Raw genomic sequence first — 144,179 nt, 5'->3', positions numbered from 1 at the left:
CCAAGGGAGTGGAAAGGGTGTGTCTTTGGCTAGGAGGGAGAGAAGGGGTTTGACGATGAGGTTGAAGTTTGGTAACCATTGTCGACAGAATGAAGTGAGGCCTATCAGTGAGTGGACTTGTTTCTGGTTTTTGGGGACAGGAGTGTCTAGAATGGTCTGGATCCTGTCTGGTGTGAGCGTTCTCCCTTCCTTTGACAAAAGGTGTCCTAAATACGTCACTTGTGGTTGGCAGAATTGCAGTTTCCTGCGGGAGACCTTGTGACCATTTTCGGCAAGGAAATGTAGTAACTGAATGGTGGCAGCGACTGCTATTGGAGTGGTGTCTGCTGCTAGCAAAATGCTGTCTACGTATTGTATCAGTGCTACTCCGCCTGGCAATTGTATGGCATCCAGCTGTCGTTTGAGTGCCTGACTATAGATGCTCGGACTTTCTGTGTACCCCTGTGGTGCTCTACAAAATCTAAATGAGCAGGATCTTAGTGTAAATCGAAAAAGATAGCGGCTGTCCTCATGATTGGGTATAGAAAAGAATGCATTTTTGAGATTGATAACAGTGAAAACGGTGGCAGTGGATGGGATGAGGGTCAGGATGGTGGTAATGTCGGAAACAACTGGATATTGGATCTTGTTTACCTCTCTTAGGTCAATGATAAAGCGGTAGGCTTTTCCATCTCCCTCTCCCTGTTTCTTTATGATCGGCAGAATAGGACTGTTACAAATGTTACTCACCACTTCTTCTACCACCCCTGCTTCTACAAGTGAGAGAATGATGTCTGTGAGTGCTCTCTCTCCCTCTGGTGAGATTTTGTACTGCGGTATCTTTGGCAGAGTCAAGTCTTGTCGTATTGTTACATGCACGTGGTCAATCATCATTTGTCCTACGTCTGAGTCAGCCCTAGCCAACAAGTGCGATGGTAAAGTGTCCCGTAGGGATGTGTCTGCTTTGGAAACGGGATACATGCATTGGAGTGGACTATCTCTCTGGTGTTGGTGATTGTCATATAAGATGACTCGCACTCCGTTCGGGGAACATCGAATAGTTGCACGGAAGTGCTTCAGTAAGTCGAGACCCATAATGGCGGCTGGGGTGTTGGAAGAGAGAAGGAATGTTGTGTCGATGATGTTATTTTCTAGATTAAAAGGGAGGGGTCTGGACAAAGGGTTAGTGGAGGGCGTACCATCAATCAAATCCTATTGAGGTCACATGTGAGCCAGACAAGGGTGCCCTTGGAATCAGTCGTTTGGATAGTGCACTACGTGTTGCTCCTGTGTCTACCAAAAATGGCGACTCTGTGCCCAGAACCTTTGCGGTAACATAAGGGCCTTGCTGATCAACATAGAGCTCGACTGGATCCCTCCCTTACCATTGGCTGTCCTATGCAAAGTCGTACGTGTTGTCGTAGTCTGATTGCTTATACTGGTTCTGTCGGGGCTGTCAAAAGCATTTGTCCTACCTGGCCTCTCATCACTAATGTCGTTAGTGTACCCTCTTCCTCGTCCTCTACCTCTTGGCCCATTTACTAATTCTCTCGTTCCCTTTTCTTCATTTATTTCTGCCAGGATCGGGCATTGGGATTTCCAGTGTCCATACCCTTTACAAAATGCACACTGATCTTCCCCTAAGTCTCTGCGTCCGTTGTATGGGGCAGGCACGTTATTTCTAGGTGGTGATGGCGCTCTAGGGGTATTTTGCTGATATCCTCCCTTGTCCTGTTCCCTTCCTAAATTTACACCCTGTAGCTGCGCTATCATGACTCTTTCTTTCAAATCTTTCTTTTTCTTTTCATTGGCTCTTTCGTTATCGTTTTTCTGGTGTTCATAGTATTGGGCCATCTGGAGGATGGCCGCTGGTTTAGAGGCCGCCCAACTGCTCTCACTGGTCTGTAGTTTCTGTGAGACTTCTGGCAACAGTCCCTTAACATAGTTATGTACGAACAAGTGGTGTCCGGTCGCAGTGGACATGTCTTGTCCACTATAATCGGAGAACACTGTCTCGAACCGGGAGAAGAATTCCGAAACATCTTCTTGAGGTTTCCGGCGGCAAGCTGTTAAGATAGACCAATCTATCTTTTTCTCGGGAATTAGGGTCTTTACCTTCTGCATTATTTTGTCAGGGAGGTCTAGTATGGCTTTCAAGGGTTTCTGACCAGGGTTTCGCTGTTTATCCAGCCCATTGAGTTGTCCCCAGGTATGACCGAATAGGTCTGCGTGGTCTACTTTCCTGATCTGTTTCCATACATCGGCTGGCAGACATAGCCCAAAGAACAAATCGATGTCAGCTACCGTCATAATTGTCGACCCTAGGGCTGTACCTAACTCCATGTAAAATGCGGTAGGATTCTTTCGTAAGTCCGGCAGGGATTTTCGGAACGTCAGAATGTCCTGTCTATCCCAGGGCTGTTATAGATCACCCTTCCCTTAGCGTCTTGGTGATTTATGTCATCGTGAGTTCCTTGTCCTCTAGGGGGGACCCAATAGGGGGCAGCTTCCTTAATGGGCATCATGTTATCTATAATCGTTTTTCACACTGTTATTTGAATTTTAAAAGCGTCATTGTCCCCAAGTAGATTACTTACTTGGTAGGACTTTTAGTCACTGTCAGCATTTCTTGCCTGGAAATTGCTTTGTCGATCCCTGTGCAGCCGAGTAGGAGCTGGCGCAGTGAAAATAAAGGTAGGACTTAACGTCACTGACAGCCGCCATATTGAGTGAGGTCAGGGACCTACACTCTAGCTGCAGGACGCCTCCCACTCCCCCACAGTATTTAAACTCTGACAGGTGCAACAGCGCGTATTTGCTATCGCGCTGCTTTAACATCAATTTCTACTCTCCCCTGAGGCGGAAGCCGGGGGCTCTCTCAGCGATCTTGCTGCTTTTATTTTAATCGTTTTTCACACTGTTATTTGAATTTTAAAAGCGTCATTGTCCCCAAGTAGATTACTTACTTGATAGGACTTTTAGTCACTGTCAGCATTTCTTGCCTGGAAATTGCCTTGTCGATCCCTGTGCAGCCGAGTAGGAGCTGGTGCAGTGAAAATAAAGGTAGGACTTAACGTCACTGACAGCCGCCATATTGAGTGAGGTCAGGGACCTACACTCTAGCTGCAGGACGCCCCCCACTCCCCCAAACGGTCCATAAATTGATGATGATATCTCGTCCGCGCAGCGGGCGCGCCGGCGAAGCGCCGAAGGCGCGCCAAAGACAAGCCCGTCTGCGCCCGTCCTCGACTGGACGGGACCAGGGGCCACGACCCCTGTTCATTTACCTGGTCATCACATAAGATATAATTCTAACGACCTGCTTGCCTTGAGACCCTCGGTAAAAAAGGGATGTGACCATGTACATCACCCTTTAAATCTTCCTTTCCAGTGCCGACACTGCAATCTTTTCCCAAGAGGTATTATGACAACTGAGCATCAGAAACTTTTTAAAATGTTTCTTTTAAATTGCAGATCGCTGCCTAAGCATCAAACTGAAATCTCCTTACTGCTCGAAGAGCTCAATCCGGATGTAGTCTTTTTTACGGAGACGTGGTTAACTGCATCGTCTGTACCTGACCTTGTTCAAGCTCTACCACAGGGATATCAGATAGCCAGAACAGATCGTACGTCAGGAAAGGGAGGAGGATTAGCCATAGTGTTTAAAGACAGTTACACCTGCCGATGTAATTCCACTTCCTTATTGGATTGTGAAAGTATGTCGTTTAGTTTGGAACTATCACCTAACATCAATTTTGCTGGTGTTTTAGCCTACCGCCCTCCTGGCTCGGTCAGACAGTTTCTAGATTCGGCGCCCTCAACAATTGCAGATTTGGCCATTACATCGGCTAATTTCACGCTGCTGGGCGATTTGAACATGCATTTCGAAGATACTGCTGACCATGCTGCCCAAGAATTAATTGCCGGCCTATCTGCACTACAGCTGACTCAACTTGTCTCCTATCCCACACATATGAAAGGACATCTACTGGACCCGGTATTTAGTAATTGCCCAGGTCTAGTGATAGTGCCCTCTATTACCCTCCCATGGACAGATCACCAACTTATCCCGCTAATATGGTGTATCCCTAAACTGCCTGCTCTCTTAACAGGATCACGGGAAGCTCGAGACTGGCCTAAATTATCAACTGATGAGTGGGTTCGTGAACTTCAAGCCACAATCCCTCTGATCAATACATATCCCACAGTAGCTAATGATATTTTCAACAGTTGGATAACGCAGTCACTTGACACTATTCTCCCAGCAAAAAAATCGCGGACTAAAAGATCCAGAACATCAGCCCCCTGGTACACTATGGAGCTTAGGGAGATTAAACGCAAGTGCAAGAGGCTGGAGAGAGAATGGCGTTTGGGCTACGCAGATCTTGACAAAGCCACTTATAAGAAATTCATTAGGGATTATAAACTAGCAATTAAGAAAGCTCAATCCCAGCACTATACACAACAGATTAAGGACGCTAGGTCCAATTCGAAGGAAATATATAGGATAATAAAAAGTCTCACTGTCCTTCCCCAGCCTCCCGTAAACAGAGACGACTTACAAGTCCGCTGTAATGAGATGGCAGATTATTTCTTTAATAAAATAGACTGTATTTACTCTTCCTTTCCAGCCACTCAATCAAAGAATTTAATAGCCGTTCCTAGCTACCCCAAATATGATGTGATAGATAATACATCACCAGTGCTGGAGAACTTTCCTTTGCTACAGTCGGACCTATTGTCCACTCTTATGACCCAGGTAAAATCGGGCTCCCCGGTGATCCGGCCCCACCTCGCTTCTTAAGAACTGTTAGTGAGACCATCCTTCCGCTTATGCTGAAGGTACTCAATGCCTCAATTTCCACCAATATAGTTCCCTTTAAGTGGAAAGAAGCTAGGGTGAAAGCACTTGTTAAGAAGCCTAATATGAGCACCAACAACTTCAGTAACTACCGTCCAATCTCTCTGCTTCCCTGGGCCAGTAAGTTACTGGAAAAATATATCAACAGCCTTCTGACCACTTTCTTGGAGGATAACAATCTCCTTGATCCCTCGCAGACTGGCTTTCGCCCCAAGCATGGGACGGAGTCGGCTCTGTTGGCGGTCTTGGAGGAAACAAGGGGCATCTTGGATCGGGGAGGATCGGTGGCAGTCATCCTCCTCGATCTAAGTGCCGCCTTTGATACTGTAAATCATACAATCTTGTTGCAGCGCCTCCTGGAGATTGGGATACAAGGAGGAGCGCTGGAGTGGATACGTTCTTTTCTATCCAGCAGAAAATTCCAGGTCTTTGAGGGAGCAACTATTTCTACAAGTAGACCCTTGGACTGTGGAGTCCCACAGGGATCTTCATTAAGCCCGACGTTATTTAACGTATACATGAGACCGCTGGCTGGGGTCGTCCGTCCGTATGGCATTAAGATCGTGACCTACGCGGACGACACCCAGCTGGTGGTTTCTCTTACGCGGGCCGGAGACCCTGTGGGCACAGCAGATCTGATGGGATGCCTGAGCGAGGTTAGTAGGTGGATGACCCTGTCTTGTCTCAAACTTAATGGGGACAAGACAGAGGTCATGATGTTGGGACATCTAGCTCCACCTACAATTGACCAGATCTGGCCAGCCTGCCTAGGCACCCCCCCTGTCCCCAGGGATGCCATCAAGAGCCTGGGTGTCTGGCTGGACAAATCTCTGACATTCGACCACCAGGATGTCGTGCTATCTGCCACATGTTTTGGCCTCATTAGAACGTTGAATAAGATCCTTCCGTTGTTACCTTTTGAGGCAAGACAAATTGTGGTCCTAGGACTAATCCTCTCGAGGTTGGACTTTGGAAATGCGCTCTATCTTGGAGCTCCAGATTCTACATTAAAAAAGCTACAAGTAATTCAAAAGTGTGCGGCTCGGACATTGCTTCAAATCCCTCGGAGGACCTCTGTAAAAACTGGACTGACAAGACTACACTGGCTTCCGGTGAAGGACAGGATCAGTTTCAAATCTCTCTGTCTTGCCCACCAATCTTTCTGGGAAACCGGCCTATTAATCAGACGCCCTTTAATTACTCCCTACTTACCCAGTAGACAGATAAGGTCCACTAACGCTCTACTTGCCGCTGTGCCAAAGATCAAACGGTCCAGATCAGGTGGTCGGTCCTTTTCTCTAAATGCAGCCAAGTTGTGGAACAGTTTGCCTTTTTACCTAAGGTCCAATTCTGACCTTACCTCTTTCAGGAAGCAACTGAAAACTTTTTTGTTCAATAAATAGTGTGTTCTTTTTCTTTCTGAACTTAAGTCCCACTGAGATCACTCGTTAGCAATTAGCGCTAGGACGCCCCCGGGCAATTATCTGCGCTTTAGAAAACCCATTTTCATTTCATTTCATATTCTCTCTATCGGGGGTTCCGCCATTGCAGATGTTGTATTTTTGTCTACCTGCCCTTGCTCCATGAGGTGGCGGAAGACTTCTAATGCATAGGAAAAAAGTTCCGCTACATCGCATTCACTCTCGTCTCCTGTATCTACCTTTCTGTACAGAGTCACGAGTCAGTCGGGCTCTTTATTCCTATACTTTTCCTCATACGCTGTGAGTGTGTAATAACAAAAGCGCACGACAAAGTGTCGTTTGCGGTTGTCGGCGTAGGAGTTACATATATCTGTTATGTATTCTTCTGTTTCTTTCCTGTCTACTAGGGTTTTAACTATCCTATCGATGCCTGCTCGCTCATTTTTACTTAATCGTGGGATTCTCACCAGCCCTTTCACTTCGATTCTTTCTGATGTGTCCTTTAGCCCGGCATTAGGCGTGAGAGGCTCGGTTGGCGCAGAGGCCGTGGATACCGAGGCCCTGTCGCTACCTTCAGTTGTATTCTGATATCCTTTTTGTTGCACTAGAGGATGGGTAGGGGCATATGGAGGTGGCATGTAGATAATCGGTGGGCCTAGGAGTAGATTGTCGTCTACCCTTTGTTTCGATGGGAGCTCAGGGTAAAGAGTTGAGAATAAGCGGTCCGTGCTGAACCAATTACCAGTCAGTGGGGAGAAGATAGGCATGACGTATAATCGGACAAATAAAGATCTCAAACAATTGTGGTCAAAGGTCCGCACTACCTATCCTTCGCTGCCTGCAAAGAGAGAGACTATTTCTATTCTTCGTTGTTTGCAAACAGGGAATATCTCAAAAAGAGCCAACGTACCAAAATAGCCAACGAGCTAACAAACCAATAAAGTGCAATACTAGTATTCAATCCAAACAATTCCAATACAATCAATCATTCGACAGCAGTCTTTTTCACGACCTTACCCGGACCGCATGGACAGTTCTTTGTCTTCCACTTCCAGCGCCCGATCGTCCTCTTTCCTCCGTATTAGCCGCGGCACTCCTGAGGAATCCCAGTCAGGACCGTAGGTCACTCAAGAGAGGTCCGTTCGGAACCGGTGAAGTTCGGATGATTGGCTGCCAGACGAGGGTCTCTTTCAGGGAGGTGCACTTTCCAGATCGTTGCAGTCGTTCACTCCGTCGTTAGGACCTCTCCACCGGACCCCGTGTCGCTGATGGGCCCTGCGTTGGGACGCCAATTTGTGGAAAAAACAGCCAATCTCTTACGAATACCCAGGCTGCTTGGCGCAAGACACCTCTAATTCCCAATATCGATAGTTACCAACATAAAGAGGCAGTCGCTGGTAACTGGAAAGCATGAACAAGTTTATTGCACTAGAGGAGAACACGTCAGGTCTGACACAAGGGATGTCTTCAGGAGGTGTTCTAACAACTTCTCCACTGTTCTCCTTTGTATACAATTTACAGTAACTTTATTGGTGGTCAAACATCCTAGGGATTCCCGCCCCCAGCAGGTTCTCACAGAGTCCCAACAATTTGTCGTCCCCCCACCCGGGTCCTAATTAGTAATTGATATCTCGCAGCTGGACATTCCGACAGGATCTGTAAATGTGTGTGATCAGTCACAACTAAGGGTTATGTAAGTGATAAGATCAAGCATTTCTGTTCGTGCAACAAGTCCTGCCTTGTGGGGGCAATAAACTACGTCCGCAGGGCTTGGTTTACAGCCTGGGACTGGATCGAGTGGCCAGGTGCAGTTGGGAGTTATCAGAAGGGCCTGCAAGAGTGTGGAGGATGAAAGGACAAACATGTTTAGGGCGGGAAGGGGCTCCAGGGTCTTGTCACGAGGACAATGTTTTATGACCTTAGTGCATTAGGTCATGCTGAATCAGGGCACTGGGGATGGTTGCGAGGTCAGGGTGAATCGTGGGTGACTTACAAAGTGCGAGATGGCCGCGGCACCTAAAATGGATGTCGTTTACTTGCGGACAATGGCTCTTGTTAGGCAAGATGGCGCCGGTGATGTTCATGTTTGTAAACTGCGATTTAACACACCCTTTCCCCTGCCTGGAACTTACACTCGAACACTACACTTCACGACTCCCCCGACACTACCCTGAACCCTAAAACACTACCCTACACTACACAAATGCCACACCACAACTCTAAACCCTAAAACACTACCGCCCTGCACGACCCTCACCCTTCTCCCAGTTCCCTCCCTACACTGCAACACTACCCTGCATGACACCCCAACACTACCCTGAACCCTAAAACACTACCCTACACTACACAAACACCACACCACTACTCTAAACCCTAAAACACTACTGCCCTGCACGACCCTCACCCTTCCCCCTGTTCACTCCCTACACTGCAACACTACCCTGCACGACACCCCAACACTACCCTGAACCCTAAGACACTACCCTACACTACACAAACACCACACCACTACCCTAATCCCTAATACACTACCCCCTTCACGACCTTCACCCTTCCTGGACCTTACACTCGAACACTACACTTCACGACCCCCCACACCACTACCCTAAACCCTAAAACAATACTCCTTGCATGACCCTTACCTTTACCCCAGTCTGCTCCCTACACTACACTACCCTGCACGACACCCCAACACTATCCTAATCCCTAAAACACTACCCTACACAAACACCACATCACTATTCCCCAACACAACACTTCACGACCCCCAACACTACCCTAAACTCAAATACACTACTCTATACTACTCAAACACAACCCAATAACCTAAAAAAACACCCCTGCATGACCCAAAAACACTACACTTACCTCTCTCTCTCCTCCGTAGTTCCTCTCTTCTCCGGCTTCCAGCGACGTCAGATCTGCACTTCGTTGTTTGCAAACAGAAGCGCCTTCCAAACAACGATGTGGATAGCGCATACCATGACAACGCATGCATTGTAACAACGCTTGCAATGTAACAACTTGCGTACTTATGGTACGTGTTGTAACATCGCAAGTGTAGTAAAGTTTGCGAAGTAATGATATGCGCACTAGGAGCTGCGTACAAAGGGCCAGATGTAGATAGGCAAATACCGGTCGGTAACGGACGAAATTAGGTAATTCGGTAAAATGAGATGTAGGGCCACCTAAAATACAGATTCGGTAATTTTACAGATTCTGTAAAATTACCGATTCTGTAAAATTACTGAATCTGTAACATGAGATGTAGGTAGCACTGTAATCAGTGCTACAGGGCTTTAAGAATTTGTTATTTACCACCAACTAGAAGTTGGTGGTAAATAATGAAAAGCCTTGAAAAAGCATTTTTTTTGCTTTTCAAACGCTGCCATGTTGCAGACATACATGCCCTTAGGCATGTATGTCTGCAACATGTGCACCCATAAACGATTGAGGGGTGTAACAGGGTGTCAAAGTGACACCCTGCCACCCTTCAATGTTTCCCCCAATTACCGAATCGGTATTTACCGATTCGGTAATTGTCATTCATTCCTATGGGCCTCCAGGTCCATAGGAATGAAGGGCAATTACCGAATCGGTAAATACCGATTCGGTAATTACCGAATCTTACCGATTCGGTAATTTAAAAAGAGAAATTACCTTTATCCCATTTACCTACTCTTAAATACCGAATCGGTATGATTCGGTATTTAGGAGTAGGTAAATCGAGATTACCTACATCTGGCCCTAAATGTTGTTTACCAGACAGACTACTCCATTTTATTTAATGGAGCGCTGAACATTCCAATGTTTAATCATAGCCTTATTGCTCTACTCCGCCCATTAAAGGCCCACTCCAGTGTTAAAGGCCCAAGCCGAAGGTAAGGGCCTTTAAAAAGGGAGCAGGTCTTTAATGGCTGGTATAGCCCTGCTACAGCAGGTTGTAAGGCTATGTTGGACTTGGCCCTCTTGGCAGGGTCATCCCTGAACTTTTTGCCTTCTCCAATATTCTCTCAGACCTGTTTTTTTTGGTTTAATGACTCTGGGCACTTTACCACTGCCGACCAGTGCTAAAGTGCATATGCTCTCCCTACTGTAAATTGCTACATGTGATTGGTTTCCATGATTGACTTATTCGGTTAACTGTCAGTCCCCAGTAAAGTGCACCAGGAGTGCCAGGGCTTGTAAATACAAATGCTGCTGGTGGGCTTTCAGCACTGGTTGTGCCACCCACAGAAGTGGCCTGGTAAAATGTGCCTAAGGTCTGCCATTGCAACACCTGCGTGCAGTCTGGTACTGTCATGCTAACTGCGCAAGTACACCTACTTGCCAGTCCCTAAACCTTCCCTTAACTTCATATTAGTCACCCCTATGGTAGGCCCTAGGGCAGAGTGCATTGCAAGCATAAGGTAGGACATGCCCTGATGTGTGTGGCATGTCCTAATAGTGAATTACAGCCAATTTCGTTTTTCAGTATTGTAAGGCTACCTGTTCTCCTAGGCCAGAATGGGCTGCTGGAATTATTACACTCTATAATCCCAGCAGGCTCAGGGAACATGGTAGAAGGTCAAGTTTAGTATGCCTGAACTCAGAATAATAAAATACTTCTTTTAGTAAAGTTTATTTTAATATCCTGTGTTTGCAAATGCTACTTTTAGAAAGTTAGCATTTGCTTGCCTAACCATTTCAGCCCGCCTCTGCTCTTATGTATATCTGCTGTCTGGGTTCTGTGAGTGACTGGGCTAGGGATGACAGGTGGAGAATAGAGGGATTACACCAGGATGGGTGGGGGGAGTGCCCCTTGACTCTGAATAGGGCTGTGCTCTGCCACCACAATGCTGGCTCCGCCCCCTGGGGAGCGACTGATGACTCTGCCCTGCACCTGGCCCAGGAAGAGGGAAGATTGTCAACAGAGTGCTCCTGGTTGTACTTGTCATCACAATGCTGGCTCCACCTCCTGCGGAGCATCTGCTGTCCCTGCTCCTCACACTGAAAGGAGAAACCAGAGCCTGCAAAACCAAGTGCTCAGAGATTGACTGGATTAGGCAAAGGCCCCCCTGGCCTGCAAGAACAAAAGAAATGTCCTATTAAAAAGTAGGAGCCCTGCTCCTAAGAAATCAGATCCTGTTTGCGCTAAGAAGAAACTCTGCCTGAAGAGAAGGACCTGGGAAAGCTGCATGGAGGGCTACTGTCTCTAATCCTGAGAGACTGGCCTGTGGTGGGTGCCTTGCTGCAAGGAGAGGAGACAAAGACTGAGAAAGACTTTATTTTATTCAACTGGTGCATTCTTCTACAAAGATCTCCAAGGGCTTGCTTGTGAACTTGCCCCCTGAACTGCGCCCCAGGAACATTGGGCGATACCCCCCTGAAGAAGGAACTGCTGTGTGTGCTCCTTGTCCCTGCAGTGCTGATCGAGGAGACTGAGAGCGTTGTGCACCTTCGCCGCGCTCTCCGTGATTCAGTGTACCCGTGTCCCCCGAGCACCGTGACTTTGGCCTGAGCGTGCTGCAAAAACAAAGTAGAGACCAGCCCGCCACTGGCCCGAGCACCGTGACTGCACCCGCACCGAGCCCTAGCTCGCAAAGTGAAGGAGGACCCGTCCAGTCCAAGCATCGAGATCTACTGAGCCCCGTGCCGTAGATCACAAAGCAAAGACGGACCTCCGCCCTGCATCACCTCCCGCTGATCAACGTCCTGCCTGTGAAGGGCACAGCTGCGACCCACACTGCGGCTAGGTACGTCCCGCACTTGGGGACCGTACTCCCGCTTCTTGTCCCACACTCTGAGAGCCTGTGCCCCCACCTGGTCCAAGCAACGTGAACCCGTGGCCCCCGAGCTGCAGGAAGGCACAGTAAAGAGGCCCCCGGACTCGTCCCTCTGAGGAAGAGGCCCTGTTCACAGCGTATCGCCGCTCGGATGTATCTCCAGCCACTGCCCCCTCTTCAGGTCGCGGACTCTGCTTATGAGCCTGTGTCCCCCCGAGCACCGCCAACCAAAGGAAAAGTGATCCCTTGGCCCCCGTGCCGCAACACTCTTCTGGACGGCACCGCAACGTGGGATGTCAGCCTAGCATCGTCCGCATCGCACCCGCACATCAAGGAAAATGTATTGTGCGCTTCGTGTCCAAGATCGACTGTGCGCGGCGTGCGGCTGCATTGCTAAGGCCTGTACGCCTCTCCTTTGGCATTGAGACTGTGCACCTCGCATTTGACACCAGCCCGATACGCAGCTCACCCTTGCTTTGAAGAGGGCCGTACTCAGTACGCTCGGTACCGCGAGATGCGTGAGCATCGGTAGGGCCTTTCAACTCGCATAGAATGAAGCGCACAGAAGCGCTAGTAAGCACCGTACCTTACAGGAACTTGCCTAAAAGAACTGAATTTTGCCTATAAAGAACTGTGGCCTATTTTAAACGGTACTGAGACACATCCTAATGCCTAATGACTGTATTTTTTAAGCCTGCTTGAAAGTTATATATAAAGGATATATATATTTTTACAAACCTACAGTCTTGTGTCCCTGTGTAATGGGTTGATGGTCATTGTGGGGGATGCCTCAAATGCTTAACCGTATGTACTCCAGAGATCAGCCTTGACTGCTTGCGCCACACTACCTAGAGGGTGATCAGGGGTTATTTCTTGAGAGTAATCCTTCGCCCTGAGTTAGAGGAGAGGGTCCCTGCTTGTCGCAAGTGCATACCTGCGCCAACCAGAGACCCCCAATTCTAACAGGCTATTAGGAATCCCCTCGGGCTCCATGAGGCCTTGGTTCAGAGCTGTTGCTGTGAAAGACAAACCCTGTCATGTGGGAGCTCCGGGCTTCTAACAGCCATTAGAAGCCCCGCGCCTCTCATGGCCTTCAATGGAGGGCTCAACATTCCAATGTTTTATTATAGCCTTATTGCTCTACTCCGCCCATTAAAGGCCCACTCCAGTGTTAAAGGCCCAAGCCGAAGGTAAGGGCCTTTAAAAAGGGAGCAGGTCTTTAATGGCTGGTATAGCCCTGCTACAGCAGGTTGTAAGGCTATTAGGAATCCCCTCGGGCTCCGTGAGGCCTTGGTTCAGAGCTGTTGCTATGAAAGACAAATCCTGTCATGTGTGAGCTCCGGGCTTCTAACAGCCATTAGAAGCCCAGCGCCTCTCATGGGCTTCAATGGAGGGCTCAACATTCCAATGTCTAATTAGCAATAAACAGCCCCCCCTTCCAGAGTGTGTTCTTGATTTCAGACAGGCGTGTCCTATCACTGATCTTTCTTCAGGGTTCGTAGAAACATTTCAAACAGAAAAGCAGACCGTGAAATCTTAGGGCAGCAAGCATGTACATACATGTGTGCAGGCGCGGTGCGTCCATAGGGGCGTGGGGGCGTAGCTCCCTCGCCCGCAGCCGCCCGCAGGAGACGCCGAGGGAGAACTGACAATGCATGCCAGTCAGCATAATGTCGGACCACCCACCCCCTTCAGAGACTGAAGGGGGTGGGCGGTCTGGCGTCATGTTGATTGACATGATTGTCACCAGACACCAGGGCAAAAGGGAGGCAGCAACACAAGTGCGCATGAGTGGGGACGGAGGGTGAATTTTTTACCCGTGCCCACGCATGCGCACTTGTGTTTCCGCTTTTTTGCGCATGCCCATTAGGAGCCCTTCGGTCTCCTAATGAGCGTGCTGCGGGCGCAGAGGACCTGTGCCCCTGCAGTGCCAGGACTGGCTGCAAGGGGCTGCCAGTGGCATTCGAGGACGTGAAGGCGCCAAGGGGTTGAGGAGCAGAGGAGGTGCGGACCCGGACCAGCGGTGATGTAAGTTTTATTATATATTTAATCCCCCCCCCCGCGCGACATCAAACCCCCCCACCCGCGACTGATGTACAGGGCTTTTATACATCATGGGTTTTCAACTCCAAATGACTGCCGCAAGCATGTTTGTTCACAGAGCGCTACATGCTGCTATGTGTTGTTATGTGACCTTCAGCTAAGTATTTTTACATAATGCCAGGTAACTGGTGATCATGTAAAGCGCTTCAATGCTTTCTTCGGGCCGAATTAGCGCTATATAAAACTGTAAAAAAAAATAGCATGATTTCATTTAGTGTTACGAAATGTTTTTGATTTACTTCCACATTATTTTAATAAGCACCTGTATGTCAATGCAGTGACTTCGAGTCTCCGAACAGTGTAATGGGAAAAACCTTTCCACGTGCTCGCCATAGGAACTCAAACTTTTACGCCCACCACTTTCAAATGTCACCAGCCGCCCCTGCATGTGTGCATGTGTCAGTCTGATTCCAGGTGCCACAATTGAACTCCGTATACTAACACTAAGTGAACACAAAGCCCTCAAGGCGCTGTAACCCTACAGTCTGCACGGACCGGCATGCACTGCTCGACTTCCAATCCCGGCTCCCCCTTGAGCACCGTGTGATCCTCCGCACATCGGAGGCCTTCAGGCATCTTTTTCCTTAAACAAGCAGTTTGAGAGCGCCTCGAAGTCCTTCGGAACAACATGCTGATGTATAAAGTAACATGGATTCACATTCCATCCTAATCTCGGCTCTTAAAGGAGGAACATGACGCTTCAGGTGCCTCGAGGCAGCACCGCCAGGGATTGGTGGATGTTTCATGGTTTAACCTCTGACCTTCGAGAAATGTCGCTCCATTCGGAGGTAGAATCGTTGACTTCATTTAGACACTAACACGTGAAGGTGTTTATTCTTAAAGTCTTTGTTTTCCTGGCAGTTGTTGCCCGAGTTACATCTTCTGATCCCCCCCAGGGGAAGGGTTTATGACGTGCACTGCCCCCCCTGGGGCAGTGTCTATGACGTATGACGGGCAGTGTCTATGACGTGCACTGACCCGCGCAGGATCACACGCCGCGTCCGTGGCACCGGGCACAGCGCCCAGAGAGCCTGAGAGGAGCTCAGGGCGCAGCCGTGGACACGGAGGGCAGAAAGAACAGGCAGCGCCAGGGCGAGGACGGGCGGTGCCCTCTGTTCCTGGAAACAGCTCTCGGAGAAAGCAGAGAACCAGCTGTGCCACAGGGTACATGGGGAATGGGCGCCCAGAGGCGAGGCCTGGCTGGCAGAGCGCCCAGAGGCGAGGCCAGGAACAGGGGAGGAGGGTACATCACACAGCGCACAGAGGCGAGGCCTGGCACAGGGGAGGAGGGTACATCACACAGCGCCCAAAGGCGAGGCCTGGCACAGGGGAGGAGGGTACATCACACAGCGCCCAGAGGCGAGGCCTGGCACAGGGGAGGGGGGGTACATCACACAGCGCCCAGAGGCGAGGCCAGGAACAGGGGAGGAGGGGGTACATCACACAGCGCCCAGAGGCGAGGCCTGGCACAGGGGAGGAGGAGGTTAGATCACACAGCGCCCAGAGGCGAGGCCTGGCACAGGGGAGGAGGAGGTTAGATCACACAGCACCCAGAGCCGAGGCCTGGCATAGGGGAGGAGGGGGGTACATCACAGCGCACCCAGAGCTGAGGCCTGGCACAGGGGAGGAGTAGGGTACATCACACAGCGCCCAGAGGCGAGGCCTGGCACAGGGGAGGGGGTATATCACACAGCGCCCAGAGGTGAGGCCTGGCACAGGGGAGGAGTAGGGTCCATCACACAGCGCCCAGAGGCGAGGCCTGTCACAGGTGAGGGGGTACATCACACAGCGCCCAGAGGCGAGGCCTGGCATAGGGGAGGAGGGGGGTACATCACACAGCGCCCAGAGGCGAGGCCTGGCCTAGGGGAGGGGGGGGATACATCACACAGCGCCCAGAGGTGAGGCCTGGCACAGGGGGGGAGGGGGGTACATCAAACAGCGCCCAGAGGTGAGGCCTGGCACAGGGGAGGGGGGGGTTCATCACACAGCGCCCAGAGCCGAGGCCTGGCACAGGAGAGGAGGAGGATACATCACACAGGACCCAGAGGCAGGGCCTGGTACAGGAGAGGAGGAGGGTACATCACACAGCGCCCAGAGGCGAGTCCTGGCACATGAGATGGGGGGTACATCACACAGCGCCCAGAGGCGAGGCCTGGCACAGGGGAGGAGGGTACATCACACAGCGCCCAGAGGCGAGGCCTGGCACAGGGGAGGAGGAGGTTAGATCACACAGCGCCCAGAGGCGAGGCCTGGCACAGGGGAGGAGTAGGGTACATCACACAGCGCCCAGAGGCGAGGCCTGGAACAGGAGAGGAGGAGGGTACATCACACAGGGCCCAGAGGCGAGGCCTGGCACAGGGGAGGGGGTACATCACACAGCGCCCAGAGGCGGGGCCTGTCACAGGGGAGGGGGTACATCACACAGCGCCCAGAGGCGGGGCCTGGCATAGGGGAGGAGGGGGGTACATCACACAGCGCCCAGAGGCGAGGCCTGGCACAGGGGAGGAGGAGGTTAGATCACACAGCACCCAGAGGCGAGGCCTGGCACAGGGGAGGAGTAGGGTACATCACACAGCGCCCAGAGGCGAGGCCTGGAACAGGAGAGGAGGAGGGTACATCACACAGCGCCCAGAGGCGAGGCCTGGCACAGGGGAGGGGGTACATCACACAGCGCCCAGAGGCGGGGCCTGTCACAGGGGAGGGGGTACATCACACAGCGCCCAGAGGCGGGGCCTGGCATAGGGGAGGAGGGGGGTACATCACACAGCGCCCAGAGGTGAGGCCTGGCATAGGGGAGGGGGGGGTACATCGCACATGCCCAGAGCCGAGGCCTGGCACAGGAGAGGAGGAGGGTACATCACACAGCACCCAGAGGCAGGGCCTGGCACAGGAGAGGAGGAGGGTACATCACACTGCACCCAGAGGCGAGTCCTGGCACATGAGAGGGGGGTATATCACACAGCGCACAGAGACGAGGCCTGGCACAGAGGAGGGGGTACATCACACAGCGCCCAGAGGCGAGGCCTGGCACAGGGGAGGAGGGTACATCACACAGCGCCCAAAGGCGAGGCCTGGCACAGGGGAGGAGGGTACATCACACAGCGCCCAGAGGCAGGGCCTGGCACATGGGGAGGAGGAGGGTACATCATACAGCGCCCAGAGGCGAGGCCTGGCACAGGGCAGGAGGAGGTTAGATCACACAGCGCCCAGAGGCGAGGCCTGGCACAGGGGAGGAGGGGGTTCATCACACAGCGCCCAGAGGCGAGGCCTGGCACAGGGGAGGAGGGTACATCACACAGCGCCCAGAGGCGAGGCCTGGCACAGGGGAGGGGGTACATCCCACAGCGCCCAGAGGCGGGGCCTGGAATAGGGGAGAAGGGTACACCACACAGCTCCCAAAGGCGAGGCCTGGCACAAGGGGGCAGGAGGGTACATCACACTGCACCCAGAGGCGAGTCCTGGCACATGAGAGGGGGGTATATCACACAGCGCACAGAGACGAGGCCTGGCACAGAGGAGGGGGTACATCACACAGCGCCCAGAGGCGAGGCCTGGCACAGGGGAGGAGGGTACATCACACAGCGCCCAAAGGCGAGGCCTGGCACAGGGGAGGAGGGTACATCACACAGCGCCCAGAGGCAGGGCCTGGCACATGGGGAGGAGGAGGGTACATCACACAGCGCCCAGAGGCGAGGCCTGGCACAGGGCAGGAGGAGGTTAGATCACACAGCGCCCAGAGGCGAGGCCTGGCACAGGGGAGGAGGGGGTTCATCACACAGCGCCCAGAGGCGAGGCCTGGCACAGGGGAGGAGGGTACATTACACAGCGCCCAGAGCTGAGGCCTGGCACAGGAGAGGAGGAGGGTACATCACACAGTGCCCAGAGGTGAGGCCTGGCACAGGGGAGGAGGGTACATCACACAGCGCCCAGAGGCGGGGCCTGTCACAGGGGAGGGGGTACATCACACAGCGCCCAGAGCCGAGGCCTGGCATAGGGGAGGAGGGGGGTACATCACAGCGCACCCAGAGCTGAGGCCTGGCACAGGGGAGGAGTAGGGTACATTACACAGCGCCCAGAGGCAAGGCCTGGCACAGGGGAGGGGGTATATCACACAGCGCCCAGAGGTGAGGCCTGGCACAGGGGAAGAGTAGGGTACATCACACAGCGCCCAGAGGCGAGGCCTGGCACAGGAGAGGAGGAGGGTACATCACACAGCGCCCAGAGGCGGGGCCTGTCACAGGGGAGGGGGTACATCACACAGCGCCCAGAGGCGAGGCCTGGCATAGTGGAGGAGGGGGGTACATCACACAGCGCCCAGAGGCGAGGCCTGGCACAGGGGAGGGGGGGGATACATCACACAGCGCCCAGAGGTGAGGCCTGGCACAGGGGGGGAAGGGGGTACATCACACAGCGCCCAGAGCCGAGGCCTGGCACAGGAGAGGAGGAGGATACATCACACAGGACCCAGAGGCAGGGCCTGGCACAGGAGAGGAGGAGGGTACATCACACAGCGCCCAGAGGCGAGTCCTGGCACATGAGATGGGGGGTATATCACACAGCGCACAGAGGCGAGGCCTGGCACAGAGGAGGGGGTACATCACACAGCGCCCAGAGGCGAGGCCTGGCACAGGGGAGGAGGGTACATCACACAGCGCCCAGAGGCGAGGCCTGGCACAGGGGAGGAGGGTACATCACACAGCGCCCAGAGGCAGGGCCTGGCACACGGGGAAGAAGGAGGCTACATCCCACAGCGCCCAGAGGCGAGGCCTGGCACAGGGGAGGAGGAGGTTAGATCACACAGCGCCCAGAGGCGAGGCCTGGCACAGGGGAGGAGTAGGGTACATCACACAGCGCCCAGAGGCGAGGCCTGGAACAGGAGAGGAGGAGGGTACATCACACAGCGCCCAGAGGCGAGGCCTGGCACAGGGGAGGGGGTACATCACACAGCGCCCAGGGGCGGGGCCTGTCACAGGGGAGGGGGTACATCACACAGCGCCCAGGGGCGGGGCCTGTCACAGGGGGGGAGGGTACATCACACAGCGCCCAGAGGTGAGGCCTGGCACAGGGGAGGGGGGGGTACATCACACAGCGCCCAGAGCCGAGGCCTGGCACAGGAGAGGAGGAGGGTACATCACACAGCACCCAGAGGCAGGGCCTGGCACAGGAGAGGAGGAGGGTACATCACACTGCACCCAGAGGCGAGTCCTGGCACATGAGAGGGGGGTATATCACACAGCGCACAGAGGCGAGGCCTGGCACAGAGGAGGGGGTACATCACACAGCACCCAGAGGCGAGGCCTGGCACAGGGGAGGAGGGTACATCACACAGCGCCCAAAGGCGAGGCCTGGCACAGGGGAGGAGGGTACATCACACTGCGCCCAGAGGCAGGGCCTGGCACATGGGGAGGAGGAGGGTACATAACACAGCGCCCAGAGGCGAGGCCTGCCACAGGGCAGGAGGAGGTTAGATCACACAGCGCCCAGAGGCGAGGCCTGGCACAGGGGAGGAGGGGGTTCATCACACAGCGCCCAGAGGCGAGGCCTGGCACAGGGGAGGAGGGTACATCACACAGCGCCCAGAGGCGAGGCCTGGCACAGGGGAGGGGGTACATCACACAGCGCCCAGAGGCGAGGCCTGGAATAGGGGAGAAGGGTACACCACACAGTGCCCAGAGGCGACGCCTGGCACAAGGGGGCAGGAGGGTACATCACACAGCGCACTGAGGCGAGGCCTGGCACAGGGGAGGGGGGGTACATCACACAGCGCCCAGAGCCGAGGCCTGGGTCAGGGGAGGAGGGGGGTACATCACACAGTGCCCAGAGGCGAGGCCTGGCACAGGGGAGGAGGGGGGTACATCACACAGCGCCCAGAGGCGAGGCCTGGCACAGGGGAGGAGGGTACATCACACAGCGCCCAGAGGCGAGGCCTGGCACAGCGCCCAGAGGCGAGGCCTGGCACAGGGGAGGAGGGGGGTACATCACACAGCGCCCAGAGGCGAGGCCTGGCACAGGGGAGGAGGGTACATCACACAGCGCCCAGAGGCGAGGCCTGGCACAGCGCCCAGAGGCGAGGCCTGGTACAGGGGAGGAGGGTACATCACACAGCGCCCAGAGGCAAGGCCTGGCACAGCGCCCAGAGGCGAGGCCTGGCACAGCACCCAGAGGCGAGGCCAGGAACAGGGGAGGAGGGTACATCACACAGCGCCCAGAGGCGAGGCCTGGCAGAGGGGAGGGAGGTACATCACACAGCGCCCAGAGGCGAGGCCTGGCTCAGGGGAGGAGGAGGGTACATCACACAGCGCCCAGAGGCGAGGCCTGGCACAGGGGGGGGGGCGGTATATCACACAGCGCCCAGAGGTGAGGACTGGCACAGGGGAGGGGGGTACATCACACAGCGCCCAGAGGCGAGGCCAGGCACAGGGGGGTACATCACACAGCGCCCAGAGGTGAGGCCTGGCACAGGGGAGGGGGTACATCACACAGCGCCCAGAGGCGAGGCCTGGCACAGGGGAGGAGGGTACACCACACAGCGCCCAGAGGCGAGGCCTGGCACAGGGGAGGGGGTACATCACACAGCACCCAGAGGCGAGGCCTGGCATAGAGGAGGAGGGTACACCACACAGCGCCCAGAGGCGAGGCCTGGCACAGGGGGGCAGGGAGTACATCACACAGCGCCCAGATGCGAGGCCTGGCACAGGGGAGGGGGTACATCACACAGCACCCAGAGGCGAGGCCTGGCGTAGGGTAGGAGGGTATACCACACAGCGCCCAGAGGCGAGGCCTGGCACAGGGGGGCAGGGGGATACATCACACAGCGCCCAGAGCCGAGGCCTGGCTCAGGGGAGGGGGGTACATCACACAGCGCCCATAGGCGAGGCCAGGAACAGGGGGGTACATCACACAGTGCCCAGAGGCGAGGCCTGGCACAGGGGAGGAGGGTACACCACACAGCGCCCAGAGGCGAGGCCTGGCACACGGGAGGAGGGGGGGTACATCACACAGCGCCCAGAGGCGGTGCCTGGCACAGGGGAGGAAGGTACATCACACAGTGCTCAGAGGCGAGGCCTGGCACAGCGCCCAGAGGTTAGGCCTGGCACAGGGGAGGAGGGTACATCACACACCGCCCAGAGGCGAGGCCGGGCAGAGGGGAGGGGGGTACATCACACAGCGCCCAGAGGCAAGGCCTGGCTCAGGGTAGAGGGGGGGCGGTATATCACACAGCGCCCAGAGGCGAGGCCTGGCACAGGGGAGGGGGGGTACATCACACAGCGCCCAGAGGCGAGGCCTGGCACAGGGGGGTACATCACACAGCGCCCAGAGGTGAGGCCTGGCACAGGGGACGGGGGTACATCACACAGCGCTCAGAGGCGAGGCCTGGCACAGGGGAGGAGGGTACACCACACAGCGCCCAGAGGCGAGGCCTGGCACGGGGGAGGGGGTACATCACACAGCGCCCAGAGGCAAGGCCTGGCACAGAGGAGGGGAGTACACCACACAGCGCCCAGAGGCGAGGCCTGGGACAGGGGAGGAGGAGAGTACATCACACAGCACCCAGAGGCGAGGCCTGGCACAGGGGAGGAGGGTACATCACACAGCGCCCAGAGGCGAGGCCTGGCACAGTGGAGGAGGAGGGTACATCACACAGCGCCCAGAGGCAAGGCCTGGCACAGGGGAGGGGGGTACACCACACAGCGCCCAGAGGCGAGGCCTGGGACAGGGGAGGAGGAGGGTACATCACACAGCACCCAGAGGCAAGGCCTGGCACAGGGTAGGAGGGTACATCACACAGCGCCCAGAGGCGAGGCCTGGCACAGTGGAGGAGGAGGGTACATCACACAGCGCCCCGAGGCGAGGCCAGGCACAGGGGAGGGGGGTGCATCACACAGCACCCAGAGGCGAGGCCTAGCAGAGGGGAGGGGGGTACATCACACAGTGCCCAGAGGCGAGGCCTGGCTCAGGGGAGGAGGAGGGTACATCACACAGCGCCCAGAGGCAAGGCCTGGCACAGGGGGGGTACATCACACAGCACCCAGAGGCGAGGCCTGGCACAGGAGAGGGGGGGGCGGTATATCACACAGCGCCCAGAGCCGAGGCCTGGCACAGGGGAGGGGGTTACATCACACAGCGCCCAGAGGCGAGGCCTGGCACAGGGGATGGGGGTACATCACACAGCACCCAGAGGCAAGGCCTGGCACAGGGGGGGAGGGTACATCACACAGCGCCCAGAGGCGAGGCCTGGCACAGGGGAGGAGGAGGGTACATCACACATCGCCCAGAGGCGAGGCCTGGCACAGGGGAGGAGGGTACATCACACAGCTCCCAGAGGCGAGGCCTGGCACAGGGGAGGGGGGTACATCATACAGCGCCCAGAGGCAAGGCCTGGCACAGGGAAGGGGGTACATCACACAGCGCCCAGAGGTGAGGCCTGGCACTGCGGAGGAGTAGGGAACATCACACAGCACCCAGAGGTGAGGCCTGGCACAGGGGAGGGGGGTACATCATACAGTGCCCAGAGGCAAGGACTGGCACAGGGGAGGAGGGTACATCACACAGCGCCCAGAGGCAAGGCCTGGCACAGGGGAGGGGGGTACATCACACAGCGCCCAGATGCGAGGCCTGACACAGAAGAAGAGGAGGGTACATCACACAGCGCCCAGAGGCGAGGCATGGAACCGAAGAGGGGGGTACATCACACAGCGCCTAGAGGCGAGGCACAGGGTAGGGGGTACATCACACAACGCCTAGAGGCGAGGCCTGGCACAGGGGAGGAGGTACATCACACAGTGCACAGAGGCGAGGCCGGGCACAGGGGAGGGGGTACATCACACAGCGCCGAAAGGCAAGGCCTGGCACAGGGGACAGCCCACAGACTGTAGAGTGGGGGACTCAAGACACAGCGCCTAGTGGCAAAGCCTGGCACGGGACACCTTCCGGGACTTACAGGTGGAGGTATACATGACAGAGCCCTCAGACTTGCATGTGCGGGACGGGTCACAGACAGCGCTCAGACTGGTTACATGAATGACCGAGCCCTCAGACTTGCGTGTGCGGCAAGGGTCACAGACAGCGCTCAGACTGGTTACATGAATGACCGAGCCCTCAGACTTGCGTGTGCGGCAAGGGTCACAGCGTTCCGACTGGTAACATGACCGAGCCCTCAGACTTGCATCCGCCCCAGAGGCAGTGCAGCCAGTGTGGGCACATGACTTGACTGAATCGTCACTTCAGTGTTGGGTTTGAACTGCAGACATACAGAAATCAGCGCAGGTAGGGTCTTTTATTTCCCAAACAATACATTGATTTTACTTTTGAATCGTGTGTGACATGTTTATTCTCCTTTTTTTCCATTCCTCTCCTTTGCCCCATTCTCCAAATACTCCCACCTTTATTCCCATTTCCGTTACTATTATGGGTCAGTCCACTGCTCCATGTGTGCTGCAACTGCCTGTTTCCCAATTGTTTCCACCTTCCAGCTACGTAAATAAAATGAAAACCATAGAGCCTTTTTCTGTGAATGGGCTGTAACAATCAACTTTGCAAAGTTTTTCCGACTGACCTGCTGACTTCATATGCCAGTAGCCCTGCGCCACGGTTCTTTCAGAAGCAAAAACAACAGTTGATGGACAGAATGCAGAACAATGTCATACATTCACCCCAGTACAGAGATCTAGGCCTAAATCCATCCTTTTTTTGCACTCCACACCACCCCAGTTCAGACATGGCCATATGTAAATCAGCCTTGACCCTGTGCCTCATGGGAACAGTCCAGCCCGAACTGCCAAGGCATGTCTTTCCTGGACCGGAATCAAGCATCCTACGAAGGGTTTCTGGCTATCAGCCGTCTTCAGCCAGGATAGTTTGACTCCATTGGTGTGGAGAGCATGGGACTCACGTCTGAGCAGACCCATCTGTGAGAAGTTGGCCTGGTATATGATGATCACTATTCTAGTGAACACCTTGCACCAGTCCAAACAACCCTTATGGTGATGGTTGTAAGTCAACCTTATAGACCACCTATCCGCGTGGTAGCGTGGACAGAACAGTCTTAGGCTAAAAGACTGTTGAGGGCGCCTAAAGCCAGCTGTTTTACCATATGTAACCCCTTGAATACCAAATGAAAGGACACCACACAGGATATATATAAAGTATATATGTATTTATTCACTAACACACTCCTCTGAACTCTTCATGAGGTCAGAGGCAAAAGCACATAACAAGTTACTCTTAGAAATACTTTAAATAGCACAATTTACAGTTAGGCCCTAGGGGCGCGTAAAACCATATACTAAGCAAGTGGTATAAGAACCACGACTTTGTGAAAGGAGAAGGCCTACGGCCTAGGGAATCGCTGGGGCTACACTATCTGACCCTTAGGTTAGGAGTAGGAGGCCACAGGCGGCGCTGCAGTGTCAGTATACTCACGCGAGAGTCAATAGAAAGTCCATAGGAACTTAAAAGGTAAGTAAATGGAGTTTTAGGACACTTCCGGTCTAACTAGGAAGATACAACTAACAAAACCAGACACTAGGATAGTCAATCCCTACAGGAGCACCGAAGTACTCGCGTTACCTCACCCACGGGCTGCTGGTGCATAGGTGTCAAAGTGTGTCGGGTTTTCTTGTTGATTCCTATGGAGCCTTGGAAGAAGATGCAGCAGGCGACCAGGAGGAAGATGTCCGGGTGGATCCAAGGGTGGATCCAAGGGTGGATCGGAGTTGAAGAAGACCTGAAAGTAGAGAGGACAGAGTCTAGGTCACTAGCCAGTGACCGGGTGTAACCAGGAAGGAACCAGACGTCGCCGAGGAGCAATCAGGTGCTGTCGTGAAGCTTGTCTTTGCAGCCACGCGGACCAGGAGGCATAGAGGATGACCAGGTGCTGAAGAGGAGCTGTCCCACGAAGGTTCTCGCAGATGGAGGGGTCGACTTCAAGATCGGAGCCAACAAGCCTAAGCAAAGGCAGCCCACGCAGGATACACAAGGAGCTTCTGGTGCAGACCAGGAGGGTCCGAGGTACTTCACCTTTTCAGGGAAGCAAGTGCCAGTCTGGAGCAACCAGACCAGCGATGGATTTTCAAAAGGATGGTCGTCACAGGGCTACTAGCCAACTGGCCAGCAACCAGGACAACACGTCGAGCAGAACACAAGCAGAAGGGCCCCACGCAGATCTCGCGGACCGTGGAGGGCTGGTCTTCGGTGCAGGTGGAGCTCGGTGTCGGGGTGTCTCAGTCCCCAGGGGCACAGCTTCGAGGATGCCTCAGGAGCTGCGCTGTTAGCAAGTTGAAGACTTTCCAAGTTGCCTGGTTCCACGGGTTACGATGCCTTCCACGGGGCTCAGCTGTGCTGGAGTCGTGCAGTGGGGTCAGAGAGGTCTGGGAGTCGAGGTCATGTCAGGCTCTGTGCTCGGGTTCCGGCGGAACGGGGACAAAGCAAGCCGTCGAGTTGCTGAATGGTGCCTGGTTGCCCAGGGTGGTCACTTCTTGGCCACAAGGGAGATTCTTCAGTCTTCAGCTCAGGTGAATGTCGAAGGGTCCAGAGTTTCATTTCAAGTCGATTCCAGGATTAATCTAAAGTCCTGGGGGTCAGCTCCTACCTTTATACAACTAAAGGGGGTTGGATTACTGTCTAGGTCCCTCCTACGGGTGGGACCAGGAAGGGGGGTGGTTACACCCTCTTTCCTTTGTCCAGTTTCGTGCCAGAGCTGGGGCTGGAGTGCCCCAGCACCGGTTTGAACTGGACTATGCATGGAGCACCTAGTGTACCCCAGGCAGTGTCTCATTCTATTCAGCCCTCCCTGTTCCAATACACAAAGTCCTGTCTGGGGTGGTGCTCGCACCTCTCCAGGCAGGAAACCTATTGTCCAAACCTCCGTGACTGGAAGGACTCCCAGCAGCAGGAGGTCAAACTTGTGTCTGTGGCAGCAGTGTCCATTTTGTGACGCTGGGGCTCTGGTTAACTTTAACCGGGATAGTCAGCACTAAAATGCCTTCTCCCTCTAGAAGGGTGGAATGCTACCCCTGTTGCCAGAATTGGCGAGGGGGTAGTATTCGAAAGCTTATGACACCTTACACGACATGTTTAGATAAAGCCAAACCAAAGTTAGCATTCAACCTCGAGGATTGTAATGCACTTAAGAGTATATGGTATGGCGATATCATAGAACAGCTATAAGGACTTGGTTCCGCAAGCTGCAGACAGGCTCAGCTCATGCTAGAGCACCATCTCACACATAACCAAGCACTCTGCCTCCAGGATTGTTAAGGCCTGCCATAGGAGTGACTTATAGGTTACTGTGTGTCTATATATAAGGGTAGATATAGGAATACTATACCTAAGCAAGGGGTGATTACACCACCTTGCCCCAGCTGTCTCACAGCCAGTTGTGTCAGTTTGAGTGGCCAGCCAGGGGTGGCATAATACATGCTGCAGCCCCTGGTACACCTTGGATGCAACTATGCCCTGGGAACCTATATTACACTGTACAGGGGCTCATAAGGTGACCCATTTCCCAATTGGAGATGTACCTAAGGTACATGGAGTCCATTTTAGTATTAAATCTTTTTATTGCAGGAGTAAAGGCTCTTACATTAAGCAGAAAAATATCACGGATGGAGTCCATTTTACAGAGAGAGCAGATAGCCTGGGGTCCTGATTAGCAGGATCCCAGGCCAACCAAGTCGAAAACCAGCTAAAACACAAGGCAAAAAATCTGGGGTAACCATAGTCAGGTATCCACCTTCCTACACCATCCCACTCGGGGTGACAAATGCAAAAACACTAGTTGATGGACAGAATGCAGAACAATGTCATACATTCACCCCAGTACAGAGATCTGGGCCTAAATCCATTGATTTTTGTACACCACACCACCCCAGTTCAGACATGTCCATATGCAAATCAGCCTTGACCCTGTGCCTCATGGGAACAGTCCAAGCCATGTCTTTCCTGGACCGGAATCAAGCATCCTAGGACCGGTTTCTGGCTATCAGCCGTCTTCAGCCAGGATAGCTTGACTCCAGTGGTGTGGAGAGCATGGGACTCACGTCTGAGCATACCCATCCCACTCGGGGTGACAAATGCAAAAACAACAGTTGGCTTGGTGAGCAAAATAACGATGGATTAAACCCAGATCTGTGACTGGGGGTGGATGGTTTGCCATTGTGCAACATTCCGTCCATCTTGTGTGTTTTACGGTTCTTTCAGAAGGCACAGGCCGGCTGACGAAGCTTGCAGTCAGTTTCAGCATGACTGCCTCCGTCACCCTGCTGAATTGAGTCTAACCTCCCATACACAGAAAAAGGCTCTATGGTTTCCATTTGAATTATGAGTGTTATCTTATGAGAACACGCAGCACTGAAAGCTGCTGCTCGATGTTTGAAACAATTGGGAAACAGGCACCTGCAGAGATGGAGCAGTGGACTGAACCCATGTTAGTGACTCTGTGCCGGCCACCATTGCAAGAGACGGCTGCAGAGTAAGTACAGGCAGCAAGACTCGAGCACAGGTGACAGCTGAGGTCAGTGTTTTTCATGTTAGGGCCTCACAGCCTTTGACTGGACTGAATGCTGGCGGCAAGCAGGATCCACGGGGCAGTGTGGGTGAAGCCTGGCTACCACTGCTCTAAATATATTACATGAATGCTTCAATTATTCTGAGCTGCCTATAGCTCTAAGAACTGTGCAGTCAAGCATTTAAATATGTAAAACATGTGTGAGTACTGTGAGAAGTTGGCCTGATAGGTGATGTTTCCAATTCTGGAACCACCGGTTATCAGACCAAACAATCCCTTATGGTGTCTGGTTGTAAGTCAACCTTGTTAGACAAGCTATCCTAGGGGTAGCATGGACTAAGCAGCCTAAAGGCTTAACTTAAGAGGTCGTGTTAAGCGAGCTGTTTTACCACATACAATCCTGTAATATCAAATGAAAGGACACCACACAAGTATATATTATAAAAATATATGTATTTATTACTAAAAACAATCCCCAGTATTCTTTATGAATAAAGGGGCACAAGCGTTAAATCAAAAGCACAGTTTAAACATACAAAGTTGCACAAATATGGATGAGGGCGGGGGGCCACTCAAATCATATACTAAACAAGTGGTATAAGGGATACCAATCGAACAGTGGTTAGGCCTAGGGCCTAGGGAATCGCTGGGAGCAGTCGGGACAAGCAATGCTGAAGTCGGGAGACGCCCACGGGATTCGGGTGCAGTGCGGAAAGCGCACGCATGCACCAATGTTAACCAATGGTGCGTAAAAGTTGTAAAGTTAAAGTTTAAGGACACTTCCGCTGAACCTAGAGGAACAAAACTTAAGACACAGACCCTAGAGATGTGTACCAGTGTGGGAACACCGGCGGAGCAAAGTTACCTCACCCACAGGAAGCGGGTGCACAGGGTCGAAGTTGAGTCGGGTTTCGTCACGCAGGCTCTTGGTGCTTGAAGCTGAAAGGGCTGCAGGCGGGGTGAAAGAGGAGTGTCCGGTGGAGTCCAAGGGTGGACTCGAGTCGAAAAGTACCTGAAAGCAGAGGGGACAGAGTCTGGGTCACTCAGCAGTGACCAGGGTGGAACCAGGACGGAACCAGGCAATGTCGGGCGCAATCAGGTGGTCGTCGAGGAGCTTCTCTCCGCTGTCACGTGGGCTCTGGGGCATCTACGACTTCCAGGAGCAGGTCACGATCTGTCCCACACAGGCTCTCACCGTCGGCGATGTCGGCTTCAAGATTGGAGCAAACAACACTTGGCAAAAGCAATCCACGCGGAACCGGGAGATTGCTTCTCACTCAAACCAGGAGGGTCAGAGTGGGGGCTCCTTTTCAGGGGAGCTGGTGCAGATCTGGAGCAACCAGATTCGCAGGTCGAATTTCAAGTTTCGTCGGCACAGGGGCCACTAGCCGGCTGGCAAGTGACCGGGCCAACGCGTTGAGCCAAAAGAAGCAGAAGGGCCCCACGCAGCACTCGTCGAGTGTGGAGGGCTGAACTTCGGGGCAAGTGTGGCTCAGGGTTGGGGCTTCTCAAACCCCGGTGTACAGCTTCGAGGGTCACTCGTGAGCTGCACGGTCAGCGTCTCGTGGTCTTTCCAAGATGGCATGCCCCACGCTTCCGGTCGCCTCCACGGGTCTCAGCTCTGCAGGGACTGTGGATCGGGCTGTAGGAAGGCAGGCAAGCTTGATCTCGTTGATCTCTGTCGCTCGAGTTCCGGCGGGAACTGCAACAAAGCAGACGTCGAAGGCTGGATGGTGCCTGTTTGCACAGGGTGGTCACTCCTTGACCACAAGGGAGATTCTTCAGTCTTCTACGTTGAGTAGGATGTCGAAGGGTCCAGAGTTTCGTTTCTTATGTTTCATCAGGATAATCTGAAGTGCATTGGCACTGCTCCCAGTCTTATACTAATTTTGGGGGCTGGATTACCTGCTAGGTCCCCTCCTATGGGTGGGACCCAGGAAGTGGGTGGATACACCCCCTTCCTTTGATCCAGGCCGCCCTGGCACGAGGGCTGGAGTGCCCCAGAACCGGTTTGGCCGGATTATGCAAGGGGCAGCCTTGTGCGCCCCAAGCAGTGTCTGGTTTCTTTCAAACCTCCCTGCTACAATCCACTATCTCCTGTCTGGAGGGTGGTAACACCTCCCTGCGACAGGAAACCCTTTGTCCAAGCCCCATTTGGCTGAGTTTCGGTCAGCTTCAGGGGGTCAGACTCTTGTCTGTGGCAGAGGCATCCATTTTGTGGATCTGAGGTCCTCTTAGAAATTAACCGCATTTAAGTAAAGTAACATGTCTTACCCCTCTAGAGGGGTGGAATGCTATCCCCGTCACCAGAACAGGCGAGGGGATAGTATTCCAAATCGTATGACACCTTACACGACATGTTTTGATAAAGCCAAACCAGAGTTGCTATATAACCGCGAGGATTATAAGGCACTTAAGAGTATATGGTATGGCATTATCCTGAAACAGCTTAGGGAGTTGTTCCCGACAGCTGCAGACAGGCTCAGCTCATGCTAGAGCTCCATCTCACATGAAACCACGCACTCTGCCTCCAGGATTGATGAGGCCTTCCATAGGAGTGGCTCACAGGTTAATATGTGTCCAGATATAGGTTTAGATATAGGTATACCATATCTAAGTAAGGGGTGATTACACCACCTTACCCCAGCTGAGTGATCAGCCAGTTGTGTCAATTTAAGAACCAGCCAGGGGTGGCAAAATATATGCTGCAGCCCCTGGTAGGCCTTGGTGGCCCCTATGCCCTGGGCACCTATAGTGCATTATACAGGGGCTGACAAGGAGTCCTTTTCCAATTGTGGTATGTGCCTATAGCACATGTATCATTAATTTAGTGAGAGAACAGCAGGCTGGGGGTCTGATCAGCAGGCCCACAGCCTCAGTAGTTGAAAACCAGTGAAGCAAAAAGCAAAGATTTGGGGTGACCATAGGATAGCAGACCCTACTCTCCTACACAACCCCCCCCCCCAAACGCAGGGACATTAAACTAACCTTGACCAGATAAGTCTTCATGTTCTAAGTGGAAATACCTGGAGAGACCATCTGCATTACCATGGTCAGTCCCTGGGCGGTGCTCCACTGTAAAGTCCATCCCCTGTAGGGAAATGGACCACCTGAGCAGTTTGGGATTTTCACCCTTCATCTGATTGAGCCACAAGAGGGGCTTATGGTCTGTCTGAACTAGGAAGTGAGTTCCAAACAAGTAGGACCCCAACTTCTTCAGGGCCCAAACCACAGCAAAGGCCTCCCTCTCAATGGCTGACCAACGTTTCTCTCTGGGGGTCAGCCTTCTGCTAATAAAAGCAATGGGCTGGTCTTGACCATCTTGATTAAGTTGTGAGAGCACAGCTCCCACCCCCAACTCAGAAGCATCTGTCTGTACAATGAACTGTTTGGAGTAGTCAGGACTCTTCAGGATAGGTGCAGAGCACATGGCCTTCTTCAGGTCATCAAATGCCTTTTGACAGCTAACTGTCCACTGAACCTTTTTTGGCATCTTCTTGGATGTCAAGTCATTTAATGGTGTCACTATAGACCCATAGTTTTTCACAAACTTTCTGTAATACCCAGTCAGGCCCAAGAAGGCTCTGACTTGTGTCTGGGTAAGTGGAGGAGCCCAGTCCTGTATGGTCTGGATTTTGCTCTCCAGTGGTTGAACCTGACCCCCACCTACTAGGTGGCCCAGGTACACAACCTTACTCTGCCCTATCTGGCACTTAGTAGCCTTGATAGTTAGGCCTGCCTTTTGCAGAGCCTCCAAAACCTTCTTCAGGTGGATCAGGTGATCCTCCCAGGTGGAGCTAAAGACAGCAATATCATCTAGATATGCTGCACAAAAGTCATCCAACCCAGCAAGGACTTGGTTCACCAACCTTTGGAAAGTGGCAGGTGCATTCGTCAAACCAAAGGGCATTACCACAAACTGATAATGTCCACTAGGGGTAGAGAATGCTGTTTTGGCTTTTGACTCCTCAGCTAGTCTGATTTGCCAGTAGCCAGCTGTCAGATCAAATGTGCTCAGAAACTTGGCAGAAGCCAATCTGTCAATGAGCTCATCTGCTCTTGGAATGGGGTGAGCATCTGTCCTAGTGACAGCATTGAGACCCCTGTACTCCACGCAAAATCTAATTTCTCTCTTTCCATCTTGGGTATGAGGTTTTGGCACAAGGACTACTGGGCTGGCCCATGGGCTCTCTGATGGCTCAATCACTCCAAGCTCCAACATCTTTTGCACCTCAGCCTTGATGCAATCCCTGACATGGTCAGGTTGCCTGTAGATCTTATTCTTCACAGGCAGACTGTCACCAGTGTCCACCACATGGGTGCACCAGTCAGTCTGGCTGGGTGTGAGTGAAAACAAATGCCTGTGGGCCTGCAAAACTTGTCTGCAGTCCATCTGTTGCTGGTCAGTGAGGCTGCCTGCCAAGGCTACTCCATCAACTGAACCATCATCAGGGTTCTGAGAAAGCAGGTCTGGGAGAGGGTCACTCTCTTCCTCCTGATCCCCATCTGTGGCCATGAGCAAGCTCATGTCCTCCCTGTCCACAAATGCTTTCAAACGATTCACATGGATTACCCTGTGAGGGCTCCTAGGGGTTCCCAAGTCAACCAGATAGGTGACTTCTCCCTTTTTCTCAATGATAGGATAGGGTCCACTCCATTTGTCCTGGAGTGCTGCTGGGGCCACTGGCTCCAGTACCCACACCTTCTGTCCTGGTTGGAACTCTACCAGTACAGCCTTTTGGTCATGCCAAGCTTTTTGTAATTCTTGGCTGGCCTCCAGGTTTTTGGATGCTCTCTCCATGTACTCAGCCATCCTGGAGCGGAGACCAAGTACATAGTCCACAATGTCTAGTTTGGGCTTTTTGAGAGGTAACTCCCATCCTTCCTTCACCAAACACAATGGACCCCTCACAGGGTGGCCAAACAAAAGTTCAAAAGGGCTGTAGCCAACCCCCTTCTGTGGGACCTCTCTGTAAGCAAAGAGCAAGCAGGGTAAAAGAATGTCCCATTTCCGCCTAAGCTTCTCTGGTAATCCTTTTATCATTCCCTTCAGGGTCTTGTTGAATCTCTCCACAAGCCCATTGCACTGTGGGTGATAGGGTGTGGTAAACTTGTAGTTTACTCCACACTCCTTCCACATTGCCTTCAGATAGCTAGACATAAAGTTTGTGCCTCTATCTGATAGTACCTCCTTTGGAAAGCCCACTCTTGAGAAAACTGCAATGAGGGCTTTTGCCACCACAGGTGCTGTGGTGGTCTTCAGGGGAATAGCCTCTGGATACCTGGTGGCATGATCCACTACCACCAGTATAAATCTGTTTCCAGATGCTGTTTGAGGATCCATGGGACCCACAATATCTATTCCAACTCTTTCAAAGGGTACCCCCACCACAGGTAGTGGTATGAGGGGGGCCTTTGTTGTGCTACCTGACTTACCACTGGCTTGGCAAGTGACACAGGAGCGACAAAACTCCTTGACATTTTCTGACATATGAGGCCAGTGAAAGTGTGAAACAAGCCTGTCCCACGTCTTGTTCTGGCCTAAGTGTCCTGCAAGGGGAATATCATGGGCCAAGGTAAGGAGGAAGCCCCTAAACTGCAGAGGTATAACCAACCTCCTGGTCGTGCCAGGCTTAGGGTCTCTAGCCTCTGAGTAAAGGAGTCCATCTTCCCAATACACAGTATGGGTACCTTGGGCATCCCCAGCAGCCTCAGCAGCAGCCTGCTGTCTGAGGGGTTCAAGGGAAGGGCAATCTAATTGAGCCTGCCTCAGGTCTGCCCTTGAGGGTCCCCCTGTCCCCAGAAACTCAACCTGGTCAGGTTCAAGTTCCTCAGAGACAGTCTCCTCTTGGACTGCAGAATCAGTTTCCTCTGAAACTTGATCCTCAACCTGGGGCAAGGTGGAAGGCTCAGCCTTTCATCTCTTGCTCCTTCTCTTGGGTTGTGGTTGGTCTATTGTTCCAAGATCCACCACTGGTTCAGGAAGGCACTTCTTAGCCTGAGACCTTGTCACTGCAAGGACATGAGCTGAAATCCCTAGCATTTCTGCATGAGTCCTGTACTCCACTTCTGACCAAACTGAGCTTTCAAGATCATTGCCTAACAGACAGTCTACTGGGAGGTCTGCACTCACAACAACTTTCTTTAGGCCATCTACCCCTCCCCAGGAGAAGTTCACAACTGCCACACTATGGGAAGTAGTGGAGTTGCTTGCATTGGTCACTAGGTAACTTTCACCTAGTACAATCTGTCCAGGGTCCACAAAGTCAGGTGTCACCATTGTGACACTGGCACATGTGTCCCTGTAGGCCTGAGCCAGTTTCTCATTAATTAAAGGCGTCTGCCTATATTTGCCCAGGTTACTGGGACTCACTGTAGTGGACAAAGCTAGGTCCACATCATATAGGAGAACTGCCTGAGTAGGGATTCTGACTAGGCCAGATCCTACTTCAGTACCCAGGGTCAACCCTACTACACCCTTTGGCTGTGTTCCACCACTGCTGACTGTACTAGGGGGTGCAGTTGCTTTAGGAGCTGCAGTGGTGGGGACTGGATTTGTCTTGGTGCATTCACTGCCCCAGTGTGAAACTGATTTGCAGTTATTACACCAAGGTTTCTTTGGGCCATTATTCTTCTTCTTTTTGTTTCCATTTTGGGAACCACCCTCCTTACTATTAGTTTGGGGGCCTGAAGACTTCTGGTCTTTTTCTTTATCTTTCTGATTTCCACCCTTCTGGTCTGTTTTCTTCTGGTCACCACCTTGGTTCTGGGGTTTCTGCTTAATCCTTGTTCTGACCCATTTGTCTGCCTTCTTTCCCAATTCTTGGGGAGAGGTCAGATCAGAGTCAATAAGGTATTGATGCAACAGCTGGTTTGTACAGTTATTAAGGATCTGTTCTCTCATGATAAGATTGTACAATCCTGTATAGTCTGAAACTTTACTTCCCTGCAACCAACCCTCCAGAGCCTTAGTGGCACAATCTACGAAATCAGTCCAGTCTTGAGTCTGTGCTTTTTGGGTGTCTCTGAACAACAACCTGTATTGCTCAGTGGTTAGGCCAAACCCTTCAATAAGAGCACTCTTCAAGACAGAGTAGTTTTTGGCATCCTCAGGTCTAACTGTGAGGAGCCTGTCCCTCCCTTTCTCAGAAAAGGAGTACCATAAAATTGCAGCCCACTGATCCTGAGGAACCTGCTGTACCATGCAGGCTCTCTCAAGAGCAGTCATCCATTTGTGGATGTCATCCCCTTCCTTGTAGGGGGCCACAATTTTTGTCAGGTTTCTATTATCATAGCTCCTGTCTTTTTCTCTAGGAATATTGCTGCCACCAGTGGCATCTAAGCCACACAATTTCTGCTCTCTTGCCAAGGCAAGCCTAGCTTGAGCCAAGGCTACCTCCTCCCTCTCTATTTGGAGTTTGACAGCCCTCATTCTGGCCCTATGCTCTATCTTCTGAGAGGCAGTCATACCTCTCTGAGATTCTCTTGAGGCACTAGAAATATGAGAGTCCCCTGAGGGAGATCTTACTCTTCTGTTGCCTGGGAGAATGATATGGTGGGATCTGGGGAGGTGCTGGCCCTCTCCGTTTCCCAGTAGGTCTAAGTTGGCCTGGTTAAGCCTGGCAACTAGGACCTGGCTACCCCTCTGATCCTGATTCTCTGGGTCCTCTACATCTGAGACCTCCTCCTCCTCCTCTTCCTCCTCTTCTTCTTCTTCCTCTGGAGGGGTATCAGTTACAGGGGGGTTCACTCCTTCTCCTGACTTTAAGGGAACTGCATTCGCCTTCTCTAAGTCATCCTGTTCTAGAATGGCTATCAGGATAGGACTGGTGGGACTTCTGCCCCTTTTTAACCCTCTTGAGATGCACAAGGCAATCAAGTCCTTTCGGGTTAATTTGTCATAGCTGGAAGTTGCCTCTGTAAGGTCAACTGTCACAGGAGCAGACCCTGAGGCTTTTCCTGTGTCAGACATGACTCTAGTGTGGTGTAAGTGATGCACCTACCTACACTAAGTGTTTCCCTACTGTACCTTGCTAGTGAGTTGTAGTCAGGGTGTGCTAATCCCTTTAATCTACAACTACTAAGTTCAGTAGAACTTAAGTATGCTAAGCTTTTGATTTTATATGTACCTCGAGGTACTTGATGTGATCTTTCAATTTGATAAAAGATTGCAATGGTAAAACAACAGCAAGCTCAAATCCGCACCGCTGCTCACCAATGTGAGAAGTTGGCCTGATAGGTGATGTTTCCAATTCTGGAACCACCGGTTATCAGACCAAACAATCCCTTATGGTGTCTGGTTGTAAGTCAACCTTGTTAGACAAGCTATCCTAGGGGTAGCATGGACTAAGCAGCCTAAAGGCTTAACTTAAGAGGTCGTGTTAAGCGAGCTGTTTTACCACATACAATCCTGTAATATCAAATGAAAGGACACCACACAAGTATATATTATAAAAATATATGTATTTATTACTAAAAACAATCCCCAGTATTCTTTATGAATAAAGGGGCACAAGCGTTAAATCAAAAGCACAGTTTAAACATACAAAGTTGCACAATTATGGATGAGGGCGGGGGGCCACTCAAACCATATACTAAACAAGTGGTATAAGAGATACCAATCGAACAGTGGTTAGGCCTAGGGCCTAGGGAATCGCTGGGAGCAGTCGGGACAAGCAATGCTGAAGTCGGGAGAGTCCCACGGGATTCGGGTGCAGTGCGGAAAGCGCACGAATGCACCAATGTTAACCAATGGTGCGTAAAAGTTGTAAAGTTAAAGTCTAAGGACACTTCCGCTGAACCTAGAGGAACAAAACTTAAGACACAGACCCTAGAGATGTGTACCAGTGTGGGAACACCGGCGGAGCAAAGTTACCTCACCCACAGGAAGCGGGTGCACAGGGTCGAAGTTGAGTCGGGTTTCGTCACGCAGGCTCTTGGTGCTTGAAGCTGAAAGGGCTGCAGGCGGGGTGAAAGAGGAGTGTCCGGTGGAGTCCAAGGGTGGACTCGAGTCGAAAAGTACCTGAAAGCAGAGGGGACAGAGTCTGGGTCACTCAGCAGTGACCAGGGTGGAACCAGGACGGAACCAGGCAATGTCGGGCGCAATCAGGTGGTCGTCGAGGAGCTTCTCTCCGCTGTCACGTGGGCTCTGGGGCATCTACGACTTCCAGGAGCAGGTCACGATCTGTCCCACGCAGGCTCTCACCGTTGGTGCTGTCGGCTTCAAGATTGGAGCAAACAACACTTGGCAAAAGCAATCCACGCGGAACCGGGAGATTGCTTCTCACTCAAACCAGGAGGGTCAGAGTGGGGGCTCCTTTTCAGGGGAGCTGGTGCAGATCTGGAGCAACCAGATTCGCAGGTCGAATTTCAAGTTTCGTCGGCACAGGGGCCACTAGCCGGCTGGCAAGTGACCGGGCCAACGCGTTGAGCCAAAAGAAGCAGAAGGGCCCCACGCAGCACTCGTCGAGTGTGGAGGGCTGAACTTCGGGGCAAGTGTGGCTCAGGGTTGGGGCTTCTCAAACCCCGGTGTACAGCTTCGAGGGTCACTCGTGAGCTGCACGGTCAGCGTCTCGTGGTCTTTCCAAGATGGCATGCCCCACGCTTCCGGTCGCCTCCACGGGTCTCAGCTCTGCAGGGACTGTGGATCGGGCTGTAGGAAGGCAGGCAAGCTTGATCTCGTCAATCTCTGTCGCTCGAGTTCCGGCGGGAACTGCAACAAAGCAGACGTCGAAGGCTGGATGGTGCCTGTTTGCACAGGGTGGTCACTCCTTGACCACAAGGGAGATTCTTCAGTCTTCTACGTTGAGTAGGATGTCGAAGGGTCCAGAGTTCCGTTTCTTATGTTTCATCAGGATAATCTGAAGTGCATTGGCACTGCTCCCAGTCTTATACTAATTTTGGGGGCTGGATTACCTGCTAGGTCCCCTCCTATGGGTGGGACCCAGGAAGTGGGTGGATACACCCCCTTCCTTTGATCCAGGCCGCCCTGGCACGAGGGCTGGAGTGCCCCAGAACCGGTTTGGCCGGATTATGCACGGGGCAGCCTTGTGCGCCCCAAGCAGTGTCTGGTTTCTTTCAAACCTCCCTGCTACAATCCACTATCTCCTGTCTGGAGGGTGGTAACACCCCCCTGCGACAGGAAACCCTTTGTCCAAGCCCCATTTGGCTGAGTTTCGGTCAGCTTCAGGGGGTCAGACTCTTGTCTGTGGCAGAGGCATCCATTTTGTGGATCTGAGGTCCTTTTAGAAATTAACCGCATTCAAATAAAGTAACATGTCTTACCCCTCTAGAGGGGTGGAATGCTATCCCCGTCGCCAGAACTGGCGAGGGGATAGTATTCCAAATCGTATGACACCTTACACGACATGTTTTGATAAAGCCAAACCAGAGTTGCTATATAACCGCGAGGATTATAAGGCACTTAAGAGTATATGGTATGGCATTATCCTGAAACAGCTTAGGGAGTTGTTCCCGACAGCTGCAGACAGGCTCAGCTCATGCTAGAGCTCCATCTCACATGAAACCACGCACTCTGCCTCCAGGATTGATGAGGCCTTCCATAGGAGTGGCTCACAGGTTAATATGTGTCCAGATATAGGTTTAGATATAGGTATACCATATCTAAGTAAGGGGTGATTACACCACCTTACCCCAGCTGAGTGATCAGCCAGTTGTGTCAATTTAAGAACCAGCCAGGGGTGGCAAAAGATATGCTGCAGCCCCTGGTAGGCCTTGGTGGCCCCTATGCCCTGGGCACCTATAGTGCATTATACAGGGGCTGACAAGGAGTCCATTTCCAATTGTGATATGTGCCTATAGCACATGTATCATTAATTTAGTGAGAGAACAGCAGGCTGGGGGTCTGATCAGCAGGCCCACAGCCTCAGTAGTCGAAAACCAGTGAAGCAAAAAGCAAAAATTTGGGGTGACCATAGGATAGCAGACCCTACTCTCCTACAAGTACTCATGTAAACTATGCATTAATGTCTATCTACCTACTTGTCGGGCGCTGCCATGAGCGTCCATTTACAGATGTCACTTCATCCTCATTGAAAAGTTGGCACGCACATTTATAAACGTTCGATAATGCCTGCTGTGAAAAAACACACACACTTTGGAATGCGACTATGAAGACATGCAGGCTGACTCTGCTCAGCTCAATTTTTAGCTGCCTGTCGTAGGCCCACTTTATTTCTGTGACATCTTAGCTTCTCAATGCTCAAATGGATGTACTTTTTGATATTTATATGTTTACCTCGTCTAAATGGCTTCATGTTCTGGTGTGAAAGAGTCACTCATAGCATTACATTCTCTCGTCTCCCAGCAGTGGTAGCAGGCCTTGTAAGCATGGCCCCAATGAAAATAGCATGAGCTGCTAAGTGCCAGAGTTGTATTGAAGTGTAATAAATTTGCAGCAGGGGTGGAGGTAGCAATGTGCTCATGGGGCATCACAAAATAGAGTAATCAGGTGTTGCAACATGAATGGAGCAGAGCACATCATACTTTCCTTACTTTGAATCATGCAGGCCGGTATTTAAAAAATATTTGTGATAAAATTCGAGCATCAACGTGTGCAGTGAATATATTATAAAATATGAAGGGATGAAGTAATAGCAGCGAAAAAGATGACGCTACGAATGCATGTGACACAAGTAATTTTTAATTTCACTAGAACGTGCTTTTGCAGTCTGACCTCTTCAAACTGAAGATATACTTGGCTATGATTTAATTTTAGTGGTTGTGCAATTATGTGAGTAAAGATCTCTCTCATGAAATGAAAATACAATGTGCTGCTTCCTCACGGATATTTCCTATCAAGCAGCTTTACAAACTAAAGGCTCTGGGTTGAAAGCTGCGATTTCACACTTTTCCAAGTTGGGCCATGTATATGTTTTTACAACCTTCAACTGTATGCAACTTGAACACATGCGGAGGCAACTAGTTTACTTATTTTATGTAGGATGGATAGGAGGATGAATGCAGGTGTTTTCAATTCTGTGGCCATGTTTGTTGATAGGATTCAGACTACTTTTGTAGGAAAGGCCTGCACTTTTTTGGTAAATTCAGGTGGTATGTAAGGAGCAGGCACAGTGACAAGATGGACATGGTTTGGGTGAGGGAGGTGGGCTGAGTAATTACCAGGAGCAATGAAATATGCCCCAGACTGTCAGAGTCTTGTACCCAGTCATACCAGTTGAGGGACGAAAAAGGCACAGAATGCTCAGCCAGTTTTTGATATAGCACCTGATGTCACAAGCTGTTATCAATTAACAGCTCCAAGGAATCTGCTCGTACAAAACATAACCAGAGACCAGTGTGGCTACAGACACCTGGCTCCTATTACCTACTACCTATCAAATGAATATGGTCATAGGTGTGTGTGTGTTTTGTTTTTAATGTGTTTGATGTTATGGTTTGATATCACAATCATACAACTTATTTTTTTGCTGACTAGACACCTAATGCATTCAAAGACACACCAGTATTTACAAACCAAGGCACAACTGCACACCACGAAAGCAACCGGCCTCTGTTTACTCTTGAGAAGCTTGGTTTCCTACCCATCTTCAAAAATAGATGCATGCAACATTTTAATGCACTTTGCTTAATCTATATTCCTGCTTCTTTTCTGTTTCCTGCACTCTCCTGTGCTCTGCTCGTCTTCTCTTTTTCAACTTTCTCCCACTCTCCTCCTTTCTTGCCCGTTTTCCCCACTTCTGCTACCCCTGCGATCCCTCCCCCCAGCACGACCAGCGCGACCAATCCCCTACTTTATGGCAGCCGCTGCTGGGACAGGCGAGCAAGATCACTGACTCTTGTCAAGGAAATTGCTCTCCCACCCTCGCAGCTCCACCATTGAGTGAGGCCTCCCCCAGCCCCTGCAGTCTACAGTGTCAGTGTTCGAGGCCCTCCTCCACCTGCAGGTTCACCTGCGCTTCATCCCTGGTAGTCCAGTGGACCCCTGTCTCCCACTTTCCGCTCCGTTTTACACTCTTTTTACTCGTTGGTCACTAGTTTTTCATCATCTTTGCCAAATCTATATTCCTGCTTCCTTTCTGTTTTCTGCACTTTCCTGTGCTTTGCCGGTCTTCTCTTTTTCACCTTTCTCCCTCTTTCCGCTCCATTTTTCCACTTGTTTTACTCTTTGTTTCACTTGCTGTTCACCATCTTTGCCTAATCTATATTCCTGCTTCGTTTCTGTTTTCTGCACTCTCCTGTGCTCTGCTGGTCTTCTCTTTTTCACCTTTCTCCCACTCTCCTCCTTTCTCGTCTGTTTTCCCCTGCTGCTGCTGCCACCGTGGACCCTCCCCCCAGCACGACCAGTGCGACCAATCCCCCTCCCCATTTCCATCTCCCAGCTGTCCAGCCCTCCCCGAACCCCTACTTAATTGTGGCCGCTATGCGGCCGCGCCAAAGGCAAGCCCGTCTGCACTCGTCCGCGACCCGACAGTGCCAGGGACCCTGGACCTCCGCCCGCCAATGATACGACCCAGCAGCACTCCACAAACTCAACCCATGCCGCAACAACAACTGCAAGCAAGCTTCACCATTCAACACCCATGGACCCTTCAGCTGTCACCTCTGCCGACAAACCTACAGCACCACCAGGAACATGAACCCAGCACAACCCGACCGTAAGAACACACCCAAACCGAAGACCATGCAATGCATCCTCCTCAATGTCCGATTCCTCCACAAACATGCCACTGAAATCTGAGACCTCCTCAACAGCACCACCCCGGACATAGCGTTCTTCACCGAAACCTGGACCAACACCACCTCGGAACTGGATATCAACATCGCCATTCCCCAAGGATACAAGATCTCCAGAAAGGACCGCCCCGCCTGCCCGGGAGGAGGAATCGTTATCATCCACAAATCCACCCTCTGCCTGAGCATACTCCCCGACGAGCCCACAGACTTGATGGAACATCTACAATTCAAAATACAGACCAGCCCTACCACCACCAACCAAGGAACCCTCATCTACTGACTTCCCAGACCCCGTGGACCGTTCACCAACTCCATCACGGACATCATGTCATCGCATCCACCAACTACACCCTGCTGGGAGACCTCAACTTCCACAACGACAACCAACTGGAACCCAACACCACGTCCCTCCTGGACAACCTCCACAACATTGGACTCCGCCAAATCTTGACCAAACCCATGCACTCAGCAGGACATACCCTCGACCCCTCCTCACAACAGAAAATTCCATCACCTTCAGCCACACCACCGAACTCACATGGGCTGACCACCTATGCGTCCACTTCACCTTCAGAACACCCACCATCCACAGACATCAGCACAGGCGACCAGCTCACCACCTCACTCAGCAACTCCACTCCAACCATCGCAGAAAACAACGACCCCAACACAGCAGCCCGAACCCTATACAGTTGGATCTCCTACAGCGCCAACACCGTAGCCCTCCTCAAGAAAAACAACAACACCCATGCCAAAAAAGCCAGATGGTTCACCACCGAACTTCGAGAGTCCAGGTGCACCTGCTGCCGCCTCGAAAAGTCCTGGAGGAACACCAAATCCACAGATTCTCACAACAACTTCAGATCCACTAACAACGCCCACCACTACCTCATCAGAAAAACGAGGAAAAAGGCGATTAAAGACAAAATCTCCACACACGCACACAACAGCAAAGAACTCAACATCATCAAGGAGTTCGCCTAACCTACCAGCAAGTCGACTGACATCCCTCCATCACAAGGCCTCTGCGACAAACTCAGCACCTTCTTTCACCACAAAGTCAAGAACATCTACAACAACGTCAACAATGACAAACATCACACGCAACCCCCACCAACCACCCCGACACCCTGAAGCCAACGATTGACAGCCCTCACCACTGAAGACACACTTAAGACGATGAACGCAATCCACTCCGGGGCACCCACAGACTCCTGCCCTCACCACATCTTCAACAGAGTCGCTGACACCATCGCACCCATGCTCCGCCACACCATCAACTGCTCCCTGGCAACCGCCACGTTCCCCGACATCTGGAAACACGCTGAAGTAAACCCCCTCTTGAAGAAACCCTCGGCAGACATCACCGACCTCTAAAACTACAGACCCATCTCCCTGCTCCCATTCCCTGTGAAAGTTATTGGGAAAGCCATCAACTGCCAACTCGCCACATTTATCGATGAGCACAACATCCTCAACTCCTCCAAATCTGGCTTCAGGAAAAACCACAGCACAGAAACTGCCATCCTTGCCACAACAGATTAAATCAGCATCCTACTGGACAAAGGATAAACAGTAGCCCTCATCTTCCTCAACCTCTCAGCGGCATTGGTCACGGTCTCCCACCGCACCCTAATACGCAGACTTCACGGCGCAGGGATCCAGAACAAGGTCCTCAACTGGGTCAGCTCCTTCCTTTCCGATAGAACGCAGCAGGTCAGACTCCCCCCTTTCCTCTCGAACCCTACACCAACCACCTGCGGAGTCCCTCAGTAGTCCTCCCTCAGCCCTATACTCTTCAACGTCTACATGGCCCCGCCCGCCCCCATCGTCAGAACCTACGGACTCAACATAGTGTCATATGCAGACGATACCCAACTCATCCTCTCCCTATTCAACAAACCCAACACTGCCAGACGGATGTATGATGTTACAACTCAGGCTATTACAACGCCTGCCTTTACAACGCGGTTTTTACATCGCAGTCCATTACAACGCATAGAGCTTTGGGGTGCTGGATAGTGAATAGTTTAATTTACTATTCCAACTCCAGTCCCCGTGGACACTAGGGAAGGTTATTGGATAGTAAATTAACCTATTCCCTATCCTAGAGCGCCCCCCAGAGCAATGCGTTGTAATAGTTTGCATTGTAATGACCGCGTTGTAATGGTAGAGCGTTGTAAAAGTTTCGTTGTAAAGGTTGTTCACCCTGCCAGACACCACTTTCGAGAAGGCATGGAAGCCGTCTCAAAATGGATGAAACACAGTTGCCTACAACTAAACACCGACAACACAGAAGTACTCATCCTGGGCCCAAACCCCAAATGCTTGGAATGACACCTGGTTGCCCCCCACCCTCGGAAACCGGTCCACCCCCACGAACCACGCACGCAACCTGGGAATCATCCTGGATTCCGAGCTCAAAATGGACCGCCAGATCAACTCTGTCTCATCTTCCTGCTTCCATACCCTCCACCTCCTACATAAGACCTTCAAATGGATACCCTTCGAACACAGAAAGACCCTCACTCATGTCCTGATCACCTTCAGACTCGACTACGGCAACGCACTCAACGCTGGAACAAACAAAAACCTCACTCGCAAGTTACAGAACATCCAGAACGCAGACGCAGGCTGGTCCTCAACCTGCCAAGACACTGCCACATCGCCCGGCACCTGCGCACACTCCACTGTCTCCCCCATCGAGGCAAGAGTCACCTTCAAGATGCTCATGCACACAAGGCCGTCCACGACACTGGACCAGCATACCTAAACAGCCGACTCAAATTCCACGCACCCCAAAGGACCCCAGATCAGCCCAGCTCTCCTACACCGTGGTCCCACGCACCAGAAAAAACAGAACAGAAGGCAGCTCCCTCTCCTTCCGCGCGGCCAGAGCCTGGAATGCCCTTCCGCTCCACCTCAGACAGACAACATCACTCCCCATCTTCATAAGAAACCTCAAACTTGGCTCTTCGACGGTCCCCCTCCTTGTTGGCCTGGAACCTGCTCCCTCCCACCCCCAGCGCCTTGAGACCCTTGCGGGTGAGTAGTTGCGCTTTAACAAACCCCTGATTGATTGATTGATTGAATTCATATTTAAAATTTGCATGAAGCAAATGGGCAGCCGGATTCTTGTGCTGCATATTTTCAAGGTACACTTTGCAGTATTATGTTTTTATTTAAGGAAAAATGTCAGACTGGAGCTGCACTTTCCCCAGGTTTCGAACATGTATTATTGTGGGAGTCCAGCCTTTTTTCAAAAATGAAACATGCTCACCGACTAAAAGTTGCAGACCTTGTTGGTTTGGAAGGAGCTATGTATTCACAAGGCTGTGTTGTGTGAGGAGAGTCTGGTGAAAAGGTAGGTGGTTTTATCACTCAGGTGAGTTTTTGTGATCTTGTGCCTCGCCCCATCAACCTCTTCCTACCCTTATGTTGAAGGTGATTTCCATTACAAATAGCACGGTATATAAATTGTGAGAGTATTTGAATATTCATAAGTGTTGCTTCATATGTACTGGTTTGTGACATGTTAGACTGGGTGTTGCTCTCTGTGGATATGCATGTGGACGTATATGATGTTGGTAATGTCTGAGATCTTGGTCTTTGTTCCCTTGGGTGTATACAGGTGTCTCTGGGTGTATCATAGTGTCTTCAGAGCCATTGGGGTGCTATTTAGCTGTTTAGGGTGTGCGGTGTAAATGTTTTTACCTAGCTGGTGGGGGTGATTGTAGGTGTTTGTGGGGATTTGTAATGGTATCTTGAATGTTGTGAGCTGGCGCAGATTGAATGTTTGGCAATGTTTTGTCGACGTTTGGTTGTGTTGGGTAAGTTTTCAGAGAGGTAAGCGCATTGACAAAGTGCAAGAAATGAAATCTACATAGTCTTTTTTTGGCATACCAGCCACAGACCATAACAAGGCCGTGGTTTTCTTTCAACATATGGTTTTCACTTGCCCTTGTATGACTGGATGCTAGTCCGCCCTGTTTTACGTCTGGAGGTCCTAGGTTTTCTTTGGCGGATAACTGCAATTGTAAAACGTTTTGTTTGAAGAGTTTGTTGGTCATGTTTTCTTCTTGGGTATCGGACACTTTTCCTTTTCTTTTAATCACATTAGTGAGGTTCCAGAAAACAATTTGGAAACATATGAGAATGTTTCTGTGTTTGTGCTTTATTTTTTGAGTGATGCTTTGGAAGTAGTCTGATTTTTTGTGACTGTTCTGTTTGCAGTGTTTGTAGTCCTAAAACATTGTGCATTAGTATTCAGCACTAAAACATTTTGCATTAATATTCGTCTGCTGGTTGGTTTTAAAATGTATACAAGAAAGTGTGACTGTGCACACCGGGTTAGTCCAATTCTGTTCCTCATGAAGTTTTATTCTTTCTTTAAACATTTAGCGTGCAGCCCGGCTCCGTGGTCCACCCAATTTCCACATGTATAGGAATGCAAAACGTGTTTGGAGCAAAGTGTCTCTCTCCAAAAGTCGAACGCACAGTTCAGTCCTTCAGAAATCAACCACAATTTATTCCATTTAAGCCAATTTTATTCCAACTTATTCCATATAATTTAAACAGTTCTTTTTCATCTTCTCACATGAGAGGCACTTCTGTACTTCAAAGTTTCTGATGCAGCAGATATGCCTATCCGGGCCTTTTTCTGTTGCATGAGACGTACATTCATAATCTTCAGTAATTAGTCTTTTACACCCAATGCATTTTGGGCTTTTTTAAGCCCTTCGTCAGGGGTTTCACTACAAATTTAAAATCATCAATGTTAGACTTTATCTTCACACCTCCGTACATAGATACTATCAATTATTGCTTTAAACAGTGCGTGCGATATTCTTAAAAACACCTTTTAGTCGTTTTCTCTCTAAACTGCACTGATGTTTACATATGCATTTCAAAACAGTTGCCCGAATAAGCTTTCACTAAGTAGCACAACCCGCCTTTGTTCTGCCTCTTCACTTATTATTTAAAAAAGGCATGATGACTGTTACCCATCAGTTAATTCTCCACGCTGTTGACAGTTAATAGTAACCATTAAGCAGAACCCCATCGATTTATTCCATACCTTAATTATCCGATTGTGCAAGCACCTTCTTAACTTCGTCCCCCATTCCGCAAAGCAAAGCCTCACTTCTAACTGACTTCCCGCTTATCAGTTCGTGTGGCGTAGCCATGCCTCACCTGATGAATCAATTATGTGAACCTCCACTCCCTCGTTCCAACGAATTCCATAACACACCGCTTTTGCTGCCTCGGAAGCTCCGGTTGCATTTAGCGCCTATGTTTTACAATGACACTGACTTGCATAATATTACAAAAACCTATTCAAACAACTCATGTAAGTACCCCGCCCACCCGCAGATGTCTATGCACATTGTTTAAGGAATATATCATTATATGGAATAAGGTGGAATAAAATTGGCTTAAATAGAATAAATTGTGGTTGATTTCTGAAGGACTGAGCTGTGCGTTCAACTTTTGGTGAGAGACACTTTGCTCCAAACCCGTTTTGGTTTTAAGATGTACCATCTTGTAACCCCTGGTTTGTTTCATGCCGGTTAATATTTTTGCTTTCAGAAAAATGATTAGTGAGTGGGTCAGATTTCAGCATAAATTCAATTTATTTATTTATTTATTTATGTGATTTGTTGAGCGCGAACAATTGCCCAAGGGCGTCTCGGCGCTGTGAATGAGGGCAGAATGAAAGGGAATATAAGTTACTGGTTAAAAAGCCATGTTTTTATTTTTTTCCTGAAAACAGTCAGAGTGGGAGCAGACCTAATCTCTGGATCAAGGGAGTTCCAGAGTTTTGCTGTCGAAAAGCTGCGATCACCCCAGGCCACTGTTCTGGTGCGGGGAACCGTCATGGTGAGATTGTTCATTGATCGGAGGGATCGATTAGGAGCATGGAATTTGAAATGGTCGATGAGAAAATGTGGGCCTAGTTTGTGAGTGGCTTTGTAAGCGATACAGAGCGCCTTAAACTTTATCCTATTTTTTGACTGAGAGCCAATGGTATTTTTTTATGGTGTCAGCAATAGGTTTGAATTTAGGGGTGTTCGAAAGCAGTCTGGCCGCGGCGTTCTGTATATACTGCAGTTTTTTTATGACCTTTTCTTGGGCATTGACCAAGAGTCCGTTACAGTAGTCCACTGAGGACATGATGAATGAGGTGACCAGTGTTTTCTATGGATACTGTCCGTGCACTGCGTTGGTTTTTTGATGATTTTTAAGGCGTATACCGTGCTCATGAGGAATACTCCCCGCTCGGGAGTATATGACAATAACTCTAGACCGCACTGACACAAACTGTGTCAGTGTCTCCTATGGCACTGGTGGGTAATTGCTGGAAACACCAGCTGATTCTTGTAGAATAAAGTTTTCAAACAAAGGTTGTCAATACGCTTCTCGATTTTGCAAGTATTTTATTCATACTTAAGGCATCAGTTCAATGCAATTACTCAATTGTATTTTATAGTTATCCATCGAGTATCAAAACTATTCGACTGATTGAATTTTCATATATCCAACACAATTATGTCTTCCAATGCATTTCGGCCGACTGGCCTTCATCGGGGAAGTCTGTGAAACAAATGATGTAACCATCACTATTTTGTGCAACATTAAATGATTAACGTGTTACAATTGTCAACTCTATGCGGTATAACATCGGTGCGTTAAATGAACATCAACAAGTTAAACAAAAAAAAAGACAAAAGGACCAAGGGCAGCAGACCAGGTCAAGCACTACGGATCATTTAGTTCTTGAATCAGGGTGGTGCAATCTCTTCCAACATCCGCTGCCATGGGATGTAGAAATTATTGAAATACAAAAAACAGAATGGAAGGTGCACTCGAATGAAGTCAGTAGCAGTAGTTATTTTGAAATAAATTCTTCTTTATTCAGAAAAGTATTGGTGAAGCATAGGCACAGCCAACGCGTTTCGTTCCTCTTTTTGCCTCTTTTAGGAACTTCATCAGGGCTGTAAAGATTACAAACATATATATACATAAATATACATTCAACATAGCACATCAAGACATAGGTGTTAACAAAAAAAACTAGGAGTGAATAACCCAACAGACAACAACTAACACTAGACAAAATCTAAGATCAAACAGTAAAAGAGTGTAGTGACACATCCTGGAATACAACAATTACCGTACAGTACACTCAACAATTAAAAAGACTATCATGATACATACTGATATACATATTATTTACAAAAACGTTTGACCTAAGAGGACTAATCTCCATATTTACATATACCACATGAAGTATGATATGCAGCGAGAAGGAAGGGGTGACTGTAGGAGAGATTTTGTTACTCTAAGGAAGCCTTTAACAGATATTTTGCAATTCTCGAATGGGTTTCCCAAAGAAAAAGGGATATTTAGATAAATACTGCAATCCCGATGGGTACAGAATTTTTTACAAATATAAAAACCATGCACAAATAGGAGTTAAAGAATAATTATGAAGAAAATTGGACAGAAAGAACAGTGAAACTGAATATGCTTACCGAGTACTTATAGCGTTAAGGAGCTGGACTCGATAATCAAATAAGATAACGTCCGGAGAGGTGGTCTGTTCAATAAATCAGAAGTAATATCCTGAGGTAAGACGAAAAAGTTATAAAAGTAAGGTGAGATGAAATAAAATGAAAAAAAAGGGGTGGGGGGGAAGAAACACACCGCACAATAGATCCAACATCAGGATCACAACCGATAAGGAAAAATTAAGTATGAAAAATTAATAATAGTGATCTAGAATAAAAGAAATACCCATCTATGGTGGGATTGTGGGAATTGGAATAAGGGAGTCATCATTGAGTAGTCCAAGGCAGATAATTGGGTTCGGGAATTGAAGTATTGTATTAACAGGAGACCGAAAGGGGGTTTGTTTAGTGGTTAGATCGGGTATTGTTGCAAAGAACGGGGAAAGAGAGAACTGCAACACCTATAGCATTCCACTGAGGTATAAATTGGATACCAATTATATAGATATACCTTAATATTAGGATGAAGTACGCCTTACTGGGCGTCGTCTCGAATAGTTCTTTGTTGGTGTAATACAATCCAAAACCAGAAGCTGTAATGGGATTAAGACCGAGTGGTCAGGGAGGAGAAACATAGAAAAAAGTGGTCTGAAAAGAATTAATCATTGGCGCAGACACCGTAACTCCCGGATGGAATATGCATGGTGTGTGGTAACCCCTGGCACATTACACTACCAAGCAGCGATGTTAAAATACCACCTTATGTTATGTATCCATACAATAGAATTAATTTTAGTCCTCTTTAAATACACTTGAGCAATTGGATATAACTAATCCCCAATCAATGCATTGAGCAATGAGATTCAGCTCCATTCGCATTAGTATTTTCCTACAATTAGTAAGGAATGATCTATGAGTCACATCCTTACCTAATAAAAGCCCCAGAGCCGGATTGACATTGAGTTTATCCAGGTCGTGTTAAGTTTATCCGGTTCATAAAATCTTCAAAAACGGTTCTATAAAGTAAATTGAAATAGATTAAGGGCCAAGCCGAGGTCACAAGGAAAAGGCCACTTGAGACCTGAGCATAGATTTTTTAAAATTTAAGTACAAAAAGAGCACAAATCACGTTCATGAAAAATTCCCGAAAAACATATATCAAGGGTCATACGTATGATACAGATGCATATATGCGTATATGGAATATCTTAACTAACGGATTCTTTTTCAAAATAACATACGACAAAGAAATAGTTACATCATGAAATATTAAATCAATGGGTAATACCAAGCGTAGGTCCAGAGACACCTATATTGTTGCTCCCACATTCAGGACCTCAAAGGTAACGAAATCGGTAGTATCATCCGACCGCCACTGGTCCAGTAATAACCCGAGTTTAAAGCCACATACGCGGGAAACCGCACCTGAGGTGTAAAGAGAAACCCGATTCAAACTCCGGGATTTGCAAGCCGAAAGAAGGCCATTTACGTGCACATAGCCCCCCATCCCCATGTCCGCCAGTCATACCTGTGATAGGGTAGCGGATCCTGAAACCTCGGCATACGCGGCGTCTCGCAAACGAACCGCGGGCGCCATGCTGTTTTTATTCCAAAGTAAGAATTGTGTACACCTGTTAGCACCGAGTAAGCCCCGCCCATTAGACACCCGTCATGTGATGAGTCCGAGCATGGCTTCGAATTCTAGTTGGGCGCCATCTTGTAGTGTGGTTTTAAAGAAAAAGGCGAGATATTGCAAGCCGGATTCAAAAAGGTGTAAGGAGATTGAAAATAAAATCGAGATGGAGCATTGATAACCCACGATTACGTTCATAAGAAATATTACCCCGTCCGGCAGAAAATTATTGTTAAATTTCGCCCCAAAACGAAAAACTGAGAAAAAGTAAATATGATCACATAAATCATAATAAACAAATGCTAGAACATGACAATAAAGTACCGTGCGTCATGAAGATATGTATAAAAAGCTTATTTCGATATAATTATTTATAAGGGAGATGGTAACCCTAGAATAACCAGTCACAGAGTCAAATAAGCACAATGCAAAACCCCTTCATATTTGATTGAATGATTGTACCATATCTGAATCCCACCTTAAACGAACTGACAAATTAGAATCACATGTATGAACAGGAGAAAACATTTTTGATACCACAAAAAGGGGAGTAAACATATATACACAAGTATTAAAAGCTAAGTGAAAATCAAATACATCTATCTTGGCCTACTGAAAAAACATCATTATAAAGGCATAGTTCAGGTATTGATTATCATAATAGGACCACATCCGGGCACATCTCAGGGATTAGTTGTTGGAAAGTCCGGGCACATCTCAGGGATTAGTTGTTGGAAAGTCAAGTTGTCAGTTTAAGAAGTAATGAAGTTCCCTATCAGTGTTATGCCCCATTTGGGTGGCCTTCAAACGGCAAATCCATTTTGCTTCCCTTTGTCGGAGTGCCAGTTCTCGGTCTCCCCCCCGACTATCCTGCGGAATATGATCAATTCCGTAGAACCAAAAGGTTAGATCATTGGGATGATTGTCGTTGTAGTGTATACTAACTGGATACCGAATATCCTTGTTAATCATCGCCCTACGATGTTCTTTATTTCTGGACTTTAATGGGCGGACAGTGCTACCAACATATATGATATTGCAATCGCAGCCCAATATATATACCACATATGGCATGTTGCAATTGATTAATTCATTTTATATTTTAGAGGAGTTATAAGCAAATTCATAAGTCTTGTTGCGACCAAAAGGGCATACATTGCATGTTGCACAATTGAAAAAACCACTAGGTTTTGGTGGGAACCATATCTTCCTAACATTAGTCACATAACTCTTACACAGAGTCTCTCGCAGCGATCTTCCTCTGCGGTAAGTTATTTGTGGTCGGTCAGTAATTACATTTGATAATCCAGCAATACCTTTAAGAGTGGCCCAATTCTTTTTGAGGATGTTGTACACCTTATTACTGTTAGTATTGTACTGGGTTACAGATCTCACCCCACAGTCCTTTTTCCGAGATAATTTGGAATTTTTTTTGTTTTGTACACAGGGCTTCATCCCTATTTAGTTTGGTTGCCCTTTCAACTGCTGTGTGTACAATATTCTTTTTGTATCCCCTCTTCAGAAATCTGTTATTTGCTTCCTGGATGTTATTGGAAAAGGTATCCTCCTGGCTACAATTTCTCCGTATCCGTACCATCTCCCCATAGGGGATATTTTGATCACAGACTGTGGATGAGCACTCTCGGCACGTAGTACTGCATTGCAGGCTGTTTCCTTCCTAAAGAGTGTACTTTGGACAACATTGTCCTTGATGTAAAATTGGATGTCCAAAAAATCAATGCTCTCTCTTCCCTGTTTCATAGTCAATTTGACATTACAGTTGTTGTCATTGAGATAGGAATGGTAGGACTCTAATTGCTCCGTCGTTCCAGACCATAGGACTATGATGTCATCAATGTAACTCCCCAGAACACAATGTGTTCTGTCCAGGGGGAGGCACGATTGCACCATGCATGTTCCCGCTCATACCAGCCCATGAAGAGGCAGGCATACGAAGGCGCAAATTTCGAACCCATGGCGGTCCCACAGATTTGATGGTACCAAGTGCCATCATGTAGGAAATAGTTGTTGTCAAGAATGATATTAATCATTTCCAAGAGCATTTCGTTGAAATCATGCAATTCGGCTCTCTCTTTGTCTAGGAAGGATCGCACAGCAGTTATACCAAAATTACTCTGAATACATGTGTATACACTCTCCACATCGAAAGTTACAAAGGAGAGTTCTTCAGACCATTGTAAACCATTGAATTTGACTAGAATGTCTTTGCTGTCACGAAGGTAAGACGGAAGGTTGGTAACATATTTCTGTAACTTAAGGTCAACAAATTCCGAAATTTTCTCCGTCATTGAATCAATTCCAGAAATTATGGGGCGTCCAGGTGGTAGAGTGTATATACACGGGTATCTTGGTTTATCAACCCTCAAGTATCTGAATTCATCCTCACTTATGAGGCAGATCTCTCGCCACTCAGTGAGTTTTGCTGTTATCATACTGTTAATTTTGTTTACAGGGTTGGCAGGGATACATTGGTAGCAATTGATATTGTTCAGTTGTCTTTGAATTTCAGACATGTAGTCATGATGATTCATCACGACCACGTTTCCGCCCTTATCGGCTTCCTGGATGACAATGGTGTTATCTGTTCTCAAATTCTCCAGGGCAAGTCTCTCCCTAGCAGTGATATTATGTATAGTAGAGGTGTTGCGTCTCTCAAGTGTTTCTAATTTGTATAGGTCATTGCTTACTTGGTCATAGAAAGTATCAATACTGGGATGGTAGTTATAAGAGGGAATAAACTTAGATCTTGCTTTAAGGTTGCTATCAGTCCCAAGATCTTGTTGGATCCCCAATTCATCCAATATGGATGCCATATCGTATGTGTCTTCGTCATCGAGATTGAGTAGCAACTGTATATTTCTGACATCAGATACCGTGTGTGACCCCACTACCTCCCCTTTGGTGATATCATTTGCCTTAGGTGTCTGGCGAGAGAAAAAATCCCTCAGTTTTAAATTTCTTACGAATTTGTACAGATCTACATGTACATCAACAAGGTCCCCACCCTGGGTGGGACAGAAATTTAAGCCTTTACTTAAAACAGAGATTTCATCATTGTTCAAGACTTTATTTGATAAGTTGATAATCTTCAGGTCAAAATTACAATCGGTATCGCAAGTGTTAATGTCAGAACAAATAACATTCATTGTTTCGGTCTTGTCCCAGTATTGGGTTTGCTTGTAGGGTTGTTCACCTGGTTCTTTCCTGTACCTGCCCTTAGCCCTCCTGCCACCCCTCCTTGTTTTGTTTGATCTCCCTGGGGGTGTGTTAGTTCCCTTTTTTGTTGTAGCCTGTTGCTGATACGTAACTTGGCCAACTCCTTTTGAAAAGGAGTGGCCCCTTCGGCTAAAGGGATCTCTCGTATTGTGTTAGAGGCTGTACTGCATGAGGATGCAGAAGTTATGCTACTCCCTGATCTCGCATCATCATTGTCATCCCTTTCTTCTCGTTGTCTCTTTTTATCCTCACTACCCTGGATGTTATCAAATTTCTTGGCGAATGTATATATTCGGCCATCCTGATAGTCTCTATCGTCCCTTCTTATTTTTCTCAGCTTCTTCTCCTTAAGATAGACCCGATGTTCATTGATTACCTTTTTGAGAATTTCAAAATTCTTATCAATTAGATCCTTCTGCTCCATCCCATTGATTTCTAATATGAGGGCCTCAATTTCCTCGCATAGCTTATCTCCTTTCTCTCGTGCGTGTTTAATCAATATTTGCATCATAATTTTAGATGCATGTTCAAGATTCCCCTCCCATTCAGTGAGCAGAGTATCACTTAGATCTTCGAATGTTGGAAAAATCAAGATTCTTAGTCCTCTCGGTACCTTCTTATTGTTTAGATACTGTTCTAGGGTGACCCCGTCCCACCATCGGGACAGCTCTAATTTCTTTAAACGTTCTAATTTCGAAAAAAGTGTTTTTAAGCTTGGTTTACTAGGATTCCCTTGCGGCGTTATGTCTTTGGTTTTGTTAGTGCCAAATAGGTTGAGGGCTAACTCCTCCCTCCCATCATCAAATCTAGCCATATTCCTGGTATAAGTTCAAGTAAAAGAAAGAACCGGTGCGAGACAGTCAAATTTGAACAAAAAGACAAAAGGACCAAGGGCAGCAGACCAGGTCAAGCACTACGGATCATTTAGTTCTTGAATTAGGGTGGTGCAATCTCTTCCAACATCCACTGCCATGGGATGTAGAAATTATTGAAATACAAAAAACAGAATGGAAGGTGCACTCGAATGAAGTCAGTAGCAGTAGTTATTTTTAAATAAATTCTTCTTTATTCAGAAAAGTATTGGTGAAGCATAGGCACAGCCAACGCGTTTCGTTCCTCTTTTTGCCTCTTTTAGGAACTTCGTCTGGGCTGTAAAGATTACAAACATATATATACATAAATATACATTCAACATAGCACATCAAGAAATAGGTGTTAACAAAAAAAACTAGGAGTGAATAACCCAACAGACAACAACTAACACTAGACAAAATCTAAGATCAAACAGTAAAAGAGTGTAGTGACACATCCTGGAATATGCTCAATGCATTGATTGGGGATTAGTTATATCCAATTGCTCAAGTGTATTTAATGAGGACTAAAATTAATTCTATTGTATGGATACATAACATAAGGTGGTATTTTAACATCGCTGCTTGGTAGTGTAATGTGCCAGGGGTTACCACACACCATGCATATTCCATCCGGGAGTTACGGTGTCTGCGCCAATGATTAATTCTTTTCAGGCCACTTTTTTCTATTTTTCTCCTCACTGACCACTCGGTCTTAATGCCATTACAGCTTCTGGTTTTGGATTGTATTACACCAACAAAGAACTATTCGCCCAGTAAGGCGTACTTCATCCTAATATTAAGGTATATCTATATAATTGGTATCCAATTTATACCTCAGTGGAATGCTATAGGTGTTGCAGTTCTCTCTTTCCCCGTTCTTTGCAACAATACCCAATCTAACCACTAAACAAACCCCCTTTCGGTCTCCTGTTAATACAATACTTCAATTCCCGAACCCAATTATCTGCCTTGGACTACTCAATGTTCACTCCCTTATTCCAATTTCCACAATCCCAGCATAGATGGGCATTTCTTTTATTCTAGATCACTATTATTAATTTTTCATACTTAATTTTTCCTTATCGGTTGTGATCCTGATGTTGGATCTATTGTGCGGCGTGTTTCTTTCCCCCCCCCGCTTTTTTCACTTTATTTCATCTCACCTTTTATTTATAACTTTTTCGTCTTACCTCAGGATATTACTTCTGATTTATTGAACAGACCACCTCTCCGGACGTTATCTTATTTGATTATCGAGTCCAGCTCCTTAATGCTATAAGTACTCGGTAAGCATATTCAGTTTCACTGTTCTTTCTGTCCAATTTTCTTTGTAATTATTCTTTAACTCCTTTTTGTGCATGGTTTTTATATTTGTAAAAAATTCTGTACCCATTGGGATTGCAGCATTTATCTAAATATCCCTTTTGCTTTGGGAAACCCATTCGAGAATTGCAAAATATCTGTTAAAGGCTTCCTTAGAATAACAAAATCTCACCTACAGTCACCCCTTCCTTCTCGCTGCAGATCATACTTCATGTGGTATATGTAAATATGGAGATTAGTCCTCTTAGGGCAAAAGTTTTTGTAAATAATATGTATATCAGTATGTATCATGATAGTCTTTTTAATTGTTGAGTGTACTGTACGGTAATTGTTGTATTCCAGGATGTGTCACTACACTCTTTTACTGTTTGATCTTATATTTTGTCTAGTGTTAGTTGTTGTCTGTTGGGTTATTCACTCCGAGTTTTTTTTGTTAACACCTATGTCTTGATGTGCTATGTTGAATGTATATTTATGTATATATATGTTTGTAATCTTTACAGCCCTGACGAAGTTCCTAAAAGAGGCAAAAAGAGGAACGAAACGCGTTGGCTGTGCCTATGCTTCACCAATACTTTTCTGAATAAAGAAGAATTTATTTAAAAATAACTACTGCTACTGACTTCATTCGAGTGCACCTTCCATTCTGTTTTTTGTATTTCAAGTTAAATAAAAACAAGTTAAATAAAAAATCACTTGTGCAATCACCAACATTGTTTTTCCAACTCCTAATACTATCCTTCACTTTGTATGCCATAATGTGTCATATGTCCAACCTTATCTGGTATCTATAGCTATGGTATTAAAGATACAAGAATTATCTAAACCATACGAAAAGTTACGCGCTGGTTTCAAAAGGTTGCTGCGCTCCGCTTTGGCTGCTTACCGAATATTATTTTCGTAACGTCTTATGGCGCTGAGGTGTGTTTCTCCTTCGGTTCGAAAGAAGTTCGCGTCTGACGTATGGGGGTGTGTGTTTTAAAACGTTAGCTACGCGCGTGATCTCTTAAAGGAGCCGGATGCTCAGAATGTGAATATTCACAATCGAGTTGTGAATAAAGCTTTATAAACATACGAGTGTGAACAACAATGAGTATACGGTGAATGATGGCAAGCAAAATACATGTCAATTGCAAAAACAACCTAATTAATAATGGATAAATCATAACTGAATACAGATACATTTAAAATGGTGCATATACAATGGTCTCACAGCACAATATCAGGTATTATATATGATGTAAAGTAGCATGTGGTCATAAGTAGCAGCTGAATTCTGTCCGTTCATTAATCCCATTAGGACTTAATGTTTGTAAATAATATATCCAGTGGTTCTCACGTTTCAGGAGAGTTTTTTTATTGTCTCTTTCTTCACTTCTTTCCACAACTTCTAGGATGCATGCCTTGATTTGATTGATTTGATGATTTTGTTCAATAAAATGGGTTGCTACTGCTGATTTCAAAACTTTCATTCTAATGTTACTTTTATGCTCTGTGAGCCTTATCTTGAATTTCCATTCTGTCTGTCCGATGTATGCTTTCCCGCAAGGGCACTTCATCATATATATAATGTTTTTGGTGTCACAGGTTGCAGTAACGTGTAATTTGATTTTGTTTCCTCTCATCGGATGCGTTATGGTATTGCCTTCCATTATATTATGGCAGTTGCTGCACTTTTTACATGGAATAGTGCCTTTGTATTTGACATTCGGTTTGTACACTGTGGTATGTTTGATAATTTCTCCTAGATTTTTTGCTCTAGTGTATGCAAATAGTGGTTCATCAGCAAAAATGTTATTGAAGTCTGGTTCTGTCTGTAATATTCGCCAATGTTTTTTGATAGTTTTTTTTAATATTTGACTCGCTGTCGAGAATTTGCTGACACATGTTATTTTGGTTTCTTTTTTAGTTGTGGATGTTGAAAGTAAAGTCTCTCTGTCTTTCAGTTGAGCTCTCTCCAGGGCTGAGTTTAACACCGTATCTGGATATCCTCTTTTTAAAAATTTTTGTAGCATGATTTGTGATTGCGTCAATGCTTCCTCTGGGTCTGAGACGATTCGCTTTACACGCAAGAGTTGTGAGTATGGCAAGTGTTGTTTAAGTGGAGATGGATGGAAGCTCTGGTATGTTAACAAATTGTTCCGATCTGTTGATTTTGTATAGAGTGTAGTCTCTATTTTGTTAACTGTTCTTTTGATGACTGTTACATCCACATAGTTAATTCTGCTGTCATGAGTCTCATAGGTGAATTGTATTCGTTGGTCTACTTCATTTAGTTGTTGAATGTTAAAGATTAAGTTTTCCTTTGTACCGCCCCATAGTATAAAAATGTTGTTGATAAATCTCAGGTATAAGCGTAGATTTTGTTTCCATTGGTCTTTCTGTAGAATGTGGGTGTTTTCATATTTATGCATGAAAATATTTGCATATGAAGGCGCTGCTGGATTCCCCATCGATGTACCTGATTTTTAGAGATACCATTGATTTTCCCATCTGAAATAACTGTGCATCAGTGTAAAGTTTAGTAGCTCCAATAAAAACACTTTCATGGGTTCTTCATAATCCATGTGAAGCAATGCTTCTTCTGTAGCTTCTATTCCCATGTTATGCGGTATTGAAGTATAGAGTGCTTGGACATCTATAGTGCACATGATAATTTCTTCATCTGTGTCAAGGTTTGCTTTATTCAATTTAGTCAAGAAATCTGTGGTATCTTTAACAAAGGAATCCATTGTGACAACATAAGGTTGAAGATATTTATCGATGAGTTTTCCCACCGGTTCGTGAATACTCCCACAAGTGGAAACGATCGGACGGCATGGAGGTTTGATTGGGTCTTTGTGAATTTTTGGGGTAAGGTAAAACACTGGTACGTTAGGATGGTCTGATGTTAGATATTTCTTTATTTTGTCATCTATGCATCCTCTTGACATAGCATCTTGTATGATGGTTTGGAGTGTCATTTGAATTTCTTTAGTGGGAATTAGAATTTAGGTCCATGTAGGTATTTTCATCCTCGAGGTGCAATAAGGTTTGTGAGTTGTAGTAATCTTTGTTCATAACAACAAGAGCTCCACCTTTATCCGCTTTTTGACAAATGATGCTTTGGTTATTAGCTATAGCTTGAAGAATGGCATATTCTTATTGTGTGAGATTTTTGATTTTTGTTCTTCTCCGGTTGTTGATTTTGTTTAAATCCTGTTTTACCATTTGTTCGAATAGATCTAATGTTTTATGGCTGATGGGAGCAATGTATGTGCTAGTAGTAGTGAGACCTTTGAGAGAATCTTCTTTTCGATCTTGGTGTTCCGCTACAACATTAGTGAAAAAATGGCGTAGTCTCAATTTCCCCATGAGTTTGAAAAGGCTAATGTTTAATTCCAAATTGTTAGTGTGTGCTGTGGGCACAAACTATGTCCCTTTTTGAAGGATTTTGGTTTGTAGTTTGGTGAGTTTGATGTTAGAGATATTGATGACCAAATTATCTAACAATTATTCTTTCTGTCCTTCCTCGTGGCTGCATTCCGAGTTTGTGGGGGGTCCTTCTCCTTCTCTTGTGCGTGGCTTCCTTCTTGACCTCCTGGGTCGTCCCCTGCATTTGGGCCTACCTCTAAAAAAGGTTGAGGTGCTTTATCTGAACTTGTGGACGGTTTTTGTGCCATAGGTGTCCTCCTAGATGTTTCTAATGTGGCATCTGTATCCGAGGATGATGTGTCCGTTTGTTGTGTGTATTGGCGATTTTGTTTTCTTCTCGCGTATACTTCTGCCCAATTATAAACTTCGCCAAGTTTATAATCGATGGTGTCTCAACGGTATTTGCGGACCAGTGTTTTACCAGAATTGGGAGGGAGGAAAGGAAGGATCTTTTTAATTGCTTTCAGTTTAAAAAATGATGAGGAAGCAATGGAATTAACGTGGGATGAAAAAGCGAGTTTGTTGTCTAAGAGAACTCCTAGATTTTTAACCTTGGTAGATGGGGGGGGGGCCTAGGTTCGTGGGCCACCATGTATCAGACCAAGTGGGAGTGAGCTTGCCAAAGGTCATGACCTCAGTTTTTTTGGAGTTTAATTTGAGGCAGTTTTCCAACATCCAATTACTGATGGCCATCATACCTTGCTGAAAGTTGGCTGCTATTTTCTCTCCGTTCTCCTTGATGGTAAGAACTAACTGGGTGTCATCAGCATAAGATGTTAGGGTCATCCCCCAATCTTTAATTACCCTTGCCAAATCAGTGACACAGATATTAAATAGGGTTGGACTGAGGGATGAGCCTTGAGGGACACCACAGGGTAGGGCCAGTTGTTCTGATAGGAAAGTGTCTAGCTGGACTGTCTGGACAATCAGATTTGGGTTCCCTTTGCCCTCTAGATTGTTATTACCTCTTGTTTCCCAGTGCTTTGTTTTGTCATTTGACCATTTGGCATTTGTTCATTGGAACGGTGCTGTCCCCTGGTTTGTCTGTTAGCCATTTATAAACTGCAGGTATGATTTACAGTTTCATGGATAGGGTGCTCTGTCACAAACATGTATGTTCCTGCCCATCTCAGCCTTTTCAAACTGTGGGCAGCTTACATTCATAGGCAGCAGCACAGTGCCTGTGCACTGGTTGGGGATGGGGAAGTATAGGCTCTTTAGCTTTACACAGCTATTGGTTGCTGAAGTCCTCCTTACAGTGGTGTAAGCCCCAGAGACAGTGCTTCATGTGACCTCGGCAAATCATGGATTTTGCTCGGGTCACACGCACACCCTGCCTCCTGTACTACAAGGCAAATATTGTACTGTTCTTCCTTGCTACTTGAGTGAAAGTGTATAGCCTTTGCATGCACCAACTAGTTACCGGTTCCATAGCATTAGACATTCAATGGAGGGCCGTTACGTCTGGCGCAGTGCCAGGCATCATTACCAAGGAACGCCCCACCCCACATCTTTTGATTCCTCCACACACTATCTTTTGATAGTGTCCCAAAGTAATGCACCATATGTCTTCTTTTATTTCAGTTAGTTCTTACAATCGAAGGTGCCTAATAAAGGTACAGCCCCACATACCTCAACAACCACATAAACTCCCACACACTTATCAGAAAGTTCCACCGAGCCACACTCCTACTCGCACACACACCTGCATATACATAAGCAGATCTGGCAGTCATGCCTTCTAACTCCCTTCTAAAGCCTGGAATGATCTGGCGCTGCACATCACAGCCGCCTCTTCAGTTCTTGAATTCCATAAGAAACTGAAAACCTGACTCTTCACCGAGCCCCTACTCTGGCCAAAACATTTCCTGCTTCAGCACCGGGATACCTTCCGGAATAACATCACATAACATGGATTTCTGATATCCTGCATAGGCATCTGACTTTGTGCCTCTTGCTACATGACTTGTTTAGTGAACCTGACGCAAGCATTGGTCTCTTGGTATCTTGCTGTAAGGGAGATTGTCAGAGGGGTGTTAGTCCAGCAGGAAGGGTCCTGTTTTGTGACTATCTTTTGATCTCAGCTTGGATAAACAACGAGCTTAGCCTTGCATGACTTTGCGGACAGTGCAGAGTAAATGGAACTGCTCTACTCTGCTTAATAAATAGCAGTCTAACTTATCAGAAAAGGATACGGAGAAGCATACTGTGTTGACTGACAAGTGGGTGGATATTAACCAGTGGAAAGTCAGTCACGTTTGATGTGGGGGTGAGAGATGGTGACCAATGTCTTTTTGGAAGTGATTTTATTGCCCTTGGTTTAGCACTACATGGTTTCACTAACACCAACTGTGTTTTGCATGAGAGTTTCTGGAGGGATGCTCTGCCTCTGAAAATGCTACTTACAATCCATCTCTGCACAGTAAGGGGGCGAGTATCAAATAAATGGATGGGTGCGATTTGGGGATGTGTGACTAGTAGTATTTAATCATTAAAATATGTTTTTTGTACACAAGGTGTAAACCGTACTCATGAGAACACTTTTATGGTGTCTGTGATGAAGGTGAAAAAGATTAACAATCACGTCATGTTGGAAAGACTGTTGGCTGTTCCCTAAGAAACATCATGCAGGTAAGTCGGTGACTAGAAGGTATACCAAATCTGTGGACCTCCTGGGAAGCATCTTGGTATACGCTCTAGGAATCCGGATCTAGTTTTTACTCTTTCAACAAGAGGAGCATAGGGTCAGGTTATAGACATACTCTTTTTTCCCTCCAAGGTGGACCTGGAACTTCAACAATAGTCAACTACACATTTAGCTTAGGGACAGCTTGTAGGTTTATGGCAGCTTGCCTTGAACTAATGCCCTCACTGAGGAGTTTTTGCTGCTGGCAGAGCCACAGCACCACTTTGTACAGTTGGTTCAAGGCAACCTGCCTCTCGTTTTGTGTGTCTCTTGGCTCTGCCAAGTATGTTTAGAACAGGGACAGGTTGTAGGCACACTCTCTTTTTCCCCTTCTAGGTGGACCAGGCACTTCTACAACCATCAACAACATATCATTAGACTAGGGAAAAGTTGTAGGTACATGCTTTGCAGCTTACCTTGAGCTAATGCCCTCACTGAGGTGTGTTTGCTGCCGGCAGAGCCACAGCACCACTTTGTACAGTTGGTTCAAGGAAACCTGCCTCTCGTTTTGTATCTCCTTACTCTGCCATGAATGTACAGTTCAGGGACAGGTGGTAGGCACACACTCTCTCTTTTTCCCCTTCTAGGTAGACCAGCACTTCGACAACAATCAACAACACATGTTTAGACGAGGGACAGCTTGTAGGTACATGCTTTTCAGCTTACCTTGAGCTAATGCCCTCACTGATGTGTTTTTGCTGCCGGCAGAGCCAAAGCACCACTTTGTACAGTTGGTTCAAGGTAACCTGTCTCTCGTTTTGTATCTCCTCGCTCTGCCATGAATGTACAGTACAGGGACAGGTGGTAGGCACACTCCCTTTTTCCCCTTCTAGGTGGACCAGAACTTCAAATACTGTCAACTACACAGGTTACGCCTAGGGACAGCTTGTAGGTACATACTTCGCAGCTTGCCTTGAGCTAATGCCCTCACTGAGGTGCGTTTGCAGACAGCAGAGCCACAGAACCACGTTGTACAGTTGGTTCAAGGAAACCTCGCTATTGTCTTGTGTCTCCTGGCTCTGCCAAGAATTTTTTTTTAACATTTATTTATTGCCATTTTACATAGGGTGCCATTTTAGATATGGTGTCTAAGGCAGCTGACAAATCGAGCAGGATTAGGATGGCGGACTTCCTGGCATCCAGAGAGAGCCTGATGTTGTCGGCAATCTCGACCAGAGCCGTTTCCGAGCTGTGATGGGATCGGAAGCCTGACTGTGACAGGTCAAGGATTTTATTGTTTTCTAGATGATTTGATAATTGCTTATTGATCATTGACTCCATTACTTTCCAAAAAAGGGGGGGCAGTGAGATAGGCCTGTAGTTCGATAGTTGTTTGAGGTCGGCAGATGTTTTTTTCATGATTGGCCTCACCACGGCTTCCTTCAATTGAGAAGGAACTGTTGACTGTGCTAGTGATAAGTTGAGGATTTTGGTTAATTTGGGGATGAGAATTTGTTCAATTTTAGCTAACATTTGTGGGGATGCTGGATCCGCAAGCGAACCGGATTGCATCTTCCTAAGTGTTACAGAGGTGCTTTCCTCTGTTATTGCATTGACATTTTTCAGGTAGTTGACAGGGCTGGGGAGGGTTACTGCGGATTTTTGCTGTGGTGGAGTATTGTTTGTTAGAGGGAATGCTTTATGGATATAATTTATTTTGGTAATTAAAAAATCTGAGAGGGAGTCAACCCATTCCTGGAAGGCGGTCGGTTTGAGATAGTAGGCTGGAAGGCGGGGTTGGTGAATTCCTTCACAACCTTATATAAAATCCTTATGAGCGTTTGCAGCTTGGTTCATTCAATTGCCTAGATATGCTCTTTTGATTATCGCAATGCTTTCCATGTAATGGTGGTGTAAAGTTTTATAGTGCTGCCTATCCATGATGTTTTTCGTATGTCTCCATTTGCATTCTGCCTTCCTTACGATAAGTTTTTCACTTTTTAGATCAGGGGGAACCATGGGGATAGTTTCTTCGGACATTTAGTTATTTTCTTGGGGGCAATAATGTCCAGTGATTGCTGAGTCAAAGCTTTTTGCAGCCTGGTTGACATTCGCTGTTTCGGAGAGAGCAGGCAGAAACTAACAATTCGCCAGCTGGAACGTATCTGGAGACACGATTACTCTGACCCAGCCAAACAATCCTACCTGACCGCCCGCAAAGAATTTAAAACAGCTATCCGTTCAGCAAAAATGGAGCACTTCGCCAACAGGATCTCTCTGGCACCCAACAAATCTAAGGAGGTGTTCAGAGTATTGAACGAGCTAACCACAGACGACAGGACCCTCCCAGCCCAGACCCCCACTCAGGAGGCCTGTGACACCTTGAACTCTTTTTTCTTAGAAAAAGTTTCCATTATCAAAAAATCCATTCCCCCACTTCCCCCACTGTCACTACCGGATAATTTCTTTAACAACCCCTTGTCTCTCACTTCCTTTCCTATCCTAGATTCCTCCTCTTTGGCGGAACTAGCTACTCGGGTGAAATCAGGTTCCCCGAACGATCGCTGCCCACCGTCTGTCTTGCGGAGCATATGTCTTAATCTACCTGACAGGATTTTACATCTACTTAATAGCTCCCTCAGCAGCGGCACCTGCCCCTCTTCCTTTAAGGAAGCCATCCTGGTACCCCTCCTAAAGAAACCTGGGGCCGACATGGCGGAGCCATCGAATTACCGCCCCATCTCCCTCCTCCCTTATTTTTCTAAACTCTTGGAGGCTCACGTCACTCGCTGCCTGTCCAGTTTTATAGAATCTTCCGGCTATCTCGTACCAACCCAGGCCGGCTTCAGACCCGCCCATTCCACAGAAGCCGTCATTCTGGCAGTCCTCGACACACTCAGAAGTAACGCGGACGCAGGAAACCCCCAAGCCCTCGTCTTACTGGATTTGTCGGCCGCGTTCGACACGGTGGATCATAACATCCTTCTCCACCGTGTCGAGCAGGCGGGCATCCAGGGCGTCGCTCTGGAGTGGGTCAGGTCCTTCCTAACGGGGAGAACACAGGCGGTTCGCCTCGGCCCCTACACTGCCCAAAAAACCCTCACATCCTGTGGTGTCCCTCAAGGTTCTTCCCTCTCCCCGCTCCTCTTCAATCTTTACCTCCGGCCACTCAACCAGTCACTCCTGAAATGGGACATCGTCACTTATAACTACGCTGACGATCTCCAAATCATCTTCTCCCTCAATTCACCACATGCTGTTAAAACCTTTCACGGAGCCATGACCCATATCCAACTCTAGATGAACCAGAACCAACTGAAGTTGAACCCCGGTAAAACAGAGCTCCTACTTCCTGGACTCAGTTCCACCCACTGGGGTCCACAGTTCTGGCCTCCAGAGTTTGGCTCCCCCCCGTCTCAGCAAAAACAGTAAAAAGTCTGGGCGTCATTATAGACACCGAGCTCTCCCTCAGGGCTCAAGTTGGAGCGGTGGTTTCCTCCTGTATGTACCAACTACGGAGGATCCATAAAATCCGCCACTTTCTCCCCCCAGCGGCACTCACCCAAACTGTCATCTCGTTGGTACTTTCCCGTCTGGATTTTTCCAACGCCATCTACCACGGCTTGCCACAATACCTGACTCAACGCCTTCAAATCGTCCAGAACCAGGCTGCCCGTCTGATTCACGGAACACCTAGATGGCAATCAGCCAAACCTCTGCTTAAAAACTTGCACTGGCTCCCGGTCGATCGAAGGGCTGCCTTCAAGGTAGCTTGCCTCACCTTTAAGGCACTCCATTGCCCTTCCCCTGTTTTCCTAAAATCTCTCATCCGTCCTCACTGTCCCACACGCAATCTTCGATCCGCTCACCGCAACTTGCTGATAACCCCCAAGAACAAAACCAAGAGGTTCGGCGGACGCCGGTTCTCTCACTTAGCCCCTGTGCTCTGGAACCTCCTCCCTCTTCCGATCAAATCCTGCTCCTCCCTTCTGAATTTCAGAAAAACACTAAAAACTCACCTCTTCCCTACCCTCATTTAGATTTTGCCATCTATGCCCATCCCTCACTCTGTTCTGTCCATCAGCGCCAGGAAGCTTCGGTGTCAGTGCGCTTTACAAGCTACATTTAACATAACATAACATGTGATTGGCAGCGAAGGAATCTAGGCTTATTTTATTCCAGGATCTGCTTAGTTTATATTCTTTCGTAGGATGAGGTTGTGTTAATAACCCATTCAAATGGAACTTTATTACATGGGGGTCGGACCATAGGATGGAGGTAGGTTGATCTATATTTACATTCAGGGAGTTGGTAAATAATAAGTCTAGGGTGTGGCCTGCGACGTGTGTGGGGGCGGTCATCATCTGTTTTAGACCTATGGTTTCAAGACTGTTGATAAGGTCTTGGGTATGGGGGTCAGTATTAAGCTCAGCATGAAAACTGAAATCGCCTAGTAGCAGGAAGTTATCGGCAGCTAGAACATGTGGTGCTATCGTCTCGGTAAGGTTACTGGGGAAATGGATTTTATTTTCGGGTGACCTATAGAAAAGGGCACCTTTCCAGGTTCCACTTTTTGCATTCTCCATTGAGAAAATGCAGATTTCATCCCAAGTGGCCTGCACGGCCTCTACCATATGAATTTTGGTATTAGTTCTGAAGGCAATAGCTATGCCACCACCTTTCTTGTTTTTTCTGTCCAGTCTAATTATTTGGTAGTCATGTGGGAGAGCCACTGAGAGGTCGGGTTGCGAGAGTTCGTGGAGCCATGTCTCGGTAATAAAGAGGAGGTCAGGTTTTTCTGTGTCTAGAAGAGACCAGATCTCAAGTGCGTGTTCAGCCAGAGAGCGTGCGTTACAGTATAGACCAATTAGTTGTTTATGTTCTGGTTGTTCTGGACTGAGTACCGGAGGTTTAGTTTTGTTTTTTATTTGTTTGGCTTGTCCTTTGGTAGGAGGATGTTTTTGAGTAGATGGTGCCCTGGTGATATAAGAGGGAAAGGAACCCGCTACCAAAGGGTAGGCTTTGTTAAGTGAGAGAAGCTCCTTGCTGGTATATTGAATCTGAGTCATTGCTAATGGTACGTGGGGATTAGGAGGGAGTTGTGGATGAAAAAGGGCAGGGTGTCTGGAGTTTGGCGTTGTCTGGGGCAGACAGGTGCAGATGGGCTTGCCTTTGGCGCGCTGCTGCGCGCGTCCGCTCGGCACACCTCCTTTCAGCTAGAGGAAGTGGGCGGGACTACACCAGCGCATGGATGGCTGACCTAGCTTCCGGGGAGGCAAGGGAGCAAAGATGGTCATGTTGATCCCCTCTGCACAAACGGCACAAGCCGCATCGGACCAGGGGGAGCACGTACAAGGCAGGTAAGCAACGCAAGATACAATTTTTTAAAGTGAGGTTAAAAAGCGCTATTGCGTTGCAGACGATCGCTCTGTCTGACCTGGTGGATTTTTTAAAATGTTCAGCTGTGTGTCCCGTCGCCGCACCTCCTTTTAGCTAGAGGAAGTGGGCGGGACTACCCAGCAAAAGGCAAAAAAGCACACTAAGGGAGCTACTGCACAGACTGATACTGAACCTGATGGCAAAACAGGGGCTCCTAATGGCATGGAGACACTGCTAAGAGCCATTCAACAGAGCTTGCAGGATATCAAAGGAAAATTAGACACTATTACTCAAAGAGTCGACAACATGGTGGCGAAATTAGATAAGCATGGTGAAAGACTCATTGAAGCAGAAACCCGGATATCTACGGTGGAAGAGGAGTCCCATACTACCACTAAGAAGTGCGCGGAAATGGAAAAACTCTTGGATGTGATTAAAAACAAAGCGGAGGATTTTGAGGCGAGGTCACGCCGGAATAACATCAGGATCGTGGGTGTTCCAGAATCAACAAACACGGGGAAGATGGAAACCTACGAGGAGGAACTAATCCGCAACACCTTTGGTACAGAGCATCTTTCCTCAGTGTTGCTGGTGGAGCGCGCCCACAAATCCCTGGCCCGAGACCAAAACCAGGTGCACCTCCGCGACCGATCTTCGCCCGCCTTCTTAATTATAGAGACCGCGATGTGATCTTGACGATGGCCCGCGAGAAGCAGCAAATACGATATCAGGGTAACGCACTGGCGTTTTACCCGGACTTCACTATGTCAGTTCAACTAGCGTGTAAGGAGTTCAATCCGGCTAAAAGAAACTGCGAGAGCTGGGTGTGGAGTACGCTATGCTCTACCCAGCTCGGCTGAAGGTGACTCATGATGGCCACTCCACGATCCTTCTTATCCCGAAAGCCGCACAATACTTTCTAAAGAAATTGCAGCAAGAGACCAGAAACGTGCTGAGCAGAACCAATCTGACTGACAACTGCTCGTGAGGGTAAGACATTGTCTCCTTGTCGTCATGAACTGGTAAGCCACTAGGCACTTTTGGCATAGTGCTTCTAGAGGAAACATTACAGACATGATCTCCCCAACACCAATTAAACCAATGAAAACGCAAGTATTTATCAAGACAATTACAATAATGCAACACTAGTAACAAATGATCCAAGGGACGTGCAATAACGACCTTGAGATACCTAAACAAGTATAATTAGAGGTCAAAGATCAAAAAGCATAACCTCCTTCAACACAGTAACTAAGGAGGATGTAGGTACTCATAATTACAATTACAATAAGGCCTCACTTGTAACAAATGATCTAACAGTAATGGATTAATGACCATGAAACACTTAGAAAAGTGTAAATAGAGGTCAAAGGTCAACCCACATGACCCCTCCCACCAATTTAATGAACAAAAATGTAAGTACAATTCAAACACTGCAACACTTGTAAACAATGGTCTCACTATAATGGAATAAACACCTTATTTTTTTTATTTTTTTTTAAACCTTTATTTGGTCAGCCATATCATATGCTTGTTACAAATACATAAGGGAAGGAAAAATTACACATAAAAGCAGAACCAGAAAATATGTACCCATTTTCGGTATTTTTGTCCAACCCCCCCCCCCCCAACCCCCCTCCCTTTTCCCAGGACCATGGGTGGCTAAACTTGGAACATATTACAAAACAGAAAAGCACAGCAAAAAAAAGGCAAGCAGATATTTGCAGGGAAGTCTGCCCTTCAACTGCAGCTACATTCCCCGATTAACACATCTAAGTCTTTTGTCAGACCACTAATTAATCTGTACCCCCCCGGATTTCCGCCAGATCCGTATTGTTTCAGGCACATATGGTCATACTCTTTAATTGAGGTTTAAAATATAGGTTTGTTAATCCAAATACTGATTGGAGACCAAATATCCCTCCCTCTTTTCCTTGCTCTCAAGCCTCTACATTTTTATATCTCTTTCTCCCAACGATATGTAGCTAATAGTTTCTCCAGCCAACAGTGCACTGAGGGAGGATCTTTGTCTAACCATCCAGTTGCTATGGAAAGCCTAAATATAGCCATCATAATAAATAAATAATAAAGAGTAAAGTCTTCCTGGGCGCCGCCAGAGCCTGGTTACTCACCCCTAATAATATAACTTGTGGAGACAGCATTATATCATGGTCCAGAATTTGTTTGACGTAGAACGCCATTTTGCCAATCAGTTCAGTAAGACGAGGGCACGTGGCAAACAAGTGGACACTATCGGCGGCAAGCTCTCCGCATCGTTGGCAGTAAATACCTGTAGAGCCTCCCCACTTAAAAATCCGAGAAGGAGTAATATATAAGTTTAGCCATGTTTTGAAGCATTGAACTTGTATATTGGCGGAAATGGCTGCTGTTGAACTTAGTAGCAGGGAGTCCTCACACACCCCTGTTTCCGCCTGAACTTTTTCCTGCCATCGGTCCATATGTTTAGCGAGGTCATCCTCCATGGTATCACAGAGCAGTGTATAGTACTAAGAGATGGATATCCCTTGGGTCCCCAAAGCCGCCTCCATAAGGGGGGTGTTAAAGCCTTGAATCTTCTTTTTTTTTTAAATCCCTAATTTGTAAAAATTTAAAGAAGTGATTGTTTCCCACTCCAAATTTCCCCTTTATGACATCAAATGATAGAACTGTGTTATCCCGTATTAAGTCCCCAATATATCTAATTCCTTTCTCCCTCCCGAGTTCCATATAGCCATCGTTAAAAATTTCCTGTAAAAGTGGATTGTTTGACAAGGGTGTATATCTATGAATCCTATTCAGCTTGAGTTTTTTCCTAATCGCGGTCCAGATTTTGAAAGCGCCCAGTAAGACCTTGAATTTTACTCTTTTAAAATAGGCACAAAAAAAAGGAATAAACACTTTAAAACACCTACAATGAGGGCAAATAGAGGTCAAAGGTCAAATATTATGATCTCTACAATAATTTGAATAAGGAAAAAAATAGTACTTTGCATGTCGAGTCCAATAATGTCACACTTGTTGAAATTGATCCACGGGTAACAGAATAAACAGAAAAAAGGTTAAAAAAATTTGTATTTAGGGGTCAAAGGTCACATTTTTTTCACCTCTTATAAAATTTGACTAGTTGACCTGTGAGATCACATAATGACCTTTCCAAAGATACCTCACTTTGCAAAAACAATTTCACTGTTACAAAGACATATCCTTTGCACACTTCCAGGAGCTATCATTAATTAATTGTGGGTTTCTAATTAATTGTGGGTTTCTAACGCGCTAGAATCGACTCCCAAAGGAGTATCTCTGCGCTATAGACCGCTGGGGAACCAGTGAGCCACACCACTCCATTTAGGGTCAAAGGTCAAGGACTGTGACCTTCAGGGTTTATACGCATGAAATCATATGGCAACTATTAACAAAATATGCATCACTACTGTGCATAAAAGTCAGAAAATAAATTTTGAGGTGTTGAACATATGTAAATGTGGGATACTTGTAAAGCGCACTGTTACTCTACCCGAGTGTCCTGGTGCTGTAGACCGCTGGGGAACCCGTCCTGGTTTTCCCTGTGAGATGGTCCCTTGCTGGGTATCTCCAGGGTGAAACCAGGCATCCCGGCGTCTGTGGGGGGCCGTTGTAGAGATGAGGCAAGCTTAATGCCCAGAGTTACCGAGTGTGTTCCCTGGTTAGAGTAGGCGCTGAGGCGAGAATTATCGAGTCCGTTGACCCTGGTCCAAGACCCTGCCGCGTCGGGAATTGAACCCTGGTCCGGGGCCGTTCTCTGCTTACAGGTCTGCAGTCTCTAACCAGTGAGCCACACCTCTCCACTAATATGTCCAAAAATAAGACTGAGATCATTATATGACAAACATTAACAGACGAAACTACATGTCGGCGATTTTATAGCATGTAAAGTGCTTTCAAAAGCAGGAATAATGTGTATTTTCATATATTTACTAACAGTAGTCTCTGAAACATCCATGAATGACCCAAGCCCTCAGACTTGCGTGCGCGGCAAGGGTCACAGCGCCTCAGACTGGATAATACATGAATGACCCAAGCCCTCAGACTTGCGTGCGCGGCAAGGGTCACAGCGCCTCAGACTGGATAATACATGAATGACCCAAGCCCTCAGACTTGCATGTGCGGCAAGGGTCCCAGCGCCTCAGACTGGAGAATACATGAATTACCCAAGCCCTCAGACTTGCATGTGCGGCAAGGGTCCCAGCGCCTCAGACTGGAGAATACATGAATGACCCAGCCCTCAGACTTGCGTGTGCGGCAAGGGTCACAGTGCCTCAGACTTTAGAATACATGAATGACCCAAGCCCTCAGACTTGCGTGTGCGGCAAGGGTCACAGCGCCTCAGACTGGAGAATACATGAATGACCCAAGCCCTCAGACTTGCGTGTGCGGCAAGGGTCACAGCGCCTCAGACTGGACAATGCATGAATGACCCAGCCCTCAGACTTGTGTGTGTGGCAAGGGTCACAGCGCCTCCGACTGGAGAATGCATGAATGACCCAGCCCTCAGACTTGCGTGTGCGGCAAGGCTCACAGCGCCTCAGACTGGAGAATACATGAATGACCCAGCCCTCAGACTTGCGTGTGCGGCAAGGGTCACAGCGCCTCAGACTGGAGAATACATGAATGACCCAGCCCTCAGACTTGCGTGTGCGGCAAGGGTCACAGCGCCTCAGACTGGAGAATACATGACTGACCCAAGCCCTCAGACTTGCGTGTGCGGCAAGGGTCACAGCGCCTCAGAATGGAGAACACATGAATGACCCAAGCCCTCAGACCTGCGTGTGTGGCAAGGGTCACAGCGCCTCAGACTGGAAAACACATGAATGACCCAAGCCCTCAGACTTGCGTGTGCGGCAAGGGCCCCAGTGCCTCAGACTGGAGAAGAGATGAATGACCCAGCCCTCAGACTTGCGTGTGTGGCAAGGGTCCCAGCGCCTCAGACTGGAGAATCCATGAATGACCCAGCCCTCAGACTTGCGTTTGCGGCAAGGGTCCAGCGCCTCTGACTGGAGAATACATGAATGACCCAGCCCTCAGACTTGCGTGTGCAGCAAGGGTTCCAGCGCCTCAGACTGGAGAATACATGAATGACCCAGCCCTCAGACTTGCGTGTGCGGCAAGGGTCACAGCGCCTCAGACGGGAGAATACATGAATGACCCAGCCCTCAGAGTTGCGTTTGCGGCAAGGGTCACAGCGTCTCAGACTGGAGAATACATGAATGACCCAGCCCTCAGACTTGCGTGTGCGGCAAGGGTCACAGCGCCTCAGACTGGAGAATACATGAATGACCCAGCCCTCAGACTTGCATGTGCGGCAAGGGTCACAGCCCCTCAGACTGGAGAATACATGAATGACCCAAGCCCTCAGACTTGCGTGTGCGGCAAGGGTCACAGCGCCTCAGACTGGAGAATACGTGAATGACCCAAGCCCTCAGACTTGCGTGTGCGGCAAGGGTCACAGCGCCTTAGACTGGAAAACACGTGAATGACCCAAGCCCTCAGACTTGCGTGTGCGGCAAGGGCCACAGCGCCTCAGAATGGAGAACACATGAATGACCTAAGCCCTCAGACTTGCGTGTGCGGCAAGGGCCCCAGCGCCTCAGACTGGAGAACACATGAATGACCCAGCCCTCAGACGTGCGTGTGCGGCAAGGGCCCCAGCGCCTCAGACTGGAGAACACATGAATGACCCAAGCCCTCAGACTTGCGTGTGTGGCAAGGGTCACAGCGCCTCAGACTGGAGAATACATGAATGACCCAAGCCATCAGACTTGCGTGTGCGGCAAGGGCCCCAGCGCCTCAGACTGGAGAATACATGAATGACCCAGCCCTCAGACGTGCGTGTGCGGCAAGGGTCCAGCGCCTCAGACTGGAGAATACATGAATGACCCAGCCCTCAGACTTGCGTGTGCGGCAAGGGTCCCAGCGCCTCAGACTGGAGAATACATGAATAAACCAGCCCTCAGACTTGCGTGTACGGCAAGGGTCACAGCGCCTCAGACGGGAGAATACATGAATGACCCAGCCCTCAGACTTGCGTTTGCGGCAAGGGTCACAGCGCCTCAGACTGGAGAATACATGAATGACCCAGCCCTCAGACTTGCGTGTGCGGCAAGGGTCCCTGCGCCTCAGACTAGAGAATACATGAATGACCCAGCCATTAGACTTGCGTGTGCGGCAAGGGTCCCAGCTCCTCAGACTGGAGAATACATGAATGACCCAGCCCTCAGACTTGCGTGTGCGGCAAGGTTCACAGTGCCTCAGACGGGAGAATACATGAATGACCCAGCCCTCAGACTTACGGGTGCGGCAAGGGTCCCAGCGCCTCAGACTGGAGAATACATGAATGACCTGAGCCCTCGGACCTGCGTGTGCGGCAAGGGTCACAGCGCCTCAGACTGGAGAACACATGAATGACCCAAGCCCTCAGACTTGCGTGTGAGGCAAGGGTCCCAGCGACTCAGACTGGAGAATACATGAATGACCCAGACCTCAGACTTGCGTGTGCGGCAAGGGTCCCAGCGCCTCAGACTGGAGAATACATGAATGACCCAGCCCTCAGACTTGCGTGTGCGGCAAGGGTCCCAGCGCCTCAGACTGGAGAATACATGAATGACCCAGCCCTCAGACTTGCGTGTGCGGCAAGGCTCACAGCGCCTCAGACTGGAGAATACATGAATGACCCAGCCCTCAGACTTGCGTGTGCGGCAAGGGTCACAGCGCCTCAGACTGGAGAATACATGAATGACCCAGCCCTCAGACTTGCGTGTGCGGCAAGGGTCACAGCGCCTCAGACTGGAGAATACATGACTGACCCAAGCCCTCAGACTTGCGTGTGCGGCAAGGGTCACAGCGCCTCAGAATGGAGAACACATGAATGACCCAAGCCCTCAGACCTGCGTGTGTGGCAAGGGTCACAGCGCCTCAGACTGGAAAACACATGAATGACCCAAGCCCTCAGACTTGCGTGTGCGGCAAGGGCCCCAGTGCCTCAGACTGGAGAACAGATGAATGACCCAGCCCTCAGACTTGCGTGTGTGGCAAGGGTCCCAGCGCCTCAGACTGGAGAATCCATGAATGACCCAGCCCTCAGACTTGCGTTTGCGGCAAGGGTCCAGCGCCTCTGACTGGAGAATACATGAATGACCCAGCCCTCAGACTTGCGTGTGCAGCAAGGGTTCCAGCGCCTCAGACTGGAGAATACATGAATGACCCAGCCCTCAGACTTGCGTGTGCGGCAAGGGTCACAGCGCCTCAGACGGGAGAATACATGAATGACCCAGCCCTCAGAGTTGCGTTTGCGGCAAGGGTCACAGCGTCTCAGACTGGAGAATACATGAATGACCCAGCCCTCAGACTTGCGTGTGCGGCAAGGGTCACAGCGCCTCAGACTGGAGAATACATGAATGACCCAGCCCTCAGACTTGCATGTGCGGCAAGGGTCACAGCCCCTCAGACTGGAGAATACATGAATGACCCAAGCCCTCAGACTTGCGTGTGCGGCAAGGGTCACAGCGCCTCAGACTGGAGAATACGTGAATGACCCAAGCCCTCAGACTTGCGTGTGCGGCAAGGGTCACAGCGCCTTAGACTGGAAAACACGTGAATGACCCAAGCCCTCAGACTTGCGTGTGCGGCAAGGGCCACAGCGCCTCAGAATGGAGAACACATGAATGACCTAAGCCCTCAGACTTGCGTGTGCGGCAAGGGCCCCAGCGCCTCAGACTGGAGAACACATGAATGACCCAGCCCTCAGACGTGCGTGTGCGGCAAGGGCCCCAGCGCCTCAGACTGGAGAACACATGAATGACCCAAGCCCTCAGACTTGCGTGTGTGGCAAGGGTCACAGCGCCTCAGACTGGAGAATACATGAATGACCCAAGCCATCAGACTTGCGTGTGCGGCAAGGGCCCCAGCGCCTCAGACTGGAGAATACATGAATGACCCAGCCCTCAGACTTGCGTGTGCGGCAAGGGTCCAGCGCCTCAGACTGGAGAATACATGAATGACCCAGCCCTCAGACTTGCGTGTGCGGCAAGGGTCCCAGCGCCTCAGACTGGAGAATACATGAATAAACCAGCCCTCAGACTTGCGTGTACGGCAAGGGTCACAGCGCCTCAGACGGGAGAATACATGAATGACCCAGCCCTCAGACTTGCGTTTGCGGCAAGGGTCACAGCGCCTCAGACTGGAGAATACATGAATGACCCAGCCCTCAGACTTGCGTGTGCGGCAAGGGTCCCTGCGCCTCAGACTAGAGAATACATGAATGACCCAGCCATTAGACTTGCGTGTGCGGCAAGGGTCCCAGCTCCTCAGACTGGAGAATACATGAATGACCCAGCCCTCAGACTTGCGTGTGCGGCAAGGTTCACAGTGCCTCAGACGGGAGAATACATGAATGACCCAGCCCTCAGACTTACGGGTGCGGCAAGGGTCCCAGCGCCTCAGACTGGAGAATACATGAATGACCTGAGCCCTCGGACCTGCGTGTGCGGCAAGGGTCACAGCGCCTCAGACTGGAGAACACATGAATGACCCAAGCCCTCAGACTTGCGTGTGAGGCAAGGGTCCCAGCGACTCAGACTGGAGAATACATGAATGACCCAGACCTCAGACTTGCGTGTGCGGCAAGGGTCCCAGCGCCTCAGACTGGAGAATACATGAATGACCCAGCCCTCAGACTTGCGTGTGCGGCAAGGGTCCCAGCGCCTCAGACTGGAGAATACATGAATGACCCAGCCCTCAGACTTGCGTGTGCGGCAAGGGTCCCAGCGCCTCAGACTGGAGAATACAGGAATGACCCAGCCCTCAGACTTGCGTGTGCGGCAATGGTCCCAGCGCCTCAGACTGGAGAATACACGAATGACCCAGCCCTCAGACTTGCGTGTGTGGCAAGGGTCCCAGCGCCTCAGACTGGAGAATACATGAATGACCCAGCCATCAGACTTGCGTGTGCGGCAAGGTTCACAGTGCTTCAGACGGGAGAATACATGAATGACCTGAGCCCTCAGACCTGCGTGTGGGGCAAGGGTCACAGCGCCTCAGACTGGAGAATACACGAATGACCCAGCCCTCAGACTTGCGTGTGTGGCAAGGGTCCCAGCGCCTCAGATTGGAGATTACATGAATGACCCAGACCTCAGACTTGCGTGTGCGGCAAGGGTCACAGCGCCTCCTACGGGAGAATACATGAATGACCCAGCCCTCAGACTTGCGTGTGCGGCAAGGGTCACAGCCCCTCAGACTGGAGAATACATGAATGACCCAAGCTCTCAGACTTGCGTGTACGGCAAGGGTTACAGCGCCTCAGACTGGAGAATACATGAATGACCCAAGCCCTCAGACTTGCGTGTGAGGCTAGGGTCACAGCGCCTCAGACTGGAGAATACATGAATGACCCAAGCCCTCAGACTTGCGTGTGCGGGAAGGGTCACAGTGCCTCAGAGTGGAGAACACATGAATGACCCAAGCCCTCAGATTTGCGTGTGCGGCAAGAGTCACAGCGCCTCAGACTGGAGAACACATGAATGACCCAAGCCCTCAGACTTGCATGTGCGGCAAGGGTCACAGCCCCTCAGACTGGAGAATACATGAATGACCCAGCCCTCAGACTTGCGTGTGCGGCAAGGGTCACAGCGCCTCAGACTGGAGAATACATGAATGACCCAGCCCTCAGACTTGCATGTGCGGCAAGGGTCACAGCCCCTCAGACTGGAGAATACATGAATGACCCAAGCCCTCAGACTTGCGTGTGCGGCAAGGGTCACAGCGCCTCAGACTGGAGAATACGTGAATGACCCAAGCCCTCAGACTTGCGTGTGCGGCAAGGGTCACAGCGCCTTAGACTGGAAAACACGTGAATGACCCAAGCCCTCAGACTTGCGTGTGCGGCAAGGGCCACAGCGCCTCAGAATGGAGAACACATGAATGACCTAAGCCCTCAGACTTGCGTGTGCGGCAAGGGCCCCAGCGCCTCAGACTGGAGAACACATGAATGACCCAGCCCTCAGACGTGCGTGTGCGCCAAGGGCCCCAGCGCCTCAGACTGGAGAACACATGAATGACCCAAGCCCTCAGACTTGCGTGTGTGGCAAGGGTCACAGCGCCTCAGACTGGAGAATACATGAATGACCCAAGCCATCAGACTTGCGTGTGCGGCAAGGGCCCCAGCGCCTCAGACTGGAGAATACATGAATGACCCAGCCCTCAGACTTGCGTGTGCGGCAAGGGTCCAGCGCCTCAGACTGGAGAATACATGAATGACCCAGCCCTCAGACTTGCGTGTGCGGCAAGGGTCCCAGCGCCTCAGACTGGAGAATACATGAATAAACCAGCCCTCAGACTTGCGTGTACGGCAAGGGTCACAGCGCCTCAGACGGGAGAATACATGAATGACCCAGCCCTCAGACTTGCGTTTGCGGCAAGGGTCACAGCGCCTCAGACTGGAGAATACATGAATGACCCAGCCCTCAGACTTGCGTGTGCGGCAAGGGTCCCTGCGCCTCAGACTAGAGAATACATGAATGACCCAGCCATTAGACTTGCGTGTGCGGCAAGGGTCCCAGCTCCTCAGACTGGAGAATACATGAATGACCCAGCCCTCAGACTTGCGTGTGCGGCAAGGTTCACAGTGCCTCAGACGGGAGAATACATGAATGACCTGAGCCCTCGGACCTAAGTGTGCGGCAAGGGTCACAGCGCCTCAGACTGGAGAACACATGAATGACCCAAGCCCTCAGACTTGCGTGTGAGGCAAGGGTCCCAGCGACTCAGACTGGAGAATACATGAATGACCCAGACCTCAGACTTGCGTGTGCGGCAAGGGTCCCAGCGCCTCAGACTGGAGAATACATGAATGACCCAGCCCTCAGACTTGCGTGTGCGGCAAGGGTCCCAGCGCCTCAGACTGGAGAATACATGAATGACCCAGCCCTCAGACTTGCGTGTGCGGCAAGGGTCCCAGCGCCTCAGACTGGAGAATACAGGAATGACCCAGCCCTCAGACTTGCGTGTGCGGCAATGGTCCCAGCGCCTCAGACTGGAGAATACACGAATGACCCAGCCCTCAGACTTGCGTGTGTGGCAAGGGTCCCAGCGCCTCAGACTGGAGAATACATGAATGACCCAGCCATCAGACTTGCGTGTGCGGCAAGGTTCACAGTGCTTCAGACGGGAGAATACATGAATGACCTGAGCCCTCAGACCTGCGTGTGGGGCAAGGGTCACAGCGCCTCAGACTGGAGAATACACGAATGACCCAGCCCTCAGACTTGCGTGTGTGGCAAGGGTCCCAGCGCCTCAGATTGGAGATTACATGAATGACCCAGACCTCAGACTTGCGTGTGCGGCAAGGGTCACAGCGCCTCCTACGGGAGAATACATGAATGACCCAGCCCTCAGACTTGCGTGTGCGGCAAGGGTCACAGCCCCTCAGACTGGAGAATACATGAATGACCCAAGCCCTCAGACTTGCGTGTACGGCAAGGGTTACAGCGCCTCAGACTGGAGAATACATGAATGACCCAAGCCCTCAGACTTGCGTGTGCGGCTAGGGTCACAGCGCCTCAGACTGGAGAATACATGAATGACCCAAGCCCTCAGACTTGCGTGTGCGGGAAGGGTCACAGTGCCTCAGAGTGGAGAACACATGAATGACCCAAGCCCTCAGATTTGCGTGTGCGGCAAGAGTCACAGCGCCTCAGACTGGAGAACACATGAATGACCCAAGCCCTCAGACTTGCGTGTGCGGCAAGGGCCCCAGCGCCTCAGACTGGAGAACCCTTGAATGACACAAGCACTCAGACTTGGGTGTGCGGCAAGGGCCCCAGCGCCTCTGACTGGAGAACACATGAATGACCCAGCCCTCAGACTTGCGTGTGCGGCAAGAGTTACAGCGCGTCAGCCTGGAGAACACATGAATGACCCAAGTCCTCAGACTTGCGTGTGCGGCAAGGGCCCCAGCGCCTCAGACTGGAGAACCCTTGAATGACACAAGCACTCAGACTTGGGTGTGCAGCAAGGGCCCCAGCGCCTCTGACTGGAGAACACATGAATGACCCAGCCCTCAGACTTGCGTGTGTGGAAAGGGCCCCAGCGCCTCAGACTGGAGAATACATGAATGACCCATCCCTCAGACTTGCGTGTGCGGCAAGGGTCCCATCGCCTCAGACTGGACAAAACATGAATGACCCAGCCCTCAGACTTGCATGTGCGGCAAGGGTCCCAACGCCTCAGACTGGAAAACACATGAATGACCCAGCCCTCAGACTTGCGTGTGCGTCAAGGGTCCCAGCGCCTCAGACTGGAGAACACATGAATGACCCAGCCCTGTGGTAAATAAATAATTAAATACCGGTACTATTTTTGAATATATTAACAATAACAGATAGCTCAATAAATAAGAGGCAGGATCCGATGTGTCCGAGTTGAAAGGGCTTTATTCAGGCAAAAGGGAAGGGACTGGATCGGGACAGCCTGAAATAAAATGGAGAGGCAGCTGCAGCGCTTTCATCACAATTCAGGTTACATATATATAGTAAGACATTTCAATTACAATGCATACAGTAGGCGTAACTAGTGACAAGCGTAAGATAAGAAGACATGGGCGTGAAAAGAAGGCGTGCACAGGGCGTGCACATAGACATGTGATGAGAAACGTCACAGAAGTGTCATGAATGGGGCGGAAACATGGAGGGGGCTACCTGAGCAGCTGGGACCTTTAACCTAGTGGTGCGCGCAAACGGGCAATGACGTGTTACCGGGGAGAACTGGGGGCTATGACTTCTACACTAGAAGAGGAGACTAAAGTCTACAGTGTCAGGACGACATGTACCTATATCATATCTGGTATCGGATGTTTGGAGTACATGTTGATAGAATCTAAAAGTTATCAGGGCAAAGGCTACTTGACACTAAGGCTGGTGCATGCATATATTCTACATGTATTGCGTGTGCTATGAATCTTCTATGAATATTAATACAGTATTTCTCTTACATGGAGACAGAAAGACTAGACTATAGCTGAAACTTTTTATGCGGTTCAGTAGCTTAGGAATGCGAAGAAGGAAAGCTGGACTGATAACTAGAAGCATAACATACTCTTGGCAGACAGGCAGGCAGAGCCAGGCCGGGCACCGCGCTGCGCGGCAGGAAGTAAGTGAAGGGTCAGGGATGCAGGTGGGGGCTGCATCGCTCCTCGGAGTGGGTTCAGGAGACTGGAGCTTGAATCTGGTGTCCGGGCCCTTTGAGGCCTAGGAACGGGGACAATGCGGTGAATTAACGTGCACACTGTAAAACGTGGCAACATAGGCCTAATACTCATTGCTTTCACGAGAACTGGATACTGGCATACTAGAGTTGGACACAACTATGATTGCGTCTTTAATCAATCATAGGGGGATATATGCATATCGATCATGCACATATAACATAGGATGGGGAACACGTAGGCACATATAACAAGGCAAAATTCACTTTTCCACATTCCCTCCTTGTGCCCTACGTTTCCATCAGGAAACATCAATATTCATGATACCATCTATCTGTTCATATAGCATCATTTGCTCGTCTCGAATTGTCTTGGAACGGGACTTAGGACTAGGAATACAAGAGGTAGCACACAAGACGCAAATCGCAGGGCCACATTGTAAACAGAGGCAGCAACTGAATATGATCATTACTGCTATACCTAGAAATGACAATACTTTCCATCCCCAGGCAGATATGATACTCCAGAGCCAACCGGACCATGTCCAGGTGCCTGGATTCTGGTGTAACTGATGGGCAATTTTATGAAGTCTGGTTATAGCTGAATAAACAGACGGCGCGTTATTAGGAATGAAAATGCAGCAACTAGATCCGATGACTCTACAAGCTCCTCCTCTATCGGCCAGTATGACGTCAAGAACGAGACGATTTTGGAGCACAACAAATCGCATAGCAGATTGCTCTTCAGTTAAGTTACCTAGAGCGGAAGTAGTTTCATTCACTACTGCTTCAAGGGTTCTGGTTAGCCTACGTATTAACTTACTATTCTGGACAGGACCTATGAAGAAAAAGAAACCTTTATTGAAGTCTTGATACTGTTCTAGAGCAGTTTCAGTTTGATCGACAATTGGGGACTCAGTCTCCCTTCTATGTCTAACGTGTACTAGATGTGTGTTTCTGTGATAATCAGATGGGGCTAGAAAAACTGGTGGTAGTAGGAAGGCAATATAACATGTTCCATCCCAATCGAGGGGCAGACGAACATATGCGGTCTGACCACAAACAAAATAAGAATGACGTGAGGCTTTGAAAATAGATTTCCCACTGTCACTATACTCGACCACAGTAGTACAATCACTATGTCCTACATGTGCGGAACCATTCTTTCTGACACATAATTCGCCTTTGACTGGTAGTACTGAGATAGCAGGCAAATCTGGAGTAGTATCGGACTGAACATTCAAAACCATGAAATTCGAGGAATAATTACCTAGATCATATACTTCATTTTCTAGATCTAACCCTGTTCTATGGGAAAGTCCTTCCTTGTCTGGGAAACATGTTCTATTCAGAAGGGACATATCATTTGAAGATGACGTTAACGTGGACCATGCTCCACACGAACCATTATGTGAAAACGGATAGGGAAAAAGTGGCAGAACTCCCTTCGGTGTCTGGAAAGGGGGGAGTCGACCACACACCCAACAATTAGTGGCATTGCTGGTCTGGTGTGAATAGTGCAACATTCGGATAAAAGTATTATTACGCATAGCAAGACGATAGGATAACTCGTGAGGAGGCAGGTCACTAAATGTGTGCTCTACTGTAACATTAGAAAACGTATGTACATGTGAAATAGGAAAACATAAATGTAAAGCATAACTTATGCAAGTAACCATAAGACTCAGAAACAATAGAAAGAACAGAGTAATGATACATCTCTTAGAGTTTTGACTAACTCTCTCACTGTGTGGGTCTATCTCATACATGTCAGGAACCTGTCTAACCGTTTCACCCGAGAGGGACTTAGACAATTAAACTGGATGACTTACTAGACCTCAACTTGGATTTATACTCCTGTTGCGGAGTTTTCTCTAACAAGGGAAGTTTAGATTCAGTGTCTGGGCAGTCCTTGAGAACCGGGCAGTCTTTAAGAAAAGTCTTTTGTTTGAGTCCATGAAACTTCTTTACATGGCTGGAGTGTAGCCATCCTTTTCTGTTTTCTACTTTCACTGCTGTCCTGGTGGTGAGAAGAACAAGGCGGGGCTCCTTCCAGCGGGGCTCCAGCGGACTTGAACGATCGAAATTGCGAACCAAAACAAAATCTCCTGGAACGACTTCATGCGGTTTTACTTCAGTGTTGTCTGGGAAAGCAGCGGCAACCTGTGAACGACAAGATTGTAGTGCAGACATCAAGGAGGCAAGGTAATCTGTCAGCATATTACTGTCAACATCTGTAATTGTACGTGGTCTAGGTGTACCCCACATATTTGGGGGACGACCGAACACTACCTCATACGGGGATAGACCTGAACGGGAATGAGCAACCATTCTCATATAAAAAAGGGCGACTGGCAGTGCTACCATCCAATCTACGCCTTTTTCTGCGCATACTTTTGCGATTCGGATTTTCAGAGTCTGGTTATGTCTCTCTACGAGACCGGCTGCTTCAGGATGTTGTACACAATGGAACTTCCACTGGTACCCTAACAGAAGGGATACTTGTTTCATGAGTTCGGATGAGAATGGCTGGCCGTTATCTGAATACACGACCCTAGGTAATCCATAGCGGGGAAAATACTCACGAACCAACTGCCTGGCAGTGGTCGCGGCTGTGTAATCTGGAACTGGATATGCTTCTGTCCACCTGGACAAAGCGCATACAACTACGAGGACATACTTGAAACCTCGACATCGCTCCATCTGAATATAATCCATCTGGAGGACTTCAAAAGGGTGGTCAGGAGGATGGAATCCACCTTGTTCCACCGGGACACCTTTACCTGGATTGAACTGACAACAGATCATGCAGGTGCGTACTTTCTGTTTGGCTGCTGCTCGTAAATGCTTGTTGAACCAGAGGTTCTGAATACTGTCTAACATGGCTTTTTATCCTAAATGTGCTGGACTATGTGCGGTGTTAATAATGACTTGAACCATAGAGTCGGGGAGAAACCATGTGGATTTTCCCTTCGTCAACCATCCTTGATCTGTCTGGACCCCTCCTTGTTCGGACCATTTCTTGATTTCATCGGAAGTAGCATGTAACTGTATATCTATTACATCTTGTGTTGGGTCCTTAACTGTCATACAAGTAGTCTGATCTGGAGTGTGTGTCGGTGTCGTGTTAACTGGAATGTCTGGAGTCTGAGCTGTGAGCTTGGCTGTTCGATCTGCTAGATCGTTACCCTGGGAAATGATATCAGTGGCTTTCGTATGTGCCTTGCACTTCATGATGGCAATAGCTTTCGGTAAATGTATTGCATCTAACAGAGCTTGAATGAGGGGGCCATGCTGGATCTTGGTTCCATGAGAAGTCATAAAACCTCTTTCTTGCCAGAGCACTCCAAAGTCGTGTACGACTCCGAATGCATAACGTGAATCTGTGTATATGTTTACTTTCAGGTTCTTAGCTCGTATGCAGGCTTGAGTCAGAGCGACAAGCTCTGCTGCTTGAGCAGACAGGGTGTCAATACGATGTGTTTCTATAACTTCGGTTTCAGTAGTCACTGCATACGCGGCTACTAGTTCTCCTGTACTTGTTCTCATGCATGAACCATCCACATAAAGTGTCAGGTCGGGATCAGGTAATGCAATGTCTGTCAAGTCTTGTCTTGGCTTTGTCATGGTGTTAACAACTTCCACACAGTCATGTGTGGCAGGATTTGTAGTAACTGACGGTAACAGTGTAGCTGGATTTAAAATGTTGCAGCGTCTGATTTCTATGTGTGGCTGAAACAGCGTCAGTTCATAACCTGTTAAACGTGCAATTGTCAAGTGCTGAGTCTGTGTTCGGTTTAAAAGAACTTCCACGGAGTGTGGAACTTGTACTGTCAGGGAGTGTCCTAACACTATGGAATCACTTTGTCTGATAGCTAGAGCTGTGGCTGCAACTGACTTGAGGCACGCAGGCAGAGCCTGGGCCACAGGATCTAATGTGCTAGAAAAATAAGCACAGGGCTTGTATTGTCCTGCTTGATCTTGTGTGAGAACAGATAATGCAGTACCATCACGTTCAGTGACAAAAAGTGTAAAAGGCTTACTATAGTTCGGTGTTGCTAGGACAGGTGCACTACATAAAGCTTTCTTTAACTCATTGAAAACAAGTGTATGTTCCTGGGTCCAAGGGAGGACAGTCGATACGGCTGCCTCCTGTGTCGTTAACTGTATCAGTGGCTTGGCTAGAAATGCGTACTGAGGAATCCATTGTCTGCAGTAAGAAGTGAGGCCGATAAAAGCTCGTACCTCCTTCTGTGTCTGGGGCTGTGGAAGATGTGCTATTAACTGGATACGGTCTGGTGTCAACTGCCTACCCCTCTTGGACAGTAAGTGCCCCAAGTAGACCACTTGCTGGACACAGAATTGCAATTTGGAAGGGGACACCTTGTGCCCCATCTCGGCCAGGAAATACAGGACTGTAAGTGACGCACGCTCGCAGTCACGTTCAGAACGGGCTGTGATCAGTAGATCATCGACATACTGGAGCAGGGCAGTGTCAGTTGGCATGTGAATATTGTCTAGTTGTCTTTTAAGTGCTTGACTGTAAATACTAGGACTTTCTGTGAAACCTTGAGGTGCTCGTGTGAATTTATAGCTTCTTCCATTTAAACAGAATCCGAAAAGGAACTGGCTATCTGGATGAATGGGGACACTAAAGAATGCGTTCTTGAGATCGATAACTGTAAAGAACGTAGCTTCGGAATCAATAGCTGTCAATAGAGAAGAAATATCTGGGACCACTGGGTACTGTGGTATAATACATTTATTAAGTTCTCGAAGGTCAATCACTAATCGATAAACTGGTGGTGCATTTGGATCAGTACGTTTCAGAATCGGAATGATAGGAGAATTACATACATTGGAGTCAGTTTCTACAACCACTCCTTGAACAATAAGCTCGTCAACAATTTTGGATAAGGCTGCTACAGCCTCAGGTGGCAATTTGTACTGTCGGATTCGTGGTAATACAACACCTTTCTTCAGAGTAACATGATGGGGTGTGATATGCATACAACCTACATCAGTTGGACCTTGCGCCCATAAATGCTGTGGTACATTCAATAATCTTGGATCAAAATCACGTAATACATAATGACCTTTAAAATCACGCAGAAACAGTCGTACCCCTTCTGGGGAGCAGCATATGACTGCTCCTAATTCTTTCAGAGTTTTAATGCCTAATAAATTTTCTGGACAAGATTTCGTGAGTAACAAATCGGTAGTTCGGGACAATGGACCAACCTCTAGAGTAACTGGTTTCGATATTTCATTAACAATAGGCTTTCCTGAAAATCCAAGGGAAACATTTCTAGAGCCTGAGAGTGGAGCCCCTGGAACCTCGTCAAGACTGATGGTAGTCCTACTTGCCCCTGTATCAATCAGAAACTTTCTGTCTTTCCCTAATACTTGACTGTGTACATAGGGACCCTCTTGATCTACAGGAATCTCGATGAGAGGCAAGCCTACCTCCCTCTCTAGGCTGTTTCATGAATATGGCTGATAATCTGGATACTCTGACTGTGCATACTGGTACATCTGCTGTGTAACGTGTTGTGTGGCAGCGATAGGCTGCGGTGCTGTAACTGTCTGTTGTGCATTCTGTGGTGGCTGGGAAGTCTGTGAAACTTGTTCTTGTCTAGGCGGTCGTGGTCTCTCTTTTGTCTTACCAGTAGCTATGTTGTGTTTCAGAACTGCACATTCGTTTATATAATGACCTGGCTGTTTACAGTAATTGCATGTCCCTTTAACGGGAGATGCAGGATGACTGGCTTGATTCGGACCCCTCTTCTGACTATCTTGCGGAACAGACTGTGCAACCAGTACTTTCATTTTTGTGTCTTTCATACGTCTCCTTTCGTGTTCCTGCTCTTCCCTGATTCTGTTCTGGTGATACTGGAGCATCTGGAGCATCTGCGACGGAGTATTAGCTTGCCAGGTACTTTCGACTTTCAGTACTCGATTTTTAACTTGTGGACTGGAATTCTCGACTAGTTTAGTAACAAAAAGATGGGGATACGATTCACTACTTGTTTTCAGACCACTATTAATAATGAAACATTTCTCAAATCTAGAATAAAAATCACTAGTATCTTCGTCTTGTTTCTGTTTACAGGCTGAGATGGCATCCCAATCTTCCTTTTTCGTGGTTAGTAATCTTGGCAAAACTTGTATTAATAATTCGGGCAAAGCTTTGGCTTTATCCCCAAGACCGGTACCTGGTACTCGTGTGTTATCTTCAGTTTCTAATGCTGTCCAATCTATCTTTTTCTCTCCCACCTCCCATTCTTTTTCTTTGAGTTTTTCATATATGCCCGCAGGCAACAGGACCTTTAACATTTTAATGATATCAGGATACGTGTATTCTCCCATACGGAGCATGTCCTTTAATTCACGGTGGAACCCTGCTGGATCTTTATCGTGACAGGGAATTAACTTTTTCATTTCCAAGAGTTCTATTTTCGTGATAGGGGTGTAAACAAATACTCGTTCTAGACTACCATCTTCCCCTTTAACTGGATGCACTTCTCGTAACGGATTCTGTCTGTCTATGTAGAATGATTTTCTCTCTGGGGGTGAGACGGAAACAAAATGTGGATTCAGGAAAGTTCGGTATTTGTGGCGCTGTTCTAATATGACACTAATTAAATCGGTACCTAGACCTTTCCATCTGCTTTGGAGTAACTCGTTTAATACATCATGTAGAGGACCTGGATCAGAATGCTGTTCCTCATACAGGGTAATGAGGTGCTGGATCATGTACGTACCCACCAGACGTTGCTCGGCTGGGGGCAGTTTCAGAAACGTTTGAGCCACTATTTCGTCTGGAAACGTGGTAGAATCACTAGTCCATCGTACTGCTGATCGGGCTAGTTCTTGTTCATGCATTGTACTAAGCTCGCTATAACCTATTCGTGATTTCAGGATGTGATCGGTGGCCTGGAATACTTGCTCAAGAGAACACTGTTCTGGTGCTGGAGGAGGAAAAGCTTTCTTGTAATCTAGGCGTGAATGTCGGTCGGAAAGTCTAGTTCTACCTACATACGCTATTCTGGAGGGATTCTCGCTGTCTACCTCTTCACTAGAAGAGTCATTCTCTTTCTCGGTTGCTCGTTTTTCTTCCTCCTTCTGGTGTATACGTATTATTTCCTTACGGATTTTCTTGTACATACTCTCTACACTACCTTGTGTCTTGTGTTTTCCCTCGGCTATATTGTCACTCCACCTGGTCAGGGCTTTCATCTCGTCTTGATCTTTATCTGGATAATCTTGCTCTCTTATTAAACAATTAATCAAGAACTTTAAAATCATAAGTTGAACCTCAGCTTTCCTCTGTGACATAGCTTCGTGAATACTTCCTGGATTCTCTCCTGTACGGATAAAACGATATATTCTGTTTAGATGTTCCTTCATATCGGGCAGGGTGATCAAAAAGCTGGCAACCCGCCTTAAACGTACTGAATATAAGATCATGTGATCTTCGCCTGGAACTGGATCATATATACAGTCAGTAAGAAGTCGCTTGAGATCTATGTATGTAGCCACTTTTGGCGTACGCTGTAACGCTATGTCATGCAGCGTCAGTCGTCTTGCTTGAGGCGGGGTGCTGGGAGCACTTCCCCCCGCTGCTCCTAAACTAGAATCGTCGGTGAATACTGTACGTGCTGGTAAGGTAACTGGCAACGTGGGTACATTTACTGTGGGCTGGTCCGGGGGTACTGTAACAGGTACTGTAACATTAACTGGACCCACGGGACCGGCGGCTGGAGGAACAGGAATTACATTATTAACGGGTAGCTGTGGGTGAGCAGGCGGAATAGGATTTGCATATTCTGGGACTGTGTCGTCCAAGTAGGACGAAAGAAAAATTTCAGCTGCGGTCGGTTTATGACGTAGCTTAATCGGGACCAATAGTGGCGGTAAATTACAGGGTACTTCCGGGGTTGCTTTTGGCAAGCCCTCGGCAAGAAGAGGATACATGCCTTTAATAAGGGCATTTCTCTGTCTGTCTGACTGTTCTGCTCTAACTCGTTCACCTTCTTCAATTAATTCCCTTTCTTGGGCTTTCTCTGAGGATTCCCTACTTAATTCTGTTCTTCTGAATTCTTTTTCGGTTCTTTTATGAGATTCTTTGCGCCATAACTCGATGGCATCTTTCTGGGACTGTCTGGCTTTCTTTTTCCATAATGCTTCTTCTACTCGCATGATGCACTCGGCATCCCATGTACCTGATACTGGCCATCTATATTTCTCCTCAAGATCTTTAGTATAGTCCGCCCATAAGTCTAGATATAATATGGCATCTAAGCCATGCTTGTGATACATAAAATGTCCAGGACTGTCCCTAGGGGGGACAGGAACTGCTTCTTCGAGTAACCCTTTTCTGGTCTTTATCTGACGTAATTTCGAGAACAGAGGCATTTCGGAATCTTGCTTGCGAACACAATACACAATAATCACAGTAATAAAATGGCACACAAATCACTCATACCACAACATAAAAATACATAAATAACAGTTCGAACAGAATACTACCTGATACACTGAGAACAGAACACATGAATTTCTCGAGAATGAACTTACTAGAATTACTGGATGCACTGCTAAAACAGTACAGAACATACCGGTCCCATAAAGAGACACGTCTTACCGTATCCACCTAGGTGAATACTTCGGACTGGATCTGCGTACCCAAACCCAACGGACCAGGAACAAACTAATGATCCTGTCTAGATACTTCCCCCGCAACGGTACTCACCGGGAAGCAGAAACTGGAAGGCCTCGGACTGGACTGGACTGCTACGACGTCGGATTACGAACTTCGGACTTCAGAAACAGGTGGGCCTCCGGATACTTCGGACCTTGCACTCTCGGCTTGGGCTCTGGTCGAGACGAACCGCATTCCACACCGCTTCGTCTGGATGTCGGACCGCAGTCTCCGTCTCTTCCGTGGGCCTGAGGGAGACTTGAAGCAGAAATATCTGCACGTGCACGGTATTGTTCCGTCACGGCTGCAGAGGGTCAGGGGGCCTGCGTTGCATCGCCAGCGCGTGAGGAAGGGGCTCGTCCCTATTCGGGCGCCATTATGTGGTAAATAAATAATTAAATACCGGTACTATTTTTGAATATATTAACAATAACAGATAGCTCAATAAATAAGAGGCAGGATCCGATGTGTCCGAGTTGAAAGGGCTTTATTCAGGCAAAAGGGAAGGGACTGGATCGGGACAGCCTGAAATAAAATGGAGAGGCAGCTGCAGCGCTTTCATCACAATTCAGGTTACATATATATAGTAAGACATTTCAATTACAATGCATACAGTAGGCGTAACTAGTGACAAGCGTAAGATAAGAAGACATGGGCGTGAAAAGAAGGCGTGCACAGGGCGTGCACATAGACATGTGATGAGAAACGTCACAGAAGTGTCATGAATGGGGTGGAAACATGGAGGGGGCTACCTGAGCAGCTGGGACCTTTAACCTAGTGGTGCGCGCAAACGGGCAATGACGTGTTACCGGGGAGAACTGGGGGCTATGACTTCTACATTAGAAGAGGAGACTAAAGTCTACAGTGTCAGGACGACATGTACCTATATCATATCTGGTATCGGATGTTTGGAGTACATGTTGATAGAATCTAAAAGTTATCAGGGCAAAGGCTACTTGACACTAAGGCTGGTGCATGCATATATTCTACATGTATTGCGTGTGCTATGAATCTTCTATGAATATTAATACAGTATTTCTCTTACATGGAGACAGAAAGACTAGACTATAGCTGAAACTGTTTATGCGGTTCAGTAGCTTAGGAATGCGAAGAAGGAAAGCTGGACTGATAACTAGAAGCATGACATACTCTTGGCAGACAGGCAGGCAGAGCCAGGCCGGGCACCGCGCTGCGCGGCAGGAAGTAAGTGAAGGGTCAGGGATGCAGGTGGGGGCTGCATCGCTCCTCGGAGTGGGTTCAGGAGACTGGAGCTTGAATCTGGTGTCCGGGCCCTTTGAGGCCTAGGAACGGGGACAATGCGGTGAATTAACGTGCACACTGTAAAACGTGGCAACATAGGCCTAATACTCGTTGCTTTCACGAGAACTGGATACTGGCATACTAGAGTTGGACACAACTATGATTGCGTCTTTAATCAATCATAGGGGGATATATGCATATCGATCATGCACATATAACATAGGATGGGGAACACGTAGGCACATATAACAAGGCAAAATTCACTTTTCCACAGCCCTCACACTTGCGTGTGCGGCAAGGGTCCCAGCGCCTCAGACTTGAGAATACATGAATGACCCAGCCCTCAGACTTGCGTGTGCGGAAAGGGCCCCAGCGCCTCAGACTGGAGAACACATGAATGACCCAGCCCTCAGACTTGCGTGTGTGGCAAGGGTCCCAGCGCCTCACACTGGAGAATACATGAATGACCCAGCCCTCAGACTTGCGTATGCGGCAAGGGTCCCAGCGCCTCAGACTGGAGAATACTTGAATGACCCAGCCCTCAGACTTGCGTGTGCGGCAAGGGTCCCAGCGCCTCAGACTGGAGAATATATGAATGACCCAGCCCTCAGACTTGCGTGTGCGGCAAGGGTCCCAGCGCCTCAGACTGGAGAATACATGAATGACACAGCCCTCAGACTTGCTTGTGCGGCAAGGGTCACAGCGCCTCAGATGGGAGAATACATGAATGACCCAGCCCTCAGACTTGCGTGTGCGGCAAGGGTCACAGCGCCTCAGAAGGGAGAAAACATGAATGACCCAGCCCTCAGACTTGCGTGTGTGGCAAGGGTCACAGCGCCTCAGACGGGAGAATACATGAATGACCCAGCCCTCAGACTTGCGTGTGCGGCAAGGTTCACAGCGCCTCAGACGGGAGAATACATGAATGACCCAGCCCTCAGACTTGCGTGTGCGGCAAGGGTCACAGCGCCTCAGATGGGAGAATACATGAATGACCCAGCCCTCAGACTTGCGTGTGCGGCAAGGGTCACAGCGCCTCAGACTGGAGAATACATGAATGACCCAGCCCTCAGACTTGCGTGTGCGGATAGGGTCACAGCACCTCAGACTGGAGAATACATGAATGACCCAAGCCCTCAGACTTGCGTGTGCAGCAAGGGCCCCAGCGCCTCAGATTGGAGAACACATGAATGACCCAGCCCTCAGACTTGCGTGTGTGGCAAGGGTCCCAGCACCTCAGACTGGAGAACACATGTATGACCCAGCCCTCAGACTTGCTTGTGCGGCAAGGGTCACAGTGCCTCAGACTTTAGAATACATGAATGACCCAAGCCCTCAGACTTGCGTGTGCGGCAAGGGTCACAGCGCCTCAGACTGGAGAATACATGAATGACCCAAGCCCTCAGACTTGCGTGTGCGGCAAGGGTCCCAGCGCCTCAGACTGGAGAATAAATGAATGACCCAAGCCATCAGACTTGCGTGTGTGGCAAGGGTCCCAGCTCCTCAGACTGGAGAATACATGAATGACCCAGCCCTCAGACTTGCATTTGCGGCAAGGTTCACAGTGCCTCAGACGGGAGAATACATGAATGACCCATCCCTCAGACTTTCGGGTGCGTCAAGGGTCCCAGTGCCTCAGACTGGAGAATACATGAATGACCTGAGCCCTCAGACCTGCGTGTGCGGCAAGGGTCACAGCGCCTCAGACTGGAGAACACATGAATGACCCAAGCCCTCAGACTTGCGTGTGTGGCAAGGGTCCCAGCGCCTCAGACTGGAGAATACATGAATGACCCAGACCTCAGACTTGCGTGTGCGGCAAGGGTCCCAGCGCCTCAGACTGGAGAATACATGAATGACCCAGCCCTCAGACTTGCGTGTGCGGCAAGGGTCCCAGCGCCTCAGACTGGAGAATACATGAATGACCCAGCCCTCAGACTTGCGTGTGCGGCAAGGGTCCCAGCGCCTCAGACTGGAGAATACAGGAATGACCCAGCCCTAAGACTTGCGTGTGCGGCAATGGTCCCAGTGCCCCAGACTGGAGAATACACGAATGACCCAGCCCTCAGACTTGCGTGTGCGGCAAGGGTCCCAGCGCCTCAGACTGGAGAATACATGAATGACCCAGCCATCAGACTTGCGTGTGCGGCAAGGTTCACAGTGCCTCAGACGGGAGAATACATGAATGACCCAGCCCTCAGACTTGCGGGTGCGGCAAGGGTCACAGCGCCTCAGACTGGAGAATACATGAATGACCTGAGCCCTCAGACCTGCGTGTGCGGCAAGGGTCACAGCACCTCAGACTGGAGAACACATGAATGACCCAAGCCCTCAGACTTGCATGTGTGGCAAGGGTCCCAGCGCCTCAGACTGGAGAATACATGAATGACCCAGACCTCAGACTTGCGTGTGCGGCAAGGGTCCCAGCGCCTCAGACTGGAGAATACATGAATGACCCAGCCCTCAGACTGGCGTGTGCGGCAAGGGTCCCAGCGCCTCAGACTGGAGAATACATGAATGACCCAGCCCTCAGACCTGCGTGTGCAGCAAGGGTCCCAGCGCCTCAGACTGGAGAATACATGAATCACCCAGCCCTCAGACTTGCGTGTGCGGCAAGGGTCCCAGCGCCTCAGATTGGAGATTACATGAATGACCCAGCCCTCAGACTTGCGTGTGCGGCAAGGGTCACAGCGACTCCTAAGGGAGAATACATGAATGACCCAGCCCTCAGACTTGCGTGTGCGGCAAGGGTCACAGCCCCTCAGACTGGAGAATACATGAATGACCCAAGCCCTCAGACGTGCGTGTACGGCAAGGGTTACAGCGCCTCAGACTGGAGAATACATGAATGACCCAAGCCCTCAGACTTGCGTGTGCGGCAAGGGTCACAGCGCCTCAGACTGGACAACACATGAATGACCCAAGCCCTCAGACTTGCGTGTGTGGCAAGAGTCACAGCGCCTCAGACTGGAGAATACCTGAATGACCCAAGCCCTCAGACTTGCGTGTGCGGCAAGGGTCACAGCGCCTCAGACTGGACAACACATGAATGACCCAAGCCCTCAGACTTGCGTGTGTGGCAAGAGTCACAGCGCCTCAGACTGGAGAACACATGAATGACCCAAGCCCTCAGACTTGCGTGTGCGGCAATGGCCCCAGCGCCTCTGACTGGAGAACACATGAATGACCCAGCCCTCAGACTTGCGTGTGCGGCAAGGGTCCCAGCGCCTCAGACTGGAGAATACATGACTGACCCAGCCCTCAGACTTGCGTGTGCGGCAAGGGTCCCAGCGCCTCAGACTGGAGAATACATGAATGACCCAGCCCTCAGACTTGCGTGTGCGGCAAGGGTCCCAGCGCCTCAGACTGGAGAACACATGACTGACCCAGCCCTCAGACTTGCGTGTGCGTCAAGGGTCCCAGCGCCTCAGACTGGAGAACACATGAATGACCCAGCCCTCAGACTTGCGTGTGCGGCAAAGGTCCCAGCGCCTCAGACTGGAGAATACATGAATGACCCAGCCCTCAGACGTGCGTGTGCGGCAAGGGTCCCAGCGCCTCAGACTGGAGAATACATGAATGACCCAGCCCTCAGACTTGCGTGTGTGGCAAGGGTCCCAGCGCCTCAGACTGGAGAATACATGAATGACCCAGCCCTCAGACTTGCGTGTGCGGCAAGGGTCCCAGCGCCTCAGACTGGAGAATACTTGAATGACCCAGCCCTCAGACTTGCGTGTGCGGCAAGGGTCCTAGTGCCTCAGACTGGAGAATACATGAATGACCCAGCCCTCAGACTTGCGTGTGCGGCAAGGGTCCCAGCGCCTCAGACTGGAGAATACATGAATGACACCGCCCTCAGACTTGCATGTGCGGCAAGGGTCACAGCGCCTCAGACTGGAGAACACATGAATGACCCAGCCCTCAGACTTGCGTGTGCGGCAAGGGTCACAGCGCCTCAGACGGGAGAATACATGAATGACCCAGCCCTCAGACTTGCGTGTGCGTCAAGAATCACAGCGCCTCAGAAGGGAGAATACATGAATGACCCAGCCCTCAGACTTGCGTGTGCGGCAAGGGTCACAGCGCCTCAGACGGGAGAATACATGAATGACCCAGCCCTCAGACTTGCGTGTGCGGCAAGATTCACAGCGCCTCAGACGGGAGAATACATGAATGACCCAGCCCTCAGACTTGCATGTGCGGCAAGGGTCACAGCGCCTCAGACGGGAGAATACATGAATGACCCAGCCCTCAGACTTGCGTGTGCGGCAAGGGTCACAGCGCCTCAGACTGGAGAATACATGAATGACCCAGCCCTCAGACTTGCGTGTGCGGATAGGGTCACAGCGCCTCAGACAGGAGAATACATGAATAACCCAAGCCCTCAGACTTGCGTGTGCAGCAAGGGCCCCAGCGCCTCAGACTGGAGAACACATGAATGACCCAGCCCTCAGACTTGCGTGTGTGGCAAGGGTCCCAGCGCCTCAGACTGGAGAATACATGAATGACCCAGCCCTCAGACTTGCGTGTGCGGCAAGGCTCACAGCGCCTCAGACTGGAGAATACATGAATGACCCAGCCCTCAGACTTGCGTGTGCGGCAAGGGTCACAGCGCCTCAGACTGGAGAATACATGAATGACACAGCCCTCAGACTTGCGTGTGCGGCAAGGGTCACAGCGCCTCAGACTGGAGAATACATGAATGACCCAGCCCTCAGACTTGCGTGTGCGGCATGGGTCACAGCGCCTCAGACGGGAGAATACATGAATGACGCAGCCCTCAGACTTGCGTGTGCAGCAAGGGTCACAGCGCCTCTGACGGGAAAATACATGAATGACCCAGCCCTCAGACTTACGTGTGCGGCAAGGTTCACAGCGCCTCAGACGGGAGAATACATGAATGACCCAGCCCTCAGACTTGCGTGTGCGGCAAGGGTCACAGCGCCTCAGACTGGATAATACATGAATGACCCAGCGCTCAGACTTGCGTGTGTGGCAAGGGTCACAGCGCCTCAGACTGGAGAATACATGAATGACCCAGCCCTCAGACTTGCGTGTGCGGCAAGGGTCACAGCGCCTCAGACTGGAGAATACATGAATGACACAGCCCTCAGACTTGCGTGTGCGGCAAGGGTCACAGCACCTCAGACGGGAGAATACATGAATGATGCAGCCCTAAGACTTGCGTGTGCGGCAAGGATCACAGCGCTTCAAAAGGGAGAATACATGAATGACCCAGCCCTCAGACTTGCGTGTGCGGCAAGGGTCACAGCGCCTCAGACGGGAGAATACATGAATGACCCATCCCTCAGACTTTCGGGTGCGGCAAGGGTCCCAGCGCCTCAGACTGGAGAATACATGAATGACCTGAGCCCTCAGACCTGCGTGTGCGGCAAGGGTCACAGTGCCTCAGACTGGAGAACACATGAATGACCCAAGCCCTCAGACTTGCGTGTGTGGCAAGGGTCCCAGCGCCTCAGACTGGAGAATACATGAATGACCCAGACCTCAGACTTGCGTGTGCGGCAAGGGTCCCAGCGCCTCAGACTGGAGAATACATGAATGACCCAGCCCTCAGACTTGAGTGTGCGGCAAGGGTCCCAGCGCCTCAGACTGGAGAATACAGGAATGACCCAGCCCTCAGACTTGCGTGTGCGGCAAGGGTCCCAGCGCCTCAGACTGAAGAATACATGAATGACCCAGCCATCAGACTTGCGTGTGCGGCAAGGTTCACAGTGCCTCAGACGGGAGAATACATGAATGACCCAGCCCTCAGACTTGCGGGTGCGGCAAGGGTCACAGCGCCACAGACTGGAGAATACATGAATGACCTGAGCCCTCAGACTTGCGTGTGCGGCAAGGGTCACAGCGCCTCAGACTGGAGAATACATGAATGACCCAAGCCCTCAGACTTGCGTGTGCGGCAAGGGTCCCAGCGCCTCAGACTGGAGAATAAATGAATGACCCAAGCCATCAGACTTGCGTGTGCGGCAAGGGTCCCAGCTCCTCAGACTGGAGAATACATGAATGACCCAGCCCTCAGACTTGCATTTGCGGCAAGGTTCACAGTGCCTCAGACGGGAGAATACATGAATGACCCATCCCTCAGACTTTCGGGTGCGGCAAGGGTCCCAGCGCCTCAGACTGGAGAATACATGAATGACCTGAGCCCTCAGACCTGCGTGTGCGGCAAGGGTCCCAGCGCCTCAGACTGGAGAATACATGAATGACCCAGCCCTCAGACTTGCGTGTGCGGATAGGGTCACAGCGCCTCAGACAGGAGAATACATGAATAACCCAAGCCCTCAGACTTGCGTGTGCAGCAAGGGCCCCAGCGCCTCAGACTGGAGAACACATGAATGACCCAGCCCTCAGACTTGCGTGTGTGGCAAGGGTCCCAGCGCCTCAGACTGGAGAATACATGAATGACCCAGCCCTCAGACTTGCGTGTGCGGCAAGGCTCACAGCGCCTCAGACTGGAGAATACATGAATGACCCAGCCCTCAGACTTGCGTGTGCGGCAAGGGTCACAGCGCCTCAGACTGGAGAATACATGAATGACACAGCCCTCAGACTTGCGTGTGAGGCAAGGGTCACAGCGCCTCAGACTGGAGAATACATGAATGACCCAGCCCTCAGACTTGCGTGTGCGGCATGGGTCACAGCGCCTCAGACGGGAGAATACATGAATGACGCAGCCCTCAGACTTGCGTGTGCAGCAAGGGTCACAGCGCCTCTGACGGGAAAATACATGAATGACCCAGCCCTCAGACTTACGTGTGCGGCAAGGTTCACAGCGCCTCAGACGGGAGAATACATGAATGACCCAGCCCTCAGACTTGCGTGTGCGGCAAGGGTCACAGCGCCTCAGACTGGATAATACATGAATGACCCAGCCCTCAGACTTGCGTGTGTGGCAAGGGTCACAGCGCCTCAGACTGGAGAATACATGAATGACCCAGCCCTCAGACTTGCGTGTGCGGCAAGGGTCACAGCGCCTCAGACTGGAGAATACATGAATGACACAGCCCTCAGACTTGCGTGTGCGGCAAGGGTCACAGCACCTCAGACGGGAGAATACATGAATGATGCAGCCCTAAGACTTGCGTGTGCGGCAAGGATCACAGCGCTTCAAAAGGGAGAATACATAAATGACCCAGCCCTCAGACTTGCGTGTGCGGCAAGGGTCACAGCGCCTCAGACGGGAGAATACATGAATGACCCATCCCTCAGACTTTCGGGTGCGGCAAGGGTCCCAGCGCCTCAGACTGGAGAATACATGAATGACCTGAGCCCTCAGACCTGCGTGTGCGGCAAGGGTCACAGCGCCTCAGACTGGAGAACACATGAATGACCCAAGCCCTCAGACTTGCGTGTGTGGCAAGGGTCCCAGCGCCTCAGACTGGAGAATACATGAATGACCCAGACCTCAGACTTGCGTGTGCGGCAAGGGTCCCAGCGCCTCAGACTGGAGAATACATGAATGACCCAGCCCTCAGACTTGAGTGTGCGGCAAGGGTCCCAGCGCCTCAGACTGGAGAATACAGGAATGACCCAGCCCTCAGACTTGCGTGTGCGGCAAGGGTCCCAGCGCCTCAGACTGAAGAATACATGAATGACCCAGCCATCAGACTTGCGTGTGCGGCAAGGTTCACAGTGCCTCAGACGGGAGAATACATGAATGACCCAGCCCTCAGACTTGCGGGTGCGGCAAGGGTCACAGCGCCACAGACTGGAGAATACATGAATGACCTGAGCCCTCAGACTTGCGTGTGCGGCAAGGGTCACAGCGCCTCAGACTGGAGAATACATGAATGACCCAAGCCCTCAGACTTGCGTGTGCGGCAAGGGTCCCAGCGCCTCAGACTGGAGAATAAATGAATGACCCAAGCCATCAGACTTGCGTGTGCGGCAAGGGTCCCAGCTCCTCAGACTGGAGAATACATGAATGACCCAGCCCTCAGACTTGCATTTGCGGCAAGGTTCACAGTGCCTCAGACGGGAGAATACATGAATGACCCATCCCTCAGACTTTCGGGTGCGGCAAGGGTCCCAGCGCCTCAGACTGGAGAATACATGAATGACCTGAGCCCTCAGACCTGCGTGTGCGGCAAGGGTCACAGCGCCTCAGACTGGAGAACACATGAATGACCCAAGCCCTCAGACTTGCGTGTGTGGCAAGGGTCCCAGCGCCTCAGACTGGAGAATACATGAATGACCCAGACCTCAGACTTGTGTGTGCGGCAAGGGTCCCAGCGCCTCAGACTGGAGAATACATGAATGACCCAGCCCTCAGACTTGCGTGTGCGGCAAGGGTCCCAGCGCCTCAGACTGGAGAATACATGAATGACCCAGCCCTCAGACTTGCGTGTGCGGCAAGGGTCCCAGCGCCTCAGACTGGAGAATACATGAATGACCCAGCCATCAGACTTGCGTGTGCGGCAAGGTTCACAGTGCCTCAGACGGGAGAATACATGAATGACCCAGCCCTCAGACTTGCGGGTGCGGCAAGGGTCACAGCGCCTCAGACTGGAGAATACATGAATGACCTGCGTGTGCGGCAAGGGTCACAGCGCCTCAGACTGGAGAACACATGAATGACCCAAGCCCTCAGACTTGCGTGTGTGGCAAGGGTCCCAGCGCCTCTGACTGGAGAATACATGAATGACCCAGACCTCAGACTTGCGTGTGCGGCAAGGGTCCCAGCGCCTCAGATTGGAGATTACATGAATGACCCAGCCCTCAGACTTGCGTGTGCGGCAAGGGTCACAGCCCCTCAGACTGGAGAATACATGAATGACCCAAGCCCTCAGACGTGCGTGTACGGCAAGGGTTACAGCGCCTCAGACTGGAGAATACATGAATGACCCAAGCCCTCAGACTTGCGTGTGCGGCAAGGGTCACAGCGCCTCAGACTGGACAACACATGAATGACCCAAGCCCTCAGACTTGCGTGTGTGGCAAGAGTCACAGCGCCTCAGACTGGAGAATACCTGAATGACCCAAGCCCTCAGACTTGCGTGTGCGGCAAGGGTCACAGCGCCTCAGACTGGACAACACATGAATGACCCAAGCCCTCAGACTTGCGTGTGTGGCAAGAGTCACAGCGCCTCAGACTGGAGAACACATGAATGACCCAAGCCCTCAGACTTGCGTGTGCGGCAATGGCCCCAGCGCCTCTGACTGGAGAACACATGAATGACCCAGCCCTCAGACTTGCGTGTGCGGCAAGGGTCCCAGCGCCTCAGACTGGAGAATACATGACTGACCCAGCCCTCAGACTTGCGTGTGCGGCAAGGGTCCCAGCGCCTCAGACTGGAGAATACATGAATGACCCAGCCCTCAGACTTGCGTGTGCGGCAAGGGTCCCAGCGCCTCAGACTGGAGAACACATGACTGACCCAGCCCTCAGACTTGCGTGTGCGTCAAGGGTCCCAGCGCCTCAGACTGGAGAACACATGAATGACCCAGCCCTCAGACTTGCGTGTGCGGCAAAGGTCCCAGCGCCTCAGACTGGAGAATACATGAATGACCCAGCCCTCAGACGTGCGTGTGCGGCAAGGGTCCCAGCGCCTCAGACTGGAGAATACATGAATGACCCAGCCCTCAGACTTGCGTGTGTGGCAAGGGTCCCAGCGCCTCAGACTGGAGAATACATGAATGACCCAGCCCTCAGACTTGCGTGTGCGGCAAGGGTCCCAGCGCCTCAGACTGGAGAATACTTGAATGACCCAGCCCTCAGACTTGCGTGTGCGGCAAGGGTCCTAGTGCCTCAGACTGGAGAATACATGAATGACCCAGCCCTCAGACTTGCGTGTGCGGCAAGGGTCCCAGCGCCTCAGACTGGAGAATACATGAATGACACAGCCCTCAGACTTGCATGTGCGGCAAGGGTCACAGCGCCTCAGACTGGAGAACACATGAATGACCCAGCCCTCAGACTTGCGTGTGCGGCAAGGGTCACAGCGCCTCAGACGGGAGAATACATGAATGACCCAGCCCTCAGACTTGCGTGTGCGGCAAGAATCACAGCGCCTCAGAAGGGAGAATACATGAATGACCCAGCCCTCAGACTTGCGTGTGCGGCAAGGGTCACAGCGCCTCAGACGGGAGAATACATGAATGACCCAGCCCTCAGACTTGCGTGTGCGGCAAGATTCACAGCGCCTCAGACGGGAGAATACATGAATGACCCAGCCCTCAGACTTGCATGTGCGGCAAGGGTCACAGCGCCTCAGACGGGAGAATACATGAATGACCCAGCCCTCAGACTTGCGTGTGCGGTAAGGGTCACAGCGCCTCAGACTGGAGAATACATGAATGACCCAGCCCTCAGACTTGCGTGTGCGGATAGGGTCACAGCGCCTCAGACAGGAGAATACATGAATAACCCAAGCCCTCAGACTTGCGTGTGCAGCAAGGGCCCCAGCGCCTCAGACTGGAGAACACATGAATGACCCAGCCCTCAGACTTGCGTGTGTGGCAAGGGTCCCAGCGCCTCAGACTGGAGAATACATGAATGACCCAGCCCTCAGACTTGCGTGTGCGGCAAGGCTCACAGCGCCTCAGACTGGAGAATACATGAATGACCCAGCCCTCAGACTTGCGTGTGCGGCAAGGGTCACAGCGCCTCAGACTGGAGAATACATGAATGACACAGCCCTCAGACTTGCGTGTGCGGCAAGGGTCACAGCGCCTCAGACTGGAGAATACATGAATGACCCAGCCCTCAGACTTGCGTGTGCGGCATGGGTCACAGCGCCTCAGACGGGAGAATACATGAATGACGCAGCCCTCAGACTTGCGTGTGCAGCAAGGGTCACAGCGCCTCTGACGGGAAAATACATGAATGACCCAGCCCTCAGACTTACGTGTGCGGCAAGGTTCACAGCGCCTCAGACGGGAGAATACATGAATGACCCAGCCCTCAGACTTGCGTGTGCGGCAAGGGTCACAGCGCCTCAGACTGGATAATACATGAATGACCCAGCCCTCAGACTTGCGTGTGTGGCAAGGGTCACAGCGCCTCAGACTGGAGAATACATGAATGACCCAGCCCTCAGACTTGCGTGTGCGGCAAGGGTCACAGCGCCTCAGACTGGAGAATACATGAATGACACAGCCCTCAGACTTGCGTGTGCGGCAAGGGTCACAGCACCTCAGACGGGAGAATACATGAATGATGCAGCCCTAAGACTTGCGTGTGCGGCAAGGATCACAGCGCTTCAAAAGGGAGAATACATGAATGACCCAGCCCTCAGACTTGCGTGTGCGGCAAGGGTCACAGCGCCTCAGACGGGAGAATACATGAATGACCCATCCCTCAGACTTTCGGGTGTGGCAAGTGTCCCAGCGCCTCAGACTGGAGAATACATGAATGACCTGAGCCCTCAGACCTGCGTGTGCGGCAAGGGTCACAATGCCTCAGACTGGAGAACACATGAATGACCCAAGCCCTCAGACTTGCGTGTGTGGCAAGGGTCCCAGCGCCTCAGACTGGAGAATACATGAATGACCCAGACCTCAGACTTGCGTGTGCGGCAAGGGTCCCAGCGCCTCAGACTGGAGAATACATGAATGACCCAGCCCTCAGACTTGAGTGTGCGGCAAGGGTCCCAGCGCCTCAGACTGGAGAATACAGGAATGACCCAGCCCTCAGACTTGCGTGTGCGGCAAGGGTCCCAGCGCCTCAGACTGAAGAATACATGAATGACCCAGCCATCAGACTTGCGTGTGCGGCAAGGTTCACAGTGCCTCAGACGGGAGAATACATGAATGACCCAGCCCTCAGACTTGCGGGTGCGGCAAGGGTCACAGCGCCACAGACTGGAGAATACATGAATGACCTGAGCCCTCAGACTTGCGTGTGCGGCAAGGGTCACAGCGCCTCAGACTGGAGAATACATGAATGACCCAAGCCCTCAGACTTGCGTGTGCGGCAAGGGTCCCAGCGCCTCAGACTGGAGAATAAATGAATGACCCAAGCCATCAGACTTGCGTGTGCGGCAAGGGTCCCAGCTCCTCAGACTGGAGAATACATGAATGACCCAGCCCTCAGACTTGCATTTGCGGCAAGGTTCACAGTGCCTCAGACGGGAGAATACATGAATGACCCATCCCTCAGACTTTCGGGTGCGGCAAGGGTCCCAGCGCCTCAGACTGGAGAATACATGAATGACCTGAGCCCTCAGACCTGCGTGTGCGGCAAGGGTCACAGCGCCTCAGACTGGAGAACACATGAATGACCCAAGCCCTCAGACTTGCGTGTGTGGCAAGGGTCCCAGCGCCTCAGACTGGAGAATACATGAATGACCCAGACCTCAGACTTGTGTGTGCGGCAAGGGTCCCAGCGCCTCAGACTGGAGAATACATGAATGACCCAGCCCTCAGACTTGCGTGTGCGGCAAGGGTCCCAGCGCCTCAGACTGGAGAATACATGAATGACCCAGCCCTCAGACTTGCGTGTGCGGATAGGGTCACAGCGCCTCAGACAGGAGAATACATGAATAACCCAAGCCCTCAGACTTGCGTGTGCAGCATACCCCAGCGCCTCAGACTGGAGAACACATGAATGACCCAGCCCTCAGACTTGCGTGTGTGGCAAGGGTCCCAGCGCCTCAGACTGGAGAATACATGAATGACCCAGCCCTCAGACTTGCGTGTGCGGCAAGGCTCACAGCGCCTCAGACTGGAGAATACATGAATGACCCAGCCCTCAGACTTGCGTGTGCGGCAAGGGTCACAGCGCCTCAGACTGGAGAATACATGAATGACACAGCCCTCAGACTTGCGTGTGAGGCAAGGGTCACAGCGCCTCAGACTGGAGAATACATGAATGACCCAGCCCTCAGACTTGCGTGTGCGGCATGGGTCACAGCGCCTCAGACGGGAGAATACATGAATGACGCAGCCCTCAGACTTGCGTGTGCAGCAAGGGTCACAGCGCCTCTGACGGGAAAATACATGAATGACCCAGCCCTCAGACTTACGTGTGCGGCAAGGTTCACAGCGCCTCAGACGGGAGAATACATGAATGACCCAGCCCTCAGACTTGCGTGTGCGGCAAGGGTCACAGCGCCTCAGACTGGATAATACATGAATGACCCAGCCCTCAGACTTGCGTGTGTGGCAAGGGTCACAGCGCCTCAGACTGGAGAATACATGAATGACCCAGCCCTCAGACTTGCGTGTGCGGCAAGGTTCACAGTGCCTCAGACGGGAGAATACATGAATGACCCAGCCCTCAGACTTGCGGGTGCGGCAAGGGTCACAGCGCCTCAGACTGGAGAATACATGAATGACCTGCGTGTGCGGCAAGGGTCACAGCGCCTCAGACTGGAGAACACATGAATGACCCAAGCCCTCAGACTTGCGTGTGTGGCAAGGGTCCCAGCGCCTCTGACTGGAGAATACATGAATGACCCAGACCTCAGACTTGCGTGTGCGGCAAGGGTCCCAGCGCCTCAGATTGGAGATTACATGAATGACCCAGCCCTCAGACTTGCGTGTGCGGCAAGGGTCACAGCCCCTCAGACTGGAGAATACATGAATGACCCAAGCCCTCAGACGTGCGTGTACGGCAAGGGTTACAGCGCCTCAGACTGGAGAATACATGAATGACCCAAGCCCTCAGACTTGCGTGTGCGGCAAGGGTCACAGCGCCTCAGACTGGACAACACATGAATGACCCAAGCCCTCAGACTTGCGTGTGTGGCAAGAGTCACAGCGCCTCAGACTGGAGAATACCTGAATGACCCAAGCCCTCAGACTTGCGTGTGCGGCAAGGGTCACAGCGCCTCAGACTGGACAACACATGAATGACCCAAGCCCTCAGACTTGCGTGTGTGGCAAGAGTCACAGCGCCTCAGACTGGAGAACACATGAATGACCCAAGCCCTCAGACTTGCGTGTGCGGCAATGGCCCCAGCGCCTCTGACTGGAGAACACATGAATGACCCAGCCCTCAGACTTGCGTGTGCGGCAAGGGTCCCAGCGCCTCAGACTGGAGAATACATGACTGACCCAGCCCTCAGACTTGCGTGTGCGGCAAGGGTCCCAGCGCCTCAGACTGGAGAATACATGAATGACCCAGCCCTCAGACTTGCGTGTGCGGCAAGGGTCCCAGCGCCTCAGACTGGAGAACACATGACTGACCCAGCCCTCAGACTTGCGTGTGCGTCAAGGGTCCCAGCGCCTCAGACTGGAGAACACATGAATGACCCAGCCCTCAGACTTGCGTGTGCGGCAAAGGTCCCAGCGCCTCAGACTGGAGAATACATGAATGACCCAGCCCTCAGACGTGCGTGTGCGGCAAGGGTCCCAGCGCCTCAGACTGGAGAATACATGAATGACCCAGCCCTCAGACTTGCGTGTGTGGCAAGGGTCCCAGCGCCTCAGACTGGAGAATACATGAATGACCCAGCCCTCAGACTTGCGTGTGCGGCAAGGGTCCCAGCGCCTCAGACTGGAGAATACTTGAATGACCCAGCCCTCAGACTTGCGTGTGCGGCAAGGGTCCTAGTGCCTCAGACTGGAGAATACATGAATGACCCAGCCCTCAGACTTGCGTGTGCGGCAAGGGTCCCAGCGCCTCAGACTGGAGAATACATGAATGACACAGCCCTCAGACTTGCATGTGCGGCAAGGGTCACAGCGCCTCAGACTGGAGAACACATGAATGACCCAGCCCTCAGACTTGCGTGTGCGGCAAGGGTCACAGCGCCTCAGACGGGAGAATACATGAATGACCCAGCCCTCAGACTTGCGTGTGCGGCAAGAATCACAGCGCCTCAGAAGGGAGAATACATGAATGACCCAGCCCTCAGACTTGCGTGTGCGGCAAGGGTCACAGCGCCTCAGACGGGAGAATACATGAATGACCCAGCCCTCAGACCTGCGTGTGCGGCAAGATTCACAGCGCCTCAGACGGGAGAATACATGAATGACCCAGCCCTCAGACTTGCATGTGCGGCAAGGGTCACAGCGCCTCAGACGGGAGAATACATGAATGACCCAGCCCTCAGACTTGCGTGTGCGGCAAGGGTCACAGCGCCTCAGACTGGAGAATACATGAATGACCCAGCCCTCAGACTTGCGTGTGCGGATAGGGTCACAGCGCCTCAGACAGGAGAATACATGAATAACCCAAGCCCTCAGACTTGCGTGTGCAGCAAGGGCCCCAGCGCCTCAGACTGGAGAACACATGAATGACCCAGCCCTCAGACTTGCGTGTGTGGCAAGGGTCCCAGCGCCTCAGACTGGAGAATACATGAATGACCCAGCCCTCAGACTTGCGTGTGCGGCAAGGCTCACAGCGCCTCAGACTGGAGAATACATGAATGACCCAGCCCTCAGACTTGCGTGTGCGGCAAGGGTCACAGCGCCTCAGACTGGAGAATACATGAATGACACAGCCCTCAGACTTGCGTGTGCGGCAAGGGTCACAGCGCCTCAGACTGGAGAATACATGAATGACCCAGCCCTCAGACTTGCGTGTGCGGCATGGGTCACAGCGCCTCAGACGGGAGAATACATGAATGACGCAGCCCTCAGACTTGCGTGTGCAGCAAGGGTCACAGCGCCTCTGACGGGAAAATACATGAATGACCCAGCCCTCAGACTTACGTGTGCGGCAAGGTTCACAGCGCCTCAGACGGGAGAATACATGAATGACCCAGCCCTCAGACTTGCGTGTGCGGCAAGGGTCACAGCGCCTCAGACTGGATAATACATGAATGACCCAGCCCTCAGACTTGCGTGTGTGGCAAGGGTCACAGCGCCTCAGACTGGAGAATACATGAATGACCCAGCCCTCAGACTTGCGTGTGCGGCAAGGGTCACAGCGCCTCAGACTGGAGAATACATGAATGACACAGCCCTCAGACTTGCGTGTGCGGCAAGGGTCACAGCACCTCAGACGGGAGAATACATGAATGATGCAGCCCTAAGACTTGCGTGTGCGGCAAGGATCACAGCGCTTCAAAAGGGAGAATACATGAATGACCCAGCCCTCAGACTTGCGTGTGCGGCAAGGGTCACAGCGCCTCAGACGGGAGAATACATGAATGACCCATCCCTCAGACTTTCGGGTGCGGCAAGGGTCCCAGCGCCTCAGACTGGAGAATACATGAATGACCTGAGCCCTCAGACCTGCGTGTGCGGCAAGGGTCACAATGCCTCAGACTGGAGAACACATGAATGACCCAAGCCCTCAGACTTGCGTGTGTGGCAAGGGTCCCAGCGCCTCAGACTGGAGAATACATGAATGACCCAGACCTCAGACTTGCGTGTGCGGCAAGGGTCCCAGCGCCTCAGACTGGAGAATACATGAATGACCCAGCCCTCAGACTTGAGTGTGCGGCAAGGGTCCCAGCGCCTCAGACTGGAGAATACAGGAATGACCCAGCCCTCAGACTTGCGTGTGCGGCAAGGGTCCCAGCGCCTCAGACTGAAGAATACATGAATGACCCAGCCATCAGACTTGCGTGTGCGGCAAGGTTCACAGTGCCTCAGACGGGAGAATACATGAATGACCCAGCCCTCAGACTTGCGGGTGCGGCAAGGGTCACAGCGCCACAGACTGGAGAATACATGAATGACCTGAGCCCTCAGACTTGCGTGTGCGGCAAGGGTCACAGCGCCTCAGACTGGAGAATACATGAATGACCCAAGCCCTCAGACTTGCGTGTGCGGCAAGGGTCCCAGCGCCTCAGACTGGAGAATAAATGAATGACCCAAGCCATCAGACTTGCGTGTGCGGCAAGGGTCCCAGCTCCTCAGACTGGAGAATACATGAATGACCCAGCCCTCAGACTTGCATTTGCGGCAAGGTTCACAGTGCCTCAGACGGGAGAATACATGAATGACCCATCCCTCAGACTTTCGGGTGCGGCAAGGGTCCCAGCGCCTCAGACTGGAGAATACATGAATGACCTGAGCCCTCAGACCTGCGTGTGCGGCAAGGGTCACAGCGCCTCAGACTGGAGAACACATGAATAACCCAAGCCCTCAGACTTGCGTGTGTGGCAAGGGTCCCAGCGCCTCAGACTGGAGAATACATGAATGACCCAGACCTCAGACTTGTGTGTGCGGCAAGGGTCCCAGCACCTCAGACTGGAGAATACATGAATGACCCAGCCCTCAGACTTGCGTGTGCGGCAAGGGTCCCAGCGCCTCAGACTGGAGAATACATGAATGACCCAGCCCTCAGACTTGCGTGTGCGGATAGGGTCACAGCGCCTCAGACAGGAGAATACATGAATAACCCAAGCCCTCAGACTTGCGTGTGCAGCATACCCCAGCGCCTCAGACTGGAGAACACATGAATGACCCAGCCCTCAGACTTGCGTGTGTGGCAAGGGTCCCAGCGCCTCAGACTGGAGAATACATGAATGACCCAGCCCTCAGACTTGCGTGTGCGGCAAGGGTCACAGCGCCTCAGACTGGAGAATACATGAATGACACAGCCCTCAGACTTGCGTGTGAGGCAAGGGTCACAGCGCCTCAGACTGGAGAATACATGAATGACCCAGCCCTCAGACTTGCGTGTGCGGCATGGGTCACAGCGCCTCAGACGGGAGAATACATGAATGACGCAGCCCTCAGACTTGCGTGTGCAGCAAGGGTCACAGCGCCTCTGACGGGAAAATACATGAATGACCCAGCCCTCAGACTTACGTGTGCGGCAAGGTTCACAGCGCCTCAGACGGGAGAATACATGAATGACCCAGCCCTCAGACTTGCGTGTGCGGCAAGGGTCACAGCGCCTCAGACTGGATAATACATGAATGACCCAGCCCTCAGACTTGCGTGTGTGGCAAGGGTCACAGCGCCTCAGACTGGAGAATACATGAATGACCCAGCCCTCAGACTTGCGTGTGCGGCAAGGGTCACAGCGCCTCAGACAGGAGAATACATGAATGACCCATCCCTCAGACTTTCGGGTGCGGCAAGGGTCCCAGCGCCTCAGACTGGAGAATACATGAATGACCTGAGCCCTCAGACCTGCGTGTGCGGCAAGGGTCACAGCGCCTCAGACTGGAGAACACATGAATGACCCAAGCCCTCAGACTTGCGTGTGTGGCAAGGGTCCCAGCGCCTCAGACTGGAGAATACATGAATGACCCAGACCTCAGACTTGCGTGTGCGGCAAGGGTCCCAGCGCCTCAGACTGGAGAATACATGAATGACCCAGCCCTCAGACTTGAGTGTGCGGCAAGGGTCCCAGCGCCTCAGACTGGAGAATACAGGAATGACCCAGCCCTCAGACTTGCGTGTGCGGCAAGGGTCCCAGCGCCTCAGACTGAAGAATACATGAATGACCCAGCCATCAGACTTGCGTGTGCGGCAAGGTTCACAGTGCCTCAGACGGGAGAATACATGAATGACCTAGCCCTCAGACTTGCGGGTGCGGCAAGGGTCACAGCGCCACAGACTGGAGAATACATGAATGACCTGAGCCCTCAGACTTGCGTGTGCGGCAAGGGTCACAGCGCCTCAGACTGGAGAATACATGAATGACCCAAGCCCTCAGACTTGCGTGTGCGGCAAGGGTCCCAGCACCTCAGACTGGAGAATAAATGAATGACCCAAGCCATCAGACTTGCGTGTGCGGCAAGGGTCCCAGCTCCTCAGACTGGAGAATACATGAATGACCCAGCCCTCAGACTTGCATTTGCGGCAAGGTTCACAGTGCCTCAGACGGGAGAATATATGAATGACCCATCCCTCAGACTTTCGGGTGCGGCAAGGGTCCCAGCGCCTCAGACTGGAGAATACATGAATGACCTGAGCCCTCAGACCTGCGTGTGCGGCAAGGGTCACAGCGCCTCAGACTGGAGAACACATGAATGACCCAAGCCCTCAGACTTGCGTGTGTGGCAAGGGTCCCAGCGCCTCAGACTGGAGAATACATGAATGACCCAGACCTCAGACTTGTGTGTGCGGCAAGGGTCCCAGCGCCTCAGACTGGAGAATACATGAATGACCCAGCCCTCAGACTTGCGTGTGCGGCAAGGGTCCCAGCGCCTCAGACTGGAGAATACATGAATGACCCAGCCCTCAGACTTGCGTGTGCGGCAAGGGTCCCAGCGCCTCAGACTGGAGAATACATGAATGACCCAGCCATCAGACTTGCGTGTGCGGCAAGGTTCACAGTGCCTCAGACGGGAGAATACATGAATGACCCAGCCCTCAGACTTGCGGGTGCGGCAAGGGTCACAGCGCCTCAGACTGGAGAATACATGAATGACCTGCGTGTGCGGCAAGGGTCACAGCGCCTCAGACTGGAGAACACATGAATGACCCAAGCCCTCAGACTTGCGTGTGTGGCAAGGGTCCCAGCGCCTCTGACTGGAGAATACATGAATGACCCAGACCTCAGACTTGCGTGTGCGGCAAGGGTCCCAGCGCCTCAGACTGGAGAATACATGAATGACCCAGCCCTCAGACTGGCGTGTGCGGCAAGGGTCCCAGCGCCTCAGACTGGAGAATACATGAATGACCCAGCCCTCAGACCTGCGTGTGCGGCAAGGGTCCCAGCGCCTCAGACTGGAGAATACATGAATCACCCAGCCCTCAGACTTGCGTGTGCGGCAAGGGTCCCAGCGCCTCAGATTGGAGATTACATGAATGACCCAGCCCTCAGACTTGCGTGTGCGGCAAGGGTCACAGCGACTCCTAAGGGAGAATACATGAATGACCCAGCCCTCAGACTTGCGTGTGCGGCAAGGGTCACAGCCCCTCAGACTGGAGAATACATGAATGACCCAAGCCCTCAGACGTGCGTGTACGGCAAGGGTTACAGCGCCTCAGACTGGAGAATACCTGAATGACCCAAGCCCTCAGACTTGCGTGTGCGGCAAGGGTCCCAGCACCTCAGACTGGACAACACATGAATGACCCAAGCCCTCAGACTTGCGTGTGTGGCAAGAGTCACAGCGCCTCAGACTGGAGAACACATGAATGACCCAAGCCCTCAGACTTGCGTGTGCGGCAAGGGCCCCAGCGCCTCAGACTGGAGAACCCTTGAATGACACAAGCACTCAGACTTGGGTGTGCGGCAATGGCCCCAGCGCCTCTGACTGGAGAACACATGAATGACCCAGCCCTCAGACTTGCGTGTGCGGCAAGGGTCCCAGCGCCTCAGACTGGAGAATACATGACTGACCCAGCCCTCAGACTTGCGTGTGCGGCAAGGGTCCCAGCGCCTCAGACTGGAGAATACATGAATGACCCAGCCCTCAGACTTGCGTGTGCGGCAAGGGTCCCAGCGCCTCAGACTGGAGAACACATGACTGAACCAGCCCTCAGACTTGCGTGTGCGTCAAGGGTCCCAGCGCCTCAGACTGGAGAACGCATGAATGACCCAGCCCTCAGACTTGCGTGTGTGGCAAGGGTCCCAGCGCCTCAGACTGGAGAATACATGAATGACCCAGCCCTCAGACGTGCGTGTGCGGCAAGGGTCCCAGCGCCTCAGACTGGAGAATACATGAATGACCCAGCCCCCACACTTGCGTGTGCGGCAAGGGCCCCAGCGCCTCAGACTGGAGAACACATGAATGACCCAGCCCTCAGACTTGCGTGTGCGGCAAGGGTCCCAGCGCCTCAGACTGGAGAATACTTGAATGACCCAGCCCTCAGACTTGTGTGTGCGGCAAGGGTCCTAGTGCCTCAGACTGGAGAATACATGAATGACCCAGCCCTCAGACTTGCGTGTGCGGCAAGGGTCCCAGCGCCTCAGACTGGAGAATACATGAATGACACAGCCCTCAGACTTGCGTGTGCGGCAAGGGTCACAGCGCCTCAGACTGGAGAACACATGAATGACCCAGCCCTCAGACTTGCGTGTGCGGCAAGGGTCACAGCGCCTCAGACGGGAGAATACATGAATGACCCAGCCCTCGGACTTGCGTGTGCGGCAAGAATCACAGCGCCTCAGAAGGGAGAATAGATGAATGACCCAGCCCTCAGACTTGCGTGTGCGGCAAGGGTCACAGTGCCTCAGACGGGAGAATACATGAATGACCCAGCCCTCAGACTTGCGTGTGCGGCAAGGTTCACAGCGCCTCAGACGGGAGAATACATGAATGACCCAGCCCTCAGACTTGCGTGTGCGGCAAGGGTCACAGCGCCTCAGACGGGAGAATACATGAATGACCCAGCCCTCAGACTTGCATGTGCGGCAAGGGTCACAGCGCCTCAGACTGGAGAATACATGAATGACCCAGCCCTCAGACTTGCGTGTGCGGATAGGGTCACAGCGCCTCAGACAGGAGAATACATGAATAACCCAAGCCCTCAGACATGCGTGTGCAGCAAGGGCCCCAGCGCCTCAGACTGGAGAACACATGAATGACCCAGCCCTCAGACTTGCGTGTGTGGCAAGGGTCCCAGCGCCTCAGACTGGAGAATACATGAATGACCCAGCCCTCAGACTTGCGTGTGCGGCAAGGGTCACAGCGCCTCAGACTGGAGAATACATGAATGACCCAGCCCTCAGACTTGCGTGTGCGGCAAGGGTCACAGCGCCTCAGACTGGAGAATACATGAATGACACAGCCCTCAGACTTGCGTGTGCGGCAAGGGTCACAGCGCCTCAGACTGGAGAATACATGAATGACCCAGCCCTCAGACTTGCGTGTGCGGCAAGGGTCACAGCGCCTCAGACGGGAGAATACATGAATGACGCAGCCCTCAGACTTGCGTGTGCGGCATGGGTCACAGCGCTTCAGAAGGGAGAATACATGAATGACCCAGCCCTCAGACTTGCGTGTGCGGCAAGGGTCACAGCGCCTCAGACTGGAGAATACATGAATGACCCAGCCCTCAGACTTGCGTGTGCGGCAAGGGTCACAGCGCCTCAGACTGGAGAATACATGAATGATGCAGCCCTAAGACTTGCGTGTGCGGCAAGGGTCACAGCGCTTCAGAAGGGAGAATACATGAATGACCCAGCCCTCAGACTTGCGTGTGCGGCAAGGGTCACAGCGCCTCAGACGGGAGAATACATGAATGACCCATCCCTCAGACTTTCGGGTGCGGCAAGGGTCCCAGCGCCTCAGACTGGAGAATACATGAATGACCTGAGCCCTCAGACCTGCGTGTGCGGCAAGGGTCACAGCGCCTCAGACTGGAGAACACATGAATGACCCAAGCCCTCAGACTTGCGTGTGTGGCAAGGGTCCCAGTGCCTCAGACTGGAGAATACATGAATGACCCAGCCCTCAGACTTGCGTGTGCGGCAAGGGTCCCAGCGCCTCAGACTGGAGAATACAGGAATGACCCAGCCCTCAGACTTGCGTGTGCGGCAATGGTCCCAGCGCCTCAGACTGGAGAATACACGAATGACCCAGCCCTCAGACTTGCGTGTGCGGCAAGGGTCCCAGCGCCTCAGACTGGAGAATACATGAATGACCCAGCCATCAGACTTGCGTGTGCGGCAAGGTTCACAGTGCCTCAGACGGGAGAATACATGAATGACCCAGCCCTCAGACTTGCGGGTGCGGCAAGGGTCACAGCGCCTCAGACTGGAGAATACATGAATGACCTGAGCCCTCAGACTTGCGTGTGCGGCAAGGGTCACAGCGCCTCAGACTGGAGAACACATGAATGACCCAAGCCCTCAGACTTGCCTGTGTGGCAAGGGTCCCAGCGCCTCAGACTGGAGAAAACATGAATGACCCAGACCTCAGACTTGCGTGTGCAGCAAGGGTCCCAGCGCCTCAGACTGGAGAATACATGAATGACCCAGCCCTCAGACTGGCGTGTGCGGCAAGGGTCCCAGCGCCTCAGACTGGAGAATACATGAATGACCCAGCCCTAAGACCTGCGTGTGCGGCAAGGGTCCCAGCGCCTCAGACTGGAGAATACATGAATGACCCAGCCCTCAGACTTGCGTGTGCGGCAAGGGTCCCAGCGCCTCAGATTGGAGATTACATGAATGACCCAGCCCTCAGACTTGCGTGTGCGGCAAGGGTCACAGCGACTCCTAAGGGAGAATACATGAATGACCCAGCCCTCAGACTTGCATGTGCGGCAAGGGTCACAGCCCTTCAGACTGGAGAATACATGAATGACCCAAGCCCTCAGACTTGCGTGTGCGGCAAGGGTTACAGCGCCTCAGACTGGAGAATACCTGAATGACCCAAGCCCTCAGACTTGCGTGTGCGGCAAGGATCACAGCGCCTCAAACTGGACAACACATGAATGACCCAAGCCCTCAGACTTGCGTGTGTGGCAAGAGTCACAGCGCCTCAGACTGGAGAACACATGAATGACCCAAGCCCTCAGACTTGCGTGTGCGGCAAGGGCCCCAGCGCCTCAGACTGGAGAACCCTTGAATGACACAAGCACTCAGACTTGGGTGTGCGGCAAGGGCCCCAGCGCCTCTGACTGGAGAACACATGAATGACCCAGCCCTCAGACTTGCGTGTGCGGCAAGGGTCCCAGCGCCTCAGACTGGAGAATACATGAATGACCCAGCCCTCAGACTTGCGTGTGCGGCAAGGGTCCCAGCGCCTCAGACTGGAGAACACATGAATGACCCAGCCCTCAGACTTGCGTGTGTGTCAAGGGTCCCAGCGCCTCAGACTGGAGAACACATGAATGACCCAGCCCTCAGACTTGCGTGTGCGGCAAGGGTCACAGCGCCTCAGACGGGAGAATACATGAATGACCCAGCCCTCAGACTTGCATGTGCGGCAAGGGTCACAGCGCCTCAGACTGGAGAATACATGAATGACCCAGCCCTCAGACTTGCGTGTGCGGATAGGGTCACAGCGCCTCAGACAGGAGAATACATGAATAACCCAAGCCCTCAGACATGCGTGTGCAGCAAGGGCCCCAGCGCCTCAGACTGGAGAACACATGAATGACCCAGCCCTCAGACTTGCGTGTGTGGCAAGGGTCCCAGCGCCTCAGACTGGAGAATACATGAATGACCCAGCCCTCAGACTTGCGTGTGCGGCAAGGTTCACAGCGCCTCAGACGGGAGAATACATGAATGACCCAGCCCTCAGACTTGCGTGTGCGGCAAGGGTCACAGCGCCTCAGACGGGAGAATACATGAATGACCCAGCCCTCAGACTTGCATGTGCGGCAAGGGTCACAGCGCCTCAGACTGGAGAATACATGAATGACCCAGCCCTCAGACTTGCGTGTGCGGATAGGGTCACAGCGCCTCAGACAGGAGAATACATGAATAACCCAAGCCCTCAGACATGCGTGTGCAGCAAGGGCCCCAGCGCCTCAGACTGGAGAACACATGAATGACCCAGCCCTCAGACTTGCGTGTGTGGCAAGGGTCCCAGCGCCTCAGACTGGAGAATACATGAATGACCCAGCCCTCAGACTTGCGTGTGCGGCAAGGGTCACAGCGCCTCAGACTGGAGAACACATGAATGACCCAGCCCTCAGACTTGCGTGTGCGGCAAGGGTCACAGCGCCTCAGACGGGAGAATACATGAATGACCCAGCCCTCGGACTTGCGTGTGCGGCAAGAATCACAGCGCCTCAGAAGGGAGAATAGATGAATGACCCAGCCCTCAGACTTGCGTGTGCGGCAAGGGTCACAGTGCCTCAGACGGGAGAATACATGAATGACCCAGCCCTCAGACTTGCGTGTGCGGCAAGGTTCACAGCGCCTCAGACGGGAGAATACATGAATGACCCAGCCCTCAGACTTGCGTGTGCGGCAAGGGTCACAGCGCCTCAGACGGGAGAATACATGAATGACCCAGCCCTCAGACTTGCATGTGCGGCAAGGGTCACAGCGCCTCAGACTGGAGAATACATGAATGACCCAGCCCTCAGACTTGCGTGTGCGGATAGGGTCACAGCGCCTCAGACAGGAGAATACATGAATAACCCAAGCCCTCAGACATGCGTGTGCAGCAAGGGCCCCAGCGCCTCAGACTGGAGAACACATGAATGACCCAGCCCTCAGACTTGCGTGTGTGGCAAGGGTCCCAGCGCCTCAGACTGGAGAATACATGAATGACCCAGCCCTCAGACTTGCGTGTGCGGCAAGGGTCACAGCGCCTCAGACTGGAGAATACATGAATGACCCAGCCCTCAGACTTGCGTGTGCGGCAAGGGTCACAGCGCCTCAGACTGGAGAATACATGAATGACACAGCCCTCAGACTTGCGTGTGCGGCAAGGGTCACAGCGCCTCAGACTGGAGAATACATGAATGACCCAGCCCTCAGACTTGCGTGTGCGGCAAGGGTCACAGCGCCTCAGACGGGAGAATACATGAATGACGCAGCCCTCAGACTTGCGTGTGCGGCATGGGTCACAGCGCTTCAGAAGGGAGAATACATGAATGACCCAGCCCTCAGACTTGCGTGTGCGGCAAGGGTCACAGCGCCTCAGACTGGAGAATACATGAATGACCCAGCCCTCAGACTTGCGTGTGCGGCAAGGGTCACAGCGCCTCAGACTGGAGAATACATGAATGATGCAGCACTAAGACTTGCGTGTGCGGCAAGGGTCACAGCGCTTCAGAAGGGAGAATACATGAATGACCCAGCCCTCAGACTTGCGTGTGCGGCAAGGGTCACAGCGCCTCAGACGGGAGAATACATGAATGACCCATCCCTCAGACTTTCGGGTGCGGCAAGGGTCCCAGCGCCTCAGACTGGAGAATACATGAATGACCTGAGCCCTCAGACCTGCGTGTGCGGCAAGGGTCACAGCGCCTCAGACTGGAGAACACATGAATGACCCAAGCCCTCAGACTTGCGTGTGTGGCAAGGGTCCCAGTGCCTCAGACTGGAGAATACATGAATGACCCAGCCCTCAGACTTGCGTGTGCGGCAAGGGTCCCAGCGCCTCAGACTGGAGAATACAGGAATGACCCAGCCCTCAGACTTGCGTGTGCGGCAATGGTCCCAGCGCCTCAGACTGGAGAATACACGAATGACCCAGCCCTCAGACTTGCGTGTGCGGCAAGGGTCACAGCGCCTCAGACTGGAGAACACATGAATGACCCAAGCCCTCAGACTTGCCTGTGTGGCAAGGGTCCCAGCGCCTCAGACTGGAGAAAACATGAATGACCCAGACCTCAGACTTGCGTGTGCAGCAAGGGTCCCAGCGCCTCAGACTGGAGAATACATGAATGACCCAGCCCTCAGACTGGCGTGTGCGGCAAGGGTCCCAGCGCCTCAGACTGGAGAATACATGAATGACCCAGCCCTAAGACCTGCGTGTGCGGCAAGGGTCCCAGCGCCTCAGACTGGAGAATACATGAATGACCCAGCCCTCAGACTTGCGTGTGCGGCAAGGGTCCCAGCGCCTCAGATTGGAGATTACATGAATGACCCAGCCCTCAGACTTGCGTGTGCGGCAAGGGTCACAGCGACTCCTAAGGGAGAATACATGAATGACCCAGCCCTCAGACTTGCATGTGCGGCAAGGGTCACAGCCCTTCAGACTGGAGAATACATGAATGACCCAAGCCCTCAGACTTGCGTGTGCGGCAAGGGTTACAGCGCCTCAGACTGGAGAATACCTGAATGACCCAAGCCCTCAGACTTGCGTGTGCGGCAAGGATCACAGCGCCTCAAACTGGACAACACATGAATGACCCAAGCCCTCAGACTTGCGTGTGTGGCAAGAGTCACAGCGCCTCAGACTGGAGAACACATGAATGACCCAAGCCCTCAGACTTGCGTGTGCGGCAAGGGCCCCAGCGCCTCAGACTGGAGAACCCTTGAATGACACAAGCACTCAGACTTGGGTGTGCGGCAAGGGCCCCAGCGCCTCTGACTGGAGAACACATGAATGACCCAGCCCTCAGACTTGCGTGTGCGGCAAGGGTCCCAGCGCCTCAGACTGGAGAATACATGAATGACCCAGCCCTCAGACTTGCGTGTGCGGCAAGGGTCCCAGCGCCTCAGACTGGAGAACACATGAATGACCCAGCCCTCAGACTTGCGTGTGTGTCAAGGGTCCCAGCGCCTCAGACTGGAGAACACATGAATGACCCAGCCCTCAGACTTGCGTGTGTGGCAAGGGTCCCAGTGCCTCAGACTGGAGAATACATGAATGACCCAGCCCTCAGACTTGCGTGTGCGGCAAGGGTCCCAGCGCCTCAGACTGGAGAATACATGAATGACCCAGCCCTCACACTTGCGTGTGCGGCAAGGTCCCCAGCGCCTCAAACTGGAGAACACATGAATGACCCAGCCCTCAGACTTGCGTGTGTGGCAAGGGTCCCAGCGCCTCAGACTGGAGAATACATGAATGACTCAGCCCTCAGACTTGCGTGTGCGGCAAGGGTCCCAGCGCCTCAGACTGGAGAATACTTGAATGACCCAGCCCTCAGACTTGCGTGTGCAGCAAGGGTCCCAGTGCCTCAGACTGGAGAATACATGAATGACCCAGCCCTCAGACTTGCGTGTGCGGCAAGGGTCCCAGCGCCTCAGACTGGAGAATCCATGAATGACACAGCCCTCAGACTTGCGTGTGCGGCAAGGGTCACAGCGCCTCAGGCTGGAGAACACATGAATGACCCAGCCCTCAGACTTGCGTGTGCGGCAAGGGTCACAGCGCCTTAGACGGGAGAATACATGAATGACCCAGCCCTCCGACTTGCGTGTGCGGCAATGGTCCCAGCGCCTCAGACTGGAGAATACACGAATGACCCAGCCCTCAGACTTGCGTGTGCGGCAAGGGTCCCAGCGCCTCAGACTGGAGAATACATGAATGACCCAGCCATCAGACTTGCGTGTGCGGCAAGGTTCACAGTGCCTCAGACGGGAGAATACATGAATGACCCAGCCCTCAGACTTGCGTGTGTGGCAAGGGTCCCAGCGCCTCAGACTGGAGAATACATGAATGACCCAGCCCTCAGACTTGCGTGTGCGGAAAGGGTCCCAGCGCCTCAGACTGGAGAATACATGAATGACCCAGCCCTCACACTTGCGTGTGCGGCAAGGGCCCCAGCGCCTCAAACTGGAGAACACATGAATGACCCAGCCCTCAGACTTGCGTGTGTGGCAAGGGTCCCAGCGCCTCAGACTGGAGAATACATGAATGACTCAGCCCTCAGACTTGCGTGTGCGGCAAGGGTCCCAGCGCCTCAGACTGGAGAATACTTGAATGACCCAGCCCTCAGACTTGCGTGTGCAGCAAGGGTCCCAGTGCCTCAGACTGGAGAATACATGAATGACCCAGCCCTCAGACTTGCGTGTGCGGCAAGGGTCCCAGCGCCTCAGACTGGAGAATCCATGAATGACACAGCCCTCAGACTTGCGTGTGCGGCAAGGGTCACAGCGCCTCAGGCTGGAGAACACATGAATGACCCAGCCCTCAGACTTGCGTGTGCGGCAAGGGTCACAGCGCCTTAGACGGGAGAATACATGAATGACCCAGCCCTCCGACTTGCGTGTGCGGCAATGGTCCCAGCGCCTCAGACTGGAGAATACACGAATGACCCAGCCCTCAGACTTGCGTGTGCGGCAAGGGTCCCAGCGCCTCAGACTGGAGAATACATGAATGACCCAGCCATCAGACTTGCGTGTGCGGCAAGGTTCACAGTGCCTCAGACGGGAGAATACATGAATGACCCAGACCTCAGACTTGCGGGTGCGGCAAGGGTCACAGCGCCTCAGACTGGAGAATACATGAATGACCTGAGCCCTCAGACTTGCGTGTGCGGCAAGGGTCACAGTGCCTCAGACTGGAGAACACATGAATGACCCAAGCCCTCAGACTTGCCTGTGTGGCAAGGGTCCCAGCGCCTCAGACTGGAGAAAACATGAATGACCCAGACCTCAGACTTGCGTGTGCAGCAAGGGTCCCAGCGCCTCAGACTGGAGAATACATGAATGACCCAGCCCTCAGACTGGCGTGTGCGGCAAGGGTCCCAGCGCCTCAGACTGGAGAATACATGAATGACCCAGCCCTAAGACCTGCGTGTGCGGCAAGGGTCCCAGCGCCTCAGACTGGAGAATACATGAATGACCCAGCCCTCAGACTTGCGTGTGCGGCAAGGGTCCCAGCGCCTCAGATTGGAGATTACATGAATGACCCAGCCCTCAGACTTGCGTGTGCGGCAAGGGTCACAGCGACTCCTAAGGGAGAATACATGAATGACCCAGCCCTCAGACTTGCATGTGCGGCAAGGGTCACAGCCCTTCAGACTGGAGAATACATGAATGACCCAAGCCCTCAGACTTGCGTGTGCGGCAAGGGTTACAGCGCCTCAGACTGGAGAATACCTGAATGACCCAAGCCCTCAGACTTGCGTGTGCGGCAAGGGTCACAGCGCCTCAAACTGGACAACACATGAATGACCCAAGCCCTCAGACTTGCGTGTGCGGCAAGAGTCACAGCGCCTCAGACTGGAGAACACATGAATGACCCAAGCCCTCAGACTTGCGTGTGCGGCAAGGGCCCCAGCGCCTCAGACTGGAGAACCATTGAATGACACAAGCACTCAGACTTGGGTGTGCGGCAAGGGCCCCAGCGCCTCTGACTGGAGAACACATGAATGACCCAGCCCTCAGACTTGCGTGTGCAGCAAGGGTCCCAGCGCCTCAGACTGGAGAATACATGACTGACCCAGCCCTCAGACTTGCGTGTGCGGCAAGGGTCCCAGCGCCTCAGACTGGAGAATACATGAATGACCCAGCCCTCAGACTTGCGTGTGCGGCAAGGGTCCCAGTGCCTCAGACTGGAGAACACATGAATGACCCAGCCCTCAGACTTGCGTGTGTGTCAAGGGTCCCAGCGCCTCAGACTGGAGAACACATGAATGACCCAGCCCTCAGACTTGCGTGTGTGGCAAGGGTCCCAGCGCCTCAGACTGGAGAATACATGAATGACCCAGCCCTCAGACTTGCGTGTGCGGCAAGGGTCCCAGCACCTCAGACTGGAGAATACATGAATGACCCAGCCCTCACACTTGCGTGTGCGGCAAGGGCCCCAGCGCCTCAAACTGGAGAACACATGAATGACCCAGCCCTCAGACTTGCATGTGTGGCAAGGGTCCCAGCGCCTCAGACTGGAGAATACATGAATGACTCAGCCCTCAGACTTGCGTGTGCGGCAAGGGTCCCAGCGCCTCAGACTGGAGAATACTTGAATGACCCAGCCCTCAGACTTGCGTGTGCAGCAAGGGTCCCAGTGCCTCAGACTGGAGAATACATGAATGACCCAGCCCTCAGACTTGCGTGTGCGGCAAGGGTCCCAGCGCCTCAGACTGGAGAATACATGAATGACACAGCCCTCAGACTTGCGTGTGCGGCAAGGGTCACAGCGCCTCAGGCTGGAGAACACATGAATGACCCAGCCCTCAGACATGCGTGTGCGGCAAGGGTCACAGCGCCTTAGACGGGAGAATACATGAATGACCCAGCCCTCAGACTTGCGTGTGCGGCAAGGGTCCCAGCGCCTCAGACTGGAGAATACTTGAATGACCCAGCCCTCAGACTTGCGTGTGCAGCAAGGGTCCCAGTGCCTCAGACTGGAGAATACATGAATGACCCAGCCCTCAGACTTGCGTGTGCGGCAAGGGTCCCAGCGCCTCAGACTGGAGAATACATGAATGACACAGCCCTCAGACTTGCGTGTGCGGCAAGGGTCACAGCGCCTCAGACTGGAGAACACATGAATGACCCAGCCCTCAGACTTACGTGTGCGGCAAGGGTCACAGCGCCTTAGACGGGAGAATACATGAATGACCCAGCCCTCAGACTTGCGTGTGCGGCAAGAATCACAGCGCCTCAGAAGGGAGAATACATGAATGACCCAGCCCTCAGACTTGCGTGTGCGGCAAGGGTCACAGCGCCTCAGACGGGAGAATACATGAATGACCCAGCCCTCAGACTTGCGTGTGCGGCAAGGTTCACAGCGCCTCAGACGGGAGAATACATGAATGACCCAGCCCTCAGACTTGCGTGTGCGGCAAGGGTCACAGCGCCTCAGACAGGAGAATACATGAATGACCCAGCCCTCAGACTTGCGTGTGCGGCAAGGGTCACAGGGCCTCAGACTGGAGAATACATGAATGACCCAGCCCTCAGACTTGCGTGTGCGGATAGGGTCACAGCGCCTCAGACAGGAGAATACATGAATGACCCAAGCCCTCAGACTTGCCTGTGCAGCAAGGGCCCCAGCGCCTCAGACTGGAGAACACATGAATGACCCAGCCCTCAGAATTGCGTGAGTGGCAAGGGTCCCAGCGCCTCAGACTGGAGAATACATGAATGACCCAGACCTCAGACTTGCGTGTGCGGCAAGGGTCACAGCGCCTCAGACGGGAGAATACATGAGTAACCCAGCCCTCAGACTTGCATGTGCGGCAAGGGTCACAGCGCCTCAGACTGGAGAATACATGAATGACCCAGCCCTCAGACTTGCGTGTGCGACAAGGGTCACAGCGCCTCAGACTGGAGAATACATGAATGACCCAGCCCTCAGACTTGCGTGTGCGGCAAGGGTCACAGCGCCTCAGACGGGAGAATACATGAATGATGCAGCCCTCAGATTTGCGTGTGCGGCAAGGGTCACGGCGCTTCAGAAGGGAGAATACATAAATGACCCAGCCCTCAGACTTGCGTGTGCGGCAAGGGTCACAGCGCCTCTGACGGGATAATACATGAATGACCCAGCCCTCAGACTTGCGTGTGCGGCAAGGTTCACAGTGCCTCAAACTGGAGAATACATGAATGACCCAAGCCCTCAGACTTGCGTGTGCGGCAATGTTCCCAGTGCCTCAGACTTTAGAATACATGAATGACCCAAGCCCTCAGACTTGCGTGTGCGGCAAGGGTCACAGTGCCTCAAACTGGAGAATACATGAATGACCCAAGCCCTCAGACTTGCGTGTGCGGCAATGTTCACAGCGCCTCAGACTGGAGAATACATGAATGACCCAAGCCCTCAGTCTTGCGTGTGCGGCAAGGGTCACAGCACCTCAGACGGGAGAATACATGAATGACCCAGCCATCAGACTTGCGTGTGCGGCAAGGGTCACAGCGCCTCAGAAGGGAGAATACATGAATGACCCAGCCCTCAGACTTGCGTTGTAGTGTAGTTCCTATAGTCCCAATTGGCTCTGCGCATTGGAATAATATCTTCAGTAGTGTAGACGTAGGACTGAGGTTAACTAGGTCTCTACTGACTATATTAGACATAAGTTTTTTGCAAGCTAGCTCAGAGTTAACTAGAAACTTTCTTGAATAAGCGAGGAGGAGTTTAACCTCCCTGGATAAACAAGAAGGGATTTAGTTTCTGACAACCATAAAACATGACAACTTTGCTCTCCCTGAATAAGAGTGTATCTCTAGAGTCGTGTGAAAACAAAAGGCAGCTATTTCACTCAGTCTATAAGTGCGTACTTAGTTTCACCAGATTGCACAGAAAAGAGAGACGGGCATTTTCAATAAAAGGTGTTATTTATTGAGCAGTCTCCTTCCTCATACAAGAGAAATGAATTGCTACAATTGCAATACTTATAGTTAAGTAAAGTGCATATAGTAAAAGCAGGATTATAAAATAATACTGTAAAAGCATTGATATGGTTTCTTAGCCACATGATACTTTAAAATGGATAAAAGATATACATAGATATATACATTGACTAATCGTACTCAACTGGTGCTTCTAACTACGCCTACCCCGGTGTACCTGACCTAAGCCTAATACGTGGGAGGGAGTATGTAAGTAGCAGTTTAAGTTAAGTTTGTTTTGCCAAGAATCTGACTCAAGAATTCTCTGTAAGGGTTTAGTCAGTTCAGTACCTGGGTATTAGAAGGCAGGAGGGCTGGTATCTCTCTCTCAGGACTCGGTATCCCAGTCACCCGCAAGGGTGGGCTGGAAACGCTGGAGGCTGGATTTCTCGGCAGGAGAAAAGACAGCGTCTTTCTCAGCACGTCAAAAGGGAGGGGCAGCGTCCGTGGGCTCTCGCATCAGCTGGGCTCTCGGCAAGTAGATACATGTTCCAGATTCACCACCACCGTGTCTTTGCTTAAGGCAACGTTGGTATATTTATACCTGAAAGGTGCCGGTTTTGACGTAAGGCTGGACATTAGATGTCAATAAAGATGTCACTAAGAACTGGTCGTTCTTACAGTGTTTTACATGAGTTCTTGGACGAAATCAAAACAAAGGCAGCGGGGATTTCCCAGGTTGCTGGAGGCTTGGATTTGTTGAAGAACTCGGTGTGCTTTCTAGGGGGCTGGAGGAATAGGCTTGCTTAATGTGACAGCATGCGCTATGACTGAATTATGGAAAGGGTTTCTATGCCGTTGTAGGGATATTATTGATTTATAACCGGACAAGGGCAAAGAATAGGAATATCAATTCAGGTACCTAGATAAACACACTACACCCACTCCACGAATGCATGTCCATAAATACTAAAACTAAGCAATAGTAAACATATCTAACGGTGCATGTGTATACAGATCCACCCCAAAATAAATTTTTTGCATTTGAAATGGCATATGCGAAATACACGAAAAATGAGTATAGGTACAGTATTTCAAGCAGAGTAATCATTCATTAAATAGGATGCATATATCAACGGAATGATTTTGCGAAATTACACATGATATGGCTCTTAATACAGAAAAAAGTGCGAGACCACTTCATCACATATAAATACAGTTATTTGTAAATATGCTAGAGGCTGAGGTAATATATTGTCTCTAGAGTTCCTAAAAATAGAAGCTCTGTTCTCTAAGAATAGTTCTACTTTAAGCAGAGGATGAGTGCCAAAAAAAGTAAATATTTTGGAATCGGGGCAAAAAATAATTTCGTTTTTCAGGGGAAGAAGAAAAAAAACAGTTCCAAATATTTCCAGTAGCTTTTGTTTTTCAAAGCTGAAGGCCAAATTCAGAGTTCAGGGAACGCTGTGTGCTCGTTTGCTTAAAAGTTATTCTTTTTGTTCGGGGGAGAACATCATTTCAGACAGACTTTCAAAAAAGCAGTTTACCGCTTCAGGTGAAAGTTCGACCAAGTTGGAAAATGTCGCTACCATGCAGTCGTGAGCATGATTGCTTTCAATGATGACAGGATCAGCACTGCTCACAGAAGGTCGTACCTGGTTGATGCTGCTCTCATCTTGAACTTCACTACCCTTTAATCGCAGTGGTGAAGTTACACGAATGCCGTCATCAGGATAGGTAACCGCTGGGGACAACACGATGCATGAGCCTTCACGGGACTTAGCAAAGTATCTGTATCCATTGGTACTTCTGATTGTAGTGTGAGACAGATGTCCAACACGCATTCTTCTCCACACAGCATACATCTTAACACAGGTAAGATACAATTCTGCCAGATGGGTCTGAATGAAAGAAACCAGGTCATATTCAGATCTCTTAGCCGGGCTAATCCAAGGATTTTAGTTATGCGGTCCCGATAGTGTATAGCTAGGATCGTTTCTTCCATTGTTGTTGGAGTCTTGTCTGTGACATGGCTTGCCATAACGAAGCAGGAGTATCAAAAATAAAATGCCTGCTACGAGTCCCAACAGGAGTGGAAGGCCACCAAAGATCGAATGGACAAAATTAGGAAAGATGCCCAGGACTGCTTTGAAGGGTGTCAACAGTCCCGAAAAAATCCTCTTAAATACATGTGGGATCCCATTCGTATCTGACATGTTAAAGATTTGGCTTAGAATTTCCGAGAAATGTAAGGGGCAATTTGTTGCTATTAATGCATGTATCTCTGTCGTTGTCCTTGCAACTTGGAGATCATACGTTTCTTTCGATGACGTCAAGGGCACAGGCGTCTGTAGAAGAACAGACTTCATTCTGCTTAAAGTATCAATTCGAATAGAAGAGATTTTTAAACTGGGCCAAATTTGTCCCTCCCTGTCTGGAGTGTTGTTCGGATACAATACTTGCATACAACAAGTGACCATCTGCATATATAGAGGCCGCTATGAAACGTTTTTGACGCTGTTTGCGTGGTCCCATTATGAAATCACGCAAGTCAGCACCTTCTTTAAGTAAAGTGAAGTGGTGCTTAATTTCTGCCAGTGTGGATATCTGTAGCCATTCGAGGCAGAGTTTTCCTACACTGTATGTTGTTACTATCCCTGGATGTTGTCTCTGGGAGTATCTAAGGTCTGGCCTGGTCAATTTGAACCCCTGTATTTTGTTCAGGAATCTATCTTGACAGTTGTTTGTGTCTGTGGGCCAGATCAACCATTTTTTCCAATCAGGATGTGTTATGTTTTGGTTAAAAATATGGGATACGTCTATCTCAACATCTGTAGTGCTATTACTGTCAGGTATTGGCTTTGGAATAGACGGTTTGTTTAAGTCTTTGATTTTATCTATGCCAAGACAGGTTGTCTGTTGAATTGTGTCATTCAAGAATATAATTTGTTCTGGAATCATGCAGGCTCTAAATAATGATTCTATACCTTGGACCTGCCAATCTCTTGTACCCCAGATGGTTTTCGTTTCAATATTATTTTTCCAAAAATCAAAACCAAATGTATTCATTTTTTCAAAAAAATGTTTCTGAATAGATTAATTTTGTGTTTGTCAGCATGGTTTTCATTCCTGTCTTATTTAACAGTTTGAAATAAAACGTTTCTGCATCACTTGTGTTAAACCCTGAGAAGTATGGGAATTTATCATAAAATGTTTTGAACTGCCTTTTGGTGGAGTTGCACAATGTTCCCATTGATTACAATTAAAAACATTTCTAGGTTGAGCAGATTTATGCAAATAATGGTTAGCATAGTGATTGTAGCAGTACATCTGTTCATAATTTGATGAACCTTGTAAATAAATCATGTTCTGTAAATTTTGCTGACATAACTAAGTCTGACATCATATCATTAATACTTTCAAAGTCCCAATAATTAGAGAATGTGCTCGGTTTTACAAAGCCACTCAATGAAACCTTAAATTGATGTGGATACTTCAAGAGCTCGACCGGGCCATATATTTCATAATCAGTTTTGTCCCATGCTACCCCACCGGGTATCGGATTGGATGTGAAATTTACTGAAGAAAGTTCTCTTTTCTCGCTGTGTGAAGACTTGTGTGGCTTTAGGACCAAGTTGATGTTCTGACTTGCTGTGTCCATTGTAATATATTTTCCCTCAACGAAGTGTCCCAAGCATAGTACCATGATGAGCCAAAGCAGGAGGAAAAGTACACCTAGCACCACCCAAAATTCAATCCATGGAGAAATCAGATAGGTTTCTTGGAGTTGATGAAAGAGTTATTTTGCTTTGTCTTTAAAAGTCTTTGTTGTTATTGGCTGTTCCTCAGGTTCACTTGGATCCTCAAAAAAGTCATCGAAATTGATGAAGTAGCCTGATGCAGTTCTGTCAATTGTTGGAATCGCTTCCGGATTTTCATTTGCTTTTGGAATTTTCTATGTTTCATTAGCATAGTCTGTGGCTACATCGTTGTAGACAGGTGTTTCTTGACGAATTGTTGCAATTTGGGTTTTAAGAGGCATAAGTTCCATGACTTTGTTGCATAGTCCTTGTTGATTCACTGTAGGTTTATCAAATGTGATTAGTCTCTCAGTTTGAACTTCTTGTATTGTAGCAAACTTTGGTGTTCTGCTATTTCTTGGGAGTCCACTTGGCCTACTACTTATTATTGGCCACATGATTGTGGTTTAACCAGGTCGATGGATACAACTCGGTTCTCCTTTTTACCAGCAAGGGGCGGTAGTACAACTGATCTTGTTCCGTTGACAGTTAAGACAGGTACTGCTTTTCTGTAAGAAGGCCCAAATTCCTTCTTCACCGCGATTTTCTCTCTGACCAGATCCCCAATCTTTGGAATCCAGACAGGCCTTGCTGGGACAGGTGGTTTCTCTTCAGTGGCTGTTGGCTGTTGTTTCAATTTTATGTTGCTCAGGTCTTTTTTTGTTTCATTTAAGTCCTGTAAAATAGCCAAACGATCTTTGATATCAAAGCATTTTCCTTCTACCACTGAAGTCTGACTATCCAGGTCCTGGATATGCATTCTAGTCCCGAACAATAGTTCGTACAGACTGAAACCTTTTAGAGAATTTCTTGGCAGATTGTTAAGACTACGTTGGACACTTATTAAATGTTTGACCCACCCAACACCCGAACCTAATACCTTTGCCGTTATAGATTGCTATATGTTATGTTATGTTATGTTACGTGAATTTGTACTGCGCACAGCTGCCCCAGCTAAGGGGCGTCCCGGCGCACGGCAAGGTACCACGCAACAACCACAAGAAACACAACAGCTAAAAAAAAGTCAAGTCAAGTTTAAAATAAAAAAGTTTTAATAGCCCTACGAAAGGACAAGAGATCCTCCGACAGCCAAATCCCCACCGGAAGGGAGTTCCACAGTTCGGCTGCTTTGACCCGGAAAGACCGGCCACCAACACGGCACAACTTGTATCTGGGGATAGTAGTGAGCGCTTGACCCAAAGATCTCAGGTGCCGAGTGGGGACGTACCAGGTCAGGAGGTCCATAAGAGTTTGAGGAGCCGTACCCTTTAAGATCTTAAAGGCTAGACAGAGTACCTTAAATTGAATTATAGCTCTGACTGGCAGCCAATGTAGAGCTTTCAAAGTACTAGAGACAGGGCAGAATCGGGGGGACCAACAATTGCCCTTGCAGCGGCGTTCTGCACCCACTGAAGGCGGGTGATTTTGGCCTGGTTAGCACCCACCAGAAGAGAGCTGGCATAATCCAAGCGTGATATAACAGTCGCCTGTATAACCAGTTGCCGGGTGCGAGAATCAAAAAACTTTAGGACTGGGCGCAGGGTCCGGAGGATTCCGAAACAGCAAGCAGCCGTTTTCTTTGTGTGCCCCTCAAAACTGAGAGTGGGATCCATCCACACTCCCAGGTTTTTCAGTTCCGTCACCGGAAGGGGGGCCGGCCCAAGCTCCGGAGGCCGCCACCTGTCTCCCCAGAGGTCCGTCCGTCTGCCGACGATCATAACCTCGGTTTTCTTCGCGTTGAGCTGGAGGCAGTTGGTCTCCATCCAGCTTGCCACCGCCCTGAGTCCACTCTGAAACCTGGGAGCGTCCTGATCTACATCCCCGCTGATCGTAACCGCTAGCTGAGTGTCATCGGCATATGACACCATGGTCATACCCCATTGCCTGACAACCTCAGCCAGCGGTCTCACGTATAGGTTGAACAACGTGGGACTCAGCGAGGATCCCTGCGGTACTCCCTGTTTCAGAAGATGGAACTTGGACTGGAACGGTGGCACCGCAAGGCTAAAGAAACGATCCTCGAGGAAGGACCGAAACCACTGGAGGGCAGACCCGCTCACTCCTATCTCCTCCAGGCGCTGCAACAGGATTGGATGGGAGACAGTATCAAAGGCGGTGCTCAGATCTAATAGTACCAGCGCCGCCGTCTGTCCTACATCCATCACTGTGCGAAGGTGTTCAGCCATGGTGAGAAGGGCTGTCTCTGTGCTATGTCCAGCACGGAAACCGTTCTGGGTGGGATCTAAGATGTTCAAACGAGAGAGGTGGTCAGAGAGAGTCTTGTTCACATGGGCCTCCAAAACTTTGGTCGGCCAAGGGAGCAGGGAGATAGGCCGATAACTTTCCGGCTTTTCCGGGTCCAGGGAGGGTTTCTTTAAGATGGGTGAAACCACAGCCCGCTTCCAGCTTGCTGGAACCATGCCCGAGACAAGTGAAATGTTCATCAGAGAGAGTATCGAAGTGCGACCCATGAACAAATGGTCTCTAAAAAGGGCTGGCTTAAGCGGATCGGCGGGCGACCCAGATTTCACCTGCTGGGCCAGAATGTCAAAACCCTTAGTTGTTAACGGGGGCAACACATATGTCTCGGTTTTTTCTTTCCACCATCCCGTTTCCCTCAGGAAGGAATTGATAAGATTACCGCAATGCAATGCCCATGCTGGTCTTGGCCTCCTTATAAGCAGGACCCTGGTCAGAATGTAGCATGCCAATTGCGTCTATGCCGCTATAGACTTGCAAATCTTTTATAACAGTTCAGACGTCAGCCGAGAGCTGGGGTCTACATTTTAAGTGAATCTAGTCTCTATATGTTAATATGACGCATTATTCCTACTGGGTTTTTCGTATTGATATTCTTGTGATATCTAAAGAACTGCGCCACTGCGATCTCTGTTGCAGTTTTGACAGTAAAATGCAAATTTGTAGTTTTGCAGGCTCATTCCCGGCCACCAGTATATTGATTGTAATTCTTTCAGAGATTCCTTAATCTTAAGGTGTCTAAGACCCTCACCCATGTGTGCGTCTGCTATTAACAATACTCTCCTGTTCGTGTTTGGAATTACCCTATCCCCCACTCCAGGGATTTGAGCAAAAGGAACGGAGTTTGCATCGATTATGTATGTATAATTGAGTGGATATTTGACGGGTAGCGCTGCACAGTCGCCTTTTGATGACGTTTTTACCGCCAGCATGGTTTCCCCGTCTATGTATTTTCCTGAACGCTTTTTTGTAGCTACTGAAGCCGGTTTAGTTGCTTCCGCTGTGGCTGTCTCAGCCAATGAATTCCCTGTAACGTGAACACCATCACGTTCATGACTCAGTGAATGTATCACGTGAGTCTTTGGTAGTTCTTTCTGTAAAAGAACTACTTGTTCCCAAAGCGATTTTTGCTTGATTGTGGCACCTTTGTCATCTTTGTAACCGTTTTGAACCCATTTCTGCAAGTCGTTATTGTATGATTTGACGCAGTAATGCGAATCGCACACTATTAGTGTCGGGAATTCGCGATCGGCATTATCTAGTGCCATTTTCAAAGCTATTACTTCGGTTTGTTGATCTGAATTGTTTTCTACAGAGTGTGATATTGTTACCAGAGGTCTCAATTTACCTCCGCGCCACACGTTTTTAACAATCTCGCATGTGGTGTTTCAGGCTTGTTTTCCCCAAACTGAGGGTTGTGCATATCCGTCTGTATATATTACACAGGCGTACTGTTGTATGGGCAGAATGTCGATTGGCAGAGGATATTCTCTTTCATATTCTAGATTTTTTAATCTTTTCATGTTCGGGCCAAAATAGTATTTCACTTTGTAGCAAGAGAATTTTCCCATTGTATCCATTTTGGATTTAATGCCACGGTAGTTAAATTACATGGGCTTGTTAATGCCTCAAAGGCTGATTCTGCTGTTATAACAGTAATCTGTCTGCCTTGGGCTTGGTAATGTTATTTCGTATATTTTATGAGGTTTGCTAACTCTGGTATCTGCAGTTTCCACCTGAATGTATTCATTTGTGTCCACTGTCTCCAGATGATTCATCAGGATCTTGCGAGCTATTCTCACTTCTGCTGCGCTGTCTAGCATTGTCTGAGAGGGACGTGTATCAATATCTTGATATCTATCAGGTTTTTTCAAATTATCCCTATTTCTAAGGTTGTATCTTTTCTCAGAGGGCTCCCTCTGGGGAGACTTGTGTCCTTGGTCCGGAGATCTTTCCCTCCGCCGAGGAGACCTTCCTCTGGACTGGAATCTTTTTTCTTTGGGAGTGGATTGTTTATTTCCATCCCAGCTCTTTTTTGGAGTGTTTAGATTATTTTTAATAAATATATTTCCAGGATTTTCAGTTAGTTGGGGTTTTACTGGTTTCCCACCCAAACTATCTCTTCCTAGTTCTTCATAGGATTTTTCTATGATTCTGGCAAGTTCAAATGGATTTCCTCCTAGTTTGCTGGAGGCTTGGATTTGTTTAAGAACTCGGTGTGCTTTCTAGGGGGCTGGAAGAATAGGCTTGCTAAATGTGACAGCATGCGCTATGACTGAATTATGAAAAGGGTTTCTATGCCGTTGTAGGGATATTATTGATTTATAACCGGACAATGGCAAAGAATAGGAATATCGACTCAGGTACCTAGATAAACACACTACAGCGTGTGCGGCAAGGGTCACAGCGCCTCAGTTGTGAGAATACATGAATGACCCAGCCCTCAGACTTGCATGTGCGGCAAGGTTCACAGCGCCTCAGACGGGAGAATACATGAATGATCCAGCCCTCAGACTTGTGTGTGTGGCAAGGGTCACAGCGCCTCAGACTGGAGAATACATGTTTGACCCACCCCTCAGACTTGCGTGTGCGGCAAGGGTCACAGCGCCTCAGACTGGAGAATACATGAATGACCCAGCCCTCAGACTTGCGTGTGCAGCAAGGATCACAGCGCCTCAGACTGGAGAATACATGAATGACCCAAGCCCTTAGAGTTGCGTGTGCGGCAAGGGTCACAGCGCCTCAGACTGGAGAACACATGAATGACCCAAGCCCTCAGACTTGCGTGTGCGGCAAGGGCCCCAGCGCCTCAGACTGGAGATCACATGAATGACCCAGCCCTCAGACTTGCGTGTGTGGCAAGGGTCCCAGCGCCTCAGACTAGAGACTACATGAATGACCCAGCCCTCAGACTTGCGTGTGCGGCAAGGGTCCCAGCGCCTCAGACTGGAGAATACATGAATGACCCAGCCCTCAGACTTGCGTGTGCGGCAAGGGTCACAGCGCCTCAGATGGGAGAATACATGAATGACCCAGCCCTCAGACTTGCGTTTGTGGCAAGGGTCACAGCGCCTCAGACTGGAGAATACATGAATGACCCAGCCCTCAGACTTGCGTGTGCGGCAAGGGTCACAGCGCCTCAGACTGGAGAATACATGAATGACCCAGCCCTCAGACTTGCGTGTGCGGCAAGGGTCACAGCCCCTCAGACTGGAGAATACATGAATGACCCAAGCCCTCAGACTTCCCTGTGCGGCAAGGGTCACAGCGCCTCAGCCTGGAAAATACGTGAATGACCCAAGCCCTCAGACTTGCGTGTGCGGCAAGGGTCACAGCGCCTCAGACTGGAGAACACGTGAATGACCCAAGCCCTCAGACTTGCATGTGCAGGAAGGGTCACAGCGCCTCAGACTGGAGAACACGTGACTGACCCAAGCCCTCAGACTTGCATGTGCGGCAAGGGCCACAGCGCCTCAGACTGGAGAACACATGAATGATCCAAGCCTTCAGACTTGCGTGTGCGGCAAGGGCCCCAGCGCCTCAGACTGGAGAACACTTGAATGACCCAGCCCTCAGACTTGCGTGTGCGGCAAGGGTCACAGCGCCTCAGACTGGAGAATACATGAATGACCCAGCCCTCAGACTTGCGTGTGCGGCAAGGGTCCCAGCGCCTCAGACTGGAGAATACATGAATGACCCAGCCCTCAGACTTGCATGTGCGGTAGGGGTCCCAGCGCCTCAGACTGGAGAATACATGAATGACCCAGCCCTCAGACTTGCCTGTGCGGTAGGGGTCCCAGCGCCTCAGACTGGAGAATACATGAATGACCCAGCCCTCAGACTTGCGTGTGCGGCAAGGGTCCAGCGCCCCAGACTGGAGAATACATCAATGACCCAGCCCTCAGACTTGCGTGTGCGGCAAGGGTCCCAGCGCCTCAGACTGGAGAATACATGAATGACCCAGCCCTCAGACTTGCGTGTGCGGCAAGGGTCACAGTGCCTCAGACGGGAGAATACATGAATGACCCAGCCCTCAGACTTGCGTGTGCGGCAAGGGTCACAGCGCCTCAGACTGGAGAATACATGAATGACCCAGCCCTCAGACTTGCGTGTGCGGCAAGCGTCACAGCGCCTCAGACTGGAGAATACTTGAATGACCCAGCCCTCAGACTTGCGTGTGCGGCAAGGGTCACAGCCCCTCAGACTGGAGAATACATGAATGACCCAAGCCCTCAGACTTGCGTGTGCGGCAAGGGTCACAGCGCCTCAGACTGGAGAAAACATGAATGACCCAAGCCCTCAGACTTGCGTGTGCGGCAAGGGTCACAGCGCCTCAGACTGGAGAACACATGAATGACCCAAGCCCTCAGACTTGCGTGTGCGGCAAGGGTCACAGCGCCTCAGACGGGAGAATACATGAATGACTCAGCCCTCAGACTTGCGTGTCCGGCAAGGTTCACAGCGCCTCAGACGGGAGAAGACATGAATGACCCAGCCCTCAGACTTGCGAGTGCGGCAAGGGTCACAGCGCCTCAGACTGGAGAATACATGAACGACCCAGCCCTCAGACGTGCGTGTGCGGCAAGGGTCACAGCGCCTCAGATTGGAGAATACATGAATGACCCAGCCCTGAGACTTGCGTGTGCGGCAAGGGTCAAAGCGCCTCAGACTAGAGAATACATGAATGACCCGCCCTCAGACCTGCGTGTGCGGCAAGGGTCCCAGCCCCTCAGACTGGAGAACACATGAATGACCCAGCCCTCAGACCTGCGTGTGCAGCAAGGGTCCAGCGCCTCAGACTGGAGAATACATGAATGACCCAGCCCTCAGACTTGCGTGTGCGGCAAGGGTCCCAGCGCCTCAGACTGGAGAATAAATGAATGACCCAGCCCTCAGACTTGCGTGTGCGGCAAGGGTCACAGCGCCTCAGATTGGAGAATACATGAATGACCCAGCCCTCAGACTTGCGTTTGCGGCAAGGGTCACAGCGCCTCAGACTGGAGAATACATGAATGACCCAGCCCTCAGACTTGCGTGTGCGGCAAGGGTCACAGCACCTCAGACTGGAGAATACATGAATGACCCAGCCCTCAGACTTGTGTGTGCGGCAAGGGTCACAGCCCCTCAGACTGGAGAATACATGAATGACCCAAGCCCTCAGACTTGCTTGTGCGGCAAGGGCCCCAGCGCCTCAGACTGGAGAACACTTGAATGACCCAGCCCTCAGAATTGCGTGTGCGGCAAGGGTCACAGCGCCTCAGAAGGGAGAATACATGAATGACCCAGCCCTCAGACTTGCATGTGCGGCAAGGGTCACAGCGCCTCAGACTGGAGAACACATGAATGACCCAAGCCCTCAGACTTGCGTGTGCAGCAAGGGCCCCAGCGCCTCAGACTGGAGAGCACATGAATGACCCAGCCCTCAGACTTGCGTGTGTGGCAAGGGTACCAGCGCCTCAGACTGGAGAATACATGAATGACCCAGACCTCAGACTTGCGTGTGCGACAAGGGTCTCAGCGCCTCAGACTGGAGAATACATGAATGACCCAGCCCTCAGACTTGCATGTGCGGCAAGGGTCCCAGCGCCTCAGACTGGACAATACATGAATGACCCAGCCCTCAGACCTGCGTGTGCGGCAAGGGTCCCAGCGCCTCAGACTGGAGAATACATGAATGACCCAGCCCTCAGACTTGCGTGTGCGGCAAGGGTCCCAGCACCTCAGACTGGAGAATACATGAATGACCCAGCCCTCAGACTTGCGTGTGCGGCAAGGGTCACAGCGCCTCAGACGGGAGAATACATGAATGACCCAGCCCTCAGACTTGCGTGTGCGGCAAGGGTCAAAGCGCCTCAGACTGGAGAATACATGAATGACCCAAGCCCTCAGACTTGCGTGTGCGGCAAGGGTCCCAGCGCCTCAGACTGGAGAATACATGAATGACCCAGCCCTCAGACTTGCGTGTGCGGCAAGGGTCCCAGTGCCTCAGACTGGAGAATACAGGAATTACCCAGCCCTCAGACTTGCGTGTGCGGCAAGGGTCCCAGCGCCTCAGACTGGAGAATACACGAATGACCCAGCCCTCAGACTTGCGTGTGCGCCAAGGGTCCAGCGCCTCAGACGGGAGAATACATGTGTTAGAATTGGGGGTCTCTGGTTGGCGCAGCACAGCACTGGCGACAAGCAGGGACCCTCTCCTCTAAGTCAGGGCAAAGAATTACTCCCAGAAATAACCCCTGCTCACCCTCTAGGTAGTGTGGCGCAAGCAGTCTAGGCTAAACTCTGGAGTACATAGGGTTAAACATTTGCAGTATCACACACAATAACCATCAACCCACCACACAATGACGCCAGACTGTATTTATGTAAAAATATATCTATTTTATATAGATTCAAAGCAGGCTTGTAAATATGGTCTTTGTACAGTTAAAAATGGTTCCAGTTACTTGTGCAGGTTGTACATATACTCTCCACGTAGTGCCTTGTAAATACAGTCTTTCAGATTGCAAGAAGCGGTTCCAGTTACTCTCTAAATATGTCACAGGTTCCAAAAGCAATGGTAGTTCTTATTCAGCTTTAAAAATAGTTCTTAATTCTTGGACCAATGTTACTGGGTGAAAAATGACCTTTCCCAGCTTACTTTAGGCTTACAATGGTCCAGGCCCCGTGCGCTGCGTGTGGACCCCTTTTGCTCCCTTAGGTACGCTTCACAGAGCTTTAGATCGTCTTGTTCGGTAAATCCAGTGCGGCCCCGCTAAACCTCACGCATCTCGCGTGAGAAGCGTACGGCGCTGAAGATGGGGATGCGAGGCGTACTGGGCGCTGGAGCTGTGCGAGGCGTACCGAAGCTGGAAGACATCTCGCAGGTACGGCCACACAGCGGAGGGGCCTCAGGGGGCTCAAGGGAGTGCGTGCCTCACGGACTTCGGGTCCTGAGCGCCAATCACTTTACACACAGTCACAGTACCTTCTTGGGGGTGATGCGAAGGGCCCAGCAGCGGGGGTCAGGTCTGGTCACGTCGCGGTGCTCCTTGGGGGCAAGGCGGGCTACGGCTCGTCAGGCATAGGCGCAGGGCTCTCAAAGGACGGTGCGTTGTGGGGCAAACAGACGTACCCGCGGCGTACGCTTCGACCCTGGAGGGGGAGCGGCTGCAGGCGGGGCTGATGGGGGTACGATGCAGAACAAGACGTACCAGCCAGGCGCGGCCCCACAGCACTTCACTTCACAGCTGCAGGGAGCGGGTCTCAGCGCACGGGTCACGGAGGGCACAACTTGCAGGCAGAGTCCGTCTTTGCTGGGCAGCCTGCAACACGGAGATCAGCAGGCGGCGATGCTTGGACCGGACAGGTCCTCCTTCACGGTGTGAGCTACGGCTCAGAACGGGGGCAGTCACGGTGCTCGGACCAGCGAGGGGTTGGTCTTCACTTTGCAGCTGGCACACGATCAGGCCACAGTCACGGTGCTCATGGGACCCAGATGCTCAAATTGGTAGAGAGCGCGGCGTAGAAGCACGACGCTCTCAGCACTCCTTCACTCGGCGCTGCAGGGACAGACAGCCCACGCCAGCAGCAGATTCCTTCGGGGGGGGTAGCGCCCACTGTTCCTGGGGCGCAGTTCAGGGGGCAAGTTCCACAGCAAGCCCTTGGAGATCTTTGTAGGAGTTTGGCACAAGTTGAAAATAAAGTAAAAGTTTCTTTCAGTCTTTCCTTTCTCTCCTTCTGCAGCAAGGCACCCAACACAGGCCAGAGGCAGCACTCCTCCTTGTAGTCTTTCCAGGTCCTTCTCTTCGGGCAGAGTTTCTTCTGTAGCGCAAACAGGATCTAATTTACAAGGAGCAGGGCTCCTACTTTTATACACCATTTCCTTTGTTTTTCAGGCCAGGAGGGCCTCTGCATAATTCCTTTTAGTCTCTGAGCACTTGTTGGGTGTACTCTGGCTGTTGCTTTCAGTGTGAGGGCAGGCACATCAGACGCTCCCCAGGGGGGCGGAGCCAGCATTGTGGGGACAGGGGCTGCCAGGAGTACCTTGTTGACAGTGCTTTGCCCTTCCTGGGCCAGGTGCAGGCTGAGTCATCAGTCGCCCCCCAGGGGGCGGAGCCAGCATTGTGGAGGCAGAGCACAGCCTGATTAAAAGTCCAGGGCCACTCCTACCTCCCACTAAGGTGTAATCCTTGCATTCACCACCTGTCATCCCCCAGCCCTGTCACTCACACATCCCAGACAGCCAGATACACATACTAGCAGAGGCGGGCTGAAATGGTTAGGCAAGCAAATGCTAACTTTCTAAAAGTCAGAAAGAACAAGGGTGGCTGGGCCCAATGGGAGGGAGGGTAGGCAGGGCCACAATATTGTAAGAAAAAATTATTTGCCTATGCCTCCACCTTTTAAATTAAACACTATTCAGTTGAGGATAAACAACACTTTATTAGTTTATCCTGACATTGATTTATGTCGTTGATTTGTAACACAGTTTTCAAAAAGTTATATTCATTTTATAAAAACAGACATCAGATTACTTTCAACTTCATGTCTGGCCATATACAAAAAAAGCAATTTGTGCATATATACAATGTGAAAAGAAAATCAACAATGAACGTTTTCCAAAAACATATTTACCCGTGAATGTGTAATCGTGACATGGACAAAATAATCATGTGTATTGTGAACGAAATAAACATTTCATGATGAAAGGATCACAATCATGGGGAGAGAAACAAAGAAAAAATTCTTTTATATCATTTTTTACACAATCAACTCATCACAATCAAGTAGCATTTGCAAACACAGGATATTAAAATAAACTTTACTAAAAGAAGTATTTTATTATTCTGAGTTCAGGCATACTAAACATTATTTTCTACCATGTTCCCTGAGCCTGCTGGGATTATAGAGTGTAATAATTCCAGCAGCCCATCTGGCCTAAAGGGAACAGGTAGCCTTACAATAGTGAAAAACGAATTTGGCAGTAATTCACTATTAGGACATGCCACACACACCAGAGCATGTCCTACCTTACACTTACAATGCACCCTGCCCTTGGGCCTACCATAGGGGTGACTAATATGAAGTTAAGGGAAGGTTTAGGGGCTGGCAAGTGTGTGCACCTGCCCAGCCAGCATGACAGTACCAAACTGCACGCAGGCTCTGACATGGCAGACCTTAGACACATTTTAAGGCTGCTTCTGTGGGTGGCGCAACCAGCGCTGCAGGCCCACTAGCAGTATTGGCATTCACAAGCCCTGGCACTCCTGGTGCACTTTACTGGGGACTGACAGTAAATCCAATGAACCAATCAGGTATATCAATCACATATACATTTTGCACAGGGAGAGCATATGCACTTTAGCACTGGTCAGCAGTGGTAAAGTGCCCAGAGTCATTAAACCAACAAAAACAGGTCAGAGAGTGTATTGGAGGAAGGCAAAAAGTTTAGGGATGACCCTGCCAAGAGGGCCAGGTCCAACACAACCCCCTTCCAGCCAAAACGCAGGGTAGACCAATCACCACTGTGAAGGGCTTCCCTGCTTAGGGCGATAGAACATGGACCTGGCCCGCAACAGCAGGGGCACATTCCAGTTCTACGCCAATCTGATCCTATTTCAAATCCTCTGCCCATACTCTCAGGGTCCACCCAGCTAATCCATGGGGCACCCTTCTCTTCCTCTGTGGACACCACCTGTGCAGCCTCTAACCTTAACTTGCTCACAGGTGTGTCCCAACAGACAGACATCAAGTCATAGCGGCCACTGACAGTAGTCAGAGATGAGACCCAGGCCTCATGCCTCTCAGGGCTCTCAAACCTCTGTGGCATTAGAGAGTGGGGGGCAGTAGCCCCAGGTGCTTGGCACCCTTTGTCCACTCTCCCTCCTGTCAGGTCAGGTATGTCATCCTGGCGCTGACCCAGCAGCCCCAGGTCTGTACCTGGCGGCTGTACCAAAGGCTGGGGTGGCCTCTCCCACACCCGGTCCTCCTCCTTGGGGCTCTGTATCCTCCCACCTGGAGTGGTACCCCCTTCCAGAATTGTCAGGGCACCTGGGGCAGGTGACCTGCACAATTCGCCCACCAGTTCAGGGGTGCTATCCTGCAACTGGGGCACCAGGTCAGGGGGGACACCCTGCACCTGGCCCTTAAACCTAGGGTCTAAACCCTCAAGCCGCACCGGGGTCAGAGGCGAGGACTCCCTCCCTCTGCACCCCCTTCCAGAGTACTGCCCACTCCCAACTTGAGTGGTACCCCTAGAAGTGTCATGGGTCAGGACACTGATTACAATGGTCCCACCCTCCAGGTCAGACAACACCTGAACCTGGCTCTCCAACTCAGGGACCGAACCCTGCAGTTGAACCATTGCCTGGCGCACCAGGACTACCCGGGGAGCACGCATGCCACCCTGAGGGTGGCACATAGCTCATGTGTCGTGCGACAGTCTGCCTGGCGCAGATCTCCCAACCCCTGTCCATCTGACAGTGCGGGAAGATCCCCCAGGACAGAAGTGGTGTCCCCATGGTCATTCACTGGGGACACAGCCCTGCTGGCTGGCCCCTGACCCACTGGTTCTTCCACTGGGGACTCTTTCCCCCTCTCGCCCACCATTCTGGACTTCTGCACCCTCCCGACTGGAGTGGTACTGCCAGACACCACAACTACTGGAGGTCTGTTTACAGAGCCTCCACGTTCTCTAGCCACTGGGGGATCCCCCTCAGCGGGTGACTCATCCGGACAGCCTAGGCTCCTCACCTGGTGTTCCCTTAAAGAACCATCCAGGCTCTGAGACTGAGGTTGGGCACTACCGGGACAAAACCCATTCTCACTCCTTCCCCTTAAGGACAGGACGTGAGGCCCTACACCCCTCTCACTACTACAGGACCTAGCTGGGCTACTCTGCGCCACTTCCACCACTCTGGGCTGGAAGATACCTGAGCCACTCCCCACAGGATTACACCCCAATGCCTCTCCAGACCCTCTGGAATCCACCACAAGGTCTGCCTCCAACGTGAGCTCCCTGGGGTCAGAGAACTCACTCTCAAACAGGTGTTGGCATAGGTCTGGAAAACTGGGACATAAAGTATGCTCTCCCACAATTGGATTACACAGCCCCCTAGCAGGGTTAACCAAACCATCCTTCACCTCTCCATCCAGCGCCTCACACACATACTCCACACCATTCTTCTGAGACTGGCCAGACAGTAGCAAACTGTCTCTGTCACACAACCCACACTCTTCTGGGTGGTCCTTACACTCACCCACCAGGACCTCAACCATGGGGGAATCCCTCCCACCACTAGGACCATGAACTCCTACGCCAGCCACCCTATTCCCTTCAGGGACGCTGCGCACTACTGGAGCTACCTCATGCCCTTGAACCTCCTGGTGTAAGTTAACCCCCTCCAAGTCAGGTGCCATACCTCTAGGTGGGTGCGCTATGCTCTCAGCACTGGTTACCTTAATGTTGCTGTCACCATCTGAGCTGGACTCCACCTCCAACTCAGCAAAGCTCAATCTCTGAGCTACACACATTTCTTGTGGCTGGGCTGACGCCCTCCTGGCCCCAAGCCCCTCGAGATCCATGTCAAGTTTCCTCATTCTTAACTCACGGGCCAGCTGTATTTTCATTTCTTCCAGGGCCAACTTCTTGGTTTCTAGCTCCAGTTGCCCATTTATTTCCAGCTCTGCCAACTTCAATTCATGATCTCGGGTTGCCTGTCTGTCCGCGAGATCCTCTGGCGACAGACCTCGGCCAGAAACACTGCTACCCAAGGGGGAGGTTGCACCCCTCCACTCTGGAGTCAGGGGTCCCTCCAGCTGCTGTTCTGCATCCTCAAATTTAATATCCTTTCCAGGGGCATTCCTTGCCTTGACCCAGGCCCTCAGCGCCTTTTGGAACTGCTCCCTTCTGGAGAGTCCGGTCATGGAAATGTTCAAATTTTTGCAGAAGCTCTTGAGCTGTTTCCTGGTGTAGTTTTCTAGTTTCTCCCAATCACAGTCAATAGAAGAAATGAGTGCTGCCTTTTCCATTTTCACTGACACAGGCATGACTTCAAAAACACATGGAGATCTCTTCTAGCAAAGTATAAATAAAAAAAAAGTCTGTAGCTTAGTTACTGGACGGTAATCACTGTGCCAGAGTCAACAATCACTGCATGGACACTGCAAATGTAAATTTGTGATCCTCTCGCTGCTGCCAATGTTAGAATTGGGGGTCTCTGGTTGGCGCAGCGCAGCACTGGTGACAAGCAGGGACCCTCTCCTCTAAGTCAGGGCAAAGTATTACTCCCAGAAATAACCCCTAATTGGGGGTCTCTGGTTGGCGCAGCGCAGCACTGGCGATAAGCAGGGACCCTCTCCTCTAAGTCAGGGCAAAGGATTACTCCCAGAAATAACCCCTGCTCACCCTCTAGGTAGTGTGGCGCAAGCAGTCTAGGCTAAACTCTGGAGTACATAGGGTTAAACATTTGCAGTATCACACACAATAACCATCAACCCACCACACAATGACGCCAGACTGTATTTATGTAAAAATATATCTATTTTATGTAGATTCAAAGCAGGCTTGTAAATATGGTCTTTGTACAGTTCAAAAGGGTTCCAGTTACTTGTTCAGGTTGTACATATACTCTTCACGTAGTGCCTTTTAAATACAGTCTTTCAGATTGCAAGAAGCGGTTCCAGTTACTCTCTAAATATGTCACAGGTTCCAAAAGCAATGGTAGTACTTATTCAGCTTTAAAAATAGTTCTTAATTCTTGGATCAATGTTACTGGGTGAAAAATGACTTTTCCCAGCTTACTTTAGGCTTACAATGGTCCAGGCCCCGTGCGCTGCGTGTGGACCCCTTTTGCTCCCTTAGGTACGCTTCACAGAGCTTTAGATCGTCTCGTTCGGTAAATCCAGCGCGGCCCCGCTAAACCTCACGCATCTCGCGTGAGAAGCGTACGGCGCTGAAGAAGGGGATGCGAGGCGTACTGGGCACTGGAGCTGTGCGAGGCGTACCGAAGCTGGGAGACGTCTCGCAGGTACGGCCACACAGCGGAGGGGCCTCAGGGGGCTCGAGGGAGTGCGTGCCTTACCGACTTCAGGTCCTGAGCGCCACGCACTTTACACACAGTCACAGTACCTTCTTGGGGGTGATGCGAAGGGCCCAGCAGCGGGAGTCAGGTCTGCTCACGTTGCGGTGCTCCTTGGGGGCAAGGCGGGCTACGGCTCGTCAGGCGTAGGCGCAGGGCTCTCAAAGGACGGTGCGTTGTAGGGCAAACAGACGTACCTGCGGCGTACGCTTCGACCCTGGAGGGGGAGCGGCTGCAGGCGGGGCTGATGGGGGTACGATGCAGAACAAGACGTACCAGCCAGGCGCGGCCCCGCAGCACTTCACTTCACAGCTGCGGGGAGCGGGTCTCAGCACACGGGTCACAGAGGGCACAACTTGCAGGCAGAGTCAGTCTTTGCTGGGCAGCCTGCAACACGGGGATCAGCAGGCGGCGATGCTCGGACCGGACAGGTCCTCCTTCACGGTGTGAGCTACGGCTCAGAACGGGGGCAGTCACGGTGCTCGGACCAGCGAGGGGCTGGTCTTCACTTTGCAGCTGGCACACGATCAGGCCACAGTCACGGTGCTCATGGGACCCAGATGCTCAAATTGGTAGAGAGCGCGGCGTAGAAGCACGACGCTCTCAGCACTCCTTCACTCGGCGGTGCAGGGACAGACAGCCCACGCCAGCAGCAGCTTCCTTCAGGGGGGGGGGGTAGCGCCCACTGTTCCTGGGGCGCAGTTCAGGGGGCAAGTTCCACAGCAAGCCCTTGGAGATCTTTGTAGGAGTTTGGCACAAGTTGAAAATAAAGTAAAAGTCTCTTTCAGTCTTTCCTTTCTCTCCTTCTGCAGCAAGGCACCCAACACAGGCCAGAGACAGTACTCCTCCTTGTAGTCTTTCCAGGTCCTTCTTTTCGGGCAGAGTTTCTTCTGTAGCGCAAACAGGATCTAATTTACAAGGAGCAGGGCTCCTACTTTTATACACCATTTCCTTTGTCTTTCCAGGCCAGGGGGACCTCTGCATAATTCCTTTCAGTCTCTGAGCACTTGTTGGGTGTACTCTGGCTGTTGCTTTCAGTGTGAGGGCAGGCACATCAGACACTCCCCAGGGGGGCGAAGCCAGCATTGTGGGGACAGGGGCTGCCAGGAGTACCTTGTTGACAGTGCTTCGCCCTTCCTGGGCCAGGTGCAGGCTGAGTCATCAGTCGCCCCCCAGGGGGCGGAGCCAGCATTGTGGAGGCAGAGCACAGCCTGCTTAAAAGTCCAGGGCCACTCCTACCTCCCACTAAGGTGTAATCCTTGCATTCACCACCTGTCATCCCCCAGCCCTGTCACTCACACATCCCAGACAGCCAGATATTCATACTAGCAGAGGCGGGCTGAAATGGTTAGGCAAGCAAATGCTAACTTTCTAAAAGTAGCATTTGCAAACACAGGATATTAAAATAAACTTTACTAAAAGAAGTATTTTATTATTCTGAGTTCAGGCATACTAAACATTATTTTCTACCATGTTCCCTGAGCCTGCTGGGATTATAGAGTGTAATAATTCCAGCAGCCCATCTGGCCTAAAGGGAACAGGTAGCCTTACAATAGTGAAAAGCGAATTTGGCAGTAATTCTCTATTAGGACATGCCACACACACCAGAGCATGTCCTACCTTACACTTACAATGCACCCTGCCCTTGGGCCTACCATAGGGGTGACTAATATGAAGTTAAGGGAAGGTTTAGGGGCTGGCAAGTGTGTGCACCTGCCCAGCCAGCATGACAGTACCAGACTGCACGCAGGCTCTGACATGGCAGACCTTAGACACATTTTAAGGCTGCTTCTGTGGGTGGCGCAACCAGCGCTGCAGGCCCACTAGCAGTATTTGCATTCACAAGCCCTGGCACTCCTGGTGCACTTTACTGGGGACTGACAGTAAATCCAAAGAACCAATCAGGTATATCAATCACATATACATTTTGCACAGTGAGAGCATATGCACTTTAGCACTGGTCAGCAGTTGTAAAGTGCCCAGAGTCATTAAACCAACAAAAACAGGTCAGAGAGTGTATTGGAGGAAGGCAAAAAGTTTAGGGATGACCCTGCCAAGAGGGCCAGGTCCAACAACATGAATGACCCAGCCCTTAGACTTGCGTGTGCGGCAAGGGTCCCAGCGCCTCAGACTGG

Source organism: Lissotriton helveticus, chromosome 1_1, assembly GCF_964261635.1.
Source record: "Lissotriton helveticus chromosome 1_1, aLisHel1.1, whole genome shotgun sequence".
NCBI classification, from domain to species: Eukaryota; Metazoa; Chordata; class Amphibia; order Caudata; family Salamandridae; genus Lissotriton; species Lissotriton helveticus.
Note: the sequence above shows the minus strand (reverse complement) of the source record.